Below are 144,179 nucleotides of genomic sequence, written 5' to 3'. Positions count from 1 at the left end.
AAAGGAAGCTGTCAGAACTAACTTTATAGTTTTTCCTTTGTTGAATTGACACTCTATAAAATTTTATTTTAGCAGATTTGATACAAGAAGGAAGAAAACGATAGACTACATACAAGTAGGGCACAGAAGAAAGTTGTAGGTTATTAAATCTTTTCAAGGAGAAAAGGAAGTAGTTCAGTGTGCTCACAGAGGTTCCTGTGTCAGCATTTGAGAAGCCTGGAAGAGATTATCTTCAGCCAACAGTAGGTAACGAAGGACAGGATGTGAAGGGAACACTGAACTAGCAGCATGAAGGAAATTTGAGATATTAGCCTGTTTCAAAACTGGTTTTGCTTTAGATGTCTTCTTGCTCTTGAGCTACAGTGTGAGGGAGAGAGTTTTGAGCACACAGATTAAGAAGTGAATGCTCATGTCTTGAAATAGACATTTTGATAGGCTTTTGGCTTTGTTTTTTTGAGTGAATTTATCATTAAGGAGAAATGATAGCAACGCAACAGACAAATTGGAGCAATTTAACACTTCACACAGCTCTTTGGTTTTGGGGGGCATGTTTCCTCCTCATACTGCTATCTGCACCCAGATACATTTTACTAAGAATTGGCCCCTCTCTTGAGGGCCCGGGCAGTATTAATAGAATTAGTTAAGGGTCATTTGGCCCAAGGGTTCATGTCATAATCTGTCAGCTCAGTTCTCTCCAGCAGGTGAGTTGGGTATTTAGGCATGTGTATCGCTCCACCTGTGGCACTGGTGTTCTGCTCGGCACCCCTCTGAGATTTCTCAGCTGGATTTTACTTTGTCTCCAGCTGTGAATTTGTCAAAAGGACATCAACATTTAAAAAAAAAAAAAAAAAAGCATTATTAGCTGTCCTCCCAACCCTGCGAGTTGGTAATGCTTCAGGAACGTACACCAGAGAAAGTGGGGTGTGTACGTATTGAAGAGTGGAGCAGGTGGAGCCAGGTAGGCTGTGCTGAAGCTATCAAGTCTATAAGATCAGTCATGTCATTGCCAGTTGGGACTTATGTTAGACTTGAATGTATCGTGAGCGTAATCCTTTACTCAGCTGCCATTCTCACAGAATATTGCTTGTTGTTTTAGGTGCGTAGCATTGGCCTGGCTGGGTGCTTGGCTGATACTGATGCTCTGTGATAATGAGGGTCAGTATCAGTGTATAGTAACGTTACAGAATATGCCTGTGCAAAGACTTACACAAGTATGAACACGTATGGAGCCTGCCTGCAGAGCCCAATACCTTAGCAGTGCTGTCTGTAGCCCAGATGTGTATAGCTGTATCTTGCAGTTGCACTTTATTGTTGCTAACTTTCCGAAGGCCTAACTGCTATAGCCGGCCTGTGAATTATTACACTATGAAAGATTATGTTTGTCCCCTTTAAGCCCTCTTGCATGAGTACTGGCCATCACCTTTTTTTAAGCTAAGGTACAGCTGATTTGATAATGTTCTTTGCTTCTGCCTTTTTTGAGCCAGTGCCAAACCCCGACTCTGCCACTGTGGGACGGGCTGCGCCTGCTGGGGGCTGAACTGGTGTGTCGGCAGGTTACAACCAGAGATTTTGTGAGAATTACGGACAGCTTTCCACCAGCCCCTTCTGACTTCTAGGAGGTGCTGGTGCCTCTCAGAGGGGCATTGTTACACCGAGCTAGAGAACTCAGTAGTTTCTGTAGCTGGCTTCTGATGCAAGGCAGTTGAAATGAGACGAAATCGCGCAGATATGAATACTTGAGAATGTCTATAAAGTCAGTCAGTCATTCATGGAACTTTCCTGAGAGTATGCCACTTGTCTTTTGTATAGCCAGGGAAGTGAGAAATGCTACAACACCCTGAAAGCAGGTGGACATTATCCAGACTGCAGTGGTTTGGGAATCAGACCTTATGTTTTGGGAACTTGTCATTTCTGCAGTCATGGAGACGCTCGTTAAAAATGTCACGTTCAATACACAGTTTATTGAGCAGTTTACTGGCAAAACACAAATAGAACAAAGGTATGTTGAGTGATAGCTGGTTTTGGAGAGGATGGCTTTCTCTGGGTTAGTTGTGTTCCTGCCGGTTCATGAAATTTCACTTATGAAGATTACTGTCTGGTAACACAGGTCTTGGTTAGCCATGTTAACTCGCTTCCTGCAACAAATGCAAAAAGTTTGGATGGGGCTTTGAGCTACCTGGGCTGGTGGGAGGTGTCCCTGCCCATGGCAGGGGGGTTGGAACTCTATGATCTTCAAGGTCCCTTCCAACCTAAACCATCCTATGATTCTAGGGTTGTATTGGCAATTTTACAACTTCACACAGCTGGGAAGACCTACCATTGACTTATCTAGGCAATGGCAGGGCTATACTTTCTGAACAACATGTTTTTTAAGAAGAATATTCCAGTCTTTCAGAAGATTTTGCCCACGTTACACTTACATGAATACCACAGATTACCTGGTATGGCCAGGCTTTAATTACAAACTTAGCAGTTACAGGATGATGCGCGTTTCATAATTCAAGATAAAACCCTGCTATTTAAATGCTCTTAAGACAGTGATATCTGTGTTGCTGTGTCATGCTGTGCTCTGCAGCACAGAAAGTGCATGTCTAAGTGGTTTAATCTGAAGTGGACAGAAGACACTGCTGTACGCAGGCCCATTTCGAGTGGGTGCAACTGTCCCAAGTATGGGATAGATCCATGTGAGCAAGGAACGCTGCTTCAGGTTCCTGTCTTTGCCTTGCGTGAAGGAGAAGACCCACTGTGGTGATAAGCAGAATGTGCTGTTCTCTTGTATAGCCTTTGGTTTAAGTTTTTTATGTGGTGGTATTACAAACCCTTAGACCTTTCAATAATGACATGAGGAGTTTGGGTGCAGCTTCCTGATTCTTCTTACAAAACTTAAAATGACACTATGTTTTCCAAAAACTCAATTAAAATATAACATAGCATTAAACTTGCCAAATATCCACAGAAGAGTATTCCAGTTTCTTGTCCACTGATAAGTTCATATTTAGAACAGTGTAGTAAACCAAAAATGGATGTAAAATTGTGCCCTTGGAGAAATTCTACAAGGAGTCTAGAATAGTGACGTTTTCTGCACTGAGACTTCTACTAGATTTATATATTCTACACCTTTTCTAGCACAGAGAGCCCCAGATCAATGATATAATCTACCAATTTATACCTTAGTTTCTATTTTTAAGTAAGTGATATCTTAAATTTTTGCCATAGGGGTTTGGGAGCATCTTGTGAAGGACCATTTGTCCTCTGACCATTTTGGATTATAAGGCCAGAATAAATACGGAAGGGAGAGCATACTGAATTTATAAAATATCAATCTGAGCAGAACAAAAGGATTTTTTTTATTTCCTAACTGAAAAATACTCCGATGCTTCCCCACCCCCAACAGAAGGAATAAATGAACAAAGAGTTCAACTGAAGTAAGACACCAACAGAAGCAGAAAAGGTGAAAAGCCACAACCAGTGAGGGAAGAAGAAAAGGAGGGTCATAAATGGTTTGTTGTGTGCTACACAGGTTGTTAATGCTGTTAATGATTGAACTGTTTATTGGGGACTACAAAGGGTTAGTAAACTACTCTGCTCAGGAATTTCACTGAATCTGACAGAAATGAGCAAAAGTAAGGTTAGCGGGATGCCGAACTAGGACCCAGAGACTTGCCGGCAGAAGTCATTCTCCCTGCTGAAGCTCCCCAAGCCTGGCGAGGCTGCTCAGGATAAGGATCCCAAACACAGATGGCTTCAGGGTCCTTCTTTGCTTAATTCAGCGACCGGACATATTCAAACTAACCGAGACGCTCTTCTGATGCTAATAACTATATAGCACTATTAAATTACCAGTGTGATAGAGTTACAAGGAGCATGAAAGTTTACAGAAATATGCAGTAATACTTGCTAGACCTGTAAATCTAGTTTGGGGGTTGGGTTTTTTTTGTTTTTTGTTTTCTAGGGTTTTTTAATAAATGCAAGCTCCCTAAAATCAACTGATAGTTACATATTTGTTATTTGCCCTTGCTTTGAGTCCATTTTAGTTGCTACAGAGAAGATCAGGAAAATATTATTACTAATACCTTTGCATTTAAGGGCATCCAACTTGTTTCTTACAAGATCCCTCATAACTGTAATATTACAGTTTAAAAACTGGAAGCCACTTCCCCTATTTTACCCCATTGTAATAAAGATTACAGCTAGCACTTAATCAGTTGCAGCTCTGGCTGCTTCTCTTCTGGTTTGTTCTTTAGGCTCACGGGCTCATATTCTTGGGTCGTGTCCCCACGGGTGGTGACCTTAAAGAGGACTCAGGGGAGTACTGTGAGTTGTTCTGTGTTTTGTTTTGCTCTTCCAGTCTGAAATCGTACTGCTCCTGTTCACAAACCTATCATGCAGAATCTGATCATGAGGTCTATATTTAGAAATCAAGGAGGAACCTTTCAAACTGCCCGTAGTAGAGATGGGAAGAGGAGGAATATCCAGACTTGTCATTTCTCCACAGATTAGGCTCTTCAGTTTCTGAACACATTTTCAGTGTTGTGCAGCAGTGTGATCAGCCTGTACCTGTGTTTGTGGTTTAAGTAAGCAAATGTGTAATTCTGATGTTTCTCCAAAAGTCACTCATTTTTACTCTTTAATAGCTCTTGGACGTGTCATTCTCGATGGTTTGCTGCAGAATAGACAATTGGAGTTCAGCTGATTCATATAGACTATGCAGAATGGTGAAAAGGTGTAGTTAAGCAGTGCTGGTTTTCAGCATTAAGAAGATCAGGGGAATAATGAGCAGATAGGAAAGCTGGAACATCTTGCCATTGTGGGAATGCTTTAACATATCAAATTACACACACACACACACACTTGTGCAAAAATCGTTAATTCGAACCACGTGTTTGTGCCTGCTTTTATTTTACCTATTGATGATACCAAGTCTGGGGCAAAACATGTCTGTGAGTAAAACTATTGGCATATTCTAAATGGGATTTCAACCACAAGCGATGTATCAAGTTAGCACAATTTACATTAATTAGCAAAATTCATCAGCTGCCAATCAAATTACCCTGAGCTCCAGTTTTGGCTGTAAGTTTATGCTTACTGGGGCTAACCTGAGTAACGTAACTCAAGTGAGGTAACTGTTAGCTGCTCTCTGTTGCAGTAATTTGAGCTGACTCTTGCTGTGAAGGTGAGGGATTGCTTGCAAGGAAGCTCCCGACGCTTGAAAGTTGTTCCCGCAGCAAACTGTGATGGTATTTGGTCTGTACGCTCTCTGCTCTTGGCATGTTATCTTCTGGGGCTGCTTTGTTCCTTCGTAATATAACGTGCAGTATAGTAAATACAGAAGTATAATGATCCAGTGATGAATCCATCAGTTTAGGATAAATGTCACTTGGTTTTGTGTTTTTCTCACAGGTTGTTCAAAAATTGATGTAAAATGTTGCATTAAACCTTAGTATACGGAAGCAGAGATTGACATACCACTTTGCTGCATTTACATTCATCTGTAAAAAGGATTTTAGGAAAATGATGTTTCTCCTCTCCCTTCCCCCAGGGGGGAAAAAAAAAAAAAAAAAAAAACCACCCAGAAATCTGCTTCTAAAAACTTATTAATTTTTGCAGCTCTTTCTGAACGCTGGGCAGAAGGGAAAGTAGATGTGGCTGAATTGTCTATATCTAGTATTTCAAGGTATCATTTAAGAATATTTCATGGTACAATTGTGTTCTGTAAAAGTCATAGTATCCATGCTCATAAATAATTTGTGTTTTTTTCTGAACTGTCCTCTTTTAGAGCCTGCTTTGTTAGCAGTAAGTTCGGAATGAAACCTCGCTTGATGATAGGGTTTAGTAGTTGATTGAAGAGCAGGAAGGTTAGGAGCTGTGTCCTCTATGAAGCAGCCTTTCTCCATCCATCATCTCTTGGGGAAAGCAGTGTCCACGTTGTCATCCACGTGTCTCAAACCAGGCTCTGCAGGTACCTCCCTGGTATGTCTCCCTGTAGTTGCCCGGTACTCCTGGCCATCCTTAGCTTGTTCCAAAAGACAGTCATAGAATCATAGAATGGTTTAGGTTGGAAAGGACCTTGAAGATCATAGAGTTTCAGTTGCTTGGCATGTCTCACCACGCAGCAAGGAAGGTGCCCCAGGCTGCCTCTGACCAAGGCTGCTGGGACCTGGAGGAATGTGCTGTGTTAGCCTGTATCCAGGATAACAGACCTTACCAGGGTCACCCAAACACTTCCTGGGGTTCTGTGGTCAAGCTGGAAACTGTCTGTATTGTGCCAGTCATGGAGAAGATGAGTTGATAGTACCATGTTTTCCTATTTCATGTGTGGATATTTAGAGACAGTATGTTACTCATCTCTGCCTTTTTTCTGTACAGTGCAGGAAGTTTTTCTGGCATTAAAGTAGGTTGTCTCAATTTGGAATTTTTCCTTCTAAAAACAAAGTGTTTTACTGCAAAGGAAATATCAGGGAAAAGTTTTCTTAAATCAGGATGCACGTTTGAAATGTTGGCTGGGTACATACCCACAGTTTAAAAAATTACTACCAAGGGAAGTACTGTTCAGATAGCGCAAAATAGTGTGCAAGATTAGAAGTGGTAGAAAGTTGCTGTTGCCTGTTATAGGAAAATGCAGGGAACGAAGGTCTGACTTTAGATTAGAAATTGAATTACAAACGACTGAGGAAGCAGGCTCAACGTTCTCCAGCCTACACTAGTATTCATTGCCCAGGATACGTATTTGTGTTTTTCTCTTTAAGAGACTCTGCAAGACTCTGTCTGAAGTTCACCTACCTTTTAGAAGTTTTTGATGTTCCTGATAGAGGATGAAGTAGGTTCTTCTGACTTGTGATGGCTGTAAATCGATAGGTGAAGAAGGCTTAGCTCTCTGTCTCAGTCAGGCTCGCCCAAGGTGTTTGAAAAGACCTCTTCATCTGTATCTCGGTGAATGCGAGCATGGCACAAAAGGTGCCAGTGGGCTGTGCTCTGGCTTAACGAGGAACACAGATACACTATGGGTGCTGCATGGTATTCTGTGTGCATTGCCTTCTCACCGTTATGTGTACAGGTGCCACGGGACTACGGTAACAGCCACCTGAGCTCCTCCTTTTCTCCAGCAAAGCCTGGATTCAAACATGGCATCGTGTTGTGGTTGGTAAATAACTTCACCCGTGAACACCTCAAGTCATAAAGTAATGTAATTGTGTGACAAGATACAATTAGATCCTGACAAGACTTTTCAATTGCCAGTGCCGTGTTCAGTACTGTATAACACACAAGTAGAAATTTGTCATAAAGACCCAACAATTTGGAAAAGGAAAGAGACACTGCATCTGTTTGTTTGTAAACCCTGAGGTGTGCTGTGCCAGAACCTTTCTGAAACTGAAGGTGTGGTGGCTACTTTTTATTACCTGGTGGGTCTGATTCTTAACCATATCCATACTTCTGATGAAAAAACCTGAAATGTAGTTACTTGGCATTGTGCTGTGGTTCCTTACTAAGCTGAAACGTATGCTGCTGGATGAATGACTGAATGCGGACTTTTTGTAAACACAGCCTTCATTGAGATGAAGCGGGTTTCTCTTGTCTCTCTAAGGAATAAAGAGGGATTTTCCTGTTTGGTAGTTTGTTTATTTTCCTTTTGCAGGAAAAGTTCAGATGTGCTAATGAAGTAATCCTCATTCATCCACCTTCTGGGTTTTTGTAAATACCTGATGAAAATTCCTCTGGATCACTTCTTTACCTAGAGCTGCCTTTTTAAAGTGCTTGAATGAATACTGCCATCGTTACTGGAGTCTAGTGTCCTTACTCTGCTGTACTGATACTGCAAGTACTTCTTCAGTCCATGTGGACAAGAACAGTTGTTGGTTTTGTTTTGAAGCACTTACCTGAAAACAGGCTGGTTCTCCTAGTCTGCATATTACCGGCTTGTTAATGTGGCAGTTCCCTGTCAGGCTGTCGTACAACACTAATCTCAGATTTGGCCCATGTGAAATTTCTTCTGGCTGTCATCATAACCTGTGAGAGAGATGCCCCAGACAGACATGATTCTTAAGGCTTTGGTGTAATAGCACATCAGCCTGATTTTGGTTTTTTTTTTTTCCATGGTAGTATTAAGATGACTGAACAAGTAAACTGGGAGAGCTTTCTCCAAACAGCTGATACTATCTTCAGGAACAGTGAAGTTTGCATTGAACTAATTTTAATTTTCCCTATATAAACTTACCAAACTCTAAAGGGAGAAGAGGGCTTCTTCCTTCCCTGTTATCTTTCCTTCACTTAGTTGTTTGGCTTTCCTGGCCCAGAAACTTTAGCGTTGTACTAATACTATAAGGAAAGGGCTTAAGCATCTTGACATTCTTTAATGTTTGTCAGTACACAATTCATCAGTTGGAGATAGCAATTACGTGTTTTGTGCATGGGATCATTGCTGGGAACGGGAGAGAAGAAGAAAATAAAAAAAGCTGCCAGTGACTTTCTGCTTTTGTCAGTGCTCTTGGTAGCTTGTGGAGAGCAGTGCCATGTCTCAAAAGGACAAAGGAAGAGAAGAGCTCTGACACGAGCCTTCAGCAGACAGATCTCCTGTTTTCAGCCGAGTGCTCAAGTGACTTTGTAAGACAGGCGCTAGCTTGGAAATGCGTAGCTTGCCTTGTTGTGTGCCTGCCAGAAGTCCACCTCTGCTGTGCTTCTGTAGGGTCTTCATTTCTTTAATGATCATCTGGTTATTGGGAGAAGAGACGGCACCGGGTGTTCAGTTGTGGGCCCGGGAGGTGTGACTGCAGCATATTTCAGCATACTCAGACTAGCTTGGGTACAAAAAGCAGTAAACCTGCAGCAGAACAGGCTTCGACATGCTCTAGCCACTCACAGGCGCTTTTGCTGCTGCCTCTTTCATTGCTGTCTGTACCCAAGCTAGTGAGATTAAAACTAGGTCATGTCTGTCTGTCTGCAGTTACACCCTTGCCTTAGCAGTGGAGGCATACCTGAAGTTTGATTTCCTCTACCCAGCGTGTCCTCCCTCTTCTCCTTCCACACCCCACCCCGAAGAAGGGAGAGTAAATGTGAATCCAGTGTTAAATCGCAGGTAAAGGCTTTTTGCTGCTTCGTCTGATAACACGAGGAATTTGTTGCTGTGGTTCTTCCCGAGTTTAGCAAGTAGAAGAAATAGTGCTTTCCTGGTTTTAGGAAACTGGAAAATTAGCATGAATGCGTATGCTCATAAAATATTTAATTACAAGGTGTCAATTATGGGATTATTTTAGCATAGGTAAATTTGTCTGAAAGCCTGAGCTGTCCTGTTTTATATGGTCAGGATTGTTTTATCCCTGCATGGACTTCTCTGAAGACTCTGGGTGCAAGTCCCAAGCCTAAGAATGCATTTCTCATGCCCACATGTATAATCCACAGTAATTCTAGGCTATGGTAATTATGGCCAAAAAAGAAAAATAAAATTCTAGGCAAAAAGAACTAAGTTTTACTGAAGTCCATTTATATTCACAGTGGCAAATATCCAGACATCCTTCTTTTTGCCTACTTCCTTTCCCATCCTCCAGTCTGCAAGTTTATTTTCTTTAAGGAAAATAAACTTTCACTTCCAGCTTCAAATATATTTCTATTGCTGTAAATCTCAAAATAAGCATATAGGAAGTGAAGACCTTCAGGTAAAAATTATAACCTAAAACCTAACTTTGTCCTGTTTGGGCATTCATACCTTATTTGTATCTTCAGTTTACAATACACAATTTTATTATTTTTTTTTTTCTGCTAAAGCTCCTTCACGAAGGAAATGTCTGAGTGGAATTTTTTATACCTGTATAGGGTTTTTTTGTGTGTGTAATTCAGTATAGCTGAAAGTAAGTAAATTTTAAACAGATAGGAATTTTGAAAACGTATGGGTCTTTCAGGAATGCATAGTCATGTTGCCATAATTTTTCAACTTACCACGATCCAAACTTTGTTTTAGATAATGCGAGCCAGATGGGTTATTACTGACTTTGTACACTAGTATTTGTATTTAGGATTTTTTAATGATTTTTTACTAATACTGCTGAGGGAGTATGCATTATATAATAATGATTAAGGATTTTTTTCTTTACTTCAATTGTTTTGTTTGTTTTTCAATCTTATTTATGGATCGGGTGTTATGAAGATTTGATTATTTTGTATTTCGCTAAGAAAAAGGCTGCTTAAAAAAGGGTTTCTGATGTGCTTTGGAAGAAAGGAGTACTTTATACAAACAGATAAATAAATAAATAAATCTAGAAAAACGTATGCAAGCACAATACTGCAGGAAACATGAGACAGCATAAAAACAGCCTTCTTTGCAGAAATATTTGATCAAGTATGCTTCTTCCCTGAGAAGTAAAAGTCAGATTAACAATTGTGACAGTTGTCAACTTCTAAATATGATCAATTTTATAAGCCCAATTACAATTTATTTTCTTTGTAGATGATAATTTCAGATAAATATCACTAAAAGGCAATTCTGAGCTGAAGAGACAAAGGCAATTAAATTCTACATTAATTTGTTTACCAGTGTCACATGGAATAAATCGACTGTAAGTTTTCATAAATTATCTAGATGTGCCAGTAGAGGAATAATTTTGTAGAATATTGGAATGGGGGAATCTGAATTCTTTTCTGTAGTCATGTTTAATTAAAAACATTATGTAAATGATATGACAAAAATCATACAAAATACTGCTAATGTTAAAATTCATATTGGCCAACTATATTGGGATGCCAGGGCTGTCTTTTACAGAAAAGCAAAAAACTGGGGGGAGGGAAGCAGGGGCAAGCGAGTGGAAGCTCTGCGAGCAGAAGCTCAAACCCAGTACTTGCTCATTCTCTGTTTTCAGACAGTGGAACTTCTCATGAGCTTAAGCCCCATCCATGAAGAAGTGTGTATTAGCTTGAAAAGATCAATTTTGAACTCTCTTGATTTTAAAGATAACCTTTAAAATGTGAGCCAATGCAATGCAGAGTTTCCAGGAATACAAACAGAATTATTGCTTCTGCTTCAAACCTCACTGAATGGAAAAGCAACAGCAGAAAGAAAAAATTGTAACAGTTTTGATGGGTTTTTTGTTCTTCAGGGTGCTGCAGGCAACATGAAAATTAAGACAAACATCTCAATTTCATACTGTTTGGAAAAACTATGAGTAGGAATAGCAGCTTCACTTCCTCAGCAACTAATGCCTATACTTTTCTAGGTTTCATGATTTTTTTGCTAGTGCTCTTGAGATTGTAGAACATCCTCAGTTAGAAGGGACCCGCAAGGATCAAGTCCAGCGCCTGACTCCACATGGGGCAGCCCAAAGTTAAACCATGTATCTAAGAGTGTTACCCAAACACTTCTTGAACACTGACAGACTTGGGGCCACATCCACTTCCCTGGGGAGCTAGTTACACTGCTCGACTGGAATAGATAAGGTCTTGGTTGCTAGCATATGCTGAGCATAATACCTTGCTTGTAAATATTTCTTACACTTAACACTTCAGATCTTTTGTGTTCTCTTTGGCTGAAATGAGAAGCAACTTCCATGTTGTTCATGATTTATAATGGGTTTCTCTTTGTTACCTGAAAAAATACAGATAAAGGTTTGTCTGTAGTGTTAGGTGTGAGAGCCAAACATGCTCACTTTCTTCTTTTTTTATTTTTAAACACAAATACAAGGTAGCAACTGTGATTAAAGCCTGTTTTATGGATTTTCTTCCAGTTCCATCCTGATATGCTTAGGTTGTTATCCTTTGCTGTAATTATTTTATGATACTTTCAGAGTGCCTAATTTTTTTTTTTCTTTTATAGATTTTTTTTTTTTTTACTATTTCAAAGCCGGTTCTATTGGTGCATCCCCACAGTGACTTAAGAGTCAAGAAAAAAATATGTCATTTGATAAGTGGCAGCTGAGAGAGATTAAATAACTTTCTGAAGTCAGTGTCAGACTTGGGATTAGAAGTCTGTTCCTGCTGTAGTCTCTGAACACTAGATTATGTTGTTATTTCTGTCCTGAATTATAGCCTAATAACAGAGTTTTTAGAAGGTACTGTGGTAAGTGTGTCATCTTGCTATTATTTATATTTAATTTAATCTTTGAAGAGCAGGATTTATCACCCACGTCTAGCTGCTGTACAATCATCCTTCATTGTTTAGCAATTAAACTCTTTTTTGGTGTATCTATGTAACAACTGTTTATAAAGATACCACTTTAAAAAGATATTTAAGTAATTGTAATTACCTATTTTCACTTTGGGATTAGTTACATGACTGAAGGAGTGAATGTTGTCTGCATGGAATGAGAAATAAAATGCTAAAGAGAGGGGGCAAATGTTCTGAGCCGTCTTAAAACTTTCTGTTGATAATCTAATATTGATATGGACAAGGAGTATAACCAGACTGCTGTATCTGGAAGCTGTTGGTTAACATTGCGTAGACCAGAACTAGAAGGTGAAGTGGCAAGAATATGAGCGTGTGGCTTGGACAGGCATTTCTGACTTTATTAGCAGTAGCAAGCGTCCATCTCTGCTGCAGCCATGGAAGAGATTCAGACTCTTTTGGTAGCGATTTGTGTGTACCGGGAAGAGGGCATCAGCAGAAGAAAGAAACAGGAACGTGTGCATTAATTTAGTGGGAATTTTGGAATGGATTTAGGAGGTAGCTGGGTTATACCTGTGTTGGTTTGCGGGTTTATCATATGTTCCATGTGAAAACTGTCAGAGCTAAAAGGACAAACATGAATTGGTCTAATAAAGGTGAGGGTGAATTTTTGTTGCTATTCTTCAAGTAGAACCATGAACCTGGACTCAGCATTCTTTTAAACAGAGATGTTAGGCAAGTACATATACCATAATTATGCACTGCAAAAAATCACAAGGCTAACGTTTGCTGCTCTCTATTATTTTTGTGCTACAACTAAAGTAAGGATGGACAATTAGGGAGACTTTTTTGATTAATAGGTTCAAAATCTAAGGAAAAGTCTTTCAAGGCAGAATATGTTCTGCATGGTTGTCACTGTGCTGTCTAAATAATAACAGATGTCAACATAGTTTGAGAAACAAAATCTCAAAGTAAGATTATTTAGCATCTCTGGAAATTAATGCTTTAATGAATATGACTATTTAGGTGCTTAAGCTACTGAATTAGACTGCTGGGTTTTATTTTAATGTGTTTTAAATACTGGTCTTCACTGAGTAAAAGTAAGCTTGTATACCAACAAGTGCAACTCAGTCAAAAAGACGAAAATGTGAAAGCAACATATCAAAATGTAGGTTGGTCAATGTAGGTTCAAAAAAAAAAAAAAAAAAAAAAAACCCAAACCAAAAAACCACCACCACCACCAAACCCAAATACATGTTATTTTACTTCTTCAATGGATAAATGGATAAAGAATTGGTAATTTTTTGAATATACTTTGAGTTTGTCAGAAGAGTGAACGGTCATCAGATGAAGAACTTAAATCTCCACAGATTTGCCTGCCTGCCTTTAAGAGCAGTACTAATTGCTACCTTACGCTAGATAATAAAACACATCTGTTCTTTAGAAAGGAAAAAATAAAAGGTTTTCTGCCCTTTCTTCAAGTCTTCAGAGTCATCTCATCCTTTACAAATACCTTTTATTGTTTGGATTTCCCCTTCTCTACAGGTAAGTGCTATGCATGCTTAACCTGGCATGACAATAACTTCTTTAAAAAAATAAAACTTTGTCATCTGAATGTACGGTGTCTGCACCTCACTAGAGGGCAATGGATCCCTGTCGCATCTCCATGACTTTCCTAGGAATAGCGGCGCCTTCAGTTGTCCTTTCGAGAGGGACAGAAGTTCTTTCTCTTTGATTCCTCTTGAAAGCCACTGCTGTGTGATCCGATGTGCAGCGATGGGAGCGTTTGTCGGGCTGCCATCAGCTTTTCTTGTGGTCCTTTCTGATATACCAGTGGGCAAGAGGAACCGTGTTTCATGATGCATGAGGCTCAGAGGAGTTAACATGAGAGATAACAGTGCAAATTCCTTCTGAACATTCCTTCTGAACACTTTCCTCCACGTTTCTGCGACCCACAAGCTTGACTGGATCTTCTAGAAGGAAGAGCTTTTTTTTTTTTCCTTAGCTTTCAGCCCTTTTCTTCAGTGCATCATTAGCAGACATCAGGGGCCTGTGACCACTTTCTCATGTCTGCGTGGCTAATTGAAAAAAGGAGGTGTGTTTGGAGCAGTCTGGCTAAACAAAATTAGTGTGGGAAAAGGTTGTCTGGTTGTTAAAGACGTGTTGGGATGCCGGGGGAGCATATGGTCTGTGGTGAAAGGTCCGGGGCTCAAATGGCTGAGCTGTATTCTCAGTGCTGTCACTTACTTCCTATGTGCCGTTGTATTGATCCCACTCTCCCGCATCTGTGCTTTAAAAAGTGACTGATGGTAGCCTTGCGTCACTCTTAATATCACGTTAAATTTATTCATGTTGGTAGAGGGCTCAGGATTACAGTAACTGAATACATGAAGAAGCTGAAAATAAGTATTCCTGACAAGGTTTATGGTGGTATAATTTCAAAGTTATTTAGCGAAATTTCAGCCATGTAAATTATGTCTGACTCATGCTCACAGTACTCAAAGTCAGCTTTTAAAATACACTTTTCGAAGTTTTCAGTGTTGCAGACGAGCTGTTGAGGCACAGTGGAGAACACAGGAGTAATAAACAGAAGATTAGTAGGCTCTGAGCATTCTTCTTGGCAGCTGTGTCACTCCAATGTAAATTTGCATTCCTTTATTTTGTTTTGCTTTTAAGTGGCCTTTTCATGATATCTTTACTTTTCCCGTTTATAATGAGGGAAAAATTGACTGCTATCAAAGCTAAAATTTGCCAAAAAGGGTGGAAGCTCATCACTTCTGAACTTGCATAATGATTTTGCTGTCACGTTCTGTATGTATTGCAAAAGTTCACCATCACAAATACCGAAAGTGTCACAGTAAAAGTTCCGTGTTTGATTAAGTAATGAGAGAAGTCCCAACATGATTTGTTTGGGTTTTTTTTCTTAGATTAAAGGAAGACAAGGTTCAGTGGTATCTGCAGTACCTTGCCTTGAGAACGCTTCAGATTTGTGCTGCAGTTCTGGATAACTTTTTAAATAAATAACTTTTAAATAAATAAACTTTTAAATAATAAATTGTCTAATTGTCAGCGTGCAGCAGTCCCCCGTCACGTATGTCGAGGACCGGTGATCTGGCAGCAGAGACCTGTGTAATGGCTGTGCTGGGAGGAACCGAGAGAAGGAAGGAGATATTTCACTGCTGTCAGCAAAGGAAGGGGGATTTGCCTCCCATCTACCGAAAACTCGCCTGGCTCCCCCCAGCCCGTCCCCCGGAATTGTGTGCCGCTCGGCCCCGTGACAGGTGGCCTCTGAATCTGCTAATTGCAGCCTAGCACAGCATGTGCAAAATGCTTCCTGCCTTCTGTCCTGCTTATGTGGGAGCCCTTTTGGTGCCATCCTGTCAGAAGCCACAGCAACAGATGTGTTCAGAAAAGGCAAGAGCTTGCATTTCATTCAGTTCAGTTCCACGTTTTCACACCGCCATATGGTTTATATAGATGTTTTGTATACATCTTATCTAGCAGATGATTAGAAGTTAAAGGATTAAATGCAGAATCGAGCTTCTGCTAAAATCTATGTAAAGTGACATTATCAAAAACATGATCGAGCCCTAAAAGTGACTGACCTGCCCGGACACCTTTGTGTTTGAGAATATAGAGGTAAATGTCCATTTAAACATATTTTAATACTATATTTAAGAAGATTTAGCTCTTGCAAACCACTTTGAATTTCTAATGTCCTCATACAAAACATTAGCTGCTCTTTTCAAAATTATTGCTGCATGCAGAGAAAAAAAGATGCTTTTTGTTTTGGTCATGGAATACGGAATCGAAAGATGGATGCAGGTGCCTGTTTGCAAGCGGGTAGTGCTTTTTAATGTCTCCCTCCTGCCTGGCCTCCAGTTACTGCTCCGTGCGGTCTTAGGTTGGTCTTTGAGCACCATGTACAGCAGGGATGGTGTTGGATACTTATGTTCTAGCTGAATCCCACCCTGAGCAGTTGTGATATGCATAAAGGTGAGAAGGAATTGTTATCACAGCTGGGATAATGAACGTGGGCTTTTCCAGAGCCCAAACTTGTTTCTTCAATGCACCATTCAGGACTTGGTCTACAATATCTCCATTACCATAGTATAGTATCATTTTAGGGAAGACTGGTGGTTGTTTGTTTTGGTTTTTTGTTTTTTTTTTTTTTTTGTTTGGTTTTTGTTTTTTTTTTTTGTTTTTTTTTTAAAAAGGAAGTATGAATATACTGAGCATCTCTTCTGTGAGTTTATACTCAGTCTAGTGGAATTCAGAATTTCCGATTTAAGAAACCAAGCTGTTACAGGTGCAATTATATAATAGAAAACTTTAATAGATTGAGCATACAGCCCAATCCTTTAGATATTTTTGTAGTTTCACTTACTGTTAATGATAAAGCATCATTAAAAAAAGCTTTTTTTTTTTCCTTCTGTTTTGAGAGCATTCATCTTTCTATGCAGTTTTAAACGGGCAGATATAAAAGTGATGTGGAAACTTGTTATGGGAAATTGAAATAGGATCCTATTTAGATTGAGTAGCCTCAGAATTGAACAGCCCTCAAAATTTAGAAAGCATATTTATTTCTTGGATTAAATTATATATGTATAAGTCAACATTCCTTCAAAACCGCCAGTGTCTTCATTCAGGCAGCAGTTGCAGGACCAGTACCATGGAATACCAGTTAAAGGCATCTGTGTTTCAGGTGTCTGACATGGACCTCCTCAGGTCATGGAGGACCTCCCCCATGGCCTAGAGGGGACAAACATAAAACATTGTTTGAGTTTGTTCTGTTAACTAAATATCAAAGCAGTAGGACGGAATAAAGTAAAAATTAAAGTCAGATAGAAACAAAGTAGAACCTGATAGTTTTCAGATTAATTATTTTTCTTAGTCAGGTTTACCCATGGTAAATGTAGAAATACCACCAATATGTGTGATGGTGTGGTCGTTAGTTGTAGAACGCAAGTCACAGTGATGCGTGGTGTTGAGTTTTTGCCTCCTGTTTGTCAAACGCGGATGGAGTACAAGACTGTTTTTCAGGAAGATGCCGTTATATGGCTACGGCAAACGCATTGCCCACAGTCAACTGCAGAGACAGGAGCAAAAAAAGTGTGCAGTCAATGGCTGCTTCTTATCCTGCGTTGTCTGAAGACTGCATTTTCCTTCCAGCGTCTCCTCAGTCTGCTTGGACAAATTAAAATGGGGCATTTTCTAGAACTCGTTGATGATTTAATCAAACCTGTTAAGATATACCTTTATATAATGAGTATCCATCCCAGCTCAGGGCAGAAAGCCCAGTCAGCACTCAGCAGGCCAAGAGAGATTTAGCCTACAGATATCACCTCAGTTCTCCTGCTTAACTCTCTGTTAAAAGTAATTAAAACATTCAATGGCAAAAGAAAAATCTGTAATTAAAATCATAGGGTTGCATCCAGCCATGTATAAGGCAGATCAGCTTGTGTCCCTCCATTGCCTCACACAAAAACACATTATTTTGGGAAGTCTTGGGTGGTGGTTGAGTTTTGACCCATAGTATTATAATGGGATATTTTTAGTTCTGTAGGAGCTTCGTCCTTTTCGGGATAAAATAAAATTTGGGCCTTCAGATTTTTATGCGAAGGCTGTCTTGCTTCACAGAATTGAATGATTTAAATTGTGGCTTAATATCAGGAAAAAATGGTATATGGTGCATCTGTGTAAACACCATTTCCATTTTTATCAATATGAACTGTTTCTTTCATGTTTATAATAACTATGCACTCAATTTCTCACATAAGATGACCCTTGAAAAGTGGCAATATTAAAGAATGTTGGAGCAATCTCATGAAAGATATTTGACTTATCTAAATATGGTCATATTACTTTGTTCATGCAATTAAAAAAGCGCCTACAAACAAAAAACCAAAACAAAACCAAAAGCCCCAAACCAACCCTTTGACTGCGTTTTTTTTTTTTATTCAAGACTGCACAATTCAAACTTGTAACGTATACACGTGATGCGTGAGGATTTTGGCTAAAGCAAATTTAAGTCTTTTATACTTTCCGATACCTTCAGTAGGTTCTCAGGTCCTTCATAACTGGGGGGGGGGGGGGGGGGGGGGAAGCTGAAAGGTTATGATTAAAATTCACATATTAATCAACATTTGAAAGTTAAATAGAATATTGCATTCACGGAATCGAAGGTGTATTGATGCAGAAGAGAGTATATCTGGGATGGCATCCTGAAAACGCGTACAGTTTCTAAGTAGCTTTTGAAAGCAAGGTGGTTTTCCTGCAGAATGGAAGTAATGTTTTGCCAATCACAAATCAATTATCAAACTTCAGACATTTACTTAGAAGAAATGTATTCGTTCATTCATTGACTTTTTCATTGACCAAAGTCAAGAATTCTTGTACAGCCAAAGCATTTTTAGATTAATTTTTAAATTCTGTAATTTAATAAGCTCTAGAAGCAAGGTAATTCCCTATGTTATGATGTTTCTGGCATTAGTATATTCTGACATTTGCACATGTGAGAGATTGCGTTTAACTGAAGGACAAGGAGTCACTCCATCACCATTCTCCAGAAACCTGCCTTCTCCGAGTGATGAGCTCTCTTTATATTTCCCTCCATGTGTAACTGATGCCAAGTGCGAGATTGCTGATAGGATATCTTTTGGACCTTCTTAGAAAATCTTCTGAAAATAAGGAATAGCTGCCAATTACTGCTACTAGTAGTCTTGGGGGTTTTTTTTGTGAAAAGTTTTGGATTTTTCAAAACAACTATGGACTCTTTGACTTTGTAGTTCATAAGTTCTGAGATAGTTTTGTGCAAGAGAAAGCAATTTCGCTTCTGAATAATAGGAAACGTTGATGAATGAAAATTCTCCAGTCTCCTTGCCATAGGTGCATACGCTGTTGCTTAGATATATCTGTTTTCCCTTCATGCAGAACTGCTTCAGATGTGCTGTTGTGAAGCTTCTAGCCGCCTTAGCCTAGTTGAAGCTATAATTTATTTAAATACTATGAAAGTCATGTTCTGCCCCTCTTGACAGTTTGCAGTGACTGATCTCTCCGTGTGATCTCGAAGTAGCAGAAACTGTAGTTCAAGGTGGAGTTACAGTTACCGGTATTCGTTTGGTGTCACCGGAGGCTTTCTAAGTGAAAGGAGCTGGGAGTTGCACGGGATGGGTTGTCGGTGTTGCGAGCCTAAATCCGTGCAGTTCTGCCATCCCCTGTGCTGTTGTGGGGTCGGCAGCAGACGGTAAATGGGTTTGCTGCATATTTTTTGGTTTCTTCTGATGTAATTTTCATGGACTATTATTTCAAGGATTTAACTCCTTTTGAAAAACAATGGTAGTGGAAATGCAACGGAAGTTGCGCTTTGTCATCTCTTGAAGTTGTCCTTTGTAGTTCCTCATGTGGGATTTCCCGTGGGGGTTTGTCCCTGGAGCTCACGTTTTGAAATTTTCTTAGGAGACACTTCTGAAGAACAATTCTATTTCTAGAGTTTCAGCAGCTTTTTAGCAGTTGATGAATGGCTGCTCTGTGATTTTTGGTTTGGGGAATGTTTGCCTCTTTCCTGATGCCGTCTTGCCTGCCATGCGTGTTCTTGCAGCCTTTTATGGAACTTCTTTGTTAATTTTGGTACTACAGTTTCCTCTCATTGAAAAGCCCGTTTTTAAGATACCTGGTGCCTATGTAGCATCTGCCTGTGGTCTCTGAAGGTTTTATAAATATAATAAATAGTTAGTCTGTCTAGACTTGTAAGTCATTCGTCCTTCTGTGTTCTCAATTCAGTATCACTATTAGATAATCTTTATTGTTGCCCATTTGTAACTTTTTTTCCTCGTTTACCCAATGTGCTACACTCACTTTATGTTCAAAGCCTTGACGTTGGAACATACTCACTTGCCAATTCTCACAGTTGTTTACCTATTCTTCCATATATCAGATAATACTAATAAGTATATTTTGTCTCTATTTCCATTAGTCTGTTTTCTTATTTACAAGTTCAAGCACACATTTCCAATATACATATTTAAATATTTTAAACAACTCTAAGATGTGTTATCACTCAAAATATTAATTATCAGTCCGCATAATCATCCTAAAAGTTGTAACAAATCCTTTCTTTGCTGTTTTTATATTTTGTGGACTGTAACTTATGTTTCATCTTATTATTTACTGCTTACATTGCTTTTAAACAGTCATGAAAATCGAGGTTCTTTTCCCAGATGCAGCAGTAGTTTGTGACTTCTTAACCAAATTGTCAGATGTCCCTAAAAGAGGGATTCTGAAAGTATTAATCACCTTTGAAATAGTACTTTTGGGGTCTAAACATTGTGTCTACTTTTCTCTGTTTTGTTGGTGGTGGTTTTTTTCGCTCCCCTAGAGACTGAGGAAATAGTTCAGATTTTGAAATTTAGTAGTCTGACTCCACAGACTGAGGTTGAAGTTTTTTACTCCATCTTGAGATGAATGGAACTTGTTTTTAACTATATTGTGCTTTACACAAGAATTATTTTGACCTGTGAAAGTTTTACTTGTGTTGAATATTTTTACACTTTATGTGTATAATAAGTAATTGTAAAATTTTAATTTAAAATTGTATTACTCTGTCATGTTTGTTTCTCTGGGATTCCTTATGGAATTCCTCACTTCCTTATGGAAAGGCTGGTATTGAACTACGGCTGTAAAATCGTAAGATGGAGAAGAACCTTCAAAGTACTGTGACATTCCTGGGCTTACTGTCTCAAAATTTGTTGTTTTTTATCAGGGAGTAGGGGGCAATTAGTGAGCTAGGCTTCTGCCTATTAAAACTTTCAAAATAGCTCCCCGTTTCTGGAACTTCACAATTGTTTTCATTTTTAGAGAATTTTCTGTTCTTTGTTTATAGCTGGGGCCAAGCCTTCCTTTCATCATCTCTCAATCTCAGCGTCGCAGAATTTCTGTTAGCTGTGTACAGACCTTTAAGCAATGTTGAAGCTACCAGTGAAAGAGTTTTATTCTTCTGAGCAATCTCTGCCAGACACTTTGCCTAGGAGACTAAAATAAACACGTGAAGGAAAATTTGGCTGAAGGTTTTGCAGGCAGGCAGGCAATCATACTGACTTGAACTATCCGTACCGACCATTCAGGCTTTATACCTGCAGCAGACTGAGTGTGTCCTGCAGTTTGGGTTTGTCACGTTCTGTTATTTGTTCTTTTGCAATTACTTATTCATACTATTCTGTGAGAACCCAGTGCCTGTTTGATGTGAGCTTGCCCACAATTTTGTGGAAGAAAATGAATGATGTATGTGCTATGTTGACATGCAAGAGTAGTGATGGAGCGTACTTCAGCTTTTCCAGCTGTGGCGCAACTGCTTAAGTGCAGAGAAGATGGAAGTCAGAGGATATAATCATACTGGACAGGAGAACTGGAAGTGCATTAGGCCAAGAGGTTCCTAATGAGAGGAACTATTACCAGACTAAAATCAGGTAGTCGTGATATTTTTAGTTTATGAGATTGTTATTGATGTCAAATAAGAAAATAAGGGATGATGAGGAGAAGTCGCATCAATAGAGAGAATACACAGGTTAATATGAATGTCATTTAATTTGGGGGATGAGCGAATGAAGAAATTTCAGGAGCCCAAACAACTGTGGTCAAAGATAAGAGATTGATTTGGGGCTGCAGTGGCAGAAAAGCAAAGCTTGAAGAGGGAGGAGACTAAGAATAAAAGTTGTAAAAATAATTCAATTAGTTTTTAATATAAACAAAAATCTCACTCTCGTGTTTTGAGCCTTTGTGTCTGAACTCAGATTGGTGCGGAGGGGAAGAGGCAGCAGCCTACGTTTGTCCTCGCTGGCCTGTGGTTGTCCCGTGGCCTGAAGGGTCTGTTACCCCCTTCAGGAGAGCCGGGCAGGGTCAGGGCTGTGGCCCGTCTGCAACCCTTTTGGTGTCCCCTCTGTGACAATGGATGGCTCAGGAGCTTAGCAAAAGTGGATATATGGAGATATATATGTGTTTTTAATAGTTACTGATGGATCTGTAGTCCGTAACTACTATTTCCTTTTTGAAGGCATTCATACTTCTGTGCTCCACAACCTCCTATGGCAGCATTAGGGATGCTCTGCTCACTCAGTATATTGTTTTGAAGAGTACAGGAACATTTTCCTCTTTATAATCCTTAAATCACACAGGAGGTTTTTGGTAGACAGACAAGCATGTCGGAAATCTCTTGGTGCAGGAGGCAAGGTCTGGGAGGCTCTGCGCTTGGGGCCGCTCCTGGCTTCTCTTGCCTCCCCCCGGCATGCACGTCCCTGTGTGAGATCCTGCCAGGGCGACCACGTGTTCTGGGAAGAGAAGTCAATATTCTTGAGATATTCAGGAAATATCTGATGGGAATTGTTGGGGGAGAAACTGGGGAGGGGCATTCAGGGAACCTAGAGTGAGTTCAGTACGTGCTGGTGATGTAGAAGGAGGCAGATGAGAGCACCCAGGGAAACAAATGAGAGATTTACATCTTGGAGCTATTTTAGACTCTGTTATTCTCCATGGGGAATTCCCATTCAGCTAAGAATGGTGCCATTCTTGTAAAGTATTTCAGTGAGGCTTTGTGATACAATTTTATATTAGAAACCATAGCTAAACTGTAGAATGTAGAAAATACTACAAGACTTATCCATCCCGTCAAGGCTTTTAAAAATAAATGACTGTTAGTATTGCGGAAAGGGGAACTGTCAAGGTAGCATGAAGTTAACGCGGGAGTTTAAGGACAGCCTTAACACTGACTTTAAGTATTTGTATTAATGACTTTGACAGCAATGAAAAGGCAGTCCTGAGGAACAAAGTTCGCAAGCATCACGACAGGGACAGAGCGAAGATAGCACGAGCGCCAGCTGCCTTTGTCCCTGCTGCTTCCTTTTGCATTAGTACTAACGTTTGTTTAACCAGAACGTGAGCAAGTTCTCATCTCTTACCCTCCTCCCCTCTCCCCCGAAGTAGGTTTGGGTCAGATCGGGTGCTCAGCCTGCCTCGCCGGGGTTCGTTGCGTGGCCCCATAAATGATGGCACTAGCACGGGATGGTAGTGGGGATGAACGAGTGGGTTTGTGGAAGAGCAAAACTGCCCTTTTCAGAAGTAGCGTAGACTTACATCAAATGAAGTAAGGGACTCTGGAAACATTGCCTGACATAAGGTGAGCTGGATCTTGGATGGCAGTTCATCCAAAGGTCTTTGAACATGACTGTGTTGGGCCACAAGCCCTCTGAAAAGGAGAGAGGTCTGAAGAGCACTTCAGTGCCCGATCCATGTCTGGTGCCCAGCTGGACAGCGGTGACTAGAGAGCAGCTAAGCACAATGCCTTGCAAGAGCCTTGTGATACTGAAGAAGTCAGGGGGGTGGTGGGAGGACGATGTGCTTATGGTGATTTGTGGTTACCGGGTGAGCGGAGACAGAAGAATATTTTTTTGTGTTGCTTTACTCCGCTGTAAAGCGGTCAAGATTTGGGAACACATGTACATCTGTAGGTTGGGTTTTTTTTCCCTGCCTAATATGGAAGCAACTTCACCTTCTAAGCATATTAAAAAGAAAGATTATTATGATGATTAAATTATAACATTATTTACAGTAAGTGGTAGAAGACCTGAGAAATCCATAGCATCTGTACCTTTTGCTAACAACAACAGTGTGACTCAACAGCAAACTGACATTGTAACCTCAGCTGCCTAAAAGGACCCAGCTTACTTTCGAAAATATTTCCTTATGTTTCAAAAGAAAAAAGAAAAACTTGCTGAGGTATTGAGATTGGTTGGCAGTATCTCTTTCTCTTACAGTACACAGAATTCAGAATACCTCAGCCCTTGACAACCAAGAAATGAAAAGTTATGGTACAAGAAAATCCAGATTTAAATCTTCCCCTGCTGAGCTGGCAGTAGCAACTGAAAATTATTTGCGTGCTAAGGTGTAGTTGCACTGAATAGTGGAAGGAGCTGTTGAAATAACTAAGTGGAGTTGTTGGTTGGATTTAAGGAGATTTATTAAACTTTCCCTGTTCACCTCTTGTACAGTGTTTCCGCGTGCTTATGCTTCATTTCTACAGTAAATGGGACCCATTTTCTATCTGTAAGATGAATATGAGATAGATTTGTGGGTTTACTGGTGTTCGGTCAAAGTACAGAGTTGGTTGCCATCCAAGCACAGGGATTTATAAAAGTGAATTTCCTGGTTGGAAGGTATGGAGAAGGCAGAGGCAGACTTGTCCTGGAGGTGCACAGTGAGAAGAGGCAATGGACACAAGCCGGGTTAGTTGTAAGGAAAATAAAGTCACCATAAAGGTGGTCAGCCCCTGGAGAGGTTGTAGAAATCTGTTTTCAAAGGTACGTGAAACTTGATGTGTCGGTGCCCTGAGAATCCTGATCTAGTCGGGCCTCCTTTTAGCAGGAGGTTGGACTGGAGACCTCCATTGGTCCTTTCCAACCAGTATGTTTCTGTGATTCTAACCTACAGTAAGTGTAGGGGGTTTGTGGAATAAGTGAAACATGAGGTTATAGGCCAAATATGCTTTACCGTAGGTCAACATCAGCTTACTGTGGGTAACTCTGGCTGGTGACCACAATGACTCCAGGGCTCCACCTCTGCTCTGCAGTGCCCGGTATGGCCTTATCTCCCCATGGTTACTTTCGTGTGCTCTGTGTATGACAAACTGCCAAAAGAAGCTGCTTTCCATTACTGTGTTATCAATGTCTGCCTTTTGCCAGCACAAGTCTTTTGTGTGATCAATTACATCAAGAAGTTAGTCCAAGTTACAATTAGTACAGCAAGAAAACAGGTTAGTTTTGAGGGTCAGCTCCTGGTGCAGTTAGTTGGTTGTGTTAGTGCTCGGGGAAGGGTGAAGCGTCGGGCAGAAACATATCAAGTGCAGAATCCAGCAGTAGCACCAGCAGTTGAATGTGAAAATGCAGAAATCTGATATCAGTTTCTAGTAGATCTCAAAGTTAGCTTTACTCTGTGCTAATTATTTTTTCTTGGTGCAAAACGTTGGGTTTATTGCCATAACACTGTTTTCAAACGACCAAGATTATCTATGAACATACAAGCATTAAACTAGGTTGGTTTCATATCAAACCATATCATTGTGTATTTACTTTGGCAAAAATGTTCAGAATCTCTGTGAAGACGGTTTTGGTTTGGGTTTTGTGGTATGATAACGTTTGTGTATATTTTCATATTTGTGTTTATTTACTATCCATAGGTTACCGGAGGTACCCAGTTTCTTAGAATTTTAGTACCAAAGCTTCATATATCACGGCGCGTGAGAGCTAGACACAAATATCAAATTTTAGGACCCCAGTGCAATCCACTGAAAAGAATGTAACTGGTTGCATGACTTACAGCCATTTCTTTGTGGACGCCTACTCCGAGGGATTCCAGCCAGATGATTTAGTAATACTACTTCTGGGCTAAACTGGTGGTTTGCCTTATTTATCGGAGACACCTGAATGTGCCTTTGTCTGGTCTCTTAAGGAAGTAACATTACGGAAAGACTAAGAAAAGAGAACAAGCAAGACAAGACTTAGCAGCCTACGTATATCTGAAATTGTAAACAACTAAAGATAAAAAGGAAATATTCGGGCTAGTGTAGGGGCTTATAGCTAGAAATAAAGCAGTGAAATGAAGAAAGAGAAGATTAAGGCTAAATGTCATGAAAGAGCATTCTGCAACAGTAGTGGGTTTTTAGATGACTCTTCCAAAGAAAGCAAAGAAAAAACTGTTTCAGGACAAAGGCCCTTTTTTTTGCTTTTTCTTTTTTTTTTTTTTTCCCCCCTGTTTCTTTCCTTCAGCTTAACCACTCAATGTAAAATAATCTCATATGGGTATATAAAAGAATGTATTAGATTTTTGAGGCATGATTGTGAATCTCTGCATCCTTGGGAGTTGCTGTGATGATGCCTGAACGCTGCACAGCTTTCCAGACCCGAAGGTGCGGTCTGTGCCGGCGGGATCTCGCAGTACCAAGTTCTGATGTTGGGAATGAGTCGACGGTAGCAGCTCTGCCCGCGGCGTGCGCTTCGCTAGCTTCAGTGGGACTTTGTGGGAATGAAGATCTGTGTAGTTCAGGATTTAGTTGTAGATTAGTTGAAAAAAGGGAAAGTAAAAACTGTTGGGGCTGAAGCAGGTAGAGACGAAGAGGGGGAGATAGGAGGAGATTATTAAGCCTTTATGGGAGGGGTTTGCTTTCTTTTTTTGAATACGTATGAATGCTGCTGCTTTATTTACCATCAGTAGGACCTAGATGGCAATTCTACTAGTAATTTGCACTATTTCACTCGAGATTAGAATCATTCTAAAAGAGGAAGAAGGGGGTATATATTTGTGGTCTGTTAACCATCAACGGGAGGTGAAGAAACAACAAATCAAAATCCTGAATTTAAACTTGTAAACGGGTTAAATAGATGACAATTTTTAACAATATCATTATTTTGACATGGGTACTCTTAGCTAAGCTTTTGAAAGCTTTTGATGTCTTTCCTTAAAAAACTTGTAGTGTTATCTCCAGTGTCATAAAATGCTTGCAGATCAAAATTGCTTTGGTGGTTTAAACTGGTGACTTCAACTGGCATTAGCAACACTGCTGTAAAACGGATGCTTCTGCAGTTTTCTCCAGCAGCCGGGGTGGTTGGAGACATTTCTGCCCACTTCCTCTTGGCCATTTGTTCCTTCTCCACATGAAGGTTTTCTCCCCTTTTTTTACTTGCACCAGTGAAAGTGCTTGTGGTGGTGTATCTTTGGGCTGATGGGATGGTGCAGGTAAAACCTGCAGGTTGGTGCAGGGTTTTGTGCTTTTATTGGGAGGGGGGAAAGTGGTTAGCTGGATTCTGCAAAATTTCCTCCGATACATTCAATTTTGGTTTCTTTGGAGTTTTTGTTTGTTTGTTTGTTTGTTGTTTGCTGTAAGCCCAAATAATTTCAGTGCTGTGGTTTCCTGTGTGGCTCTGCAAATATTTGTCTCGGCACATTGGGGCGGTTGAAGTGCTCTAAGGGCCAGGTAGGGAACACGCAGCTGAGGACCCAGCAGCGAGTCTGTAACAGGCTTGGTACTAGAGAAGATACACATGCAAGAGCGCCCTTGGATTTTTCTTTTTCCCACGTATGTATTTCCAGTCTTCTACATATCCCAAATAACCATTAGAAACTGGTTAAGAAATCTGTTAAAATATGCAGTGCTTCTGAGAAACTTATATGCAGTGCTTCTGAGAAACTTTTAAGTGCTGTAGCCGAACATGAAAGTTGCTTTTAAAATTATTTGCAATTATTAGAGCTATCAACATCACCTCATTCTCCTTTTCAGTAATTAACAGTAAACTTGGTTTGTTTCTCCTTTACTTTCTGCACCACTCTGAGTTAGAGCAGTGTTCCAGCTGCGCTCTGAAATCTGACAGTCGTCGCTTCCAACCTGGTAATGAAGTGTCGCCTGGGTGAAACCGGAGACCAGCCTGGCTCCAGACCTCTTCTGTATTTGCTTCGTATTTAAAGAAGAGGTGTTATGTGATATTTTGTCCGATGTAACAAAAATAGTTAAATCCCTCCTTAAGATTTAAAACACAACTTTTCCTTGGGCTCAAATGCCTCCTTGCTGCCCCGAGAGGGTCTTCTTGAAATGCAGACACTCCATCTTTCCCTTTCTTAGAGAGCAACCTGTCTTATCAATTACTTCCATAAAGCAGCATTTACTACAAATACTGTTTCTGCTGTTAGACTGTGAAGAGACAAACTGCATACCTGATATGTCTGGATACTAAGGAAGTTAAGCAACACAATCCTTGTAATTCCTCCTGACGACTGTGAAATGGGGATGGGATGATTACGGTTCTCCTGGGAGATGTCTTAAAAAATTAACAAGGTCATTTTCTTAACAAAAATTTCCAAACCTCTTTTCAACCAAGTAGGAAGGGAATACTGCTTTTATCTGCTTCTGACTTAATTGTCCGTGTGTCTGTTGTGGAGATGTCATCGTGTGATAGCAGTGCCGCTAACGCAGAGAGGGGCTTCTCAAACCCCTGGGAGGAATACGGCAGTTTCTGTGAAAGATTTTCTTTTTAGTAAAGATAAGATGGAAAGAGTAATGATGGAGACAAAACTGATAAAGGCAGAAATATCAGAAGGAACGGCAAGCTAAAGCCAGAATTTTTAAAGCTGTCTTAGATGCATCTTCAGAGCTGGAAAGGCCATTCGGAAGAAGTTACCTACATCGCCAAGTCCTTTAATAGCAGATGATGTTTTTTCTGCGGGAGAATAAAGAGCGCTGAGGTCTTAACTGAATGTGTCTTAAATGGGGATGTCTGGCAGTGTAAGCCAGGTCGGCTCCGGCAAGCACAGGTAGCCTGGAGAAGCTTGGTGTCACTGAACGGCTGAAGGCCGGATACAGGATTTGAGCCGTACAGAATCGAGTGCTCCCTCCCTGATGGCTGAGCCCACTTTGTTAATAGCGCAAAATTACAATTGAACTAAGCTGATTAAATGGCACAGTAGATTTGTCACACAGAAACAGTGTTGTTAATCTGGCAGTCAAATATATTGGAGGGGAAATGAGGTAAAAAACGCAACAAAGTTCATCCAGAATTATGATCGTCCTTATTTTGGGGAAAAATTTAAAAAAAAAAGGCAAAAACCTACTCAGGCTTTTTTTAATGTGTCTGGAAGGTCTGCTTTTCAAGAAGGCAGCGCAGTTAACTGGGAGGAAACAGGATTTTACCTTTTATTCAACCAAGGAAGGAATGCAAGCATAACTTCAAATAAATTTGCTATTAAAAAAAAAAAATAATTACTTTATTACATTTGAGGAGTATTCTGAAATTTCTTGGAGTGATTTGCAGGTTCCACGGGACTGATCTGTATGTACTGGGCATATAATTGAAGAGAGACATAAATTCATTTCTGTTAGTAATACAATCACCTCGCGAGGTATTTTTTATTAAATTAGACCTGTGTAACTAAATTGCTCCTGATGCCTTTTGTGGATGCTCCTAAATCATCAGCTAAATAGCAGCTGATCTAAGTTTGGCAAAAGGAAGAAACGAAGTTTTAGAAGATGATATTCATTCTTACTGATAGTAATCAATCAGAATTTGGTACTTGTATATGGTCTTGGTTTAAAAGCATTGTAATTATGGCAGTGCTACAAATCTTATCTTAATGGAGGAGGGAAAAAAAATAGTAAATATGACCCATACTTTGAGCTTAAACATTCTGTGGATGTTACTTGTAGAATGAGTACCGTTTCCCTTAATTAAGGTAAACAGCAGGATTAAAAAGATGAGTTTCCCAACTTTTTTCTAGTACCATTAGAAGCAAAAGCAAAGTATGTACTCACTTACCTGACCGGTTAGAGAATTGTTTCCTTCTGTTATTTCCTGTTTAATTCATGCTTTTGATAACTATTCTTTGTCTTTAGAAAAATCTTTCCTGTGTTCTGGGGGTCTTCTTCAAAGCAGCGCTCAGACAATGAGAGATGTCGGTATTTAGGGCATGTCCCCAGCTTTCATCTGCTTTTCCTTACCTTTCATGTTTGTTTTTTCCCATCCTCAGGACCTGCGGTGCCTCCTCTTTGGTATCCCTAGCAGCAGCAGCTGGTGGTGTGTTTGTCTGAGGAGACGGGTGGCCCTTCTGTCCTGCTCTTTTCCAGACATGGGGGCAAAGGGAAAACCGGGAGAGTAGTAGGTATATGTGATGTGAAGCCTGAAAAAGTGGGTGTCAGGTTTATGTAGTCAGATACACGCATTAAAAACGTTTTAATCTTACATAAAAAGTTTTACTAGATTTCAGTTTGATGGTGAACATGCTCTGCTAATATAAAGAAATGTTCCTCTGTTAAATCTTGTGGGATTTGGGGCCACTTGTGGATTAATTTATTTCTAGGAGTTCCATCAAAAGAGAAATCCTTTGTAAAACTACAGATGTTAAAATACAGACAAAAAACGGTTCTTGTTCTGGGAAGCTATACACAGTTATTAGCAGCTGAATATTGAAGTCAATGCAGAAATGACCCCTGAAACCTGCTAACTGTGACTCTCAAATTTCAGAGGAACGCTTTTCCTAAACCTTCTTTCTGGTTCCTTTCCTTAAAAATAAATGATATATCTACAAATTTGTGGTAATATCCGTATAGTTTTACTTATAATTTCACCAAGACTTGTTGCTTAAACATTAATAGAATTAAGTAAATTAGAATAAGTAGGAGAACATGGCCCAGTGCAGAGGGGGAGACCCCAGCCGTGGTGGTACCCGTACCCAGGCAGAACCGCTCGTCCTTTCGTACTGCTCTGAATGCATCTCTTACACTTGGAAATCCAGCGATTCCATAGGAGTTTGCATTTTAGGTCTTCTGCCTAAAATGACGTTTGAGGATTTAGCGCTGCCTGTTCCCCATCCCCTGCCACACGCCAGGAGCTCTGTACGCAGGCAGACCCCCACACTCTGGTCCAGCAGCATTTGTCATCCTATTTCTTGTAGTGCCATGAGCCCTTATGCCTCTTCCTCTCACGTTTGTAGGGTTTTGTTAGTATTTTGGGGTTTTACTTTCCGGTCAGGTGGGAAAGTCATTTGGTGCAACAGGATATTGAACTCTCTTGAGAGTCTGGCCAGAGGTAAAAAAGGACTATTGCTCTCCTGACTGCCGCGTAGAATTGGTGCTATCGGACATCTGGCTAACCGGGTACCTGATATTAAAGTGTGACTGCTGAACAGGTAACTGGGGCTCTGCTCATGTCCCTGTGTCCCTCCTCACGTGGTACCAGTCTTCTACAAAGCACTACCATTCTGCCTATTGGGATTTGAAATGTGGTATAAAACTTTGCAGTTTATGATGAATAGTTATGCTTCAGCTGAATGAATGGAAAAATACTGTTGAATGGAAACCGTCGCAAGATCAGCCAATTAATACAATTTTTCTGTTGCATTTGATTGCCTTTTCTGTTCTTTAAAGAAGACAGAAAATAAAACAAGGGACATATCTGAGGAGATGCATTTGTTTTTTCTTTTGCTATGTAATCATCACAAATTCATACATTCCTAAATTTACAGCATTTTGTGCTTCTAAATGTTTCTAATTTAATTTTGGAGGAGAAGAATATTTCTTCAAACAATTGAGGCTCAACGCTGCCATTTTTTGCGTTTTAAAAGAAGGTCTCTGAAGAGATGTCAGTGTTTTATCTGCCGTGTAGTGTCCTCTTTACAGTTTTTGATTCAGTGTCATGATTTCTGGTATTCAGCATTTGAAAGCATAAGAACACTAATTATTTTATAATAGTAAATGTCAGTACACAGTTTTCTCAAAATCAACCAAAAATAGAACTTCAGTCCAACTTGTAACGTCTTTGCAAGTTTTAAATGCAAGTATTGGTAGGAAATAGCCATTCAGAAACTAAAGCTTTGTATCTACAGTTCTATAATGCAGTTCCTTCAGTCCTTAGTTCTATGTTTAGAAAAATTATTACTATGACATCAGTTCTCTACAGATTTGTTATAGACTTAGACTGCCCTGGAGCTATAAAATGCTGTTAGGGTGATAGTAACTGCCACGAATCGGAGGTGAATATTTTTGGAACCATCTAAACAGCAGAGGAAAAGCATTGTGTTAGAAAGCACGGTAATACTTGCACAGGTATAAAAAATATTTTTCTGTTTTCTTTCTTCAATCCGAAAATAAACAATAGGTAGGATTCCTAATCCTTTCTTTCATTTTTCCTGGTTTACGCTTTTTTGACATTTTTGGAAGAATTTCAGCTATCTTTGCAGTGTTATAACCACAAGATTACAGTTGACAGTTTTGTCTTTTGTTTCCAACTGTGTCACCAACATACCAAGAATTTGAGGAGGTCACTAAAAATCATTCTGTCACAGTTTTCTGTTTGCGAAGTAAGAACTCGGTCATCTTCACGTGACTTGGGAAATGAATTACATTTGAGAGCATAATTTTAGATACATTCGATGTTTGGATGAATGACAGTATAGATGCAAAGTGTTTTCTTTTGTATATGGAAATTTTAGAAAGGTGAAAACCATGGGGTTTTTTGAGAGATTGTTCTAATTTGCTGATGCATCATCTTCACTGAAAGGTGAGGTACGTGTGACTGGACACTTAGTGGTTATTTTAATTAGTCAGAATTCAAAAGAGTACTTGGGTGAATGTGAGTAAATCTCATTACTTTGACAGTGGTTGGTTGCTTAACTACAAAGAAGGTATATATTTAGTAAACCCTACTCACTTCTATGACCTAGTTTGTTGTGGCTAATAATTTTCTTAGGGCAGCACTGGGCTTACTCCCCCTCCCCCCCCCCCCCCTTCCCCTGTTTAATTTACATGAATGAGGGATTCTTCTCATCTCTCATCTTCATTTCTGTGCTAATCTCCTCAAGGCAAGGCTCTTCCCGTTGCTGTGCATAGTAACTCCTGGTTCCCACTCCAGCTTCACTTTGGTCTGCTCCTGGTCCTCCTTCCGTTCCTATGGAAGCGCTCAGACTTTCCTGGTTTGTCATTCCTGTCTGATAAAGTAAGAGTTTAAACGCTACGTTCTTCATCTTCCTATGGCGGCGGATGGTATAGGTGCTGGTCGGGCAGCCCGCTGCAAAGACCACCTGAGATGTGAAATAAATTGATGAAAAAGCTTCTCCGTGCTTGGTTGAATGAGTCATAACTTTTGTACTCACGTAAAGCTCTCCGGCTTTAAGAGCGTGCTCTACTATTAGGGTAGTATCAAATAAGTGAGAAAGAAAAGTCTAGCTGCCATGTTCCCTTGTGGCACAACGTAATGCATGGCGGGGACCGAAGGGAGGGGAGCGCGGTTCCTTAGCGGTTGGGTTGATAGGGGATTTTGTGGGAGTTTTGGGATGGGGTTTTGTGTGCTTGTTTTGTTTTTTCTCTTTTGTTTTGTTCTACCCCTTATGTGGACTTATGAGACTCCAAGAGGTGGTTGCATGTTAGACAATCTCCATGGAGAATTTTGGTTTTGTTAATTGTAGAAGATACACTGTTGAGCTTTAAAAAGAGATTAGCTGCTAAAATAGTATTTATAAATAACCTAGAAAGGAAAGAAATGTAGATACTCGTGTTTGGAAGAGAAATGGGATTTCTTTATCGTGCAGTAGTGTCTCACTGAGGGTTGGGGTTTTTTTTCTTTCAGAAATATTGTTTTGGTTCTCAGAACTTTTAATAGAACTGGGATTTTGACTATATTAAAAAATAAAGTATCAGTGTGACTAATACATAGAGAAAATACATTTTTGGTTTTTATATATGCTTAAATATGATATTTATATGTACGCACATATGGTTTAGACTTAGATATAGCATATATAGCTCTATATATGCAAGTATCTGTTACAGAAACAGTGCCCCCCGCAGCATTTTGCCCCGAGGACTGCGGTGAGCTGCATCGCCGAGTCCCGCTTTGCTCGGCGCAATGGCAGGAGAAGTTTTGTTAATGATGTGGGCCCAAGTGGCGCTGGAGAATGCTCGAGAACTGTGAAGACTGCCCTTCACCAGCCGACTAGTGATGGAATTACTGAAGCTTTCATACTTTTAGTTAAAATGTCTTTTTTTCTAATGCTAATTAGAAAGTTCAGTTATGTTGGTGTCAATAAAATGGCAAATAACGGTTAAAAGCAAGATGAAATTCTTTCTTAGAACAATATTGGAGTAGTCATCTGTCATGCGATCTCATTATCTCTTGCTTGCTCGTCTTTGACAAAAGCAAGCTAGACCCAGGTTATTTATTTCTTGCTTAAAAATATTAATTTAGAAAAATCCCGAGGCTGCCTTTTCTGCATTATCGTGGAACAAAAAAAAGAAACTTAAGTGATTTTCCTCCTATTTCTTTTATGGTGGTATGGTATGCCTTTGCAACTCGAGTTGAATCGTCTCGCGGATTCTAAAATCGGAGGAGAATGCAACCTTGGTAGGGATGGCAGTGCCTTTCGGGCAGTGCTTGTTCCTGTGGCTTTCTTCCTCTTCCACTGCACGCGTCGGGTGTGATCACTGGTACGCGACCTACGTGTGTGTTTATGGGCGTAAAAATAGCAGGCTGGAAAACAAAGATGCCTTTAGTGTTTTTCAAATCTACCAGTCCTTTAAATTTGTCACTAAAAAAACATTTAGAAAAGACCCTGTTACCCCTGCATAGCTATAAGCAGATACTCTATTATGTGTACTAAAATCTTGAACGTTTTCTGTATACATTTGTCTTAGTGTGAAATAATCTTCAACTGACTAAGTTTGGGGTTTTTCTCACAACTAAGAAAAACATACCTCCCAGAGGCAGATGACTGATGGAGATTGCAAAGCCTTTGTAGTATTGCTGTGGTAGTGCCTCTCACATATATTCCCTTATCTAAAAGCAAATGGGCTGAAATTTTGCGCCTGTCCAAGCTAATAGGTTTCTTTCAATACCTGAACATCTACATAAGGTTCAGGCATGTTTTTCACCCGTGTGATGTAAAGTAACACATGTAACTTCATCAAAGTTACTTTTGATTTATGCCTGTGCAGAAGTTGGCTCTTTCAAGAAGCTAATTTGTTGAAACTAATGCAAATATTTAATTTCTGAGGTTAGAGTGTCTTCTGTTTGCGTTTGCGATACTGTAATTAAAAGCAAAGCCCCAGCGTGGGGTGGATGCAGACAGTTACTACAGCTCACGGAGGAGTGGGATTTCACCAGCAGAGCTCTGGACCGGCCCAGAGGCTCCTCTAAAGAAATCCAGGCGTGGGCTCAGGGTGGTCTACCCTGTATCATTTTCTGTGTTCGAGTTATTTTTGTAAAAGGTTTGAACAGTATTTTGTGCTGTTGTGTCAATAATGGGGGGGGGGGGGGAGGGAATCTACCTTATCCCAAATAATACAAAAATAGAGTACAAGAGCTATTTACAGTGGGAACAAATGGAAAGCTAATGACATTAGAAAAATATATTGATGTTTTTGCATAGCTATGCAATAAAATATTTAGGTTAAAAATAAATCTGATGGTTTTAAGACTTAGTAGCACCCATGAGCATAAAAAATAACATCTAAAAACAATATATTATTTTTCCCCAATGATTTTTGAGCATTTAGTTTGAATGATTATTGTCATTTGTTTAGATGGTGTAGCTTCTTCAAAGTTGCTGTTTGAGAATAAATTAATGAAAATATATTTGGGATTTAGAAAGTTTCATATCTCAGAAGATACTAAATGTTGAGTTGTATCTAAATAAATGTTTTGTCCCCAGTCCAGGAAAAAATTGGGGGGAAAAAAAAATCAAAACAGATTCTTACATTTGAGCAGAGACATATGTTTTGTGGGTTGGCACCAGACTAGTATGCAGAATCTTGTAGAACCAACTCTTCATACTCTAGGATATTTAGAGGAGCAACATCCAAAACAAGGTGCTAGAGAATTAAAAAAAAAAAAAAAATAGAGAATGTAGACTTTCTTTAAGACAGAAAATGCCTGTTTTGAGTCTCTTGGTGACTGTCCATTTATTTCTAGTGCCATATAACTGTCTTTTTTGTGTCAGTGTCAAATAACATACAGGAATCGGATATTGTAAATCAGATATTGTGTTATTGAAAAGAAAATGTTTTATTTTCATTGGTAAATCCACATTAATTGAAGATGAGATCATAGTGACTTCTCCTGGCTGTTAGGATGATGATCATAAAATCATATGGGGAAAAAAAAAACCAAACTAAACACTTGGGTGCTGTTCAGCGAAATGAAAGGTCCCACGAGATTTAGAAGAGTCCCCTGAAACATGTGGTTTAACACACAAGGAACTTCTTCCCTGTGATGCGATGCTCAGACTCCTTCGAGAAGGCTTAGGGGTTTTGAGAACAAAATTAACGATAGCCTTACAATTATTACTGTTGTTATATATGAGAGAAATGATTAAAGCTGATCAGAAATAACATCTGCAATGGGAGCAGAGTTTAAAAATATCTGGATTTTGGTTGTGCAGTTCAGTGCCAACAAAAAAGAAAATACCATCTATTAACACAAAAGGCAAAGTGAGAATGATGTACTTGTCAGGTGAAAAACAAAAAAAAAATAGGTACTTAAAAAATCTGAGGAGATTTGAGTACGATTCATCTTCTTAAGAAAATTGAATGCTAAGTTAGACGGGCCGTTGAGAGAAAGCAGCAACACCAAACTACGTGCACAAATTTGCTTTTAGGGAAAACAAGTCACAGACTCTGAACCGCTTTGAAGAATAATTGTTTAAAATGGCCCAATGAAACGTTGCATTCGTTTCCCTGTAGTTGCTCCATATTACGTGTTGTCCCTTTAAAAAAAAACAGGTTTTGCTCTGGTTCTCAGTGCATCTTCAATTTTAAGATCTCCCTGTCAGCAGGTGTGCTTGCTGGTTTGTAACCACTGGTAAGTCCCTGCCACGCTGAACTTAACTTACTAAACAGATGTGTTGATGGATGCTGCTTTGGCCTCCCTACCAGTTTATTCTCTGACTTGATTGGTTTGGCATATAAAAAAAAAAAAAAAAAAAAAAAAAGTAAAGCGCAGCCAAAGCCAAGCATAGCTAACAAAAGAAGGGTATGTCATGACTGCACAAGATGTAGACCCGTTGAATTAAAGGTAATTGTTGCGGGTTTGATGATCACGCGACATCCCTTAATGCAGCAACGTTTGGTATTATCTTAGATAGGGTTGTTCAGTGCCTTGAGCAGCTTATCCGCAGAACTTGTTGTTCGCCTGTTTGTTTCACAGACTTCTTCTGCGCGCTTCAAGGTATTTTGTTAGCCTTAAATTATTTGAAACACTATTTTTCCCTGTCTTGGGCCATATCTGAAAATGCAGTGGCAGTCTGCTGGGGCAGCATCGCTTTCAGTTCCTACACAGCAGCTTTTTAATACTTTAATAGGGTCAGTTTGTATCTGGAATTTTTTCCCATACCAATCCATCAACTCTCGGTTTGGCAAGCATCAAGGCTCCGTGTACAGCCAATTTCTTCTTCAGATATTTCATTAGAAAAAGGGAGTTAGCATAATCATGGTATAGCCTATGCAGTTTTATTTTGGAGACTGATCTGACAGTTATTTTTTTCTACAGGGATTTTAAATTTTTGGAAGTACTAGAAAGAGCAGAGAGTATCCATTTCAGTATCCAATAACTTGTGATTTTGCAGAAGTTGATTTGAAAGGTGTTCGTTCTCAGGTGCTGGAAGTTGGGGGGTTTGGATTGACTTCAGAAGAAACAAACATGAACAATTCGGATAAAGCTGAGATGAAACAACTTTTTGCGTTGATATAGGCAAACTGCAAAAACTTAGTGGTTTTGCTATTAGAAGTATTTAGGGGCATTTAACTATTATGGCTTTAAGCAGCAATAAATGGTCCACAGAGCCTGCTGAGTGATCTGCTGATCCGATCACCTTTCCACACGTGTCCTGACTCCTGGCAATCGGACGTCTCAGGTCTGCAAATAAATAAATGAGTAAATATTGTGTTTAAAATAAAAAAATGCATATTCGGGATGAATTGGTTGCTTGTGTTAACCCAAGATGGGTTGCTACTGTACTGTCAGAGGAGTCAGCAAAAGGTTTTCCTTTGCTCAGAGTTGGATTCTTCTCTAATCTGAGAAAGACTAAATCAAATGGAATTGACTGAGCAGAGGGGAAAATTCTTTACAAGACAAAAGCTTTTTGACTTCGTTGGTCTTGTAGTTAATAGCATCTGTTGCTCGACGAGGACTGAAAGATTTCAAAAGTGTTGCTGCATACGTTAGGTTGTACGGGGACCAGTGGGGCTTAATGTTGTAGAGACCATCGAAGATGTCCATAGGGGTTGGCTGTCCTGACTTAAGCCCGTTATCAAGGTTCCTGTCTCCCGCTACCCAGCTACGCTTTGCAGTTCCTTCAGTGAGTAAATGTTCCCTCCACAGAGGGGCTGTGGAGTCTCCATCCATGGAGATCTTTAAAGTCCAATTGGACACGGTCCTGGGCCACCAGCTCTAGGTTGCCCTGCTTGAGCAGGCGAGGTGGACCAAATGTTCTCTAGAGGTCCCTGGCAACCTCAACTACTCTGCAGAAATTTTACTGTGGTATTAATGGAGAAGTGGTTTCTCCTTCAATGAAAGAAGCTGAGACCTGAAAAAAAAAATTGTAGCTATTGGGCATTTTAGCATAGGTTGCTTCCAAAGGAAGTACGTACATAGACCAGTTCATTTGATACTGACCTTACCATAAGCGTACTATTTATTTTTTCAATTCATCTTTCCATAGTTACAGTACTGAAATATGAAAACAGCACTAATAAATGATACTGTGTCGTTATACTGTTGAATAATGGGGGAGTTTTTTGTTAAACCATAACTGGCGTTTTTAGGAATGTCATCATAGAATTATCTTTATTTTGGCTTTTCAGAGTTTAGGGAGGTGGTTTAACTTTTCATAATTTATTAGTGCTTATAATATAACACGCTTCAATAGTCATTTGTAATTTTATTTGTCTTTTCTGATCTTTAACTCATGGGATGATTACTGCTGTTGTTATTTTGGTATGGTAACTGAATTTCCTAAGTTTGGTATATTTAGTCTTAAATATACTCACGTGTAGTAATTGCTCTGTGCGTGAAGTAGATAGATTCTTTCCCATGTAATGGCTCTCGCGCTTTTCTATATGTTTTTAACGGCAGCTAATAAATTAATGTATGAAATGTGCAATTTTACTTTGTGCCTTCTTAATAAAAAAATACAGTTTTTAAAAATCCTACGTCTAGTTGTAACTAACGTGGCTTTGTGGTGTTTTCTTCAGATCCTTATTGACGATGATGGTCATTGGAGGCATAAATATTGAAGAATATATCATTTACATACAAGATCTTTGAAATTTGTTTCCTTCAGACAGCAAAGGTAAGTAAAATAATATTATGCGTTTGTATATAAGTAATAAGTTAGATAGTTTTTGTCTTCAAAAATAACCAAAATTGAACCGCAGCTGAAGTTCAGGAGCCTGACTACAATTCCAAAAGTTTTAACTTCTTTTAGCAAGTTTATTTATGCTACTAAAGTGAAAAACAAGCAATATGGATGGAGCTCGTTTTCTTTTCCTCCTCTTAGTTACAAGAACATGAGTACTTAGCCTGGGTTTTTTCTGCATTTCATGTTATTCTGTATTCTTTCTTTCTCACGAGTTTTTCAAACTGCAGATCATTTGCAATATCTGTCTGTGATGAGAAGCAGGAATACTTTTATATGTAGTTGGGCATGGGGATTGCTACTGGAAAAGACAAAAGTTATGTGGAAAAGAACTAGCGAGCAACACGCAAAGTAGAATAGTGGTCAGTTTCTTGAAGATTTCTGCGGAATTTTAGAAATGTGACTTCTTTTTAATTGAATATTAAAGACAAATCTGATGTGCGCTCTGCTTGTACTATTTATTTTGGATGTGTGGCCTTTTGATCAAAATAAATGCTAGATATTCAGGAGAGTTTTGTTTGTGTATTATTTTTTTCTATTTTGAAACTAACTATATAAAACACTCTAGGTAATACTGGGAGGATTTTTTCTGTTACAGAAATAGAGCTAATTTTCCCACTCGTTATCTGCTGTTAATTTAATGTGTGGCAATATCTGAAATTTAGTGATGATTATATGGCAGTAGATTTTTGGTTAGCTGTACAGCTCATCTATGAGCAAAGCAATTAAGACATAATTTCAGAATATAATTGAACTCCTAATGGGGCACTTTAATTCACTAGAAATTTACATATTTGCTTTTCTTTGTTTTAGTAGACAGGTCCAAAATGAGGGTACAGCTTCATTTTTGAACTTCTGAATACAGCAGCTTCATCTGAGACGTTTCAAAATGAAGCATGTAAAATGCTGTTGAATAAGAGGATGGATAAGTTCATGAATAAGCTACTTAGTTCTCAAATCTGAACTTTGGATAGCTCTCATCAGCTGTTTATTTGGAGAATGAAACTTTTTGTGTTGTTAGGATGCTGTGACCCTATTGAAACTCTTTTTCACCTGCAGTGCAACACCATGCGATGCAGCACAGTGAAAACTGATCTACCTAGTACAAAGTTTGTTCAGTGTTTGTAACTAATTTTCTTCCTGTAGGCACGTCTGGGCAGCCCTGATCTGCTGGGAAAGGGCTTGTTCTGAAGATCTTTATAACTGATTTTTTCAAGCAGTATGAATAGAAAATTCTTGGAACTGCATAGCTAGCTCAGCCCCAGCGTGATGGAGCATCGGGGCTGGGACACACAGGGGTCAGAGTTCTGTCTCGCTTCTGCGTTACAAAAATGAAGTACCTCATTTATGTAGTGTTTGTAATGCATTTCTGTTTTACTGCCCCTTCAGTATCTTTTTACATGTCAGGTCTTTCCTATGAAACCCCCTTTTTGCCTTTTTGAGGGTTTTTTCAGCCCAAGTTTAACTGCAAGGACACTAAAACGTTATGTTACTCGTGTATATCACCATATGCAGTACGCACTGGCAGATGCATCTGGGCTAATGCAGCCCTGGTTCCATCGGGTTTTGCATCGTTCTGGGTTTTCTCAGCTCCCAGATGATGCTGTAAGAGGTGGGAAAGAGTTAAAAAGTGCAGCATGCATAACTGACTTACATGACCTAAAATAAGGAAACAAACAGTAGGTGTTTGTTAGAGGAAAGCTCAAATTATGAAACAAATGAAGGCAGTTCTCTCTTCTCTTTTTATTTTCCCCCCTTTTTTTTGACCCCCAGAACGGAAGACCTTTTTCATTTAAAAGGTAAACTCTACTGAGCTGAGAGAGGTTATTTATACCTCTGCCATTTTGAGGTTAAATTTTGGGGTTTGTTTTGTTGCTACTGTTTTCTTCAAGGATAGACCTTTGCGTATGTTTTCATTTGTTCTAAAATGGGGACCTACAACAGTTGGTAAAGGAAAACCAAATGTTTTCGGGGAGTAATTATCAAAGTTTGCATTTGGGCTAAGAGGAAACAGGTTTTGGACGGGAAAAACTGGGACAGGGGAAGTATTTATTTCTGTAAGGTTAATGTTTTACTGGTTATTTCCTTAGACTTTTAATATGTACATGTGGATAAACCTCAGAATGTTTCTGCTTCTACAAAATCCAAAAAAAACATTTAGCTCTCATTCTTGGCATCTTAGCTTTTGTTTCGCGCTCCTTTTGTCTACCAATACTAAAATGTTCACAGCCGTATAGGTATGTGCAGACACTGTTTCTATTCCATTTGATCTATTTTTAAATGCAAGAGCTTTTTGTATTTAATACGCATTACTGTGCTTGCAGTCTAATACTTCAAAACCTTAGTGACCTTGGTTCACCCACTTGTGCCTTCTACATTATCATGCAGTCTTTAATTATATGATAACATGCTATTTTTCACCATAGAAGGAAATCCTTGCATTAAATAGGCGGCATTTAATCAGTATGCTGCTATCTAGTATTTTTAATTGTTCAGTGTGTGGTTCCAGATCTCTCTACTGTGTAATTTTCAAACCTTGCTCTGCAGATAGAATTAAGAATTTGGCTTTATGCTTTACTATACTTTTTAGCAACAGCTTTTCTCGCAGTCTTTCTGGTAAAACCCAATCTCTGAAGCCCAGGTCATTTTGCAGAAACGTTTTTGGTTCTAGGAGCTTCCCTTGCCAGCTCTTTCGGTGGACTTTGTATGCTTTGTACAGTAGTTGCAAAACTGGAGTACTCACTCCATGAAAATTCTTTCAAGCCAGAAAAGCGAGAGCAGTGATCCTCCATGGAAAGCACAGGAATTGAAAGGCCCGTTGGCCTAGGAGTATTTTTTTGAAGTCATCATTTCATTCTCCTTGGTTCTCAGTTTCACACTCAGCCATTCTTACTTGTACCCTAGTTCCTTGTTTCTCACGTCTTGCGTCTCTGTTTTCGTTCTCCCTCATCCAAGCAATTTCTAATGTCAGCCGGTTTCTATTTCGTATTTGTTATCTATTCTCGCACAGTACCAGTCTTCCCTCATTTCACTTACTCTCCAGAACTACGGTTCTATCCTGGCTCCAGATTTGCACCCCTTTTTCTCCGGCTGAGTGCACAGATGGGTATTGAAGGTTGCACATCTTTCTGCCCGTGCTCGGAGACAGCTGGTGCAAGTCAACTTCAGTATAACAGCCTTGTACCTACTTCGGCGTGACTGCGAAGTGCTACGGAGGAGCCGAGCCTGCCTCCGTGCCGTGCTAGGAAGGCTACGCACAACCACAGTGCGAAGATCAGCAGTCTGCCAAACGCCGTCCTTGCTGTAGCGACACTTGGCATTTCCGAAACTGTATGTTTCAAAAAGCTCTCAACTGTGTATTAGAAAACAGTTTGGAATTTGTGGGCATTTTAATTATACATGTAGCAGTTTTAGCATGAACACTGTGGATTTTCTTCATCTGTAAACTGAGATGGCACTTACTGATTTCTACTACTTATTTCAGCTGTGAAAGAAACCAGAACGATACATTACAAGTCCTCATAATATTTTTTTTTTCTTGTTAATCACATAGAAGGGCACAAAAAGGTATCATAGAAATATAGCATTAATAAAACAGAAAAATGGTTATGCAAACTTAAGGAGGATGAGTGAGGTTCACATCTTTCTTATGTTTTATCTTTTTAAACAGTACATGGAAAATTCTAGTAGCTAGATAGAATTCTATACGGTGCAAAAAATGATAGACATGTTTAGTCCCCTGTGCCACCTCCAGCTGCAAGCCATGTAGCCTTTGAGAACTTTTTGAACTGCGTAATTCTGGGGCTCGTGATATATCACTGCACAAAATTGGGCCTCTCACTATCCAAACTTCAGAATTTATAAGGCTGTTTAATTATACTGAAGTATATAACATATGACTTGGCGCTGCATACATAGTGCTTCTCTAAATAGTTTGTCTTAGAACTGTGTCATTACTAATGTTTTGATTGTAGTTATTCTAAGACAGAAGGAACGGTGTCGTGTTGCATCATTTTTCTCCCTAAAGCAGTCTGCAGTCCGGATTGACAGACAATTTTTCCTGAGTTGTCATTAAAACCAAGGAGCCCAACTGTCTTTTCTGAAGCCCTAATGTTTTTCTGAGAACAGTCAATTTTCTGTTCCTCTCTCATCTTTTAATATGAAGGAGTTGGCTTTTTGTGAAATCCCAAGTTACTTTCTCTAATGCAAGATGTAAACTAATTCTTCCTTCTTAAATTTAATAAAGCGAAACCTACTTCATTTGAAAGTTACTTCTACAGAAATTAGTTAAAGGAAAAAAAACTTACATTCCTATAATGTTGTTCTACGATATCACTACTTTTAGGTGCATTTTAGAGCCAAATTTTAGAGTATGTTTTAAATATAGTAGATGTGTGATAGGTCATTCTCTGCCTTAGCAGAAAATTTTGTACCTCTTCTGCCAAGTTTTTCAAATTTCACCAGAGCAAGAAGTTTGTTTTCGACAGTGTCTATTTCTGTTCCAGCTGGTCTTTCTGAAACAATTTTCAGATAACATACGAGCTGACGTTTTGAACTTTTTTCTTGATGCAGGTACTGTAAATAAATACTGCAAAATACAAGGGCTTTCTATTTTGAAAAATAGGGACCGAGGGCACCCTGAAAAAAAGTAAATATTCCCAACACGTTTTTATTGTTACCAAATTAATCAAGCTCAGTAGTTTAATTGTAATTTCAAAGTTAAGTAATTAAATAACGCAAAAATTTCTGATACTGCAGTAGATCTCTTTAAAATTAAAAACATGATAGCACAATGGTTAAAATTCACCTTTTTTAACATGTAAGTTTTCTTAGCAAGGCTAGCCATGCGTGCACACAGCTGCTGAATTAGTTGTCGTAAGGTTTCATACAGTCACAGCAACATGGATGTCTCCAGAAGGTTATGGGGTTTTTTTTATTATTATTTCGGTTCGTGATATTAGATAGTTTTACAAATATCCATCCTCATTTTTTCCCGTAATACATCAAGAAATTTCTGTGAAATAAAAGCCACATCATCTTTGCTTTTCCTTAAAGAGCTGTGGGTTTAAAATAACAGATAATAGAACTACTGTCATCATTTGTTAATTACACAAAATATGTAAAGGAAGAATGTAGTTAGAATGTAATATCTACTAAATTATTCGTTTCTGTTGTAGCACCAAACCAAATTCAGATCTTCGCTTCCTTCTGAAAAAACACTGTTCTAAAAAGAAGCTCAAGGGCAGCAAATTTAAAATTTAGCTGTTAATGAAATCCTAGGAAACCATTGTTTTTCTTTACATGAAGATTGGCTGAATGGTTGTGGAGGTGGGTTTTTTTTCTCCATTTTGCTTTTTAATTTTGTTTTATTTTCCCCATACTATAAATTGACATCCTTGGAGGCCCACTGTCACGATGAAAGTCTTATCAAATGGTTAAGGAAAGTGAAAATAAAATAAAAAAGAGAGTTGTCTGGGCTGTGGTTCATCAGCCAGTGGTTGGCTTGGCAAACTGGTGCTGGTGATTCTGACCAGCGGCTGTGTGTCCCAGATACAGGGGTCCCCACAGCAAAGGCCTGGCCGAGTTGGCTTTTCTCCTCGTTTCTGTCCTCGTTATAATGTACAGGGAGAGGGCGCAGGAGCTTTCCTTGACTTTGTGTTGAGCTGTATGCAGTTGTCTCCAGGTAAGCAAGAATGGGCTCCTGTAAAGGCACTGGTGGGAAGGGGTGAAGGCTTGGTGCTCCCGTGGCTTCGCGTACAGCCCTGGGTACCACCAGGAGCTGCAATCTTTATATTCCAAGTATAGCCACAACAGTTCCCTACAATTAGAAATAAGAGCTTTGAAATGGAACTAACTTGTTCTTGATTTTGTTGGTTTATCTTTACACGAGGCATCGTCATTTTTCAGATTCTTAACTGGCCTCTGCCAGCGCATCTCTGCTGAAGGGAGATCCCTGCCCCTGTTAGTTTCTGCCTGTCCAGCTCAGTGAGTCTCAAACATCTTTGTCTCATGTCTTAGAAGGATCCCAGTTCCGTGAAACGCTTTTAAATTAAAACCAGTGAGGCTTTTAAATTCAAGCTCATGCAAAGTTTCTGAAGAAAAGAGCCACTCTTCCTCTGAAACCCTGTGCTGATACTCCAGAGCTGCCGTTCAAAATGGAATGTTTGGTTTTATTTTTTACCACGTTCCTGAAAAATATTAATTAGAGGTAAAATTTTCACCAAGGTGGTTCAGTAATTGCCACAATTGGCTTTAACTTAGTCTCCCAAACTAAGACTGTATCACTTCAAAGGATTCATTAAATTTCTTTTGGCCTTCATCCTCAATGTATGAAAGTTTATAGGTACCATTCGGAGAGTTGGGGCAAGAACACTTGAGCTTACGAAAAGGATAGGGGAACTAAACTTTCCATTTGAAAGGTCTCACGAAACGTTAAAATATCTCATCTTTTTTGATCAGCTCCATCCATTTGTTGTGTCCTTAATACGGGAACTAAAACTATTTAGGATATAGATCCCAGCATGACTTTTCCAAAGTAACTGTAATATCTTTGAGATTCATGTTGTTTAGATGTTAGAAAACAAAGTGCCATTATTTTTATACTATCGATACATAAATATAAATGCTCATTGTTGAATCTTGTGTACGATTTGATAATAATTCATGAGAAGGTAGCTACAAGATAGAATTCTCATTTAATTGCTGTCCTGACGAAGGGAACGGGGAATGAAGAAGGAAACAGGGCTGCAGGGTCACCTTCAATAAGAGCAGAAGAACAAAACCTCTATCATTTATATTATGTGTGTTATAATGTATATAATTTAACCTCACCTAAATAATTGTAACACAGCATTTTTGCTTATGCTACTAATTCTTGTTTGGAAGCTTTATACGTTTTCTACTGTAGACATCTCTATTGGTTCAGGTTCTTTTTTTTCCTTTAAGTTTCTTTTTATTTCAAGCACAGTTTAAGTATTTGAGTGACAGCAAGTGACATTTTCATAGGATAGATTCTGTAGGCAAACGAACAGTTGACAGTAGGCATAATGGCAGCCTGGAATAGTCTGACATGTAGGTGTTCTGACTGGAGGATTCTCTTTGTGCTGAATGAAGTTCTCATGTAGTAGCTTTCAGTTTATATTGTATTCTCATAGTATAGATTTAAATATATACCCATGACACATGCTTCAGATGGTTATTTTACACGATTTCATCTCTTGAAGAAGAAATAGTATTACGTAGTCTGAAAGGAAATTCAACAGACAGATACCGGCATTAGTCGGCGTCCTTGGCTTCTGCATTCTGTGGATGTGAAAGAGTGAGATATCTTCCAGAGGGGATAAATACACTGTATGTTCCCGTACAACATCTCTGTAATTAGTTAAGAACAGCACAGAATAAAGGTCTTGATTATTTTAGAAAGTAGAAGGGAGCACTTGGTCGTTAGTTGCATGCCAACTTCTGGCCTCTCTATGGACTTATAAACCCCAAATACTCATATTCGTGCAATCTTGGTAAAGTTATGGAGTACCTTGTGTGTAGTATGAAATTTCACAGCTGGAGAAAGTAAGAAAACTTTACCTGATTAAAGTTTAACGATAGTATTTCTGTTGACTTGCAGAAGTTTAGATAACTGCTGCTGGCTGAAAAACATGATGAATTCAACATTAACTGAGATGATACTAGTATATTATTTTGTTTGTACGGATGATTGATCAGTAGATCATTTTACTCAAATATCATTCTAACTGTTATAATACCCTTTAAAGTGTAAAAATCTTAGCAAACTGTCTTTGACTGTCAACAGAAATTTATGCACATGCCTTGATCAAGCTAATATTTATTAATAATATTGGTTTTAATCTTTGAAAAACAATTATTTGGAAATGGTGATGCTAGAGAAAAGCGCTGTTGTTCCTGCAAAGGGGCATTTTAAAATACATTGTTAATTCATTCATATTATGAAACTGCAAAGCGTATATCTTCCAGTGTACCAAGTTAGCAAATCGATGATTTAGATTATATTACTTAAAAAATGCCGCATTACCGATATTTAGCCGATTTCGCCATCTTTCATGTATAATATTTAAGAGTGTGGATAGTCCTGACGCCTTATCCGCACACCTGAAATCCTGTACAAACCAGTTGGTTTACAGCGTCAAAGACTGAGCAGAGTAAAACCTGAGCCAGACGCCTTTCTCAGCATCACGGTATAAAATTTGGTGGTTACTGCCAAATGTGTTTCCGTAATTCAGTTGGTTTTGTCTGTTTGCTTTGTACTTAAAAGACTTCCTTCTAATATCTCTTAAGTGGAAATTATTATGAAGAAGTAGTACATAGATAAAAATGATTATTTTCATGGTTTTTCTTAAGCTGGATTTTGTTGATCTTAAATTTGAAATGCATTTCAAATCTCTAAAAATAGGCATGCTATTTCAAATGACAAAACAAATTCACCTTTTGCCTACCTGTTTAAGATGGTGGGAGTACCGATCCTAACACACCTATTTTTATATAGTCCCTTTTCTTAAAAGAAGATCCTTGTGTTCACAACGTGAGCAGAATATCGATGTGTCGTTTTGGCAGCACGTTAGGTCTTGTGAAATGGTGGTGGTTTTGCCCTGCTGGGAGATAAGAAAGATCTTTCTAGGTTCTTGTTAGCAACATGGGTTGCTGCTTTGGGATGGGATACTGGTACGTTTTAACAAAAAGCTTGTCATTCCCAGTTTAACTGAAGAAAAAGAAGTTAAATGTCCACATGATAAGTCACCGGTTTGACAGAGATATTTCCAAATGCGGTTCGGTGCCCTCAGATTAGATTATCACGATTGTCCCATCTAAACATATAAAATTATGCATTCTTTATGAATAGTTTTGATTTGGGCTACAGGAATGCAAAGCTAAAATTCCATCGGAGACAGTAAAAGATGGTTTATAATTACAAATGAACCAGCCCGGCTGCAGCTGCGGGGAGGGGGTAGGGAACAAGCTGATGAGACTGAAAGAGCGAGGTCTGGAGACGTAGACCACACAGCGCATCGGCTGGGGCTCGTTTTGGAAACAGGGTGAAGAGAGACGAGCTGCATTTCCCATAGCTGCCGCCCCTCTCCCCGGTGAAGCAGACTCTGCGAACGCACGCTTAATGTACAAAGTTATATTTAAGTCCTTTTGCAAAAGAGTAAAGTGCAGCTGATCAATGATAAAATGCTTTCAAATTAGAAATACGTGTTGTTAAAGCGTATCTTTGAATGAAGATGGGAGTAGTGCCTTCAATTGGACCTAGAGTCTTCAGTTGTGTTTTCTGTCTATATATCTACTCTGCTTATTTTACTTTCCTGTCTAAGAGCGGTCTTTTTTTGGGGGCATGTAAGGGAATTAAAAACCCAAAGGCCAGGAGAGACCACAGTGACTGTTTTCTCGCTTCCTTCAGTATGCAAACGATTGTTTTTTGCAGAACCTGGATTAAAGCTCGCCTCTTTGAAAGCTCCCTGATCTTGTTTCGAAGCCTGGAAGTGATAGTGAGCTCACCATTTCACCTAGAAAATGTTTCCATACTTAATTGCCTGTAATAATAAGAAAATATAAATATAATTTTATATAAAAAAAATTAATACTGCTCTACCTTTCATCTGGAAGGACTTAAATATTTTCTCTTTGCTTATACTCACTAAATCTTTCATAATTCTGTTGTTGCTTGTTGTTGTTATAGTATGATATACTTTCTTCCTCTCCCTTAGCTGTACACATGCTTTAGCATTTCCTCGCACTATTTGCAAAGAAAAAACGATGCCAGTTGGGAAAAGTTTGTGAAAGCCATTTATGTGAAAATTATCCACCAAATTGTGCTCAGAAACACAGCCAAACACACTTTTGCTATGGCTCTCTAGCATAAAATTGATGCATAGCGTACTAAGTTTGCAGCTATACTACTGGCATGCCTTATTGCTTTATCCCCTAAATTGCTGACAGAAACAATGTGGTAGACGTTAAATAGAATTTAGAGATTTTTCGGAGGCGAAAACATTTATTAAGGCTAGTGCTGCCACAAATATATAGTTCAACACAAAGTTCTGTGATAGGGAAAAATTACATTGCTGTATATTTAGAGCCTACACTCCAGATATAGAGTTAGGCAGAATCCCGCGGTGCTCTGCGACCGGCACGGTCCATCCTTCCCCGTTACGGAGCTCGTCTGGAGGAGCAGCTAAAGCTGTAAGTGACTTTTAGGTTCAGGTCAGGGGGGATTACATTTTTGACTGGAAGGAAAGAAGGGTCTGACATCCTCCTCCACGATCAATTCCTAAATCCGGAACTAAGTATATAAGAAGTAAAACCAATTTAGCCCCTCAGCCTGGGAACTGAACCCGGCGGCGTTGCTGGCAAGTGGGCTGAAGGGGAGGGAGGCAAGGAGGGCTTGCAGGGGACTATAGGTTCTTCATTACGTGTTGAAATAGCAGGGCCATGTTCCTTAGAGTAAGTTTTAGCTTTGATTCAAGTTCATATAATATTTACAATAATGGGATGTATTCACTGGAAGGGAGAAAAAAAAAAATCCAACATAGAAAATGGCTACTGGACTGACACAACAGCAAATTATTTCTTTAGGTAGAAATAGAGATTTATAAAACATGAATTGAGGATTTGACTAGATGTTTTAGCGTTGAACTGTATGTGGTTATTTAGTGATAATAAAAAGGTGATTTTAAAGCAAACAGATTTGAGGATACAGTCAACGTTCGTATGCAATTACTGAAGTCTGAGTTAGGTCCTGGTTCCTTGGAAATTGATGGTAGAACTGAAAAAGCATTTCAGTTATGCTCACAAAGTACAGTGCTGTACTGATTGAAGTGTGTTTCATTGTTATATTTCAGATAGGCATCTCGTTTGAGGTATCTGGCCTTTCTTCTGGATTTGACACATTTAGGTATTTTTGCAGCCAGCATGTTTTGTAATAGGAGCTCTAGACTACGGATTCCGGATCAGTTGAATTTTTTTTGTCTGTGCTTGAGCTCATCTGGTATTTTGTCCCATCTAAAAACTGTTCATTGGCAACATTAAGGGACACTGAATGCTGAAGCCATCTCTGTCATTCATTTCCATCATTATTCTGCTCTAGTATAAGGTAAAAAATAAATATTATGGAGTAGTGTTGAAGATGTTTCTAATGAGGTTCTCTTGTGAAGATTTTCTAGAGGAAATAAGCATGGATTATTTTTTTTAGTGGATTTTCCCATAACTTCTGCAACTTGGTGATTTAAGTTCAATAAATTAGTAGATTCGGGCTTTGGCCAACACATGGGGGGTGGGGTAACCTCAGACACATCCGGATTTGTCCAGATCTATGTTGTATGCATTTGTCGTGTACTCCTCAAAGTTCCCTTCTCGGTGTGTGCTGAAGGAGACCTCTCCAGAAATTGACGTCTGTCCATGCAGTTGCCCACATGAGATCTTTAAAGACTGCAGCGACAGTCCTTTCAAAGGCCCCTGGGTACTTAAAGCACATGTTTTCAGGTGGGTTCTGCTTACCTGTCGTCATGCACTGCTCCCCCTGACCAGTTGCCCCCGTGGAGGCAGCGTACCCTGAGCTTGGCCTTGGCCGCTGCAGTTCCGGGCTTGACAGCAAACCAACATGCAGAAGTATTCCTGAAAACTCAAAGCAGAGAACGCTGAGTCGGTACGTTCAAGACTTTGAAGCCAAACAGGACAATAAAATCACAAACCTAAGCTGTGCTTCTAAAGACAGCATGCAAAAATAGCTAAAAACGTGCTACACCTTCAAGACAGTCTTTGAACAGTAGAACTTACTTTTTATTTAAGTTTCACTCGCCTCACCCTCATGCGGCTCTTGGTGTAGTTTTAAATGCGAATGTTGGTGATCTCTAGAGTCTGTAAGCTTTTTACCTGTGACATTTCATAACTGCTTAATAACGAGTGGTAGGGATAGCTGTCGACCTAATTAGAATGGTTAAATTTTTTAACGCTCTGCTTTCGATAGATTTCACATGTGATATCTTTGGATGTATTTTGACAGGAGTACGAGATGTGAGGCCTTTGGCCAATCCTTTTCAGGAATCAGACTGTCTCTTCATCTGTTGTTGGTTCAGTGGTTCATGCGTACAAGTCCAAAAACGGCTTTAGAGATTTGGGATGCAGGAGAACAGCTTTCCTGTGTGTCTGTTAATTTACTCTGATCCGTAAAATTCTTGATGACTTACCAGAAGGTTTCTATTCCATGTGTAGTACACTTTGGACATTTCACTAGTGTGGTGGTGAGTATAGCATTTGATAGTAGGACATCAACTCGGGCTTTTGTGGTGGCCGCTTGCATGGTGAGAGCGTGGTTCTTCGAGTCCCGTGTGATGCCGAGGTTTTTGACAGAAACTGTGTGTTGCCGTTTTGCAAGGTACCAGTGCGTATCCAGGAAGAGATGAAACGGAGTAAATTGGTTTAGGAAAACTTGTACTTGAAAAGATGGTTAAAAAATACCAGGTTTTGCAGTGTTTCAAAGGGTGCTTCCCAAAAGAAGCTTAATAGCTGATAACTTCACCCCGTTAAAAGTAGGGTACCTCAACAGTTGGGTATCCCTAGGTCGTCACGGAACGATTATAAAGGCGGGAGGAAACATCACAAGTGGGCTGCGGGACTCGGAGTGATCCCTGCCCAGTAGTAACGGCACACGGGGACTTTTATATAATATATGTGACTCTAAAGCAAGATACTTACCGATGACTAAGTTAGAAGTTACAGACTTTCAGCTCGTTTTGCACGGTTTGACGAAGTTTCCTATGCTAAGGGAGGTGGGGCTGGCAGCAGGGAGAGCGGGAGGGGAAGGAACGAGCCCGTGCCAAGGGGCACAGGGAAATGTGATTTATTACATAGGCACCTACAAAATATTTTACCTTAGCATCATATGCTGTCAGTTCTGGTTGCTTTCATAATTTCATCCTGCTTTTTCGTTTTGTAAACTATTTATACTTAACATGTTTCTGTTGAAATAAAACTAACATTGCAGAAAGCTATCTGGTGACTGTTAGCATGCACCTGAACAGCAGTATCACTTTTTGTACCAAAAAAAATGGAAGAATATGTTTAGCATTGCTGTTAAACCAAAAGATACCGAAAATAAATTGGATGCCTGTTCCTTTTTGTCCCTTCTGAAAAACAAATCTATACCCAGAGTAATGCTATACCCTTGGCACTTTATTAAATCCAAAAATATAATAATTACTTAATAAAACAAAAAAGGAAATTCAGAGAATGTATAAGCTGATAATTAGAAAACAAAACAAAAAAAAAACCCGCTAAAGGGCATCGTGCAACTGGGGTTGCACAGACATGCAAAGAGCTGTTAGTTTGTCCTCGACGCAGTCCCTTGGCTTTCCATGTGGTCTGAGGTGTACGAAACCACTGGGAAGCACTGTCCATCCTCAGGGAGAGCAGTGAAGGAGAGATGTCTTTAGGGGATGGGAGAGCGGAGTGAGTCCTTGTGTCCCGTGTTTACAGTTCAATCTCAACCTCAGGATTTGTCTGCAGAGATGATGTTGGGTACAGTGGGCATCTGTGGTTTAACAGGACAGAAAGCTGGTCCTTCTTATACCCAAAATATGTGCATAGCTTTGTGCAGTACTCACAATTTTCTCTCAGGTTCATATGCTTCTCTTTCTTTCTCTTGTCATTTTCTTTGTCACTGTTCCTTGGCTAGGTCTGTGGTTGGGCAGGGGTGCAGATCATTGGGTCTCAGCCACAGAGAGAGATCGTGGAGTTATTTAGGTTGGAAAAGACCTTTAAGATCATTGAGCCAGCTGTAAACCTAACACTGCTGGGTCCACCACTAAACTATGTCCCTAAGTGTCGCGTCTACCCATCTTTTAAATACCTCTGGGGATGGTGACTCCACTGCTTCCCCAGGCAGCTCGTCGTGCTTCAGCTTCACTCCAGGGTGCTGAGCAGTGGGCTGAGAGCTCTGAGCTGCCAGACTGGGGAGCCTGGAGACGTGAAAGAGATTTTTGAAATGTTTTATGCTTTCCAGTACAGGAAGCGGGCAGGTGGCTGTCCAGCCCACCAACAGAAAGAATTATGCTTTGCTGTGGAGGAATCCTGGGGTATCCGTGTGTCTGGTATAGATGGGACAGAGGGGAGAGGAGGCACACCACCTCTGGGGGGTCCTGTGACACTCTGCTGTGATTTGAGAGAAAGAAAGTCACTTTAGTATATAGTGGGAAAAGAAAATGCGCCTTGCTCTAGGGTGCTGGAAATCAAATGGTTAATAGTATAAGAAATTTTATGGCGCTCTTGTAAATCTTACTCAGTTAAAGGGAATATAGCAATTCTAAATCAGCTGTCCCAGGAAATCAACACTGGTTTTAAATGTGTGCAAACTGAAAACAATCTATGCCAGAACTCCTTGTGTTAATGCCAGCTAAAAAGAAGAAAGAAAAAAAATCAAATTGATAGGCTTCGAAGTTGATAATTGTGCCTAAGTGCTATGCCTGTAAATCACAGAATAACGTTTCCACTGGCATAGCAGTTACTGTATGTAAATGTACATATAGTGCCTTTGCAATAATACCAAATACCTGTAATCCCGAGTTCCTTGCGAAGCTTGCAGCGTTGCAGTTACTAAAATACAACCTGCCATTTGGCTTAACCCGAGATGATTCCATGAATGTCAAATAACGTAATGCTAAGGATATTCAAAATTCATGCACAACATGGTGTCAGTATGTGTGACCTAAACTCCAGAGTAGCATAATGTGTTAAATTATCTTGCTATAGTTCCAAAAAGCTTCATGGATGAAATTTTTTAAAAGCGTTACTCTATAACAGTGAGAAATAAAAGCAAATTTTAAAATTCTACCTCTTCAGCTTTTTGGTTTCCCTTAGTTTCTTAGAACTCCTGTGTCTCAAACTACCTTTATAGTGTGACAGTCCCTGTGCGTGTCTGTAGTCATTTTGGGCAGAGACGATCTTTGCTCTGAAGGTGTGTTGGATCTACTTCTCGATATGACTCTTCACGCCTAGTTGCGTACATGGCAGTCTCCAAGCCATCTTCTGTTGCTGAGCGCACCAAAATTTGAAAGCGGAGAGTAAAATAAACTTATATTCCTTTTTATTGGTTTTAGGTGTTAGGCTACTCATAAACGGCATCTGGAAAGCCTGCTACGAAAACGTATTTCTATCAAATATATTGGCAAAAAGTATACAGATGTGCTAAATGGTCTGCAATTAGTAAAGTTCAGGACTGGAGGGTTCAATGAGTTTAGAAAACCAATGTGAAACCTGACTGCTTTGAAAGGGTTGTGCTCTTTTATTCCGGTACACGGATTCAGTGTTTTCATCTTTGCGACCTGTGCTGCAGGGGCCCAGGCTCCCGTTCGCTGTAGGACTGCAGCAGGTTTGGACTTTGCTGTGGGATTCCTATTTGGACTAAGAGAATGAATAAAATTGATAGAGCAGACAGGATAGTTTACTCTGTGCTGTCAAATTAACTCTGCCGCAAAATGATTCGGTTACATCAAGTGGGAAGAAATATTGATATAAAATGTTTTGGTACGTGGGTACAACAATAGGTCTTGATGATAATTTGAGGAATGTTAGGGTACAGTGGTATTTCTGGGCAGGTAAATTCATATTTCCTGTATTTAAGGTTTCTTTGGAAGAATAAGACAAAAGTCTATTTAAAGAGAAACGTTGTTTTAAACTGCTCATTTTTATCTGCTGCCTAAAATACTTGAAGGTGCTGCAGGACAAACTTTTTTTACCTTACTGTATTTACCGTAGTGTACTTGATTGGGCTGATTTACAGCAGTTACGAACAAACGATTTGACTCTTTCCATTAATTACAGTTCCGTGTATGTTTTAGGATAAATTCCGACCTTGAGTAAATTTACACTGCTTTGTAGCGAAGCCCTGGTACGCAAGATGAGGATCTTAGCTGCATGAGTAGATTCTTAATTTGTGTAGTTTAGCAGAGGACATGTTTATAGTTCAAAAAATAAATAATTCAGAAGACTGTATCTGGTTTGTGTTGACTATTTGGAACCCTACTTAAAAATTACTAATTTGATATTTTCACTTAGTAGCAGCTGACTGTTACCTACGTGAACTTTCACAGCATTACGACTTTTTTAGTAATGTTCCTGTTCTGTATCGTGGCTTGGTTAGACATTTCATATTAGTACAACGCATTTGGAGGCTAATTTTAATAGTGCTTGTGTTGGCTCTTTGAAAGAACATCAGGCTTTCTGTCTAAATCTCCTCTGAGACGTGTTTTGTGTGTAAGGCGAGTCACGTTCTCTAGCACCTAAACTTTAGATGAGATAGTGTCACTAAAAGTATTCAAGAACATCAGCCTCAAAAAGATTGCAGCTACTGGAGTTGAGGAAAGACTTGAACACTGTTATTCGTACCTGCTAACACAGAATGTCAAGAAGAATATAGTGACGTATTCCTCATGTAATATATTATGAGGCTACTAGAAACTTTGGATGATGCCATAGAGCAGAAAGCTCTTTCAGCTGTTTAAAATCTTATGACTAAGGATTGGGGTGTTTAACTAGCCGCGTTAGGTTGCACAGATCTCACTTCACTGAGAATTAAAGGCATTCTTATTTGTTTTTCAGGCTATCTTGATGCTATTAAGAAATTATTGAATTATTAGGAAACAACTGTCATTGCCCAAACTTTAAATGTTTCCATCTGTTCTTTGAAATTGAGCAGTAGCTAAAATAAGTATTTCCTAATGCACTGGTGCACATTGCCATTTTACATAATAGCTTAATTTTGTGACTTTATCTGTGACCACGTTTTGTTGATATCCTCTTACACTAAGATGAGACTGTTAGTCTTTAGTTCCTCAGGTGAAGGTCCTGTTCATCTCACTTGTTGATCATCTTGTTAATCCAAAGGGGGGGCGAAAGTAGAATTTTACATAGTTATTTTAGGTTCCCAACATTTGTTTGGGTGTGTTTGCCACAGACTTCCACATTCACGTGTTCAAAAAAAGCTGACCAAAAATTCTCCATTGGCCGAGCTACATACTGCCGTGCCCTGAAAGATATTTTTGAAATCTAATCAAATTCTTTGTGTATGCAATTACTTTTTAACCATGGGTGCAGGCGGTTGGCAGATTGGGAAGTCCAAATAGTTGGAGGTAGCGTGTCAGGCTTATTATGTGTCAGACCAAGGCCACTGAGCGCAGCTTCCAAAAATTTGGGAAGTGTACTCTTACAGCTGTCAAATTTAAAGCAAGTTTGCATTCAGATGAAGATGCGCTTTGGTCCTTAGGCTTCAGCTCACCGTCAGTATCTCAGTGCTTGGTTTGAATAGAAATCTTTTTATCTACCAGATTAGTAGTTGCCAAGGGATCTGATTGTCCCATCAATTTCAATCTAGCGTAATTCAGCAGGAATTTAAAGTTTTTCTCCTTGAACGGCTTTCTCGGTACTCTCTTTGGGAAATGAATTCTGTCATCTGGAAGCTCCCGTTAACTCCTTCCTACCAGCCGCCGTATCTTTGAATTAGAGAAGTTTGCGAGTACAGAAAAGGAAACAAAAGCTTCAGGGGTCAGAAATTTTCTCTTATATTAAGCCTAAATCCAGCTAGTGTAAAAACATGCGAAGAATAAAGGAACTGGGACACGTATCTTGCGGTTTCTGTGAAGAAGGAAAAAATCTAGTCATTAAGTTACACCAGTTGACACTGTGTAAGTCACTGTTCTTAGATCCAGACAAAATTGTAAGGCTATACTGCTATTACGCTTACATTTTTTCATTATTAAATTAAGATAACTTGCAAAGCAATTAGAAGTATTTAACTTCTTGTTAATGTCTGGAGGCCTTAAACAATTTAAGTCTTTTCCATTGCATGTTAGAAGCTTCTTTGGCTTGAAAGGGTTTGGGGTTTTTTGTGGCAGAGAGAAAATTTTACATAAAATGATGTAATAAAAAAAAAAATTTACCTGTAACCAAGTTATCTGTTGACTGTTAGTAAAAGTTGTGTTCTCGGATCCTTTTTCTCTGTGTGCTCTGCTGATGTGAAAAGCTGGCTAAGATGAAGCTGGCAAAATTCATTTGTTAGCTGCTCTGACGCATGAAATACTGCTCTCGATCTCTGTATCCAGCATTAATACAGCCGGTCAGTGAACCGCTTCCCGAAAAACGTTTCGGAAACAAGAAACCTAGTGCCCTTTATATTTTTGAATTTACGTTGCAGATTTTGGAATATAAAAAACTTGGAGAAAAGAGTTAAATCTGTGATTATTTTTAAAGGATTTGTTGTTGTTCCAATAGCTTGCTTTTTTAATCCTTCAACATATATTTATGTATTTAACTTTAAAAAATCTGGGGTTTGCCTACTCCTATTGTTGATTTACTGCCAAACACCTTGACAACTTTAAATGTTTGCTTTTACTGTCCCCTCTTTTTCTTGTCTAATAATGCTTATAGGGCAGATGATGGAATGTTTTATCCCACTAAGTTTGTGGAAGTCTTGAGGGGGAGTGTGTTTTCATGGGGGGGTTGCTGTGTAATAAGGTTTTTTTTCTGAAAAATTCTCATAAGTTTTTAATAGCGTGATGTTTCCTCTGGTTTTCATTTGCAGTTGGACTAGCTGATACTTTGCCGTATATTGGGACCTTTATCTTTTAACTCGGGAACCCGCCTTGCTCGTTCTTGTTGGTGAATTGCTCAGAGCAAAAACCACCTGAAATTTTATCAAATGAAAATTATCACTTCTGTTTTGCACTATAAAGTGTGCAAACCAGACCAATAAACTCCTTACATGCCCCTGTCCACTCATTATTCTTGAACCTGCATAATTCCGGATTGCAAAGTACTGCATTAAAATAGGAATTGGAAGATATAAAACTTTTTATGTGTAGTGGTCTGCAAATAGAAAAAGGTTTAAACAGTCAGACAGCTGCTTTTGAGTGCAAAGGTATCAGTGCCCATTTACATGGTGGTCTTTTTTCCCTGGCGATTGAGTACTGCATCCAGCTCTGGAGTCCCCAACATAAGAAGGACATGGACCTGTTGGAGCGTGTCCAGCGGAGAGCCATGAGGATGATCCGAGGGCTGGAGCACCTCTCCTATGAGGAGAGGCTGAGAGAGTTGGGGCAGTTCAGCCTGGAGAAGAGAAGGCTCCGGGGAGATCTTATTGCGGCCTTCCAGTCCCTAAAGGGGGCCTACAGGAGAGCTGGGGAAGGGCTTTTTACTCGGGCATGTAGCGATAGGATGAGGGGGAATGGCTTCCAACTGGAAGAGGGCAGGTTCGGATTGAACACGAGGAAGAAGTTTTTCCCTGTGAGGGTGGTGAGGCACTGGCACAGGTTGCCCAGAGAGGTTGTTGAGGCCCCATCCCTGGAGGTGTTCAAGGCCAGGCTGGAGGTGGCCTTGGGCAACCTGGGCTGGTGGGAGGTGTCCCTGCCTATGGCAGGGGGGTTGGAACTTGATGATCGTCAAGGTCCCTTCGAACCTAAAGCATTCCATGATTAAGAACTGTGTAGTAAAGGTTCTTACTGCTTCCGTGGTAGCTTTACACCAACTCTCTCTCAGTATTGCAAATCCTGAGTACATGCTTGAGCATCTTCATTAGGGTATCAAACTATCAGAATCTAATTAATGTATACCTATCAGGTGATTCTTATGATCAACTTGCTGTAGATGTTTAACGTAGTTCTGTGTCTGTGTCAGCTGTAGCTGCAGTCATTGCCACTGAAATTGCTTATTATTTTTTTTCAGTAACAAACCGCTGCAATGAGACGTCCTTGCAGGAGGGGACGGCCTGGTGTGGCAGAGGATGCCGCTGCTGCCCAAGCCCCAAGGCAGCCCTAGCTGCTACCTCCCTAAAACTCTTGTGTTAGTACTTAGAACCTCGCAGCTCGCTGAATACAGCGGGATGGCATCCTACCTTAGGAAACACGCTTGGGTTTGGTCATCCTGGTTTGTGTGACACCAGGAAACCCAACCAGTGACCCAGGCTAAGCCTGCCAGCGAGACCATTGTGGATTGCTTAGTCATTTGCTTGGAAATACTCCCTCATGTGGCTGAAATCTTACCTCTAGGGGGTGGGTTCTTAATGTTGCTGGGGAGCTGGATGTGCTTCTGGGCATGGGAAGGCAGTGGGACTGCTGAGGTCCAGCCTGCTTCTGGGGGGAGGACAGTTCCTTAGTGCCTGCCTGGAAGGAAGCAGGGAATAGGTGTGGATTAGGAGAACTGTCCTCATTCTTGCTTTACACGCACAAGCTACCAGCTTAGGTATTTGTCTATTTTTAGGTTTTTAACTGAAAGTCTTATGTGACTAGAAGAAATGCTTCCACATCCATCATTGCTTAAACTAGCCTATGACCGTACCCACGAGTGACGTTCTGCGCCAGCTGCAGCTCTCTCTAGTCGGCTCGAACGTCATCAACGGTGTCCCTGGAGGAAGGTGCTTTCCTTATTATGCTTCTCTAAACTAGGTGAGAGCTGAGGAAAGACACTGGGACGAGTTTTCCCCTGATGAGACTCCACAGAGAGATACTAAAGAAATGGAGAGTCATTTCTGGGGGATGAGTAGAAAGAGAAAGTTCAGCTGGTGTCAGGGTGAGATGTGTGTCATGGTTTAACCCCAGCCAGCAACTGGACCACGCAGCCGCTCGCTCTCTTCCCTGGCTGGGATGGGGGAGAGAATTGGAAGAGTAAAAGCGAGCAAAAACTCGTGGGTTGAGATAAAGGCAGTTTCATAAGTACAGCAAAAGCCGTGCACACAAGCAAAGCAAACCAAGGGATTCGTTCCCTGTTCCCCACGGGCAGGTGGGTGTTCGGCCATCTCCAGGGACGCAGGGCTCTGGCACGCATAACGGTGACTTGGGAAGACAAATGCCATCACTCCAAATGCCCCCTCTCCCCCCCCCCCCCCCCCCTTCCTTCTAGATGATCTCCAAGGCCCCTTCCAACCCCAACCATTCTGTGATTCTTCTTTCCCAGCTGTATACACTGAGCATGACTATCATGGCGTGGAACATCACTCTGGTCAGTTGGGGTTGGCTGTCCCAGCCATGTCCCCTCCCAACTCCTTGTGCCCCCCAGCCTGCTCGGTGGTGGGGTGGGGTGAGGAGCAGAAAGGGCCTTGAGAGCTCAGCAACAATCAGCAACACCAGTGTGCTATTGCACTATTCCCATCCCAAATTCAAACCATGGCACTACACCAGCTGCTAGCAAAAAAGTTAACTCCATCCCAGTTGAAACCATGACAGTGTGTTACCATGTTTCAGAGAGGACTTGAGCAGGAGATGAGGAAGAGTTTCAGGACTGTGCTAAGTGCAGGTTGTCTTCTTGATACGGGTGGGGATTAGGTCCAAGAGCAAGAGTGTGGTGAGAAGAGGAAAAGGTGAAGGAGCGAGAGGAGTTGTTGGTGAGAGAGTGCAGGAACCAGCTTTCCAGCAGAGCCCTGGAGGCATCACGGCTGCTTCTGCCAGAGGGGGAGAAGGGGAGACATGCGAGAGGATTTGTGCTTTACTCCTATGTTGGAAACAAACGAGAGGAACTGAAGTATACCCACCAAGCTCCATGAGTTGTCTAGACATCATGTACTTGAGAAAGTGGTTTTCGCAGCCTGTCCAGCAGGACGTTCTCCGAGCCAGAAGCTGACAGGATTCGGGCAGGTTTGACTCTGCAGAAGCCCTTCTGAGGGCACTCCAGAGTCTGCGCTTTTGTGAATGGCTTCCTCATTCACCTTGGGATGTTTCTGTGCACTGTAGTCGTAGCCTGTTGTCAAATCACTTTTCTGTGCTTTAAAACTTCAAAATTCTTGCTTTAATAGTAATCAGATGAAAATTATATTTTCCTCTACTGCCAGCTTTCTGTGCCTTTTATATTTGCTTCTCCAATGAGGATTTGTTTTTAATTTTGTATATGTTATATAATGTGCATATTAAGTATTTATCGAAAACATTATATAGATAATGATATTCTTGTATTTCAGTGCAGGTTGGTGTTCAAAGTGGGGTTTCCAGAATAATTCAGCTCTGTCAATTCTGCAGCAAGGATAATTATTTTTATGATCGCAGCAGTGGCCAGAGCAATACAGGATATACATATCAATAATGGCCTGAGGTCACTATAAAGCTTCCAAATTAGTAAATTCATTAAGACATCGTGAGGTCTTACGTACGTTTATATATTAACTATTGTCTGAGGCATTTTTCTCATCTCTGGCCTTTTCACAAACTCGTAAGGCTTCAGAAAACCTTGCAACAAAGCAGTGAGCTTTATTAGCCTTTGAAGAGGATGGGTACTTTTTCTCCCCAGTGACATTTGGTACGTTTGTCATTAAAGCAGCTTAATAATCTTTCGCATGTCTTAATGCTACTTGCAGCAGGTGATATATATTTCTAAATATCAGAGGAATGTTTGATGATTAGTGCCATGATACTTAGAAATACCTTAAAAACAGACTTCATAAAATCAGTCAAAGCTTTCTGAAAAACCGTTCGATCCTAGGCTAAATTTTTAGAGAATTTTGATCTCTATCTATGAATAAATAAGATGGATATTTTTAAAACGATCAAACAGATTCAAATAGTAGGGCATTTTGTATAAATATAGACTCAGTAGTGATCCAATGTGAATTATATTAAACTCGGTGGGAAACCATTTATTAACCTTAGCAAGAATAGAATTAGAATTCCAGAAACTGAATTCTGCTTTAGGAGTCCTGTGTCAGGGGATTATTAAAATACCGTCCTGATACTTTATGAATGAATTGGACAATTAGTAGTACTAATTAGTAGCAACGTCAGTTTGAAAGAACTACTTAGAGGAAGCGCAGTGATGAATATTCCTCGATGGCGAAGGAGGTGGCCTTCAGCAGGCAGCGGGGTACGTGCTGGGTAGTGGAATGCAATTCCTTCGCTACGTAAATTTGTTTGGAATTTTCTCAGCCTTTCCAGTTTGAGGCGGGATGCTCGCTGTAGTACGCGCTGCCCAGGCTTTTCTGTAGCATGACAACTTTTAACACGTCGTAAGGTGCTGCGGAGATATTAAGTAATGAAATCTATGTGCATGATGACTTTGGTTATGGTTTTACTGGGAGATTAACACCCTCCAGCTATTGGGGGGTGATGGAAGCAAAGAATATGGGAAGCTGGAGTGCTACGGTGCTGAAGTTGGTCACATCGCTAAATAAGCAAGAAGTAAAATTCAGCACGTTAAAGTCATCAACTCTGCAGTCAGTGGTGGTGAAAGCTATTCCCTGACCTTCCTTAAGGTGCTTCCTCCTTAAAAAGGTTAGTGATGAGAGGATTGCGAAGCAACAGCCTTTTTGGGGTTTTTTTCCTTCTTTTTTTTTCTTTGCTTCTGTTAGAGTTTCCAATGATCTCATACCTGACAGTAACAACAAAAAAAATCATATGTGGTGGTTTTTGTGGACCTGGGTGAGGTGATTCCTTTCTATGCGAACTTCAGATGTACAGTGTAATATTTCAGATTTAGGAGAAAATAGATTTCTCTGCCACCAGCATTGGTTGCAGCCTGAGTCCAGACCAGAAGAAAAGGGATGCAAAGAGTCTGTGCAGGACACCGGTCACTGAGTCCTCCTCCGGTCAACTGCCGGGGCAGCGTTTGGCCTACATGAGAGTTGAAAATAATCAAGATTTGCCAGTTATGGAGAATTGTGCCAAGAATTTTTAAATAAGAAATAACAGAGTTTAGAAAAGTTTATATTACTTTCTTTTTGGAGGATTTAATTTTAAACAACGGCAGAATATCATGTCTGAAAGAAAGCACTTTATTATGTGATGATAAAGTATCATGAGGCAAAAATATAAACTGTTGGTGTGCTCGCTGCATTGAATTTCTTCTTTCCTAATGAGTTTGAGGCTTTGGGTAACAGTTTAATCTTAAAGTCCAGGTATCCTTTTCTTCTGCTCCTTACGCTGTTGGTGTGTTAATTCAAATACTTCTTCAGCAGTCCAGCTGCTTACAGCGTGTTCTTTCAGGAGCCAAAAAGATTACGATCTTGGTGTCAACGCAAATATATTTATGTAAAATAATCTGAGTCAGAATATAGAAATGAACGTATTCCGGTGGGATGAGTTGGCTCTCACCAGTGAAAGAAGTGTTCCGGCACGGTGTGGGAGCACGCGAGCAGCTGGAGGAAAGCCGGGCAGGAGGAAGGAGAGGTTCAGCTGACTTCAGGATAGCATTTGTCCCTCATCTATGTCGAGCGTTACAAAAAAGTGGGCATTAGTATAAATAGAATGCATATAACATTTGTTATTGGCCTTTATGCCATTTGTAAATACGCTTTTGAGACTGCTTCTGCAAGTGGTGTACATTACGAAGTCCAGGAGAGGTTAAAAGTCATAATCTAGAACTACTGGACCCCGTTGACAAATATTCTTTATTAATTTTCAATGTCAAGTTACGATCCAACAGACAAATGAAGCCATATACAAATTCTTTATTTTCACGTGTGGGAAGAAAAAGAGGACTGTGTGCGCTTGCCAATAGTGGAAAACGGCATTCCTAGCAAAAGAAAAAGATCTCCTGTTTTTTGGGGTTTTGTTTTTGTTTTTGTTTTTTTTTTAAACGTGTAAGACTTACCAAGTTTTGTCACAGATCTTTTTCAGTGGGTGACGGCTGAGTTTGCAGTTGGTCCGGTGGGGACCCTGGGGTGGGAAGAGGATTGTTTCTCTCTCCTGTTGGGGTGGTTTTGTCAAATTTGTGCAGTTTGGGGTATTTGTACTTTGTATGTTAAGGCTTTATGTAAGCCATAGAAATCAAGAAAATGGATTCATGTCATCCTGCCCCCATTAGAATGGCTCTTGTACCGACAGCTGGCTTTTACCCACCTTTGGAAATACCACTGTCTTCCAGGTAGAGACAACTACAGAAAGAAATTCAGTTCTTTGTTAGTTTACAGTAGTAATGACTAAATAATTTTTTTTTTTGTACCTCTAACAACATTTGTTTAGGAAAAAAAAAAGGAGGGGAAAAGAGAAATTGGTATTATACAGAACTAAAATTATTTATCATCTCAGTTCTCATCAGTTTCACAGTTATCTCTATATTAAATTAAAGATCAGTGAAGGAGAAAAGTAGATTACATTTCCATTGTGAGCTAGAAAACAGAAATGCATGTACAACAGGTATGCAAAGTAGCTAATGGAAATAAATCAAAAGTTTTTTTAAATGCTGTGTTACAGATGAATGAAAATAATTTTTAAATTATTAATTAATTTTTAATTCTAAGATGTTTTCACAAAACCAAATAAATTGGAATGCATGTTTATTTGAGAGAACCTTTAGTTTCCATCCCTTACGGGTCCAAATCTCGAGTATTAACTTCATCAAAATACCAAGAACAAGGGAGCAGAAAACATATTACTGTTTAATGTACAAAATACGGGCAAATGCTTGCCATAGCAACCGGCAGTTAGGTAAGACGAGTGCTATGGTACATGGGCCTGCACTGTGCTTACCTCTTTATTACCCAGGGCTGTACATGGGAGTGATTTTCTTTATAGTCGCAAACTGATCTATTTGTCAATTTGATTGTTTTCGTTCGGTTTTTAAATTGCCAGGTGAAGATTGCATGTATGCTGTTTCTGAATAGTAGCGTGCACCTTTCCTGTCAAAACCAAGGCTTTTTATAAAATAAAAGTCTTTTCATGGTTGTAAGATGTATTATTAGTACTTGTCACTTTCTTTATGAAAGTATCAGATATGCAGGATTTACAGGACTGAGACTATTGACTAAATTGATGTCTCTGATTTTCTGCTCTTGCCAATTAAAAATCCATTTCTATTTTTTTTTTCCTGTAACTGGAGACAAAAAACCCTAGCTAGTATCCCTTCTTACATCTTCTCTATTCAAAGCTACAGCCACTCAAATGATGCCGCTGCCAAATCTGAAAAATGTTAGTATGTTGGCCTTATAGCTATATATCCCATACGTAAACCAAATATGTTAGTATGTTCACCTTACAGCTATATATCACATAGGTAAAACAAAGGTGTTAGTATGTTGGCCTCAGCTAATGTTTAAATTAGCTTCTCTAAAAGATCTGCCTGTTGTTACTGTACTTCTTTTTAGCTGTAATGTTTTTCACTCGGTATATCGTGTTGTTAGGCAGTTAAAATGCATTTTTGAAGTTATATTAATATGGCCAACGTGTTGTCATACAAAAGAACAGTACATTCGGAAAAGGCCATATGTTCCCATGAAGGTAGTCATGGAAGGGAGGATATTTGCTGCTTGTTTTCTTATGTCTTTTGTTATGTTTTAACTTCATTTTCTCCACGTGCCGTGTCTAGGAAATATTTGGATAATAGATGTGAATTCTAATCAGTAAGGAAGCAAGATGATTATTTCCAACAGCTTTATGATGACTTTAGTCAGGTACTGAAAACAGATTTTTTTGGACACGCTTAAGTGCTCTTTGGTATTATAACAGTTAAAATTTAGAATTAGGACCATACATTTTGAATATGTAGACAGCTAAATATTACTTTTATTTAAACAGTGAAATATACTGAGGTTCTTCTATGACAACAGGAGATGAGAAGATATTTTCAATACTGCAGTAGTCTAAAATAAAATGAGTGAGCAAACATCTCTAATTTCCCCAAGCACTTATGAACTGGCATGAGCCAAATTCGCTGCTGCTCTTTCCACTTGGGGTTGTTCATTCCTGTACACGTGCCATGCCTTCCTAAGCGTCTAGTCCAGCACAAGCATTCCTCCAGCCACGGAGATTAGGGAACCGATCTAGGTTAAGGCTAATCCATCAGAAATACACAAATCGGCTCCCTTATCTGATTCACTGGACCAGCGTTAGCCTCTGCGGAGGAGAGGGAGCAGCGCCCAACTGCAGCGCCCGGCCTGGAGCAGGAGGAACCTTTTAGCAGAGGGTTGAGTTCTGCCCTCCAACATGAGCAAGGGGCTACACATAGGGGATTTTCTTCTTGAGAAGGGTCCCAGGAAGATGAAGAAGTAAGGAAAAAAATCTGGTCTGGTGTCCCCATAGCTTTCTGCTGAGGAGCTGAGAGAGCCCTGATTTAAACCAGGTCTTCTGGATTGATTGAGGTTCCAGGTCTACATTGGGGAAACCTGAAAGTCTTGTGATCCCTGTAGTTAGTCCAAGCGTAATCCCTGTATTAGTCCAAGCGTAATCATGCAAAGATGTTCTCGCCGACTGTTTATGCTGGTTACAAGAATAAAATTAAATACAAGGCTCTGGTTAGGCTGCGTTCATGATTCTCCATCGCATGTTCAAGTCCCAGAATTAGCTGTTAGTAGCTGTGTTTGTTTTAGGGGAAAAATCTACAAGGCGTTTTAGGGGAAAATGCCTACAAGGCTAAAATCTACTTTCAGTGATATTTAAGCTACTTCGGGGGTTTAATGTTAATTTATATATATGTGTATGTTTGTGAGTGTGTGTATATATAGAGAGAGAGAGGTGTGTATGTAAATAAGCAAAACCAGGCATCTTTTTTTACAATTTTAGTTTTCTGATTTTTTACGGTAGATCTTTTCGAGAATATCTCCTTTAAAAGTCCTTTTATCCGTTCTCCAGCTGTGTAGGCTCTACTTCCATAGCCACAAATTGTGTGGAAGTGTAAAGCAGCAGAGCCTATGGCCAAAGTTGGACCCTACCCTTGGACAGTGGGGTCTTCTTCAGATTGTGCGTTCAGGGCCAACGAAGAAAGAGAGATCCTTCTAGAGGGCAGTTCAGAATACAGCTGTATTTAGGATCAGATTAGGTTAACTTATTTTAAATCACACTTTGGACTCTACCTTTCTTCACCGACTACCGAGAGCGCCTAGGTAAACTCACCGGTTTCGTTTAATGTTTGCTTTTGTGAGTGTGCCCATGGTTTTTGTGTAGTGAAGCAGTCTGTTAGGGAAGCCGTGCCGTCTACATGAAGTGCAGGTATTGATCGCTTGTCTTTCTGCAAGTCTTGTTTTAGTACAACGTGTATTTATTGCAGGAAGAAGAGGCTTTATCACAACAAAACGAGCAAAGAAACATAAGGACTTGAAGAAACAGCACTTCTCTAATTCTTTCCAAAAGTTCAGAGACCCACCTAAACCTGGTGGATTACCTCCATCAGTCTTCCTGATTTGAGGTAAGTGAATTCTCTCTTTGCCACTCTTTCTCGTCCTGTGACATGTATATATGGGTAGGAAACACAGTGATTTCAAATCTTAAAATTGTTTCTTCTGTTTTCCTTGATGTGTCAGAAGATAACGGTGGGATTTCAGTAGGCCGGTGTTACAGGCAGTGTTGTTTATCTGGTGGTAATGTAGTGCCACCACTAGAAAGTAATGATACTGTCTTTGGTTTTAGTATTATGGAGGATGACGCAGTTACTAAATAACATTTTCTGTGACTTTTCCACTTAACAAAATAAAGATAGCTATTATTGAAAAGAAAATCTGACAGAATCAGACCGGCTGCTTGTAAAGAGGTCTCTGAGGTTTTGCCAGTTTCTTCTAGCATGGAGCCCATGGCTCTGATTTGGAATATACTCTTTCAGAGGAGCGTTTTGCAGTTATGCTACAGGGTAAATGGGAAGACTAACCTGAGAAACAAGCCAATAATCAAGTTGATTGGTTTAGAATAAAGAAATTTAAAACCTACCTGAAGAAAAAAGAGAACTGGCTGACTGCCCTTTCACTAGTCTTTTGTGACAGCGCACAATTGCAAAGTTAATGAGTTTGTTTCCGTTACTGGAAGATCATTTTTTTGGTATTTTTCATTTTTTCTTATGAAAAGTAGAGTGTCTTTAATTTTAGATACATCAAATACCATAGTTGTAAGAATATTGTATGTATCTTAAGAGATTAGATGGGGACAGGATTTTTTTAATCTGTTAGCGCAGACTTGTTATGTAAATAGAAAGCTCACAAAGCAAACGAGACAGCACATGCACCGAACAAACAGATGTCTCTTCCCCAGAAATACATTCACCATTAGATTCCTGCAACTTGGTGAGAACTCATTGGGAAGTTTATTGTTATGGATATGTATGCAATCGCAAAATAAACATATTGTAGTCACTGCGTAAGTCCTGTACTTATCTCTGAATGATAAAAATAAACTGGTCTTTTCATGAGTGGTGCAGTGCTGTTTAATAACAGCTAGGGCAGTCTGTGACAATCACCTTATATTAAACAGCAGACTTCAGAAGTGTAAGTGGTTTTTTTTCCAATGTCAAGTGTCCATTTTTTTAATTGAAAGGAAAAAAAAAATCCTTTGCAGATTTTTTACAAATGCTTATTTTTTAATCCTTTGTGACAAAATCTGGTAGTTCCTACCGGGCAAAGCAAGCTGGGAAGGCTGGTTAAAAGGAGAATGAATGAGCATAAGACTTTCAGGAGGGGAAAAGCAATGCAGAGCCAGTTGAATTAGCCACAGAAACTCGGTTGGCTCCCTATATAGGAGCCTTTTGATTATCACCACTAGTCTATGCTTAGTATTTATAAAACTCTACTCTGTAACTGGTCATCTGTGTCTATGCTGCTAGTATTTTGATGCTAATAAGTTTGTAAACAGCACATGCTTAATTAAAGTAATGTCTATGTTTTTAGCAGAAACTTTAGTCGCGTCTTTGCTTACACATTTCCATTTCCGTATGCTCAGGATGGACAATTTTTATCATTAAGTTATTGTTACTATTTTATTTAGACGTTTATAAGTTTAAAATCAGGTTATTTATCTGAATTCATTTTAATAACGCTTTTCTGTAGATTTCTCGAGGCCTTTATTAGAAGCTTCTTTTACTGATGCTACTTCAGTCCTGAGCACTGTCCATGTGACCCAGTTATTTTAAGCCCGAGTCTGACTTAGGTTTCATTCTTGGGCTATTTCATCCATCTATTGAAATTGTTTCCAGTAAATTAGTTTTACAGTGTTTGCTGTGATTAGCATTATACGCTCAAGGGAAGTTCTTCATAAAAATGTCTCTTATCGATACCTTTCAGTGTGTTTAAACATTAATAAATAATTTTATCTGAAGAATGTAATATCCATAGTGAAATTACGATCTCAAATATATTCGTATGCAAATTCTTTAATGGTAGGTTATACCCTCTTTCTATTTGTTTTGTTACTGTGAAGATAAGCTATGTTATGAAGCCATGGATTCTTATTTATCTGTGATTTTGTGAATAACCTACGTAAGAACGTTCATTCTTTGAAATATTTCATGCAGCTTATATACAGCGGAAACAAGTTAAAAATGTCTGTCATTTCTGTAGTTGAAGAAGAAATTCTTATGTTCGAATTGTGCCATTTATAGGTTAGATTTTAAGATTTAGTATTTCTGGAGTTATTTAGAAAACATTGGCGTTCAGTTTCTTGATAAGCTGAAGCGAGTAGTTAAGGTCTCTTCTTAGAGCCCGACCTTGAGAGTCCTGTGGATGCTGCACAGGAGAAGGTTCAGTGTGTCTCGAACTCCATGAGGTTGGTATCATTCTCCTTTCACAGTACGTCCAGTTTTGTCATGAGTAACCTTTCCTGCGGCTCTCTGCATTGAATACCCCAATTCTTCACCTGCTAAAATGCAGTATTATTTTTCCAGTCATATTTATTCAGTATTTAGACCCCTATGGCTCCTTGCAGTTATAAACTCAGTGTGTTCACTTTTGTTTAACGCTTTCAACTAAGGGGAAGAGGCTTTTTTTTTACTAATAGCAATAATATTAATTTTGTTGTTTTATTATTTATCTTTTTATTTTCATCGTCTTAATAATATCTATGGATTGGATGTACCTTGTTAGCATTCTCGATACATAAAAACATTTGTTATTAAGAGCGGGTGAGCCCTGTAATGTTCAGAAGCATTGAACATATAGTGCTTAAACATGGAAGCTGTCTAGTGCCCCAATCTTTAAGGAAATCTAAACATATATTTTATAGGGGCATATTTTTCTAAGTGATATTGGTTGGAGAAGAGCTTTAGCGAGTTAATAATTTTTCTTCTAAGTAGTTTGCATTTGGAAAAAACTGTTTGCTGAATTTGCTGAAGTCTCTACTGGGTTGGTAAATGCAGTCTGCAACAACCAAGACTCTTTGGTACCCATTTTTACAAAACACTGTGCCCCAATTTCGCTCTTAAATTGGGAAGGTGCTGATCAACTGATAACTCAGTTAAATTAGTGGTACTAATAAAGTCAGTGAAAGCCAAACAGCAGCTCACCACCAAGAAAGCAACAAAGTTTTACTTATAAATTTGACTAAGATGTTTTAATAGTCATAGTAAATACTGTATTTGGTATTTGCAGCCGATGTACTTTGTGACTTATGTGCTTATATCCTGTTTATTTGGCTTATCTGAAATTTTTCATTCACATTTTGTATTAACAGGTTCTCTTTTAGGGGAGAAGGTTTTAACAAGAACCCAGACCTGTACCAAGACAAATGGCTTTAAAAGAGATTCCAAACATGTGATCTGTAAATCAGAGCAAAATCATTAGGCTTTCTGTAGGATTCAAAAAGCATTGATTGGTGATGTTGCGTCTGTTTTAAAAAAAAAAAATGTAACATTCCCAATAAATCTGAATTTGTTAAATGTGTATTTCTAATCCCTAACTGTGCCCTGACTGAGTCCTCGCGCTTTCTGGTACAAAGCTTTAAGGGCCTACATTAACTCTTTTGGTTATGCCTTAAACCTAATGAGCTCCAATCCATTTCACCTCTAAAAGAACTAATTAATTGACTTAAAGTCCTGCAAAGACTGTTAACTCCTTTCAGCGTCGGAGAAATTGAAACTGGCACTTTGAAAGCCTGACTAAGTCTGAGGGAGTGGAGGACTGCAGGTACATTTTGGTGGCGATTCTGAAGGAAATGGCTCAAAAACAGGCAGATGTTATGGAGTGACCCCTGTTGTGTTTCACACGGGGGTTCACCAGGATCTGGGTACCTGCATAAAGACTAATTTCATAGCTCATGAGCAATACTGGTGGAACCTTTTGCATAACCAAAGCCATTTGCAGTGTTGTACCTCTTTACAGCCTAGACTTGTAGTGGAAGGTTTTTAGCACGCGTCGGTACAACTCAAGTTGTCTGAAGATGTGACCTTTTTTTGTATGCATATTAGTTCCATCATAAAAATCCATAGACTCGTTTTTATAGAAGACTCACTCTTCTGGACAGTGAACCGCCATAATGTAGTAAAACGTATCTTTTTTTTTTTTTTTTTATCAGTTCCAGTCAGAGCCACCCTACCCTTCTTGAAAAGCAAATATTATTACAGTTTATACTACAAAGTAATTGGATAAGGGCTTATAAAGCAATCAAGAAAAGTGAAGTAAAAACATGTGGCTCCTTCTTTAATTTGAATAATGCAACTGTCTCAACAGATGTAACGTGGGGTGGAAGAGTTCCTCAGATGAGGGCTGTAGTAAGACGAGGAGCCAGCCTCGATGGACACAGCCCATTATCGACATCTAAACAGGAGACTGTCTAAAGCAAAGCTGAAAGTGCGTCAAGAATTTTAAGAAGCCTAAAGTTCCCCAAGGTAACTAGAAGCAAGACCATGAGGAGTAATGTAAGTGAGTATTCAAAAGTAAATCGGTGCATTTCTTAAGCTGAGGAACTTCTGATTTTATTTTGATAGTTTTATGCTGTGGTTGTAAAGATTGTTACGGAATGTATTTCAGGTAGTATAATACGAAAGATTTGAGCCAGTGTTAAAAAAGCTAATCAGAAGAACAGCAGACGTCTTCGACATTTAATGGTGCTGAAGTAGAAAAATAAACAATTTAGCAATTCATATCTTTGTAACAGATAGACAGTGCACCCATACGTGGACCTTTTTGATAACAGAACAAAGAAGAAAAAAGCATTCTTGACCTAGATTTAACAGATTGTATTGAAACAGCATATGAAGCACAGTATTTTAATGGTAATAAAATTACCATTTTGTGACAGTGTGATTCATGTGGAGTATTAGTCATAATTGGTAGTAATATATTTTGACATAATTAAACAATAGAACTCCAGTTATCTGGATCAGAAAATATTCAGCACCATTCTTGACCTAGATTATACTGTAGTAGCAAAGTGTAGCTGCTTTGCCCTCAGATGAAGCCACAACTTTACAGTAAAACATAAAATGAAATGCTCTTATTCTTAAACATTTTCATAATGAAAATACAAAGTTATACCATGTCAACAACCAGCAGATGGAGAAAAAGAATGTCCTAGGAAGCTCAAAGAAACACACTAGGAAACTGAGCTATAAATACCAGGCTAATTCCATAGCTTTAAGATTTCTCCAAAGCTTTTTTAAATCCCTCCAGAAAAGACCGAAGAGATCCCTAATCTGAAGTGCCCCAGTTGAAGAAATGTGTACGTTTTTATTTTTAAATGAAATTATTTTAGTCTACAGTAGATTCTTTGGGCATCTTAATGAGTCAGTGCAATATCTGCACTATATTCGTTGCTTCAAAATAAGGTCTTTAAACACATTGGTACATTTTCATTGTTATCAGTACTTTCTTCAGAGAAAATACAGAATTCTGTCTGATCGCCTCTGAACTGATATGTATAGGATTCCCACAGAATACTTGATATTCACAACTCATTTGGAATCTCTGTTTTTTAGAGCTGTCCCTTTTAGTAGAGAGAGCTAACAGAATAGCAATCTTCTTTGATAGGATTTTATGAAAATTCAGAGGATCTTTTTGGTATTTTTTTTCCTTTGCATTTGTAAATTGTACCTATGGAACCCAACATTTTGGCTATATTTAGAAATATTTTTCTGGCTTCCGTACTTTAATTTCTTGAAAGCAGGCTTTCAGGTTCCATGGCATTCTAGGGAGGATGCCTTTCTCATGTTGTAATTGAATTTGGTGAATCTGCCATGTGAACAGGTTCTAAGGCAGGTGTCTGTAAGAAAACCTGGATTGCGAGAGAAGTGAATTGTTGAGTGTATAAGTGAAGGGATTCTTTTCTCCAGAACGTTGGATGAAAAGACGTATACACTTGTATTACTGAAGCACTGTGTAATGTTTCCTCTTGAAGTTCGCAAAACCAATAGCTGGGGGTGTCACGAGGCAGAATTATCATGTAACCATAGAGTGATACTGGTTGGAAGGGCCCTCTGCAGGTCATCTTGTCCACCCCCCTGCTCAAGCAGGGTCACCTAGAGCAGGTTGCCCAGATAGATTTTTAGTATCTCCATTGATGGAGACTCCGCCACATCTCTGGGCAACCTGTGCTGGTGCTCTGTCACCCTCACAGTAAAGAAAGTGTTCCCTGATGTTCAGAGAGAACCTCCTGTGTTTCCATCTGTGCCCATTACCTGTGTCCTGTCACTGGACACTGCTGAAAAGAGCCTGGGCCACACCTTCTTTCTTATGCATCTGGAAGATCCCCCCAGAGCCTTAATTTTCCTAATATTTATTCAAAACACTCCATGTTGCATATGTGTCTGCTGTTTGTCCTTTAACTTGGACATCAAAGGAGATTCTGGCTCCATCTTCTCCTTACGTCAGCTTGTTGAAGACAGCAGCAGGATCTCCCCTAAACCTTCTCTTCTTGAGCTTCTCCTTCCATAAGAATCTCTTCACTTCTTAAAAATGACTCTTATTTTCTACACTCATGTTTTGCTTGAGTTTGCTCGTCTTCTGAGTTTCCATTGCATGTTCCCTCTGTAAGAGGAAGACGATTGGGAAGCTTGGGGAAAAAAAAATCACAAATCACTGAAAATTTTTACAGTGCGTAGTACCAGTGTCTGACACACGCCTCGCTATGCGTTCACTGTCAGCGAGACCTTCGGTAGAATGTATTCTGCAGTGCTGGACACTGCCCTTTAAAGAAAATTTGTATTAGCCAGAAGTAGGAGAGCAGAGCAACAAGCTAGTGACAGATTTAGACAGCAAGACTGCTGAAGAACAGGATTGGGTTTGTTTATTCTAGGAAAAAAGAGAACACTGTAGGATGGGCATAAGGCTTTAAAAAGATAAGAGGTTTTTATAAAAGCAATGGTTGCAGTTGCTCTGTAGATTTAAAAAAAAAAAAAAAAAGTTTAATTTGCACAAAGGATAATTTAGGGTAGATGTAAAGAGAAAGCAGGGCCAACTTTTTTGGTTTACCTCATATCTGACTGCAAATATGGATGAAACACTGGGATATTTTCCCTATAACTATCATATAACGTATGATAGGAAATTTTTAAAAATGTATTAAAGCTGCAGCTTTCAGAGGCGATCTTGGTAATTCTGACCTTCCACCACTGGCAGTGGGCTGAGCAGATTGCTCTCCTGAGATCCCTCTTCAGATCCTCAGTTTCTCTAATTCTGTCAACTTAATTGTGGGATTAGCTTTGTTTTATGTCCCAGAAAACTTTTTTCTGTTAGTGATAATATACTTCAGTTTGAGATACATGAAATTTAAAGTCTTTACTTATGGCAGTTTTCATTACAACAAAATGAACCAAAGGACCTTTTCTCTTAAAATGCTTTGAAATGCTTTGAAAAACCCTTCTTTAAAATGCAGTGAGATTCAGGTTCGGCAGCCTTTGGATTTCCTTGAATTTAGATTTCCATTGAGGCTGAAGTGTAACATAAGAAATAAATACATGCAAAACGAGTGTGGGAAACTCTCGTACCTGTCTGTAGCTTGAATTCATATTTCTTAGATTTTTCTGCCAAGAGTTTATGGCATTTGTTCCTGACTCTAATGGCTTCGTTTATGGAGCGTTTTTTTGTGACAGTGTATATTTGTATTACTAAATGAATTTCTTCTGATCGAGCTTTAAATATGTTTCGATGAAGACCTGACTAAATGGTTCTTTGCCTGCCTTTTCTCCAACAGCTCGCTTTTTGGAGCATGGTGCCAGAACATGTTAAATATCTGTGTTACGTACCTACCGTCTGCATTTCCAGAGACATTTTCGAGTCTATTCAGAGAATAAAGGATTGTTGGAGTTTTACCTTAGTATCTGGCACAATGCATCGCCCTTCGATTGGGATGAAGTAGTGCGTTTCCTAGGTTCTCATCTTTTTTGGAGCTTTGTTCTTAAACCCTTTTGGATCTACTGCATCCTTAAAGGGACACATGGTTTTAATTTCTGGGTGCCTGTGGTCCTTACTCTCATTTTTCTTTTCTCTGCTTTGATGAGCTGGTGCAATTCGCTTTTACTTGTCAAGCTTGAATGTGATTCACTCTTTTGTTTAGTTCCTTCTAAAGAGAATCAAACCCTTTTTGTCTAGCCTAGCGTATGTGCAGTCTATTGCACATGCAGTAAAATCGAGTTTTATAGTGCATCGAGTGAGCAAAGCCGTGGCTACCTGGCAGGACAGAGCATCGTTACCAGGTACCATCTTGCTCTACATTAAACCTAACGATGTCATCTTTGGACGGCAAAAACAATTCTAAGGAGTGTTTCACAAGCCCTGTACTGAAGAAAAGAATGGAATGCTTTTTATTATCATAAAAACAAACGTTTCATTTTCTAGGAGCCAGACTGCAGTCTTCACATTTTATTGGACAATGAAATTTATCCTTATTAAGGTGTCCGTGTGAATACGTCTGATAATTGTCATATAAAAATTCAACCCAAAAATACACAGACTAACGTTTCGGTTTCAAATACAGCCTAACATTTAGGTACTTTGCTCATTTCAGTAGGCTAAAAATACCTTGGCTTTCTTAACAGTAAATCTCTGAGTGAAGGGAATGGGACAGCCACACAGGAAAGAGGTTTTTCGCTCACGAAGCACAACATCTTACTTGAAACTAGTGGCCTGCGTGGAGTCAAGAACTTTATCATCTTTGTTGCTGGAATACAGATTAAACTTTAGTAGAGTAGCTTTTTTTAAAAGAGGTTTGCACATTAGCGTTTTCTTCAATATTAGATTATTTTTTCTGTGCTCATGATGTTTTATGGAAATGAAGTGTGTACAAAATAAGAAGTGGAAACAGGTATTTATGTCAGAGTTTCAAAGGAGAAATAATACTCTAAGAAAACTCTCTGATTAAGTGTTTATACATATGAAGAAATAATTAAGAATCATTTAATATTGAAGTCTTAACATCATGCGTGGACTGTATTGCTTACTATTGCTTATCTTCTGTTTCAACTAATTCTTTGTTTTTCAGCTTGGAATGAACAAGATGAACATACCCACCTTCAATCTAATGCTTAATGAGGAAAAAGGTCAGGCTTGCTTTTTTTTTAATCCTGTGCCCTACTGTTAATTAGTATATTAAAATGTACTTTATATTTTCATTACTGATTTCATATATCTTAAATAACAAACCAAATGTGAAGTTTTAATATATGAGGGTGAGGAAGATTATTTTTAAATCGAATGGTGTGTTTATAACACAGCTGACTCAGACCAGTGTAAGTAGAAAAAGAAGCTATAGAAGGAAAGGTCATGTATACAAATCTTCATAAAGATTCATTTAAAAATTATTAAACTTTCAATTAATGGACCTCTTGTACATCAAGAAAGAAATATTTGTCATAATTTTCATGGAGTGAAAGCGTTTAAAAGGATTAAAAATCACCCACTTTTTTTTTTTTTTTTTTTTTTTTTTCCAAATATCCTTGAACTGTGAGTTCTGGTTTAGAAAACAGAGAGAGCGCTCTGTCTCTCAAATAAAACAGCAGGGCCAAATTCTCCAAATACTTACACATTCAATTGGTATATCACTGAAAGACAATAATAATCTACTAATGCTGGAGATTCATCTGTCACGTTGTACAGGTTTGTAGCATACCAGATTTCAAGTGCTCTCAAGCACTATCACATTTATGCCAAATAAGGCTGTAGAGTTTGCATTAAGGTGTCTGAATAGCTGATTTTTATGTTATCATATTTTTTTAATATCATAAGAGTATTTTCATGAGGGAAATTGCTGAGTAGAGATACATAATTCAGTAAACAATTTAAAAAATTGCTCTTGGAGAAAAAATTCCCTGTGTCTAAAAATAGTATAGTCATGTGACTTATTACTTTGGCACAAAAGTATAATTTACAGGTTTAATTTGCAATCCTACTATGTTTCTGACATTCTCTTGCACAGAAACTGAATCTGAATTATTCAAATGATTTAAATATTGCTGTGTCCTGAACTTCAGGAGTCTAATACAAAGGAGGTTTATATAGTTTATTGAGGCCTCCACATTTAAGATATGGGAGTATGATTTTTCATTTTTACCATTTATTGCTTAATTTTTGATATAGCAGCGCACAGTTAATGGAGATCTGGGGCTAATGCGGTAGTTGTTATGCCAGCGGCTCGGAGCCTTTCACCGTATTTCCAGCAATCTGATTTTTTTCCTTTTTTACCTGCGTATCTAAAATCTAATTGAGTTCTCATGTTCAGGTTTTGAAATAGTTACACTGAAATATTCTGTTCTTTTAAATTTAACTTTTTTGTTTCCACAAATTTACATTTTTCTAGTAACCGGTAAGTCAATAATATACAGCAAAGCTGTCAACTAGAACAGAACGCTTACAAATGGTTATTACCTATTTACTTTCTGCATCTGTTCAGTAGAGACCTTAAAAACATTCTGTATCAGAAGTTTCTGAAATTAATATAATCTTCATGATAAATTTGTTGCAAAAATATATTTAATAATTTCACGTTTTTGGAAACCCGAAACGTGAGAATTGAAAGAAGAGTTTGTTATTTGTTTATTCATGTGCTTGGATCTCCTTTTGAAGTAATTAAAACTTTGGTCTGAAACATTAAAATCTTTATAAATTTAATAATATTTCTAAATTATTTCTAAATACTTGTAATATTTTTTTACCTAATTTTAGCTATATCATTTCATAATAATCAGTGTGTTGCTATTAGAGTTTTAAGTTTATGTTACACTTAACTTCCTTATCACTTTTTTGGGCAAACGTGACTGTCTGCAGTGGTTGTTTTCTAAGGAATCTGTACGTTATGTTAGCAAGAGTGAGCCCACTGCTACGAAGCAGATTTTTCTCTATTAGTATCTTCTTCTGGTTGTGGCAGCTGGTCTTGGAAGGTCTGGACTCTCTCTCTTGTAGGCACAAATTGCTTTTTTTCTTCCACATTTTGCAGTCGTGGTAACTTTCCCTGGTAAACTCTCGTAGAGCCTGATGGTTTCGTGCAGAGCTAACAGAATGACAGGTGCTGCCGAAACGTTTCACTGTTGTAACCATGAAAGATACCCAAAGCCACAAAGAATTAAGATCTGCTGATGCTTGTTCCAAAATACTAAATTCTGGAAAAGCATTACATCCACAAAATCAAAATACCTAAAGAATTGTGCCTTCCTTATGGCAAGATGAACTTTGGAGGAGACAGAAATACCTATTCAAAGCAAGTCCCAGAAAAGCGGCATTCCCAGTTGCAGAACTGATGATGTATCATCACTGCGTCATGAAGGAAGAACAACAAGATCTGTAGAAAAGCTGGTCAGAAAAAAGAGTTCAAGTATAAATTCTCTTTATATTACAGAAAGCTTAGTCCTTTAAAATCCTCAGCTAGGAGTGTCACTATGCAGCTCTTCTCTGCTGTATAATACTTTACTTGCTGTCTTGTTTCGGAGAACAAAAAAAAATACCCAGTTTGTAGAAGATTGTTTTAGCTTTATGTCTACCGTTTGAAAAAGACCATTGAAAAATAAATGTACGAATGGCTTTTGGCCATTTAAAAAAAAAAAATAAAAAAAAAAATCCAAGTCCAGGTTTGCTTCTCCTAGATTTGTAGGTTGCTGAAGATGGACATCGTATATTATACAAGTTCCTCTTTTCCTTATACGAGTTCACCTAAAGTCACAAAGTGGATGTAATAACATTTCTTCACTTCTTATTAACGTATAGGTTAGTAATATTCTATTTCATAATAGAAAGAAAGGTTTTGATAATGGTGACGTGATTCTTATCTACAGAATAACTTGGTTGATTTAAATTGCATACCGATTATTAGTCTTTATTTTATAAAAAATCTGAGTGCTTATATTATTTTGACAGTAAAGTAGGTCTGTGCACGCAGCTTTGACCTATTTCCCTTGTAAAGAAAAAAATTAATGTGGTGGAAGGCCTGAAAGAGCATTATGACTCTTCTGTGTTCTCCTATGGACTCTATCGGGTGACCGTTGTATTTATTAAATTCTTACTGAGTAGACAGACCTGAGGTTTAAAGCGAAAATCCTGTCTCCTGCCATCTTTTTTGATTGTCGTGTAGCTCGGTTTTGCTTTTTGTCAAAACCCTTTGAGAGATGCTGCGTGTACGCATTCGTGCGCGTGTGTCCACAAAGGCTGTGCGGTCTCCGTTCTTTCATTGGAAAAGGAAACCTGAGTTGCTCCCAGCTCTGGGAGTTAGACAGATGTGTTAAAAGGCAGTCAGACTCTGAGAAGGTTTCAGGTTTGGGTGCTATATGTACACTAAATAAAGGATGCTAAAAGAATCGTCCTCCTTCCCTGTTCAGCCATTGCCTTGGACAACTGTAATGACTGAGTTAAATCCGCTAAATTGAGGATACGTTGCAGCTCAATGAACTCTACTTTTACCTGCACTAGGAGTGTTGGTAGGAAGGATGTCGAATGTAAGGTTACGACTTCTGCTTCGTTAACAGCATGCAGGTCCAAAACGCTCCGCGAGAAGAGATTCTATTGTGTGCTCTTAATGATCAGCTAGAACCTGTGAACATAAATCAGGCTTTCTCTGCGAGAATCTTTTCCTTATTGTTTTGTTAGTGTAGATTCCTAAAGAGTTGGTGTGAAGTGATTGCTTTGATCATGCAGTCTGGCAGCGTAGGAAACCGAATACTACGGGGTTCTGTCCGTCCAGGTGCAGGTAAGCACTGCTGGCTGAGCTGGGGCATGTCCAGTGGGCTACTGGTAAAGGTCCCTGGCTGGGGCTGTAGAGATAGGTGCGGTGGCCTGGACTTCTCGCTGTTTCGGAGTGAATTCATCCAAACAGCTATTATTTTATAGGGTGGTTAAATTGGGGTCTTTCAATCCTAAAATGTTCTACAGCGTCGAAAGTTGTATAAATTAGGAATACGTAAGCCTTGTTGTAGTGCATAATAAAACTGTCCTTTATACACTTTAAAATAATTTAATACCAAAGGTAGCTGGACTAGTATAAACTGATTCGACACTAGGGCAATTTAAAATGTATCATTTTAATTAAGTCATTCAGTGCAGATCGGTTTTCTGGGAGTTGCAATGTATTCTTCATACTCTGTATTTACAAGTGAGATGAAGATGCCTTCCTCAAACCAAAGGCCGGAGTATATCATGTGTACAGCTGTATTGTAGTCCTGGATACCAATACAATGAGAGAAGATTGGAGGAAGAAAGGTTTCCTTTATACTTCAGGCACATTTGTTTGTTGAATCACTCGCCTAAAAATAGGGCTTCATAAAATATTCAATACCAATCTAATTAGTCAAGAGAATGCTTCTTTTCAAAATGGAAAAGCATTCCCCAAAAGTGATGCAACATTTGTATCTAATTAGGTGAATTAGGAGAATCCTAACTAATTGCTTTGATAGACTTAAGCAGATTAATAACGTGCAAGCAATGACTAAATAAAAACTCTTTTTAACTCTGCGTGTTTTGAAAACAATGCTTTCTGGGAAGCTAAAACTTCCTGTTACTTCTGAAACCCTCAGACTGTGACTCGAAGGCATTTCTATTTCTGAATGTATTTTGTAGGTTTTTCTGGGATGGAAAGGACAGCCTGGGAAGTGAGGTTGCGATTTGTATCTATAAGCAGCGTTTTGTGTACGTTCTGAGTGTTTGCAAAACTTTGTACCCCAAATCCGGTCATTCCGTAAGTAATCACTGGGGTTTGTGCATCAGAGGCAGTCATTGATCACAGACCCCTGAGCAGCCGCTGTGATTCGTGGAATTGTTAGGCACGTTTATAACTTCATGTAAGAAAAAAAGTAATGGAGCATCTTTGCAATATTAGAAAGTCAAAATTTGCCTTAGCTGGCTTTATGTCCAGTTATTAATAAAAGAAATGTTATATTGGTATTCATATCATATGTGATACATCTCAATCCAGACTATTAGTATCTAATTTAAGTTTCTGTTCGGTTTGTACCAAGCTTTCTATTTCACCACTTGACTAAAAAGTTGTTAAAGTAAACATTAACAGCTGAGTGTGCAAAGAGGCTTCCTAAAATGCAACGTTTCCAAAAGTGAGACAGTTGCACTAAAAACTGAAAACATACTTTCAGCGTATGAAAGTTAAGGAGAAATTTTCTGTGGGAAGGAGGGGTTTGAGAGGGCTAAAGGGGAGAAACAATTCAGGGTAGTTTTGCAGAGTTCTCCAATGAAATGTTTTTCAGCATGTTGTAATGAAACTGGACTGCAAAACAAATCTAAACGGCATGTCTTGGCGCACGGCAAAAAGAAGTAATTGATTTAGATGTGGAAAGTCGTGTTACTCGTGGTGAGATAACATGAGTTGTCTGGAGTTGTTACGAGATTACAGAGAAGAGGTATTTATTACATGGGTTGATGAAAATCAGGCCTTTGGATCGAATCCAGTGTCCAAAATACTTTGGATTTGGTCCAAAATCCAAATACTTTCTAGCCCAATCCAAAGTGCTTCAGATAGAATACTTTGAGGGAGAAGGGGAAAATGGTACATCAAAAGAGACGGGATTTTTCTGCAATCGAATCGGAAGATTCTGGGACGGTAAGAAACATAAAGCTTCGAGTAGCCAAATGGATGCTCTGTATGTCAGAGCATTCACGGGCAGGCTGGTCCCCGCTGGGATTTAAATGTCTTTTTTCAATCTTGGAACAGTTTGCCAAATGTGATAGAGCGGTGCCACTGTCCCCTCCAGTCGTCCCTTTAAACTTGCAGCTTCTCGTCTAGGCTGCCTCATCGCATAAAGTCTATTCTGAAAGCAGCCTGTGCCAGCGGTGGGCGGAAAAAGAGCCAGGCCCAGCCTGGTTTAGGTGACACTCCTCTCTTTCTCTCCTGTCTTCCCTCGCTCCGTGTTCTTTGTTTGGCTGATAACCGGTTATTGGGAAAATGCAAAGCGTGTCCGTTGTTGAACCGGGTTTGAGAGCTTTAACTCTTCTTGGAGCGACCTGTGCTACGCTTAACTTCCCTATGCTGTTACGCGGTTAAATAAAATAACACATACCAACTCTGCACATTCAGTTTAATGAAGGATTTTTGTACCGAAACGTGGATGGCAACCTCTTACTTTTTGCCATTCATGCCCAGTAGAAACGTGCAATGGTTACAGTACCTGCCGGGTATTTTATTGCCTCCAGTTTGTGGAGATCTGCACAGAACTGTGCTGGGGTTTGGTGAAAAACAATCTCGCTTCCATGAGCATCTTTGCTATATACACATAAAACATGGCTAGTTACGTGCTGATTAGCTGTGTGCTTCTACATGGCTAGTTACACGCTGATTAGCCGCGTGCTAAGAAGCTTCCAGGGAGCCTTAGCCCTCCTCTCTGTAATTCATTGCACACAGGCACGTCGGCGTGTCCTCGCAGACCCCAACTGGCATACGAGCACAGTAAATTACAAGATAAAAGGTCAAACTTTGATGATGTGAATAGCATTGTTCACTGGTTTCTGCTCAGAGCGAGTGTGGTGGCTGAAGTGGTTTTGTACCTGAGGTAGAATGGAAAATGGATCATCGTACCGGTGCTCTGATTCATTTTTATTTTTTACATCGCTCAAATTCTTGAGTTAGTTTGCAGTTCTTTAGTCTCCAGTACTCTCAAGAAAAAGTCATACAAATAATAAACTTTGACTGAAGGTATATGATTGAAGCAGCCGCTTTATTCCATTTTACTGTACTGAGTAAAAATATTTAAATATTTTCCACAGAAGAAGCAGTTAAGTGAATTCTTTCGCTTCTTTTAGTACTATTTCAAGCTATGTGCAGTACAGAAAAATGGTTTATCTGATTAGATGATGATAAGTATTATGGTGGTGATGGAACGGGACGTTAGCTGATGCAGGGCATTGCAGAACCAGTAGATATATAAGGTTACTTCAAAGTGTCTCTTGCTGCTTGTGCTAAAATGAAATTGATGGCTATTATTTTCTCGTAATGGATCCAGTGCAATTGCCCTAAATAGCAACATGAGCCACAGCAAGGCTGGGCTAAGAGATGAGCAACCTTCTCTGCGCTCTGTTCTTCCAGTATTTTAAATATGTATTTTCTGATTCGGATTCTCCTGTGTTACCAAAAGTTAATTCTCATTAAAACTAATAAGGAAATTATTTACCTATTTTAGTCTTGTAATAAAAATGCCAACGCAGCATTCAGCAATAATGCTGAAACTTGAAGGGGAATTCTGCCGTGGCCTTGATGAGACATCGTCATCTGCTATCTTCTCCGTCAGGGTAAAACCAATCAAACACCAAAACTTCTAAACTGAAAACCTGGGAGGACTCGAGAGTGCCAAACTGTTGCCAAGTGTTCTCCAAACCCTATTTCCATGTAGCAGATTTAGAGATTTAAGGATAGATTGTTTTCACACGAGAGATGGCAAGGTGTTTGATGTGACCTTCCCTCTAACCTGGGCTCGCTGCTACTCGCTCACCTCTCCTCTGACGGCGAGCGGCATCTCATCGTAGTCTCCTCACCCCTTGCCCAGTTTTGGCCGGCCGGCATCCTACTGGAGTGCTCCAGAGTATAGAGGGGTTGAAGCACATCCCTGCAAAACAGTGCCAGGCTATTCTAGAAGGCTTTGTCCCACGGAAAATCGCCCTCCTTATTCTGAAAATCACACACTCTTCTGAAAATCGCACTCTTTATTCTTTTTATTTCCGCACCTTAGTCAAGGAGGTAGGTCCAGCCGGCACTTTTCTCGTCCACATCTTTCTTGTTAATACCACGGCTATTTTTTTCCTTTATGTAGCATTTTGAACTTTACATTTAGAAGCAATACATCTAAAGAGAACATACTGCATAAGTGTACCTAAGGGAATATTTTCAAGGACTGTATTTATGCCTCTATAGTCTTCCTTTAGCGGTCTTGAAGGAAGGAGCTGTTGTTACTGTTAAATTTAGACGTTAACGTGGTGCTGGTACTGTTGTTGCAGAAATGTTGTAGGATCCTAAGACTTTATGTTCCCTTTCTGTCTCAAAAAACCTTTTCTTATTAAAATCAATCAGGACTACGGTAACGTTTACTATGTGTGAAAATATTAGCATAACATTAGTGTTAGGAATAAGGCAGAATTGACACGCGATTCCAAATAAAACCTGCTAGCATCGTGCCTGCAACAGTCATCAGTGCCGTCTTACATTTGAGTTCTAGGGTGGTTGGCTTTTTTCTCATCTACCTACTATTTGAAGCATGTATTCATGTTTGTCTCACCTTAATAAAACGTCCAATCTAAAGAGTTAAGTCTCACCTGGCCAGCTTGAAAAACTATTTTGGGGTAATAACACGGTCCGCATCATTCTGAACTTCTCTCGTGAAGATTTGCTCATACAGTATAATCATAGAGGGGGAAATTATGATATTCAAAGCTTTTCATAGGTATTCTGAGATCAGTGCATTGATGCTAGCTTTTCCCTTTTTATTATACAAATTTTTTTGTAAGAAATGATTATTTTAATTTAGCCTAAATGCAGGGGTTTTCCATTTTTATGGATATTATCAACCTTAGAAGCCGCTTCCTTCACATTAAATTCATTCAGTTTTATAAACAGTTTTTAAAGGACATTAATTGAGCTAGTCATCTGTTGATAATTCTGAATAGAAGCATATGTGAAACTATTCAGTTAAAAGATACATCCCTTAATTCACCCAAACTGTACATTAACTATTTAATAACAGTTGTACTCTCTCAGCTTTAACATGTAGCTCCATTGCATGCACATATAAATAGAATATGCTAGCAGGTTTATATTTACCCTAAGCCTTATTTTCACGGTTTCATTGACATTTAAAATTTTGATGCTAAGCTCTTTAAACGGATGCAGCTGTACGCATCTTCATGAGTTACTGAACTGCGCTGAAAGACTTCAGAAAACGGCTCATGTGTTTTCTATCTCTGTATTTTTCAGGCTGTTTTATGGGAGCCAGGGAGTCATGAAAGAAACTCAAGAAGACAACTTGGATAATGAACAGAAGATAAAAAGAAAACAAAAAGAATGTGGCATATAAAGGGTATAATACCTGGAGGTATTAGATCTGACTCATATTTATAAAAATGAGACGAGCTTTCACAAAATACAAGTTATCTTAGACAGTCATCAAGCTTGGAGCCATGCTGTTGAACTAGAAATTCTCCTTTTCCCCATTCTCCTTTCTGACAGGTAACAAAGGATTGGTGAATGATGATTTTCCCAAGTTGGAAGCACTAATTTTTATCTATATAGTTCATCCTTATGAATATATAAGGAGTTAAACATTGCATATTTAATGTGGATTATAATGGGAAACTGACTCATTAACAAAAATGGCCACTTTTAAGGACTTGGTTTCAAACTGAGCTGGAGCCTCCCAATGCACTTTGTACAGTTTGGGGAAAGGTGTACTGAAAGGCCTTCTTTGGGAGGCCATGATGACATGTAGTAAAAGGATATCATCTTACTGTTGATATCTTTGAAGACTCATAAACAGAAACAGAAAAATGAATGGTGGAAAGGAGTGTGACGGAGGGGACACGGATGGAGGGCCACCAGCAGTGCAAGTTCCCGTTGGTTGGCAGCGACGGGTGGACCAAAGTGGAGTGCTCTATATCAGGTAAAGTTATTAACAAAACTCACTTTGTTTTCGTTGTGGTTTTGCCAGAACACGTTGTAAAGTAGTGACTCAGTTCATCTTTTGTACTCAGAAACTTCAAGGACTTGTTCTTTTGGAAGCGCGAGATCACTTTTTCCGCTGATGTTAGCGGAGTCCGCGTCTGTCAGTCGTGCCATTTGCATGCCCTTAACGTAGTCTCAAATCTAATATTGCTTGGTCTTGAAAATTTGATAATCCTTACTATACATTTTGCTTTAGGCATGAATAGTTCTTTATTACTTACTATTGTCATACGGATTTTAAAGCTGAGCTTTAGCAGATTTAACCTTACTTAATATCTTTATTATTCAAACCTTTTACAATGAAAGTAACCAGAGGTTTAGTTATATGCCGCACCTCAGATGATGAGAAATCTCTGCTGTCTTTTGCCTGCTCCCAGATACATGGGCAGTGCCTTTTCCTTGCACCAGCACGGGCTTTTTGTAAGAGCCTTTGTTAGTCGAGTTCAAAGCAGTGATGTGGCATGCAGGCAGTTGGTGGCAGGTAAGGTAGAGGGGATTTCCTTCTTCTGTCAGCACCAAACCTTCAGCTCAGTTCATGTAGTGCCGTGCCGCTCTATCCTGACGCTCTGAAGGCCTTCTTCCCAAAGTCTTTTCTGGGTCAGATCTCCATTATACTTCTGTGTTTTACTTACTCTCTTTTGAAAGGAAATTTAATTGGTGTACTTGGTGGCTGCAGAAAATACCAGTTTTTATACGCCCTGTGAAAGTTCTGTGTTCAGTATCGCTGATGTTCTCTGGCAAGATTTACTTCTGTGTATTCTCCACGTTTCTCATGTAGAAATAACAGGAACTCAAGCCTAAATCCAAAGTTGTAGGTATTTTATTTGTTTATTTTGTTAGCTTATTGGATTTTTTTGGCTTCACCCTGGAACAGTCACAAAGAAATGCATTGAAATCGCTATTAAATGAATGTGTTCAGACAAACAGACTGCAAATTAAATGTTACTGGAAAAAAGATCAAAGTTAGCTTTAACAAAATATGGGTGCATCAGGCTTACATCACAGATGTCTAAATGATTATCAGTCTGTTATTTGCTTAATCTTATTCCACTATTCTGTGATTAAAATGACCACTTCTTCACAACATTTTATGTATTACCAAAACAAAATTCTTTAATGAGTCAAAGCATACTCCAATTTTACACTGAACTACCATAAAAGATCAAATGCATTCCAGGATTTCTTGTTTATATTCTCAATTAGCAGAATCACACAAAATCCATGTCAGTGATACGCATGTCAAAGATAAATCGCCTTCCCCTTATATTTCTCATTACAGCTATAATTTACTGGGCCTCTGCCTTAGTTAAAAATCAATGAGAAAGAAAAAGTTGTGGGTTGGTTTGTTTTTGTTTTTTTTTCCTATAATCTCTGTGTCCAGGCATTGGGACATACAACACTTTGGTATTTTTATATACCTGATGATCCTACCTGCTTTTGAACTTCATTTTCTACAGCCATAAGAAGCAGACCGTGAAGCTTGCGCTGCCTCCTCAAGCATATGTCTTACATGTTTATAAACTAGTCCATGTTGGTATAATGCTGACAGTTATTCTCTTTTCTATCTTCTTTTTATATGTGTTCTCTTTGTTCACGGGGACTTTCTTAATATTTGTGTTTGGAATTGCCTTAAGCAAAACACTGTTTTTATTCTAGTTGACCCTGTTAATCAAGTTTACCAGTTGTCTTTTTCGCTTGGGGAGGCTTAGATCATTTCTGTCCTCTTCCCAAGTTTTCCCCATGTATATTTTTTTCCCCTTTAATCCAGTGGTTAATCTTCTGGATGCCTTCTCTAAGCCATTCCGATGAAAAGGGAGGGTAGACAGCGCACTTGGTAAGCTCTACGGCTCTTACATTCTTATTTGGTGAAAGGCACAGGGGAGGACACGTTGGTTGGAAAGGCTGGAAGTCACATCGTCCAACCTCCTTGATGTGGAGCATCCGCAGCACTCGGGCGGGTCAGCCCTTGGTTTCACCAGCAGCATCTTTGAGGACTGACTTTCCACAGCCTCTCTGGGGAACCGGCTGTAGTGCTGCAGTGTGTTTCTGAAGGAACAACCACCTTGAAAATACGCACGGCATTTATTGGGAGAATGAAAGGTCAAACAATATTGACTTAAAAAATATCCAAAGGAAAATTAGTGTATATATTAAGATCTGACATGATTTAACTAGAATAGATGATCCCAGCTGGATAAGGACTCATTCTATTTGTGCTTCCTTACAAAACATGCACACTTTTCTATCAACTGTCAACAGTTGCTTTGGATTAAATCCATTAATTAACTAGTTTTTATTACCTGGTAGAAGCACTGAGTTGAATCTCAGTGTTTTTCTTAGTAAAACAGTACTACAGCATTAAAGTAGGACCTGGATCTCTCGTTCAGCCTAGTTGTCAGCGGAATAAACTGAGAAAACTCTTTAATAATAGGAAAGGATTTCAGAACCCTCAGAACAGATCCTAATATGTTTTATAATTTGTTCACTTTCGTTTCTTTGGGGTCTGAAAACCTCTGGATGACCTCAGTGAGGGGAAAAAAAAAAAAAAACGCTGGTAGTTTCTTACAAAGGAAGCTGCTGATTATCCTTTGCAGTATAGAAGGATGAGAAAATGCGTACACGCAAAAGACACTTTGCAGTTACATTGATCTGCCCAGGAACAAGGCAGGAACGGGAAAATCGGCCCTCTTTAAATTTTATTGTTTCTTGTGGACAAATAACCATGCATAAACATGCAGTTGGGATGCTGAATCCCACATGCCACAGATTCAGTGGACTGACGTGTGCACTCCTGGTCAGCGTGAGTATCCGGACCTTCCTTTACGCCCACCCATCATCGGTGCAGTGCGAATGTGCCCTGCAGGTCTGCTGTTTCCAGGCTCCAGGATCTCCCAGTGCCTGAACTGGATATGCGTGTCCAGGCAAACTGCATGCCAAGGAAGGCTTATTCTAGAAACAGGAAAAAAAAAAAAAAGAACGGCGGTGGTGTAGCTTTATTCTCGCTGCTCAGTATGCCTTTTTCACCGATGCAAATAAAAAGGCATCCTGACTCCAGAGCATTTTCCCAGGGACACCTTTTAACGCAAGTTTTTAAGCGTTACAGAAAGCGCGGATGGGATAGCGTAGAGCGAATGTCAATCTGAGCTTCTGCCGTGGGAAGCTGTTACGTCTTCAAGCGTGGACCTTGCCAGGGGGGAGCGGTCGCTCCTGCGTCTGTAGTCGGACAGGTTGGGAAAGTCCAAAGCGTTGGGCCAGCGCTGGAGATGCGGAGCCCAAGCAGAGAATAAGTGATGCTCACTCAGCTAAAACGTGATAATGGTAGTAGCATCGTGGCTTAACCAGTCTGTAGATGAAATTAAAGTAAATAAAAATAAAATTTCCCCCTGCTCCACAAGTATTTCAGTTGAAGACAGGGGAAGTTTGACTTTCTGACCTATCTATCACCGCATACCTGTACCGTTATTTTTAGACTGCTCTTTGATCTTGTTTTACCCTCAGAACTGTCACTGTTACGCATATTTGAGATGGGCAGTGCTCTCTAAAAGAACTATTCCAGGGCAAGTCTGGCAAATAAATTACTTACTGAAACTGTCAGCAAAACTAAGTGTCACTTGATGGTGTTGCTTTGTATGTGACTTAGTTCTTGTGCAGAATTAGGTGTTTATATATTGGGTTTTAACTGCAAAAATTTATCATAGTTTGGAATTTTGACTCTTGGCTGTTTTCATGATCCGAACTATGCCGCTTAAGTTGTTTTTGTTAAATATTCCACTTGAGTTTTTTTTATTAAACTAAGGGCTATTTACAGCTGCCACTAAGAACCATTTTTTTAGCCAGTCCTCATGAATTATTGTATTCTTTCCCTGATAAACAGTTTAGCTGGCTAAGTACTAAAGAGCAATCTGGAACGTGGAGGCTTGCGACACGAGAACTTTTTTCGTCTTATGAATTAGTGATTTTGCCGTAACAGAATTTCCAGTGTCCTATTTTTGGATGTGGAGATAATGATTTTCTGGTGGGAGTTAGAGAAATCCGTGTGCAGTTTATCAGAAACTCCCTGGACCGGCTTCGTGGTGTAATATTTCTCACTTTCACTGAGAGGGTTGAAATTTTAGCTGAATGAAACCAAATTGTTTATGCAACCAAGAGCCCCAGCTGCAACAGTTTTGTTACTGTGCCCCCTTTTGAGGGTGTTTTTTTCGTTTTAAATTAGATCCCAGTCCTAAAAAGTACAGATGACTGTCGTGCCTGCATGGAGCTGAGTGATGTGACGGAGGGGGAGGAGGTCCGTGGGGACCGCGCTCTGCCTGTGTGTTACACTTTATAGGAGAGAGGAGGGAGAAAAATAATCTCGGTGTTGTTAAGGCTTTCAGGCAGAATTGTAATATGAATAGTAAATACCAATAATCTCAGTTACTTTCTTCTCTCTGCACTCGCTGTGTTTGTTTTTCTATGGTAAAATCCTCCTTAAAAATGTTTTCTTGGGCTATTTTTGATAAGTATCATTTAGTTCTTGACTAAAAGCAAGAAGTACGATGAAACAAAATATGAAATCTCAGCTGCGTTATCTTAAACACTCTCTGTGCGAGCTGTTGGAATGGTAGATAGAAGTCATGATCTATCAAAGAGCTTGTATTCATCATTTCTGTTCCTTTACAGTCCCAGTGGGTCTTTATTATCCTGCTTGGAGCAGGTGAAGACTTACTTGCTGACTGATGGAACATGCAAGTGTGGCCTAGAATGTCCTCTTGTTCTTCCCAAGGTAAAGACAAGCACCGTTTTGGATCTCTGTGCGACAATCCTTATCGGTTCTATCAGCTGATGTGCTATGCTGTGACTTAATCTCTGTTCGGATCATATATATAAAATAAGTGGTTTACATCTAAAGATTTACCATAAAATACAAAACAAATCTTCCCTCTGCCTTCTTCCCTCACGGAAAAGATCTGACTCAGTTTTTATGGTGTTTTAACATTTTCCTATTCAATTGGAAACCTACCGTCAACCGCATCGGGCTAACGTGAGACTCGGAATGAGACACTGACTTCTATTTCGTCTGTTGAGCAATGTAGGAGTCGTCAGATAGCTCTAAGAAACAGAAGTAAATTTAATTTTATGTAAAATTTCTGGTTTAGTTGTATTTGGTGAGTTTGCTGCCTATAATCGTTATTTTGAACATTGGAATTTTTACTCTCAGGTCTTTAATTTTGATCCTGGAGCTGCTGTGAAGCAGAGAACTGCTGAAGATGTTAAAGCGGACGAAGATGTCACCAAACTATGCATACATAAAAGGAAAATTATTGCTGTGGCTACACTTCATAAAAGCATGGAAGCACCCCATCCTTCACTAGTTCTAACTAGTCCTGGTGGTGGAACAAGTGAGTAAAATCATGCAGAATCACGTAATTCCTTAATTTTCAATATATATAATTACTCTACAGAAACACCCCCAAAAGTCTTGGATATCTATGAGCGCAATAGTAAACAGATTAAAGGAAAAAATAGAGGTAGTAATTAGAGAGATGTAGGGAGACAGAAAATGAGTCGAAAAAGCAGGTCATCCCAGACTAAGAGCATGATTTTCTTGGAAAAGATATCAGATTGTTCTAGACAAAGAAAATACATTCGCTCTCATCTTTTGGAACTGTAGTAATATGTCTGATATTCTGTCACATGGGAAATTAGAGAAGCAGAATAAAGTGATTATAAAGGGATTAGAATGTGGCTAAGGACTTGGCTAAATGGGAAATTGTATTGCAAGGCAGAATATACAGCTAGAGGAGATCTCCGCTGTAATTTCTCAAGGATTATTTTTGGGGACCAACCTGGATTAGCATTTTAATTATCCATATCAACAAAAAATGAGGTAATTTGTCGATGGCCGAAGTTGGCAGGTACTATCAAAACAAGAGACGATCAAAACATGTTGAAAAACTGGGGGATCGTTGAGACCTGGGGTGAAAGAAAAAAGTATAGCAACAAATCCTGTTGATTGTGAGGTTATTCACCCGGGGTCTAGTGAAAAAAGCTATTAGCTGTAAATTATTGAGAAAGAAGACCTAGATGTAGGAGCTGATCAAAGATGCCCGTGAGCAGTACCAGATGGCAGTATGGTGCAGATCAATGTGACTCGGAGAGGGAAGTACGAGTGCCGCTGTAAGCTTACTGCCTTCCTGCGCCGCTGTTCTCGCCAGCGGCACTCAAGCTGAAACGGAGCAGAGGCTTTTCTCTTAGTGAACTGCAAAACCTGTTTTATGAAAGTCATCTAAAAGCGTTTAGCGCGTTCAACCTGGCAAAGTGGTGGCTGAAACGAGATGCCGTTGCTGTTGATAAAGACGGCATAAATAAAGGAGAATCGGCACCAGAAAATAAAGCTGCTAACCTTGTCCTTTAGCTTAAGCACTGAAAGAAGTAGCTACCGAAACAGAGTTGCACAGAAACTTCAACTGAAAATTAGATACTTTCTAAGGATTACGAGAAAAGGTTCTGAAGTAGTCTGACAAATTCAAATGGTCAGGACAAAGGAGCGAAGTTACTTTTTAAGACAGAGCTGAGTAAATTGATGGTTATATACTGTGATGCGTGCAACTTCTGGGAAATGGCCCTTGATAATCTTGAGAGATCTTCTGCACCCCTATATTAGGGTAATAATAGCTGGCTAATTGCTAATCCCTCTGCAGCCTGACTTCAAAGGGGAAAATTTAAAGGATATAAAAATAAATAATACATTTCAGCTAGATAGACAATGCTAAGATACTGATGTACTCTTGCATTTTTAAATTGCTATGTATAATTTCAAAGCTTTGTTTAAAATGTTTTTTGCAATGTAATATAAGTTTTTAAAACAAACAGTGCAATTTCCCAAATTACTATGCTTTTTCCTTATTAGCTTTTTTTCTTCTTTATAAGTGGTACTGAAATTGCATTTCTGTTTTCAAAAACTTAGCAAAATGAAGGAGGTAAAACCAGCCAAATATTAAAGGCACGAGTCACATTTATGTGGTTTACTTTCTCTGTTGATCAGAATTTTGTGTGCTAAGCACAGAAGAAAATTCCCCAATAAATCGCCTTTGTAAATAAAATGTCTTTTCATTTATGCACACTTATATTTGACCATTTGCTTAGGTCCAGCATTCAAGGTGAGGGTTCCTCTACATATTTCGTTTTGCAGTTCAGTCTTGAGATTTGTCCCCTAAATGAGACTTTGGGTGTATTTTGGGAAAGGTAATATGTTTGTTTCTGTCATGTGTAGCTGGTTGAGCAAATAGGATGAAGGCAGGATTGCCAGTGCCATCTGTCTCCTATGGCCAGGCTGAAGGAAGGAAGGGAATGGAGTTCTTGTGAGTAGAGGAATTTAAAGGCACCTCTGAATTCATTTGAACGTGAAACCTTTAGCTCATTACTCCAGTTTAAGTTTGCATATTCAGAGGCTGCATGCCAAGCACTCCAAGATGAATTACAAATTCCCAGAGCAGCAGAACTGGCAGAAAGTCTGCCAGACGTGGAGCTGCTTGTGATGGTATTCTTAAAGTAAAACATCGGGGGAAAACAATCTTTTTAAATAAAACTGACATTAGTGGGCAGAAACAGAAAGTGGTCTTGTGCTTGTAGGGAGGTCTAGTCTCGAAACTGGGATTTACAGGAAATTGTGCCATTGTAGAGGGGTTCGCATATGTGCATATGCAAATGTCCCCAGGGCCTTTAACCTGAAACCAACATATAAGGTTGAGCCCCTTAAATTTAGGATCTTCACCCCAAGCAAAGCTTGGTGCAGAAGCTGCAGGTAAAGCTTTAATTCAGGGAAGTGATACAGGACAGTTCCTAGGAACAGATGAACTCAGAGGACTGGAACTCGATGCTCGTGGTGTCAGCGAGTGATGCAGAGCAGCCGGAGGAGCTGCGTCCTGCTTTGCACAGCCGTGGTCTCCGAGGTCTCTGCAATTAAGTGCTTGGCTGAATAATCTGGGCCAAAGTCATATGGCATAGCTCCCTATTCATCCTCGTCAGGGCCGGCATTTGGGGCAGGACCCTTTTCTCTGTAGGGCGTGGAGAAATTAGTCTAAACCATTGTTGGGCTTTGTTCCTCCTGTACTCAATAGGTGGTGCCAGAGGCTCCTTTTCCCTGCGACAGTGATCGCCTGCTCCTCCTGCTGTAGCCCTTCTGGCTGTAGCCAAAGAGGTGATGCTGGAGATTCAGGAGTAGGACACTGGAGATGATGGTTAGAGGGAAAAGACAGAAGGAGGAGAGAAATAAAAAAAAAAAAAAAACTTTCAGGAATTGATGTTTCAGAAGGAGCATGCTAAACTAACTTTAGGTAGCAAGTGTGCTTGAAACTTAAGAAACACAACGTTTAATGGTGTCCGTATTTATGCAGTCTTTATATGGGATATGGAGTTAGTCAACACAGCTGCACTGTGTAGTAGGGTAGCACCATTCCAGCAACTACCGGGTGATTTAGGTGTTATTTTTGTTTAGACAAAAGTTTAGCCAAAAGGCTTTCTAGCTTTTATGAGTATTCTCACACACAGTAGTTTTGCGCTGAAATGTGTGATGTTGGATTTCAAAACAGTAACTGTTGTGTTTTTAATATCAGGTGCAACTCCAGTAGTTCCTACTCGAGCAGCAACTCCGAGATCAGTGAGGAATAAATCACATGAAGGAATTACAAATTCTGTGATGCCAGAATGTAAGACTCCTTTCAAGTTGATGATAGGGGCATCTAATGCCATGGGTAGGCTTTATGTGCAAGAAATGGCTGGAAGCCAGCAACAAGAACTTCATTCTGTCTATCCTAGGCAGAGATTGGGTAGTAATGAACTTGGACAGAAGTCTCCATATCGTGGCAGTCATGGTGGGATGCCCAGTCCAGCATCATCAGGATCACAGATATATGGAGATGGCTCAATCTCTCCTAGGACTGACCCACTTGGAAGCCCTGATGTTTTCACAAGGAACAATCCCAACTTTCATGGAGCACCCAACTCTAGTCCTATTCACATGAACAGGACACCTCTATCTCCACCATCAGTAATGCTACATGGTTCTCCCATACAGTCATCCTGTGCAATGGCTGGAAGGACTAATATACCTCTTTCCCCAACCTTGACCACAAAAAGCCCAGTAATGAAAAAACCCATGTGTAATTTTTCGACTGGTATGGAAATACCACGAGCAATGTTTCACCATAAACCGCCCCAAGGTCCACCCCCACCTCCTCCACCGCCGTCTTGTGCTCTTCAGAAAAAGCCATTAACATCAGAAAAGGATCCACTTGGCATACTTGACCCTATTCCTAGCAAACCAGTGAATCAGAACCCTGTTATCATTAACCCAACTACTTTCCATTCAAATGTCCACTCTCAGGTACCCGTGATGAATGTAAGCATGCCTCCTGCTGTCGTCCCTTTGCCAAGTAACCTTCCTTTGCCAACGGTAAAACCTGGTCACATGAATCATGGAAGTCACGTTCAAAGAGTTCAGCATTCTGCTTCAACTTCCCTCTCTCCTTCACCAGTGACGTCCCCGGTTCATATGATGGGATCCGGGATTGGAAGGATCGAGGCTTCTCCCCAAAGATCACGTTCTTCTTCCACGTCATCCGATCATGGAAATTTCCTGCTGCCTCCAGTAGGACCACAGTCATCCTGTAGTGGTATTAAAGTTCCTCCCAGGTCCCCAAGGTCAACAATAGGGTCACCGAGACCATCTATGCCATCCAGCCCTTCCACCAAGCATGATGGACTTAATCAATACAAGGACATCCCTAACCCATTAATTGCTGGAATGAGTAATGTATTAAATCCTCCAAACAATGCAGTTTTTTCTACTGCATCGGCTGGAAGTGGTTCCTTGAAGAGTCAGCCTGGTTTGCTGGGAATGCCTTTAAATCAGATCTTGAACCAGCACAATGCTGCCTCTTTTCCAGCAAGTAGTTTACTCTCAGCAGCAGCCAAAGCACAGCTAGCAAATCAAAATAAACTTGCTGGTAACAACAATAACAGCAGTAGCAATTCTGGACCTGTTGCCAGCGGTGGCAACAACGAAGGACATAGCACTTTAAACACCATGTTCCCTCCTGCTGCCAACGTGCTTCTACCAACGACTGAAGGGCAAAGTGGCCGAGCAGCACTCAGAGATAAATTGATGTCTCAGCAGAAAGATCCTCTGAGGAAAAGAAAGCAGCCGACCACCACGGTGTTGAGTTTGCTGAGACAGTCTCAGTTGGACAGTTCTGGAGTTTCCAAAGCTGGATCTGATTTGATAAGAAAGCAGAGTCAAAGCTCCTTTCCCATCAGTTCTATGTCCCAGCTACTTCAGTCCATGAGTTGTCAAAGCTCTCACATGAGCAGCAATAGTACCACCAGTTGTGGGAGCTCAAATACTGCTTTACCTTGCTCTGGTAACCAGATGCATTTTGCAGACACCAGTATGAACTCTGGCAGTCTCCAGAACTCGCTGGCACAGAGTTTACCCTTGCGAGGGGAAGGTGTGCACTGCCAGAACACAAACACTAACTTTGTCCACGGTACTAGCCCGGGCACAACCAACCATCTTGCAGGTTTAATAAATCAGATGCAGGCTAGCGGGAACTGTGGGATGCTCAGTCAGACAGGAATGGCGTTAGGAAATTCATTACATCCGAACCCACCTCAGTCGAGAATCCAGGCATCCTCCACTCCAGTGGTACCAAACAGCATTGTTAGCAGCTGTAATCAAACAAGTCCTGAAGCAGGTACGTTGCCTTCTAAAAGGATACCCTTATGTTTGACTGCTTGGAAATATATGATGACTATTTTTAAATGGGTTCCTTTTACGTATCTACTTTTTAAATTCGAGTTTACCAATATACCAATATGAAGAGTCTGCCTATTTCATGCCGATACCTAGAAATTCAAAAATAAAACAAATGAGAAAAAAAACAGCAGTAGACTAAAATATATCTCCCTTTTCCTGAACAAAATCATCTTGGCCTCCTTCCTGTGACAATTCTTGCTTTTATTAACTTCCACACACTCTGCATAAATAAAATCCATGCACTTCTGCACATACCCAGACCTCAGCTTTTCTCACTTGCCCAAATAAATTGGGGTGGGGTTCTTTTGCAGCATGCCCTGCTACTTCAGCTCTAGAATGCCATGGCTAACCTGGCACTGCATGTCCAGGCCGAACACGTCGTCTTTACTGCTCCCGTTAAAGAGTTGGTGTTATCAGAGATGGGAGCAGATACTAGGAGTACAAAAGTTTACAAAATAACCCTTTTCAGGGACAGCACAGGGGAGTGCCAGGTCTGTGTTTGCCTTTATCATGATAATTTTACTAAGCTGGTAATTAAACGGTTGAATAAACTGAACGTTCAGTTGGAAGAGTGTAGAGAGAGATTTCCTGGTTTATTCATCAGTGAAGATTTGGAGAGGAAACAGGTATGCTGCTGTTACTATCTCCGTGCTGTTAAAAGATAAAAAGGAGACGGCTCAAAAATGTGTATTTTAACTTCTACTGGGTGAACAAAGTGTGCAGTTTTGAAAGATGGTACTGTGTTAATTTCCTAAGCAGAAAGAAAACCTTCCATTTGATAGTACAGTCTCTCAGCTTGGTTAACTTTCAAAGCGCGTGTTTGATGCAATCATAGCTAAACTACATCAGGTCAAACGAAAGTGACTGTAAGCGTGCAAGCGGTCTCTCTCATTAACCCCAGAAAAAACCTGATATGTATTCCTGAGCTTCCTCCAAGAGAGCTGTTTCGTCTTTAAAATACAGAATGGAATTCTATAAAAACTGAATTATGTAAAAATAATTTTCTAATGTTATGCTGGTCACAGTTTGTGATGACTTTGAAGGCTTTCTGTCCATTCCTGGGGAAAAAAAGGCTTTTTTTTTTTTTTTTTTTTTTTCCCTTAGCTATATTGGTGGTTTGTGTCGCGAGCAAGCAGCTATTAATCCTTGCATGGCTGTTTTGCCTTGTCATGCTGACAAAGAGGAGTATTTCCTGATATAGTCCGTCTCTCTTCTGAGACTTTGTACTCTCTTCTGAACAGAGCAAAGGTCTGGTTTTGCCATAGGAGCTCGCTTCCCTGTCCCACTAAGCATACTGCAAAATCCCTTTTGCAGGAAACCCTTTGGGTTTCCACCTCTGTTGAGTTCAGTGGGGTCCGGTGGGTACGTATGGGTTCTTCTGAATTGTCACTGTCCGCATAGCTGAAGAAAGCTGTGAAGTTGCTGCAGCATTGGACTACGTTAACTTGCCCTCCAGAGGACCAAAAAGACAATGTTATGTGAGAGAAGAGCCTGTGTGCCAGCGGTTACCGTCGAGAAGCTGAGCAGTAGTAATTCACCCCGTGTGGGATAAGGGTTGAAAAGGTTCGAGAGTCCTGCACGAAATTCAGACTGGAACCCATTGACAGAAGTTAATCGGCATAAAGTTATCAATAAAATGTTGCTTAGAGGCTATCAAAGTGGGCTTTTGAGAACGAGGATCCAAGTTCATCCCCATGCAGGATCTTCTTGTTCCTGCTCCATCGCTTCGACCCAGCCGCGCGCTGTAGCCGTGCCATGCTTTGGTGTGGTGGTACCTGGGACCGCTCGGGAAGGTGACCTTCGGGAGGATGGCCCGGCTTGTCCTCGTTCCTGTGTTAGTTAATCAGAACCTTTCCTTACATCACCGGTCTTTGTCTTCAGGCAAGCTGAGTTTCTTCCCGAGAAGACCAGTGTGACCAAACAAATGTGTGCGTGCGTCAGAGCCCCGTGAAGAAAGGCTTCAACAGAAACAGCCGGTTCCGTTCTCAGCCATATAAGGAACAGGAATGTGTATATAACCCCACCTGGGAACCTCTGTTCCACTGTGGTATTTCTACAGAATGGTATTTCTAATGCCCTGGAGAAAACGGATAGAATTATAGCAATATAATTATAGGGCCTTAAACTGACACTTTTTTCCTTATCTAAACGATAAGATCTGTGCAGGCAAAGATGAGAAAGATTTGAATATGTTCTGTTCCACTACTCGAAGAAGTTTGTTTCTTTAGTTGTGATGCTTGCAAAATACACACAACCTGCATTTAATTATTTGATTAAATAATTAAATGTTACTAGGAGGCCTAAAGACCTGTTTTCTTCTTGAAGGTGAAATTTCAGATTCTGTTATCTTTGTGTTATCCCCAGGGGCGAGGCCCTAAAACGGCGCGTAAACCTTCGGCCAGGCTCCTGCCTGTGTCACGGCAGCAGCGAGGGCTCGGGCGTGAGATTCACATCTAATCCATAGCTGGGAAAATCCAGACAGGGACATGCCTAAACCACCACAGGAGGTTCTGTTGCCTTTGTGGGAGGACGGAAGCGTTCTTTCCGTGAAACAAGTGTGAACCGTTGAGTATTTTGCATTAATAATAACCTTTTAAAATAAAAGTTAGTTGCCAGTCTGCATTCGGTTATGTAGACAAAACGGTTGAAAGGGATATTGTGAATTATTCTGTACAGAGGCATAGCGGGTCGATAGTTTTGGTGGATGGAGCTGCGCGGTGTCACACACGCGGAGTAAGATGTCTTCGGGAAACTCTTGTGTTCATTTTTGAGTTTGTGGCTGCTTTTTTTTTTTTTTTTTTTTTTTTTTTGCTTTGTTTTTAAGTATTTTAATTGCTAAATCTGTTTTCTGTTTCTGTGCCAGCATTCAGAATAGCTACTAATCAGAAAATAGCTCCTGAGAGAAAAAAATACTGAGAATCGCCACAATGAGATAGCTGGTTATTGCCTAAGCTTTTAATTATATTTTAACCACATAGACCAAGTTTTATTATTCTAGCGTTTGTTTTCTTCTTCTGCAGATAATATCTTCAGTTTTCAGGTAATTTTCAGTATGAGTGTGATGGAATTAAAAATTAATCAACGCAAAAATAAAAATTTCTATTTATGTGGTAGAAAGCTTTTGTAGTTTCCCAAGTTTGAGCCCTTGCAAACCAGTTATGCTCAATTAATTTTTATTAACAATTTCAATCTCTCATTTCTATTGTATTTGGGTTGCAAACACTGTTTAAGAACAGCTGCCTTATAGGACGAGCTAGCAACAGGTCTTGTATAGATTATTTAAGGCTGTTCCTTGGAAAACAGTCCGTTTTTTGCCCGGAGACTGGGTTCTAGACTCATTTTTGCTGATGGGTGGTGTTAATATTTCTGTTAACCTCTGACGCTGTGTCCCTCATTAAGCAAGCCCTCGGGCTCCTGGTGCAAACTGAAGGGAGAATCCAGTTTGCCAATTTGGCAGCTGTAAGATTTATTCATTAAGCCACTTCACCTCTCTTCGCATTTGTCTGTTCTTTTTGTAAAATGGCGCTGCGTCACTGTGTGATATGTTTTATTGTCCAGTCTACTCCATTTGTTTTTTTCGTGCTGTTAGTCCAGAAGTTCACAGAGTAGAACCTCTTTGTGTGTGTGTAGAGCATTCAACGTGCAAATCCTGCTAAGAATGCAACGTGTAAATGATGGAGTAGATGAAAACAAGTGAAAAATATTGGGGAGTAAAACCTATATACGGCCGATAAGGGAAATCAAGGGAACTAATATAATAACCATAGCAAATAGAAATAAAGATGATAAGTTGTCTGAAATATCAGAACATCAGAAACAGAGAAACTCTGGGTCTAGGAGTTCAGTAGTGACAAATAAAGGGCAAATTTGACAAACAAAGGTTATATCCCTTCCATAGACTCCGAACAGTAGTTTTTACTGCTGAAATTTACAGAATAGAAAATAGTAAAATATTATTAAATAGGGAGGAGCGCACAGGACCAATAGCAATCAGGGAGGAGCTTCTATCCCACTCAAACAGAATTTATTTTAATACAGCCAAGTACAATGTAATATAATTGGGAATGGAACATTGCCTTGGAAAACAGTCACTCAAAGAAGGATTTTAGGAGGCTTTGATTTAATAGACATAATGCAAACTGTCAGATGAGTGATGTTGAAAAAAAAAGACACCCCCCCCCAAAAAAAAATTAAAAAAAAAAAAAAATACAAAAAGAGAAGCAGGGTGTATTCTTGGAAACATAAAAATGGGAATATGGAGTGGAACTGGGGATACTCCTGGCTCTGTGTGTACTTAAGAAAACCAGAGTTAGGATGTGGTATTGTGGCTAGTGGTCGATCCTCGTGGAAGGTACAGAAATGCTGGATATTTTAAAGGAGGGCCACAACATTGGTCCGGCTGGTAGTCCATCAGAGCTCGGGATGTAAGCCCTGGAGGCAATGCCTGTACTCTTGTCTTCCAGAAGATCCTGAAGTTGTGCTCATCTCCCACACGGTGAGCTTGTCAGCAGAGCAGGTGCCAGGGAGTCCAGCTGGATCTGAGGTATTCCAGCACTTGGGAATGCCCTGGAATGTGCTCTTTCACAGAAGTAGCCAAGAAATAGTGTCGCTTCCTATAAGTACTTATACATGGGCAGTATCTGAAAAAGTGGAGGGCTGAATTATTTTTGCCTTGTTGGCAAACATTTGATGCCAGCTCCCAGTGGCTGAAAGTTGGTAAACTCAGCATCAAAGAAACGAGTGGTTTCCTTTTTGTGAGGGTGCCCAACGTTGAAGTACGTTCAACAGAGTCCTCCAGCAGAGGATGTGTTGAGTATATGAACAGAGTGTCTTAAATTTCCCAGCCCAGGTGCGCATAGGATCCTTCTGCGTGATGATGGTGGTCGCTTCTGACTTCAGCGTCTGCTTGGCTCCCTTCCCCTCGAGCTGCCCTCCCGTACTGACCGGTGGGTGGCACGGAGAGCTGCGCTGCCTTCACACGGACTGCTCAGAATACTTATGCATCTGGGTTAACCATTGTAATGGAACCTCATCAACATTTCATCCCAATGTAACCTAAAGGACTCATGAAAGATTTTTTTTTCTGCCAAACCAACAGTTGGCTAGAGCTAGTCAAAGTGGAGCGATCAGGGATTGTCTTCTTGCAGCATCAGAAACTATCTTGTCAATAATCATATTGCAGCTCAGAGAAAAATTATTTTCAAATCAGACCGGCCTTTGGGTTGTTTTCCTTATCAGCAGCACGCGGGGAACAGGTCCCAGTTCTTTGCCATTTGTATTGGTTTGTTTCCTCTTGCTCTTTGCCTGTAGCACAAAGCCGTGTCTCCCGAGGAGTGAATTGCTTTAATCTAACTAAAGGATTTGTCCTTAATCTAGGTGAAAAGTACTGATGAAAAGTATTGCTTCAGATTTTAATTTGTGAACCTGGTTTCCTTTGTGGTTTGGGGTAAGTATTCTCCCTTACCTCCTGGGAGAGCCGTGAACGTAAATGCTTTAGATGGGAAGGAATGATGCTGCAGTCGTGTCCCTATTTTGATAATGTGAAGAACCTAAAGCACAAAGTGTTACGTGAATAAAAGGTTAAACGTAGTGTTTGATGTAGTGGTAGTCATCAACACAATGTGGGCCCTTGCTTCGCCGAAAATGGGCTTTCCTGTGCATCAGAGAAGACGGGGTATTTTAGAATATATCGCATTAAACGTGTACAAAGCGGTATATTCTTGTATGTGAGCCTCTGGATTTGCTCCCCAAAATTACTTTTATATATCATGGAATTACAAAATCAGTGGAGTTTTTTGTCTTTAAATTCAGAAGAGTATCTGGCTGGCACCCTTTATGGGGCTTCTTATGTCTGAGAAAAGTTTGTTATTAAACTTAAACAGCCCCTAGACAGGATGCCAACCAGCTTCTCTTCTAATTATAAAGCCGGTTGAAATGTTTCATTGATTTGAGGTTTCAGTGCTTATATAAATGTACAGAGGAAATTTTTCCCAGTGGGAAGGGGGGAGTGATTTTAAGGAATCACTGTTATTTAACATCTGGCACTGCTTTTCAACATTGTGCCCTTTGTTATTATTTTGGGGAGACAAAAGCAATTATTGAAGTGAGAATTGTAAAGAATGGGGGAAACATTCTACATGAAGAATAAGATTTCCAAGTATGAGACATGCGTGGAAGGTCAAGTCTGCTCCCTACCCTGCCGTTGAAATGAATATTCTCATTTTTTTTGCTCTTTTTAACTCTTGGTGGAAGATTTATGTACAAACCCAGTCTCATTCTCTGAACAGAAAGGAATGAGTGACTTAGTAGGCATCAGCAATCCCATTAGGTAAAACTCAGTTATTAACGTGATAGACTTTTATACAGTCGGTGTAAACATACTTGCTACCATGAGGTTTGCAATAGAGGAAACATTTGGAAGTGGAATAGAGATTTCTTTTCAAATTACCTCTATTTATGAATGTTTATGGTTAGCAAGTGCTAGCAAATTGGAAAAACTTGGGAATCAGCTCAACCTCTACTTAATTAACTGGGGTGTTTAGTACAGGGAGCTGAAATGAGTAAGCCTCTAATTTTAGTAAAAGTGGAAAAAGGAAATGTAGGAATAATTTATTTATAGCTGTATCAGACGTGTTGTGCTGGTTGGGTTTTGGTGAGTGAAGATCAGAAAGCGTAGTACTAACGGGGAGCTGGTTTGTGGAGGGTTATGGTGGGATCCCGTACTGCGTCTCCCGCATTCTGGGGCATGGGGCTCTTCCCGAAAGGTGTGCAGTTAGGTGGACCTCATCATTGCCACTACGTCCTCCCTCCTTGGCTTTGAACTTGATGCCATCAATGTATATGAGCTATATACTCTGACCTCACCTGCTGTCCCATCGGGGTCCTTCAGGCACTGCCATACCCAGTTCGTGAATCACAGTGGCGTTACCTCTGAGATAAATACCAAGATTAAAAGTTCAGCTCTGTTGAGCTCCGCTTACCGAGCACATCGCTTGCTTGGACACGCAGCTTGGGGTTTTCTTGTGTTGTTGTGCTTCTTATAATTTGAATTTGCCGGTAACTCAGTCTTTTAGTTAACCAGACTCTTATCTGGTTAGTGGTTTAAATGCCATACGTTTTTCTAGGAACTTATAGTAATAAATTTAGGTGATTTGTAAAAAATAATAATAAAATTAATGCAGAAAGATTAGTCTTGTTTTATTAAAGGCGTGATTTTGAAGAAAAACTGAATTAATTCTATGAGATTTCCCATACACATTCTTAAGCAGAACCGGTGGGCAACTCCAGATCGGCTGAAGGGTGGAGTGGGGACTGTTGAAGGAGATAATGCTTTTTATTGAATTTCTAGTTTCCCAAATTAGCAATAAAATGTTACACCTCACCTGCAATGCATCTCCCACAGCTGTGAATGGGGGAGTGATACAGGACGAGATCAGACGCGAGTGCCAACACCGAGTAAATACTGAGAGACTGTTCCTTCGTTTGGATGCTGTTGTCTCGGCAGTTTTTTCCTGGCAGACTGCTTCTGCTTTCTCTTAACAGCCAAGCACGTAAGAATAGTTTTCCCAAAGTAATTTTAAAAACAGCAGTGATGGTAAAATGCAGAAGTCGGAAGAGGCAGGGGCAACGAGAAGAGCCAAGACTGAAGTTTAGTCAGGTATTTTAAAAAAAAAAAAAAAAAAAAAACACCCCAGTTTTAAGGATTTCTGTTGTCCTAGAAAGTGCTTTGGGCTTTTAGCCCTTCCCTCAAAATTTTGACAGACTCCTTTTTTGGCTAAGTCAGAAGATGCTGAGACTGCACGCTGTAGTCCTCAGTGTTTCTCATCCTTAAAATAACCCGTTAAAGCAGGAGTTTGAAAACCACCGTTAAGAACAGGGCCAGCATTACGGCTGGTTTGTTGCATGTAAAAAAAAAAAATAAATAAACGTGATGGTGCAGCATTATGGCACTGGTAGTGACAGTAATACGCTCGGTCGCTACGGGGATAAGCGTGATATTACGGACAGGCAGTTCAATCTCTGCGTCACAGAAGACCACATTCTGTGTGGACAGAATATCGTATATGAGGGGAGTTCGTGGTTTTAACTGGTTCTGCTGGGCTGAGAAGGATGTTTTATTTATTTGTCCGTTGTTTGCGATGTCTCTCTTGTCTCAAGGGAGCGCACGATCTCGATAAGGAGAACAACTGACGGGAGGTTGCGGTTAACAGCTGAATTATGGTTTCTTTGGAATTGAAAGCACTGTAATAAATGCGATGCCAGATAAACATCTTAAACGTTTTCCATTCCAAAAAGAAAACAGATAATATAATTACAAAAATGTATAGCTCTTGGTTCTGAGTTTATAGGTAAGTGATGGAATACGTAGTTAAAGCTGGAACGTGTTGTCTCAGATTTCTGAGGACTATGAGGGCATATCGCTTCCATCGGCGATTATACTTCTGTGAAAGTTAACCCTCTTAAAATGGCTAATTTAAAAATACCGCCACTGATGCAAACTACGCGTTTGTATCTCTAAGCTGATACTCGTTCTTACTTCATATTAGTATTGCAGTAGCTTCTGGAGGCCGCGAGCATGGGCTGGTGGCCCTGTGCGGCAGAAGGGGCACGAGCCATTTGAGACATAGTAGTCATTACGACGCCCGAGTGATCTTTTGTACTTTCCCACCTTCGTAACCTCAGGGTAAGGCATGCAGTGAAACTTTCCTCTCTCCCCTCTCGCTGGATCTTTTTGAAAGGAATCTCGCAGGTTTCTTCTGCGAGAGCTACCGAGTTGTACCCCGGGAGAGGATGGAAGTGGTGGAGGGTTTGGCAAGGAGCTCGTTGCCCGGCCAAGGAGTGGAATGGGAGGTTCTCACAAGGGTTTCAAAACCTTTAAACGTTCTAAATCTAAAAAGCAATAAAGAAAATAGATAAAGTAAAGTTAGCTGCATTTTTATTGAATATGCAGAATAGTGAGAATTGAGAAAGCGGTATGTATAATCGGTATGTATAACATTTCTTTGTTTTCAACTCTTAAAATGTTTTAGATAGTAATGCCTAATGAGCGAGTGCTGCACAAGTTCTGTTTCCTAAGTACTTACTACATCTGTCTTATTGGTTATTTTCATTCTACAAATTCCAGCAGTGTACTGTTGAGACTATTGAAATATTAGAATACATAATGGATAGTTTCTTATAGAGAAATGCGTTGTAAAATCTTATTTCTACTATAATTTCCTAATTGGTATTTTTAACTGCAGTTTTTCAGGAAAGTACATATATAGTTCTTTAATTTGGTAGAAATAATTTTTGTATCTATGAAGACTACAATAGTTTGCATGCAGTTTGAATTGTTTGGTTTATAAGGAAGCATTAGTCACAGTATCTGAAGTCATTACTGTTCCTAAATATTTTTATGCAGCCAGTTCTGCTGCTGCTGCTGCAGAAATTATATATGGGGTTTGACCCCTTCTTTTTGTTCAGTTTGAAATCAATAGCTCAAACCCAGCTTCTCTTTCTGAGGACAGCCATTGAAGCTTGCTGTGCCAGTCTTCATATTCAAATCTTAATACCTTTTAAAACCTGGACTCAAAACAAGGTAGTCCTCAGACTATGTCCTACCATCCCAGTAGCTTATGTGTACGTATGTGTTCCCATCTTTTCGTGGTAGGACAGTGCTGAGATATGAGTGATAAATATCTTCCACTCTAATTTCTTTAAATGAGCAGAAAAAGTGAATCTTCTCAAACACAAACTGATTTCATAATATACATTATTTTATTGCATTTTCTTAAGAGTACTTGTCAAGCAATGCTTTAAAAAAAAGGAACGCAGATAAAACCACACAGGAAAATAAACCTGCTTTAAAAAAAAAATGTTCATAAATAAAACACTATAGCAGACAAAGTAATAATTTTTAAAAACGTATATCCCATTCAATTTCCATTTATTTACTCCCCAAACTTTTATTTGACTCTCTAAGAGAACAATAGGTGTGGGTTTTGGCACTCTAGACATTTCTTCTCGCTGCATTACAAAGACGGTTCCTTTTTCTCAACAACTGGCAAAAGAACTTCTGGCAGATGTTTGTGTCTGCAGGAGCTGGAAGCCGGCATTCGTCTCAGGCTTTTATGGCTTTTAGTCGAACTCCTTCTTCTTTTTTTCATTCTACTTTTGTTCTTAAGAGCTTCTGATTATTAAGGACTGTTGTTTACTGAGCTGACGTGCACAATGCCTTGCGTTTCCAGGATTCAAAATAGCATGTTTTTATGAAACTCGGAATCGAACTTGTGATTTCCTTTTCGCTTTCAACTCCCGTTCGCGTTTTTCATCAAAAGCGTCCTAACTGTCATCTGGGAGCCTGGATACGGTAATACCGAACTATTCCATGGTGGAGTTTGGGGTGAAGCTCTTTGGTGCTGCGGTGCATCTTCTTTTCTTCTGGCTTTCATCCTTCTCCAGGCCTGGTGGCATTGCATGTGGTCACAACTGCAGTCCTGCTGTCCTTACAGCACTGCTGGCCAAGCCAACTTGTTTGCGTAGGGGTCTTTCCTCAGCTGACGTCCACCGTCTGGTTTCCAATGTCATCCTCCCCTCTTTGAAAATTCTAGCAAATACAATGTATGGGTCTAGATAATAATGAAAGAGAGACCTCAGAGGACATCCAGAGTCAGTTCAGGATCACCGCTGCTGTGCTTTGGTGCTGCTGCCTGACTTCAAGGGACAGGACTCTTCTTAGGACACTTCTCTTGTATTCACAGTGTACCTTATGCTGTGGCTTTGGTGAGGTGTGTTACAGTTTTCCGTGCTCTCTCAGAGAACTCTTCACATCCATCTTGACACTGCCAATACTGAGCATCGCTTTCTTCTCATAGCAACTTGTCTCCTCTTGAGTCAAAAAGACAGGACTGCTCACGTTGGTCCTGGATCTTGGAGATTTCATCTTCAAACTGGGGAAGGACAGTTCAGAGGGATCTCCGAGGGCTCTCGTGGTCCTCCCAGAGGAAGATGGAATTCTGTACTTTGTTGATGCAGCGCTGTCAATCACAATGAGGGAACTTATGTGTGCTTTATAAAGGGGAAAAAATAACTCAGATTTTGTCTTTTGGATTGGAGCCAAACGTTCAGAAGATGTCTACCAGCATTATGTTTTAATGAGAACGGGCATGCGTGCATTTCTTCATCTGGAATATTGACTTGTTGGAGATGGTATTTTGGAAGAGATCCAGAAATCATATTCTGGCAATTCAGTCTCTTGCTGGAGGTAGACTTGTCCCAGAATGCAGTTGTAGATATTGTATTAGCTGCTACCCAGTTCAGGACTTTCTCACACCACTTCCTCCGGTGTGTTTCTGGGAGGCAGCTTTAGCGGAAGCCGGGGGAGGATATTTGCCTGGTGTTTCTTTTCCCGCTGAAGTCTGGTTGCCTCTTCAACTCCCCGATTTCTCAAGTCTGCATTGAAATAAGGACACGTTTTTTCCTACTCAGAATCCATCAAGATTTTTTTCCCCCCTGTAACAATTAATTAATTGCCTAAGTAAGCTGGAGAAAGGGCAAATGTTGAATGCGCTCCAGACCGCTCAGCTTAGATCTCCAGGAGTTGGTTTGATGGGGGATAGAAGTCAGAGCAGTGTTTGACAAAAACTTAGCAACAGTTTTACGGGTTTGAGGTGTACTTCACACCAGGTACTCTTCTCTGTGGTCATTTACCTGACTGGAATGGAAAATAGGACCATAAATAAATGAGAAACAGAGATTAGGTCCACTTGAAAAAAAAAAAAAAATTAGATTTTATATTTATGAGAGCTCTGTATATAGAGTAGTTGCCTCATGTCTGAATTAAAAATCTATCTATGTGCTGCTTAACACATTGAATGGGATTTCTACTGGCGAGGGAAGCCTTTCTTAGCCACCCAGGAAAAAGCTTGTGTATCTGCCTTTCACCTATTGCCGGAGTAAAGAGTTTCCCAAAAAAATATTGCCTGAAATGAACTCATGCCTTAGAAAATCCAGTATATCAGACTGATCCTGCAGGTCAGGCTGGGCTGATGGTAGCCTGCTTTTATCTACAGGACAGTAGGATTTTGCGGGGAAGGTCGTTTACAAGTGGTAGGAATAGCCATCTGAAGGTGTTCGGGTATTACCTGGTCCATCTTAAACTAGATTAAAGCTAGAGAGACTAACGGGAAGTGCGTCTCAAAGTGCAGTGACAGAGTTTTGCTTCAGCGAGCAATTTTTCAGCCAATGCTATTTAAGAGGCCCTATGTATTTTTAAGTACGGTCGGCATCCGTCTTGTGTCAGTTGAGTGGTACAGCCGACCCTTCTGTTGAAACCATGTAGGAATGACTTTGTAATGGTATTTCTTAAATCTGCAGTTGGGTCTTTGGGGCTTTGCTTAATATTTAAATCCATGGAGTGACGGTTCTGGATATTGATCTAAACAAAACAAAAACCAAAAAAAAATTGAAAATTTCCTTTTTTGTGAGCAGACAGGTACCTGATAGTTAATAATGCGTATCACTGTGGGCGATACGTAACATACTGACCCGTTATAAGCCTGGTGCGAGAGTCTGAAACTGTTACAAGTGGGTGTGTGTGCTTTTCTCAGGTGAAACAAAAAGAATTTGTTCTTAGCCACAAAGATTGTAAATACTTTTCTATTACTTTCTTAAAATTCAGTTTGAAATATTTCCGAGATTAGTAAAAAAAGGAAGATGTGCAGTTATATTTTAGTTTAGGTTCTCTGGGATTTGTGTGATTGAACTTGAGTAGCCACAGTTTACGGTTGTGTGTTAAAAATAAATAGTGAACATACACATTGAATTTAATTTTATGTTACGCCACTGGTTTGTGTGAACTATGTTTTCCTATTGGCTTATTTACAACAATAGCAAAATACTAAAAGAAAAAAAAAGTATAAACACATGAAAAATCTTTTGAACATACCATCACAGTAGGTCGTGTACACCTTGATGTGTAAACATGTGCTTAAGAGAATCTCTCTTTTTCCTGTTATGTTCCATTTTGGAGGCATTGCCGGAGGTGGCTTCTCTCCAGAATTCGGTAGCCAGTAGCAGGACAAGTACATTGGCAGAAAACGAACTTACTTGCCGTAGCCGTGGGTTTCATTCATCTCTACCGATAGGGTTGCTGTTATTAGCTTCATCTTAGTTTTGAGTAATTTCTGAGCAACTTGTCTGATTAGCAGCTCTTCGCTGACTTTTATCGGGAAGGTGTCCCTAATTTGTCAGTCTGTATTTCTGAGCTAGAGAGCCGGGGAGGGTGTGGGTGCCAGTTTCCCGGGTACGTGTGAGGCATTTGCCAGGCCGGGGGGGGGGGGGGGGGGGGGTCGTCAAAATGCAGAGCGTTTGCTATTCCCGCCGAATCTGAAACGTTAAACGCAAAACCGTAAGCGGAAATCCGATGGGACGTGTATTTTCAGTGCATGGGGGTTTGTTCCTCAAGTGCGTATCTGTTTTTTTGTTCCAAACTGCCGCCTAGAGAAATGCACTTGTCGTGAAACTGCTTTTATTGCTTTGTTAACGTATTTCTCATCACAGCAGAGTAGGATATCCTCTGCTTTATGATTACAATTTGTTCTTACTTTATCTTTTCTTAATTTATTATTTCATTTCTGTCCTGAAGTGTGATAACGGTACCTGGGAGAGAGGGTGTGATCTTTCTTCTCATGAATTCAATGCAGCGCCTCGCGGACTGTGTTAATTTTGTACCTTTTTGAGTTGTCATAATGTTACAGTACTTGAAAAATGGTATTTTAAGTTACAAATGATGTAAAGATTTGATCCTCTTCTTACCAGTTAACAGCATAGTTGCGCTTCCTTTTTTTAGTGTTTGTTTAGAAGAATGGTAATTGATACTTTCTGATAATCGATACATTCTGATCTCTATCATATCTATATTTGCAGGGCAGTTGAGAATGGAAAATGATGATATTGCATCAAAGCCATAGTTATATACACTTATAATTATACGGTTGTATATACATGCAAAATATATCATTTTAATACATATTTTTAATGTTTGTTTTTCAGTGAATAAAGTAGAAAGGTGTAGTTCAAGACAATTTCACTTGCTTTACTTCCCCTAGTCCCATCTCATATGTTTTTTGCATATGACCACTGCCAATTCAAGACTCTGTCTCACATGAAAGACAACGAATAATTTATTTTGTACTTCACCTATGGTAAAGGGCTATAAAGATAGCCAAATAAACTTTATTATTCTCTCACTTTTTCCATGTAACTCCCTCACAGTAAATCCACCGAGTTGGTCGTTCTTTTCGTGCCAAGGGATGGATATGACTAGGCCACCCCAATTTACATTTTTTTTTTATAAATTGTTGGGGGGGTTTTGTCTGCTAATCTACCTTGATCATAGTGTATTTTGCTCATTAGATTTTGTCAGAGGCATCATCATGACATGTAATCACCATCATTGTATTTTTTTCTTCAGAAGTGCAAAATAATGCTTTAAATAATAATTGTCCCAAACCCCATTAATGGAATAGAGATGGAAATGGAAGAGCATAAGGTTCACATCTACATTTACATCATGTGCTCACACTCTTTCACCCAACGTCATTCATATCTCCCAGTGATCCTTCTTGTAGTAGTTAATTTCATAGTGGTCCATATTAAGTTATGGGGTTGCTTTTAGATTTATGCTAATGAAAATATGTAATGAATGAAATCCTCTTATGTTCCCACTCAAAGAAATTAAAGGGAAATAGACGTGTATGGTTAAATAATTTCTGATGAGCTATGGCACAGCACGTAGTGTCCAAAGTAGGTGTTGGCAGATTCATTCATGTTTTAAAAGTACCCAAGCCTGGATGCTTAAAACATTTTCTTTTCTCTTCATGGGTATCAAACGTTACTGTTTTGGATTAACCTGGTTACTTTATCACTTGGATGACTGTCTCCCAACAGGCAGTATTCTACTAATAGTTTTGTTCTTTTGCACTGCAGGGGGTTCAGGACCATCATCGTCAATAGCCATAGCTGGCACCAGCCAACCTGCCATCACAAAGACAACATCTGTGCTTCAAGACGGTGTTATAGTCACTACTGCAGCTGGAAACCCGCTTCAGAGCCAGCTGCCCATCGGGAGCGATTTCCCTTTTGCTGGCCACGAACACTCGCTTCATTTTCCGCAGAACAGCTCTTCAAACAACAATCTTCCACATTCTTTGAATCAAAACCTCCTCAGTTCTCTACCTATCTCTTTGCCAGTGAATCAGCAACATCTCCTAAACCAGAATCTATTAAATATACTACAGCCTTCAGCAGGAGAAGGCAAGTCTGAGGTCAACCTCAACCCTTTAGGTTTTCTCAACCCGAATGTAAATGCTGCTTTAGCTTTTCTCTCCAGTGACGTGGATGGGCAGGTATTGCAACCTGTTCATTTTCAGCTTCTAGCGACCCTCCTTCAGAACCAAGCCCAAGCAGCTGCCATGCTTCCCCTACCATCTTTCAATCTGACCATCTCAGATTTGTTGCAACAGCAAAATAACCCTTTACCCTCAGTAACCCAGATGACAGCCCCACCTGACCATTTGCCGAGCAATCAGTCAGAAAGCAACAGGGTGGAGACCCTTTTAACCAACCCCCTGGGCAACCCCATACCGAGCTTTTCAGGCACTGACACTACTTCTAACCCCCTGCTCCTCCCAGCTGTCTCTGGGGCCTCAGCATTAATGGCCTTGAATCCCCAGCTGGTGGGAGGTGTCCTGAACTCCGCATCGGGCAACACCGCTAATCATCCAGAGGTTTCCATAGCCACCTCCTCCCAAGCAACCACTACCACAACCACTACATCATCAGCAGTGGCAGCACTGTCTGTCTCAACCCTGGGTGGTGGGACAGCAGTGGTGTCAATGGCAGAAACATTGCTGAACATATCTAATAATGCTGGGAGTACATCTGGTCCAGCTAAACTCAACAATAACTCTGTGGTGCCACAGCTACTTAACCCTCTACTGGGGACGGGTCTGCTTGGTAAGTTCAATTTCTTCACAGATATAAAAGGAAAAAAAAAAAAAAAAAAAAAAGGAAGAGGGTTGGGGAGGGGGAATTTTGGATTCTAGTTTCTATTTTTAAAGACTCCACTTTATCATACTTTTTTTTTTTTTTGTAAGGCTTTTCTATGTTACAGCTTGTTTATTGAGAAAAACATAACTGTCGTTGTAAAAAATTTAAAGTACGTTCTGATTTAACTAAGTAACATTTAATACTGGTTTTGGAAATTATTTTATATTCCATTCTTAATTCTGATGCCACCTAGACCTACTATATACACCTTAAAATTCTGTAAGCAATTGGACTTGTTTAATTTTTCAAGTAGTAAAAGCACAGGTGCATCTCTGGAATGCGGTGGTTCATTTCAAGTGCATGTGGCATCACAGGGTTAGTGCGAGTAGCTGTGCGGTAGATGAAAAATGGCCAAGTGCGTTTTTCCAAATGAATCAAAAGTGCCAAAACCGTGAGCACACTCCCCGTAAAGTAATCCATAAAGCACTCGGAGTAGGTCCTTGCACAAGTTCAGAGAGGAAGGGTGCCCTTCGAGCCTTTATTGTCTATTTATATTTATATTTTTCGCATTTCTCTCTTATTTTTTTTACTTTAGCTTGTAGTTTAGAAACCCAGGGTATCTCACTTGACAAACACCAACGTCCCAAAACAAGTGATTAAAAAGCCCTTAAATACAAGGTTTTTTTTCTCCTGGGTCTTTTGATGGTTTTTACCAAGAATACGTAATACAGTTAGTACCTCCTCTGCTTTTTTGATCTATGTAATCTAATAAATAGACTGATAGGAGGAATTAAATAGTGGCAAAGAGCTGATAAGTATTTTAAGGTACTACCTCATACTTACCTACTAAATGGCTATCGTGAACTCTACGTTTTCCATGTATATTACAACTAACCAATGATTCTGCAAATGGCAATTTTAAGAAAAACATGAGCTTTTAATTAAAAAAAAAAAAAAACAGGAAAATGATACATTTTTAAGCTTTATTATTTCATAAAGTCCGGTTCAATGGAGTATTTATTTTACTAGAACTATAATTTTCATGTAAAGTGAGAATTTTGTGTAATACAAAAAGTTAATGCAGTTGTTTCTCTAGAATGTATATTTTTAAAAAAATGGTTTAGAGCACCGGCTGACACGTCTGTGAGCTAAAAAGCCTTTGCTCCTTTGCAGTTAGCTCACGTTATTTTTGTCATAGTTAATGAAAAACTAGTTTTGTTGGGTTTTTAAAATTATTTTCTTTTTTTCTCTCTCTCTCCCCCCTCCTCCTCCCCCCTCACCACCCCAGTACTGTTTGAAGCAGTCACTCTTTGGAAACTAAGAGTAAGATTTCAAGACACCGAATGTCATAGAAGCTCACTCTGCCATACTTGGCTGTGTACCGTTCCACGGGCAGAGACAGTCATGTCAGAAACCTTTAGAGAGAGTCCAGATAGATGTGACATGCAAGAGAAGCAATACTGAAGAAATAAAGGAATAAAGAGTAGGAGACACATGCCTTGAGGACCATTCCATAGAAGATTGAAGGGGAAAAGTGTTGTTTTACAGAGGCGTTTGTTTAGCAGTCAGTTAAAATTTGAGTCAAGGAAATTCCTCCTGACTGTTGAAAACTATACTGACTGATGTTTCCCTGTGTTTGAATTACAGGTGACATGTCATCTATAAACACTACTTTGAATAACCATCAGCTGAGTCATCTCCAGTCGCTATTAAACAACAATCAGATGTTTCCGTCAAATCAGCAGCAGCAGCACCTTCTCCAGGGGTATCAGAGCATGCAGGGCTTTCAGGGCCAGCCCCCGATTCCTGGCCCACCTAACAACCCAAACCCCATGGCATGTCTGTTCCAGAATTTCCAGGTAGAGAGCAAAATGAAATCCGTATTCAAACAAATGTGCAGATCTCAGTAGGTCAAGTTATATCCTCCAGAGTTTGATTTTTTTGCTGAGCGATTGAGACGATGTGGTCCATACAATTGCTTGCCTCTTCCACTAGTTTGGGGATTTTGCAAATCAGGAACATTTGTTACTGAAATGTTATACCTTCTTCCTTAGAAATTGGGTATAGTTGCTTTGGAAAGAGTTATGCTGCATGTATTGAAAAAATATGCTATGTATGTTCTGACAATTGCTATACCTTTTTAGCAAAACTATTTTCCATTCCGCAGAAATAATCGGTAAATTCCCATTTAGACCTCTCTAACAATTCAGTGGTGAGAAATAAATATTGATACCACTTTACAGTAATTAGAAACTTGCTAAAAGATTATAGGTGACCGTGTGTGCCGGTCCTTTTATATTCCCGCTGAAACTGAATGGGAGAGCTCGCTGCGGTGTGGATTGTATGGACTGAAGAAAGCGGGCGTTAGAATGAATATACAATGACAAACTGTGCAAAAATGATACCTCCCTGTTACCCACCTAAAGAGACAGTTCTTCATAATGCGAGTTGAACTATCAAACCAATATACTGCAGGAAGCATAGCAATGAAAATAGGTAGTAAAACCAGGGTTAAAATACTTATATGTTATTATTCAGTATTACGTGGTTGCTGCAGAATTCAAGAGAGGAAGACAGAAGCATGCAGATAGTGCCAGAAAGTGCTTTTACCCTTTAAGAAGGAAAAAGAAGATGTGTCATTTTTCTCAGTGTAGATGTTTCACTGCTATTGCAAAAATCACAGTCCTCTACCCGCCTATTACCTCTCTTTGTTTTCCTATGAATTTTGGTAGCTTTATCTCAGTGGTTTTTGCTTCCGATTCTCAGTTATATAAATAGTAATGGTAAGTATTTAAAGGAGATTTTTGGAAATATTTTACCTGCAGTTTGTACGGGTTTTTTTGTATGGCACTATTACTGACATTGTCTTCACTGCCTCCGTATGTGACAAGAAATATAAAAAGCACAGTTACTTTAATCTGAAGGTTACAGTTTACTGTGGCAGTGCCTGACATTACAGCCGCGTCGCGAAGGGATGCGGTCATGGTTTACAAGGGACTGAAGTGAAAAGAGATCCCATGAGAGAAGCACATAACTGAAAGGGGAAAAATAGAAATGTTAGCCAATTCCAAAAAGAAAGTGATGGCCTACGTTCCAGAACTTGAATGAGGAGCGTACAAGGAGCCCAGAAGAACAGTTGGTAGGGAGGAGAGAAGCAAAATTAGGGTCTGGGAAGGAACGAAAGAGAATAGTTGAGAGCAGAAATCCTGACCTTGGTGGAGATTTTTAGGACTTAAGAGAAAAAAAGGAGGGTGCTGTACTTCAATCGGAAGAGGAAATCCCTGAAAAGACTCGGAAAGTGATGATAATGTAATCTCAGCAGAGCCAGTGGGTTTGTTTTCCTCTAAATTAGGCTGGTTTTTGCTTTCTGTCTGGCATGTTCAGCATTAAACGTCATAACTGATGTATAACCAAAACAAAATTATGTACTGTAACAAATAGTCACCCTGGCCGCCATCCTGGGTTTTTTTATTAAGGTGAAGCAAAGTTTGTCTATTGAAAATAGACTTTGGGCAGAATAGCAATTTCCATTTTTTTTCCTCTGCTTTTTTCCAGGTGAGAATGCAGGAAGATGCTGCTGTCCTAAACAAAAGAATGATCACTCAAATGGGAATGGCACCAGTTCCTGAGAGCTCCAACACTATGCTTCCTCCTTTCCAAGAAACATCTTGTGATTTGCAGCAAAGAACTGAACCATCTCTTGGACAACAGGCAAAGGATAACCTCAATATCGCTGCTCAGGGTGATACATCGGTGGACGCTATCTACAAAGCAGTTGTAGATGCTGCAAGCAAAGGAATGCAAGTGGTCATCACCACTGCCGTTACCAGTACAACACAAATGAGTCCCATTCCAGCTTTGAGTGCCATGAGTGCCTTCACAGCCTCAATTGGTGACCCATTAAATCTCTCTAGTGCTGTCAGTGCAGTAATCCATGGAAGAAACGTTGCCGTTTCTGATCATGAAGGTAGGATAAGGAACACTAGAGGAACACGAATACTGAAGAATTCAGAGCACGGTAAAATTTCAAGTGAAGGGGATGGGTATGAATATTACAAATCAACAAGTTGTAACACACCCAAAAAACAGTGGGAAGGGGAGCAAAGTCCTGTCGGTGAGATAAATAGATGGAAATGTGATGAGTTTCTAGACCACTCTACCCATATCCATAGTAGTCCTTGTCACGAAAGGCCCAATAACATCTCCGCACTGCCGTTATTACAAGGCGAGCAGCATCAGATACTGTTATCACAGCGAAACTGTCAAAGTGATAAAATGTTGGAGGAGAATTTCAGGTATAACAATTACAAAAGAACTATGATGAGTTTTAAGGAAAGACTGGAGAACACTGTGGAACGCTGTGCACACATAAACGGAAATAGGCCTCAGCAGAACAGAGGATTTGGGGAGTTGCTGAACACTTCTAAACAAGACCTGATTCTGGAAGAGCAATCTCCAAGTTCCTCAAATAGCTTGGAAAGTTCGTTAGTTAAAGACTATATCCATTACAATGGAGATTTTAATGCCAAAAGCATTAATGGGTGTGTGCCTAGCCCTTCAGATGCTAAAAGCATCAGTAGTGAAGATGACCTAAGGAACCCGGACTCCCCTTCTTCCAATGAGCTGATACATTACAGGCCGAGGACGTTTAATGTTGGCGACTTGGTCTGGGGCCAAATCAAAGGACTGACTTCATGGCCTGGGAAACTAGTAAGAGAAGAAGAAGTTCACAATTCATGTCAACAAAACGCTGAGGAGGGGAAGGTATATTTATATATATATGCACATATCTATCTATCTATATGCACATGTACCTGTGCCCATACAACCGTTTAACAAAACTATCTCGGTCCAGTCTTTATTTTATGCTTTGTCTCTTAGTTTAGCAGTAGAAATTGCTTTTTTTCATAACTGTAGCTTGCAGAACTGAGTTTTTCCCATAGTTACCTAATGAGAAACTTCTACCAATGCCGTTAAACAGATTATATTTTGGCCTGATCGTGCTTTACTGGCTAATTTGTGCACAAAAGACTTGCTACACAAAAAATGTTGTTAACAAAAAATTGTTTAACTTACATTCTGTATTTAGTTGAACTTCTGGCTGTGTCCAAAGAAATTGATACGGAAATATCTAAGTGTCGAAAACTGCAAAAAGGAATACTGATCTAATCAGATTGAGGAGTCTGTAATAAGTAAAAGCTTGGTGATTGACACATACGCTCTTTAAGAGGAAATGCATGCGCATTTTCACCTTGAAAGGAAGTTTTGGCCATCTTTTAATAGTAAGGAAAGCATTCCAATTTGCTCTTTCATACCGAAATCTTTTTGTTGTTGTTGTTGACAAATCATATGCTTGTTGGGGAATATACAGAAAATACAGTTATCAAGGAGTTATTGGTTATTTTATTACGATAAATATCTCAAATTCTGGTCTCCACTACTCGGATAATATTATATTTTTGTCATTCTTATAAAACACTTGACATCTTCTATATATATAAATACGTTTAAGTGCCATTTTATAAAATGCAAATTTTAAAATTATGTAAGCAGAAAGGAAAGATGTAATGAAATAACGTTTTACCTCTGGCTCAAAGAAATGAAACCATTTTAAAAATATGTCTTTTTCCCCATAAATCTGCCTAGTACTTTGCATGACAACAGTCATAAGAACATAAGAATGGTGATAGTGGGTCGGACCGAAGTATTCCTTTCCCCCAAATTTGGCCAACAGCTGATACCCAGAGGAAGAGAGAGTACAAGAACATGTTGAGGAGTGCTTCTTCACCTGCAGCCTCTGACTCCCACCAGTCATAGCTCGGGGGCTTCTTCAGCTGCAACTGGTGTCTCTGGTGTAACCACTGCTGGTCTTACTGCAGGTCACGATCGTCGAGTCATCTGAGGTTGACGTGCAAATGTAATTTCCCCCAACAGTCCAACAGGTCTCTGATGAATTGCTGCTGTAAATAACTGGGGTCATGTTTGGCCACCGTGGTTTCAACCCTAGTTCAAGGGAACTTTAGTCTCTCTTTGCAGGTGGCTTCTCTGTTGATCCCCTTAGCCACAGAGGTTTGGAAGAGCTCCCGTCCGAGTACGCTGAACAAAAGTTCTTACTTTGTGGGGAAATCAACATGCTTTAGTACCAATAGCTGAATGCTTAAGAGCTCGTTCCTTATAAAGGTTAGATCCCCAAGTTACAAGTCAGTTTATAAAGTACAGGCAAACGAGACAGATGACAAATTATAAAAGATTAAACAAAACTGGAAAAATTCGGAGGTGTACAGTAGCACTGTCCCATATGAATTACAAATACGGTAGTTACACTGCACATATGTTCCAAGTACGTGTTTATGTATTAACTTCACAAAATTGTGTGTCCATATCTATATGACTGCTTTGATCTGTATGAAGAGCTTATATTTTATAACGTTTGTAAAGAGGTGAATTCTTTTTTTCATTTGCATTCCTTAGCAATTTTATAAGTTTGCTCCCCAATTCATGGCTACCAGCATGTACAGTGGCGGTTGTGCAAACCCGCCTTCTTTCACTTTGTGTCTCTTATGTGCATTGTGTAAGCATTGTTAATGTCATACTCGGTGGCACAGATTTTATCGGCTACTGAAGCGCCCAACAGCGGGGAAGCAAACTGGGGAAATGCATACATTGCTGCTCACGCAGTGCTGCCGAGGTACCTGTGGAGGCAGCAAGAGAGACTGCTTCAGGTTCATCAGCAATTCCCACATAATGGATCACCTCTCACATCACAAGGCCTTTAATTTAATAATAATAATAATTTTAATTTTTTTTTTTTTTTTTTTAAGAAAAGTATGTCTGATTTTTCTCCTACAAGAAGTATAGGGTGACTGACCATTCCAAAGGTCAGGAGTTGAGGTTGAAAGGGGGGGATACAGTGGAAGAAGTGAAAATGTGCGTGTGCTGTATAGTGGTTCTGTTTCTACTTAAAAATAGCAGGAACTCCCATGCACAGTGGCAATCTGTACACATGTTCAAACACTCCTATAACATGTTGCACAGCTGCATTCTTCAGATGTTTGGGCAGCCTGGTCTGAAGGAAAAAAAAAAAAAAAAAATCAAAACCACCACCAAGCCAAAAGGAACAACCTTGAAAACCAAAAAGCAATAACCTTGACAATCAAATGGTCTTCAGAAATTCTGCGCTTCAAAAAATCCTGAAAGGTTACAATTCATGGCGGGAGTCACTAGCAGCAGTTCTGAAAATTGTATTTTCTGCAGAGCTTTCTTAAAACATATTTTAAAGTATTTGTATAAACAAATATTAACCTCCTGTATTGCAATATTAGTTTTGCTGTGCTGTTGGGATTTCATGGGACTTTGTATATGCTCTGTTCTTTATATCATACATAAGTTGATTTTTGTTTCCATTTAAAAGACTTTGGGTATTAAAAGTAATAATGCTTCTGTTTGAAGAGCAGCTAGAACGGTGTTTCCCTGGCAGGAGAAGGGAGGAATATTGCCCCTTTGTTTCCTAATGAACACGTGCTTTTTGGCTGTTGGAAAATTAAAGAGGAACCCAAGGGAAGGGCAGCAGTAGCAGCAGAAATGTCTAAAAAGGAAAAAAGCGAGCCTGAAGCTCCCTGCATCCTAAAACGGAGGATGCGTATTTCATTAAGTAATTAATTTGATTATTATCCAAATCAAATGACCTAAACGGGAGCAAGGCTTTGAGAGCAACAACGTGAAAGTCAAAGGGTTTGTGTGAGCAGTAGTTGCCTGGTGTTAGTGATTCTTACGGGGCGAGGATTGGTCTCAGTAGGACTTTCCAGCAGGTAAAGTAGGTTTTTTAAACTGAGCTTTTATAGTTCTACACGTAGCAATAGGTGTGGTTTATCAGTGTCCTGAAAGTCCCGTTTGTATGTATTATTTAGTGTTGTCGTGGCTGATTGTACATGAAGGCATATGATATTATTAATACAACTATATCTGTTATAGTTGCTTCCAACACCATGTTACGTTAGCAATTTGATGCTACTTCTTCAAAAAAAGTGCTGGCAGGTTTTTCACTCTTCTGCCATCACGAAATTCCAATGATGAAGATACTGATTTCTTTTTGTTACTGAAGTCCCTTGTGACCCAAGCGTGGTATTAGCTCTTGACCCAAACATGGCATTAGCTCTTCATAAACGTATTTCCCGTTGAACTTTCTTATATATCTGATGGCAGACATACCCAACCTTTTGCGGAGTTTGTTCCTTGTATACACGTACATATCGTGGCTATGAATAACGTACCATTTAGCGTTCACGACAACTCTGTCACGTAGTACAGCGCCCAAGGTAAAGGATCAAGGCGATTATGTTATCGCCCTTTAATTCTGTTCAGGTTGAAAAAATACAAGTTGTTTCTTCAGCTGTTTTTCAAACATTCTATAAAATGAAGGCTTGAGCTGTAGGGTATCGCAGACAGAGTAACATTGCCTCCGATAATACCATTTGAATGTAAGAGATGTAACGAATAAGCTTCTGAAGCCCGTTTGCTCATTCTGGGAGTGTTGTGTGCCTTTTCTTCTCGTGTTTATCCTTAGAAAAGCTCCGCGGGTTTTAAATAGGTAGTATTTCTTAGGTATGCATTTGTATTTTTCCAAAGTCTGATTAGGAGAGGAATTATTTGAAGTATTCACAGCCGTACATTAAAAGTAAGCACAGTTTTAAGGGGAAAGTGCTACAATCTATGGCATAATTGAATCTGTTTCATGAAAATAGACATCTTGACTCCCCGTGTGCGGATTTCACCAATAATGACTCTTGTGTTGTAAGTTCCTGAAACGACAGTATTCCCCAATTTCATTATCGGATGCGTAAGTTCAAGACATGTGACATTTGCTCTGAACATGTATTGTATTGGGCCTTATTTCTAGAGATTTTGACAACTTGCTCACTCATTAACTTCACATTGTCACGTCTAAAATTCAGTTTCATTGTGAATATAAATTATTTAGTGATTGAAAGGCTAGGTTTAGAGGGAATTTGCATTTAGATTTCTTTTTGGGATTGTATATAGGCATGCTTAATAAATTTGTATTTATAGAATTAATTTTCCTTGTGTCAGAAGACAAGCTGTACTTTTTAATGAAGCAGATGCTATATAAGGTTCTAGTTAAGTTATGCAAAGATTAAAAAAATAAGTCAAGCAAAATGTAGCAATACTGACAAAGAAAAAGGAATTTATCCTTTCGTTTTCTTTAAATTGATGTGTTGAAATACCTGCTTTTGTTTTTACAAGCAGAAATGACTGAGCCAAATCAAAATAATATGCAGAGTTAAGTGGACTAATGTTTTGAGAATGCAAATGATAAAATCATACAGACGCTATAATTACTTTTCTTTGATGTTGGTATTGTTTGTGCTAGTACTACCTGGTACCTCTGCAGTGGTGCCAGTGATTATATGCGCTGGTTTCTATACAGATTGCTTAAAAGCTTCTCATTCTGGTTGATTTCAAGAGAGCTTACATTTCCAGTTGAAATGCCAGCTCAGCGCCCCTGTGGAGCACGTGCTCAAATTCATTCCTGACTTGGCAGATCGCTTAAGTAAGAAAATTTATAAAGACTTTTCTCAGGACCGATAAATACCTGGCTAAAGCGAGCTCTAGTTAAGACGCAGATCCATAATGCGTAAATAAAGCTTGCCGCCCTGCCCGCCCCCCTCCTAACTTTAGCACGTACCGCGGCTCTTCTGAAACGGGAATGAATTTGGCCGTGCCACGAGCGGCATTGTTGAGCCTTAAACGTTTCGTCCAGAAATTTGAGGTGGTGCGAAAAGCTTTTGCGTTGATGGCATCTGTAAAAATGGTATCACGTGTACTGGGCAGCTTGGTACTTTAATGCCTTCCAGGTGGTCTCAAAGGTGTAAAATACATTTGTAAAATGTAAGTACAGAATGTGAGACTTTAGCAACAGTGTTCATATTAATAATATAGAGACAAACAAGGTTTTAAAAATATTATTTCCCTTCTTAGTTTCGTTTTCTTAACTGTCGTGGGTTTGTTTTTTGTATTTCTATTGGGAGTGGTGTGGACATCCAGAGCAATTATAATTATATATGTATATGTATATGTACGAGGGGGTGTATATATCCATCTATTAATTTATTCTTTGCTGGGAAAGTTACTGTCTTACGGATGCAGTGAAAATTAGGCTCCATAGTAATGCATGTCTAGCAGTAAAGTAAAAGCGGTGTTTAATAATTGCAGGTCTGGGTAATGTGGTTTGGTGTTCATACCTTCACTCAGGTGGAGCCAGAGAAGTTGAAGACACTAACAGAAGGTCTAGAAGCTTACAACCGAGCCAGAAAAAGGAACAGAAAGTAAGTAAATGCTCGTTTATTTGCTCGCGAAATGGAATAATTAAATCCTTTTCCTTCCCGAGATTCTCATTCGGGGGAGCTCGGGCAGATGGGCCAAACCGAAGAGTTAATTTTCTGAATTTCTTGTGTTGGTTATGATAATCATCCGAGATCTTTGATAGCTGCATTTTTATTGCATCTTCTGATATTTACAGTAGCCTTTGTAAAATGTCAGCCTACTTGTTTGAGCTTTCATGTGTAGGATTTCTAATTTACAGCAAAAAAAGTTATTACATCAAAACTATTCTGGCCAAATACGCTTTTTTAACAAGATCTGCCCTTCTTATCTCTCCCCTCTGCCTCTGGCAGCTGCTGCTGCAGGCGGAGCACAGCTTTATTCAGATAAATTCAGTTTATTTCCCGTCGCTGAGACGCGTTTCACAATTTGTGAAGCCTGGCTGTATTTAAGCAGACGAGGGGCTCAGTGCAGAGCTTTGTGTCAGACGTGGGTGAACTGTTTGGTTTTATCTTGCCTTTTAGCTTTTATTTACAAATATACAAGGATAGAAAGGCGGCGAAACAGTAAGTATTAGGGCATGAAGCATCAGCGTAGACAAAAAGAGGAAAATGGTTGACTTGAGCAGAAAAAAAATCTGGACAGCTGTAAAAGGATAGAAAAGTAGAAATTGTAGTATGACTGAATTTGTGCTAGGATGCTGTTGCTTATTTCCTGTTACAGTGAAAAAGTATTACTTTGAATCTGTGTGAGCATTTAAAATCAGCCGGCAATACTTGTCTTTAGCACAATAAACATAGGCTTAAGGGAATTAAATAATTATTTGTCTACAGCTCCTTTTAAGGTGTAAGCTTTTCTTCTATTTATATGTCACGCGGCGCTTAAGAGAAATATTTTTTTATGCCAATGAGACAATGTTGGCGGTTGTTTTTTCCAAGATCATCCTCAAAATATCTAACTGGAGTTTAAGGATGTGCGGTGAGAACGTAGAAGGGCTTTTGGCAACTCCCCAGTTATTTGCTCGTGTCCCTGAAGCGAAATACGTGACTCAGGGAAGGTGACACCAGGAGCAAATTTAAAGAGGTGTTAAAGTTGAAGTAAACAGTACAATTTAAGAAAAACTCTCATCTTCTAATTCGCATTTGTATATTTAGCAGACTGCAAGGATTGTCTGCTGTTCCACTGAATGCAATGGCCTTTTTTTTTTGTGGCATGTCTGGTTCTGCCCCATTGCTTGCCCATAAGGCAACACGAGGTATCGAATATCCCAGCCGCTCTGGGGCACCTGGTTGCCCCTTTTATAGGGTTGCTTTACAGCCCTGACAGGTTTTTCCTCCGCATTTCTACTTACTTCATATTTCGAATCTTTTGGTATTTCTTCGTGGACCCTTCCTTTTTTGCTTGTGTACTGGTTTCAATTTATTTGAAAAGTTACTAATCTCCTATGGTCTTCTCTCTGGTATGTGTCTCTGTAGTGTCTTGTTACGCACAGGTCAGATTTTTTAAAACATTTAGCGTTAAATATAATCGCTATATATAGAGCACTCCTGTTTGCTACCTGGGTAAGAACTCGGCACTTACGCGTGTCATGTACTGGCCTCAGGTCAAACGCTTCTATAGTAAAGAAGACAAGGGCAAAGAAACCCACGAGAAATTTATGTTGAGAGAGCGTGGACTAGCATCGCGTGGGTCCAGTGTGTTTAGCAGAGCATCTGGGTTAGCGTCCGGGTCCTCCAAATGACGTTCCGATACCTTAACCCCATAAACTATTCATTGCGTTCCTACAGCTCTTGCCTCAGCCCTAGTATATTGTCCAATTTTGGCAAGAAATGTTGCTGAGGGGACTACTGCAGTAGTCTCCTCCACTGCGTAGTCTTGACTCGGTCTCCAATAATATATATTTATGTGTTATATTAGATATAAAATTATTAAAACTAAATTAAAGATGAAAAATGTCCGCAAAGCTAAAAACTGTATTATAATAGGGATGTGATAGGATGCAATACAAGTTGCACCCTAAGTCCAGTATTTGTGAATTGTAAATCTTAATCTAACCTTAAGTATTAGGTTTTCAAACGGGAATGTTTTGTATTTGATTTCTTAGGTTTTTAAACAAGACACCGGGAAAAATGTCATTGTAGCACATTTGATCAGCGTAGCCGAATGCTTTAGCTGTACTGCACGGAGCTTTGTAACTGCAACTCACGGTATCATCTAAAGCATTTTGGGTAGTGCTTTACTCGAACATGGTAAAGTGTTTTGCTTGGGGGTGTCTTTGAGGCATGGTGTGACTCCTAAGCCATCGTTTTTGTTCTGGGCCTTGTAGGAAAATGCACTCTGGCACAAACCACTGAGCCACCCCAACCTTTCTCAGTTCCATCTCGTCTCAGCCTTTCTGTTCTTTTCCGAGCCATGGCTCTTCTTGCTTCCAGCAGGCCATGACGTAGCAGCTTCCTCACCTATCTGGTTGGAGTCTCTAGAAGATTGTCTGCTGGGGGCCCAGTCTTCCCTTATCAAAGCCTCATCTGAGCCAATCTTTGCTCTTCACAAGCTTCATAGTTATCTGTATTCCTCTGCCCACTAGCGTTCTCTTGTCCCACTGCATGCAAAGCATCTTCCAAGGATCCTCACCCAATACCAGCGTCTCCTCCTGTGGTTTCCTGTTCCTATGTGTGTTATTTCCCACACCACGCTTCTCTTTTGTCAGGAATGTGCCATTTACCATCCCTACTATTACCATCCCTACCATCCATACTAAGTTATTTCAAAATGAAGTTTGAACATGGCTTCTTAGCACTGAACGGTTAAGTTGCTGACATCCCTCCTATTGGACATGTGGCCACGTTCAAAGTTGAACAGAACTCCAGTAAGGGAAGACATAACTCATCTGGTGAGGCCGCACCTTGAGTACTGTGTTCAATTTTGGGTGCCACAGTATAAGAAGGACATTGAGGTGCTGGAGAGGGTCCAGAGAAGGGCAACAAAGCTGGTGAGGGGTCTTGAAAATAAGTCTTATGAGGAGAGGCTGAGGGACTTGGGGTTGTTTGGTCTGAAGAAAAGGAGGCTGAGGGGAGACCTTATCGCTCTCTACAACTACCTGAAAGGAGGGTGTAGTGAGGTGGATATTGGTCTCTTCTCCCAAGTAACAGGCAATAGGACAAGAGGAAATGGCATCAAGTTGTGCCAGGGGAGGTTTAGGTTAGACATTAGGAAAAACTTCTACACTGAAAGGGTTATCAAAGACTGGCACAGGCTGCCCAGGGAGGTGGTTGAATCGCCATCCTTGGAGCTATTTAAAAGCCATCTAGTTATGGTCCTCATGGACATGGTTTAGAAGTTGGCCCAGTAGAGTTAGATAACAGTTGGACTTGATGATCTTAAAGGTCTTTTCCAGCCATAACAATTCTGTGATTCTATGATTTCTTCCACCACCTTTCCAACTTCCGGCTCTAGTCACTCTCCATCCCGGCACAGTCTAAGTCTCTGTCTTCTCAAGGCGTGATACAGACGTACTGTTATCACTGCCCAGAGCAGCAATGCAAGTGAGGTCTGGAGTATGTCCACTATGGGAGGGAACTTCAACTCAACACATGCTCAGACTTCATTTTGACAGTGCAATTCAGTATAATTTCAATGTGCGCTGCAGGGGAGGAGGATTGAAAGAACACTTCTGACAAAAAGGTTACCCTCCTTTCCCAAGGGAAGGAATTTAAATCCTTCTTCAAAGCTGTTGATCGTGAGAGGTTTTCTAAGAGATGGTGTGCAGGAACAAACTGTTGCTGGAATCTTTTAAATGTAATTTGACAAAAGTTGTGATATTTACAGGTTGGTTTGTGTCACTGCAGACCTGATTCGTATGTTTATCTGATATCAAATTCTCACATTTTTAGCTGCAGTGTTTTGTCTGCAGATCATCATCTTCATAGTAAAATGAACATAACAACAGTGTCTTAAGACTGCAATTCAAATGACCATTTATATTTTAAATATTTTCAAATGGTTGTTTTCACTAATAGCAATAATTTCATAGATGCTGTAAAAAGGGTGGGTTGCTGGTAGAGCATAATGGTGATTAAACAACTTTACATCTCGTACAGGTAACTTGACACCTGTGATCTGCTTCTAAATGACATGCAGGTCAGCAACGTTGTCAGTTATTAAGAGACCTGCATTATAAATAGAGTCATATTATCTGTTTAGGAAGTTATGCTGCCACTAAACAGTATTTTGTTCGTCACTTGTAGTATCTAAGGGTGCCTTCGCTTGTCCGAGGTGCATAGCTTGAACTTGGTTTTGGGAGCAGTCTGGCTCAAGCAGTGCAGAGACAGACCCAGGTGGACGTGTCAGGCTTGGTATGAGACTATTTCAGTTTATCTTACTTCTCCAGTTGACTTAAACTACAACTGCATATAGAATGTTAAAGTTGCGCAAAACTCCTTTACCACCGTTTTAACTCGTTCATTCAAAGCCTTAGTTAAAGTCGTGCATCTTCGTAAGTGCTTGAAGTCCTCTTGTACTTCACCCTTGTGCAGTCAGGTCAGGAAGGCTTCTCGCTTTTGTCAGTTTTGGTGCAACTCCGGCCCTGCTAGAGCACAGATGACCAATGCAAAATGGTTCTAGGGAATATCTTATTTGAGTAACGAATAACAGACCCTCTGGCCTCCTGTCTTCTATCTCCCAGCTGAACTGACGGGTGTGAAAATCCTTTTGCTGAACTTGGGGGATGTGTAGAGCACCGCTGGGTGGACGGTGCGGCTGTGCTGCTTCCCTGTCAGGCTTTCGCCAGTGCTTTTAGTTGCTATAAATCTTAAAGTCCCAGGGAAGAATGTCCCAGCTGACACGATGATCTTTCTTTATTAAAAAGAAAGGGTTTTTTTTAGAAAGTGTCTCCTGTGAAGGACAGTCCTCGTGACCCGCCATCCTTGCCAGCTTGGGACGAGCTGTTCTCTTGCCCACCTCTGCCGTACTCTTCCCTCATGATGCAGACGGCTCTCTTCCTCCTCCCCTCCTTTCTGCGTCTCCAATAACAGGGATAGCAGGACCTCGGTACTTCCCGAGGATATTGTGATGGATGCTCAGAATAACGTCTCTCATCTCCAGGATAATCTCTCTCTCTCATCTCCTATTCAGCCACTTCTCTTCGTGTTCATTACTCTTCTAAATGTACCTGTTCAGTTCAAGTCATGAATGAACCAGCCTATCTAAATATACGTATATATGCCTGCTTTTAAGCACAGATCCTCAACAAGTGGTTGACAAACGATGGTAGCGTGTGCTCCAGCACCGTTTGCTAGCTTGAAACTCTGAGGTGTGAACACGGAGCCCCACAAGTATGACCTGTGGTGCATGCAGAGCATGGTGTTCCAGCGGGAAACTTCTTTAAAAAAAGGAAATAGACATAAATCAAAGATGCCCCTGCGAAATCAGATGTGTGTGGAGCTGCTCAATGACCTGCGGCAACGTTTGGTTTGGAAGAAAAAAGTCTTCTTACCTTTACCATAGCCCTCAGTGTGCTGTCATTTCGGGGTGAAACTAGCAACATTTTAGAGGACTGATACCACTTATTTTCCTCTGGCTATTTGAAGTTGGAAGGGATACTTAACTTTGAGCGGTGTGCTTTGGGTAAGAGGAAAACTTTGCGGCTCGCCCGCTGATTTTTTCAAGAAGATGGCAGCGTCTGTATTTTAGTCCTTCACAAAAGCATTGCCGAACCGTAACCACGTGGAGAAAGCAAAGGCAGCATGTGCCGCGGGGTGGGCGGCGGGCAGAGGCGGGCTGGCACTAGAGCTTTAGTAATTCTTGAAGCCTTCAAAAGAAAGTCCGGAGTAGGCTGGAGTTACTCCTCGGCTGCTCCTGGGCAACACCCATCAGACTCCGGCCCTTTGCTAATGATTTAAAAAAAAAAAAAAAAAATGCACAAAATGCTATTTTGCCTTTTATTCATGGATGTAATCCGTCTCGTGGCTGTTGTAACAAACCATACTCTAACACAAGCCTTTAGTTTGCATAATATTGTGTGTAGGTCTGGTCTTGCTAGTTGTGCTGTAACACCCTGGGAGGCTCTCAGCCAGTAGGATGTATCCAGTGAGTTAATGTGTTTATTAGTAATTTTTAAAAAGTTTTTTTCCTAAGAATTATCACTGATGGCATTATTCTTTTTTTTTTTCTTCCTAGAAGTGGAAAGCTGAATAACCATTTAGAAGCTGCTATACACGAGGCCATGACCGAACTAGACAAAATGTCTGGGAATGTAAGTTTCTTTTCACGTTAGCAATAACCTCCTTTTTCGGTGTTTCTGCCCGTGTGTCGATTGAAGGCTGGCAGCGTTGGTTTGGGTTGCTGTCTAACATAAATGTTGTTTCTATTTTCCTAACTAATGTGGCATTTTCACTATTTCTCCTGCTTTAAAAACCGTTTGCAAATGTCTGATCATTCTGAAAAATGGGGAAAGTTGTAGAAATTTGTTTGTGTTGCCAATTATATTATTTTTTTTTTTACAATGAGAGATCCCTGGACATGCTTTTACACATGCAGCCGGAGAATATTTGGGTCACTTCCAGGCCCGCTCGTGTTCCGTGGGTTTTCTCGGACTAGCGACACAAAATCAGGCTCATTGGTGTTTCAGTTTGAGTAGCAAGAGATTGAAACCGCATTTAAAAGCATCGTTCTTTTGAATGTAAAATTCTTTGAATAAAGTTTTCCTCATGTGAAATGAAAGATATTGTCATGAAAAGTAAGTTAAAAAAAAAGAGAGTATTCCTGATCTCAAATTTAACATAAACAATATATATAACATATACAATAATTACACTGTTAGGATATAAACCCAGGACCTTTCTAATAGAACATTCGGTTTATATAATAATGCGCTCATCTTCATATTTAAAACATGGCTGTAATGTCATTGACGCACTCTTAGAAATGCAAAGTTGTCACAGCAGATGTAACTTCCCATATCTTATCCTTGATAATTATTCAAATTATTAATTATAAAACGTCTTTTTCCCAATATTCGATGCTCAGCACTGAAGATGCTTGTACAAGTGCGTATTTAGTAGTAGTAAAACTTTAGGGGAGCATCTGGAGTACATAAAAGGAAATGTATACAGAACTGCAGGCGTAGAGCTGACTTCAGAACCACCAAGAAATATTAAATAAGTTATTCAGTAGCTTTTAATGGCTGCCGTAAGTAATAACAAAATCAAATCTTTTGTTTAAACTTCTGAATTTTACGAAATGAGACTGAGTTTTGATTTAAAACAACATATGTTTTCCTCTTGTCTTTGGGAGGAAAAGGAGAGCAGGGTCTGACTGGGGCTCTGCTACAAATAAATACGTGTCGGTTACGCCACCGCTGATACGCTTGAACCGGACCGGTCTGCAGAGGCCTTTTTTCCCTTTATAATTCCAGTAGTACTAAAAACTGTGTGCTCTATGTATTGTGACCGTGATATAAACTGGCTCAGGGGAGGCTGCTGTAACTGGATTTGCTGATGGGGTTGTTTGGCACTGCAGACAAGCTGATGGACCAGCCTGGTGTTATTACGAAGTCTTGATTTCTATTTTAATTATCTGGTCACAAAATTTGTGATCAGCGTTTATTTCTGTAAAGATTATGGTTCCTAGAAGCACTCAGAGGGAATCAATGGTTCTCTTTTTAGTGACTTGCATTTTTTTCAGCTACTGTTACTCAGACATCGGTTACACGTTAGATGAAAAGCATGTGCAAACAAGATAATTAGCTCAAAGCGTAATTGGTAAGAGCCAATAAACGCGTAGTAAATATCAGCCCTCTGAAGGAATTCAGGAGGGACCCAAGGAAATAATTCAGCACGTTGCTGAAGGATTTGCTACTGTGTCCTGGCTGCTGGTTGGAAGCCGCAAACGGCTTTTCCCGGAACAGCAGCTCGCTCCCACCGACAGATGGTGGTGGTATTCCGCGCTAGACACCGGCGCCTTCCGCCGCCTCTCCGCTTCCTTACCTTGTGCTTTTTCACTGAGCAGTCAGTGATGACAAACTGCTCCACGCCCAGATTAATCTAGCGTTTAACTCGATATTGAATATTTCCTTTTAATGATGAGATGAAGACTGCGTTTGCTAAACGTAGCCTGATCCTTAATAACGCTACCGCAGTTATACTGGATTTGACTTCTCTTATTTTTCCCTGTGAGCAATGTTCTCTCACCGCCTGCTTCCCGCTTTATTGCTCTTGTCGCCATGACGCGTAAAGGTTTGTCTCTGGGAATTTGACGCCCTCGCAGTTTTGGGTTCGGTTCCCGATTATGCGGTTTCACCATTACAGTAGCCGGTACCTTTCTCCGGGGTAGCAGAGGTTTGAGAGGTACCGACTGCGGCATCAAACTTGTTCTGCCCAGTGCCTGAAAGTTTTTGACATCCCTTTTAATTCGAGCTTCTGCGTAGACGTGGAATAATGAGAAGCGTTTCATAACAGCGCTTCAAGCAATCCTGTAACTCGTTTGTTGCTGGCTGGGTACTTTGACCGCTATTCTTTGCTAATTTCTAAATGTACTTATTTTTAGGTCCACCAAATCCCGCAGGGAGACAGACAAGTGAAGCCTCCAAAGCCCAAGAGGAGGAAGATCTCTAGATAACATTGAATGTCTTTGTTACTGGTCCAGTACTTATCAAACCGAACGGGCACATAAGTCTATGTGTAGGTATTGATATAGACATGGTTATATCAATATTTATATGAAGACAGATAGATACCATCACGGGGTGCTACGCGGATTAGTGGTACATTTTTTTTGACGATTAGGAGGGATAGCGGTTGCTGGATAAGCCAATCGGAAATCTTGAAAGGTTGCAGTAACAATGTCAGATGATTACTGAAATTTTTCTTTTCTATAATACTAAAATTGTGATTATAAGAAATAGTCCAAATGTTTCTGAGAAATTTTCATTGTGTATATAGCTAATACAGAATTTCATGGTGATATCTGAAATGTAAATATTGTACAATATTGTCATGTACAAGCGTACCTAATGCACACTTTATCTTTTATTGTACAAAAAATAGTGTACAAAATTCTTTGGTTTCTATTGAGTACACATACAAGAGACTACCAGTGTAAAGTGATAAATAAAAATACAGCCTAAATGCTTTTATATGATAATGTAAAAGATGCTGTTTTTGTATTTAACAGCAGAGAGAAGGCATGATTATGTAATACCTTAATTATGACATACACTTCACGCCACTGAGTGTTCGTTGATACTGTCTGTTTGGAATGAACCTTGCCTGGAAGTACTGTACTCCATTTCAGGTCTCTGTAGGAGAGTGCGACCTCGCAGATTCCCAACGGGATGTGGGATCACAGCGCTAATTAAGAATTCAAAGGCTGCAACTGTCGGTTGCGTTTTTATTTACTTAACTTTTAAAGTAGAATGCTGTAGATTTTATTAAAAAAGAGAAGAAGTAGATGGGCTATTTTAGTCAGCCATTTCTGTAGTTAAAGTTTCATAGCCACCTGATAAACTAAACAGTTTATATCCCCCGTAACGTAACGTTGACCCCTCCAAACCCCTAGATTTATTAGCTTAAATTATCTAACGTCATTAACCATCGTGTTTACTTTCAAGGGGGCAGAGGCCCCGCTTTAATAATGCGGTCAGTATTGATTACGGTTTGGTTTTGCAGTAGGAGGAAAGGGCGTGCTCCGCAGCGTTCGTAAAAGTAATTCCAGTATCCATCTCGCAGTATTAAAACAAAAGATTAAGGGTGGCTTACAAAACTATTAGCAACAGTAATTTTTATCAGTATTATGTAACATATCAGATTTATTTTATTTAAAAAGAATTATTTATACCATTAACAGATTCTTATATATATTAATGTGGCTGAAATGTGCAGGTTAAATCTATTAACCAAATTATTTATGTTATATTAAGTGAGAAATGTGAAACATATGTAGAAAAAATTAATACACTACAGATTTAAAAGTCTAAAGCTATGAGCCATTATAAAATTAACGAACGGAAGTGTAGCACAACATTATTTCCATTTTATTTCATTTTTCTTTTTAACACGGATGGTGGCGATGGTGATGGAAGCGATGACATCCTCTGTCTTCAAGGCTTCCCGAAATAACTCTGCGGTCACCATTCCGGGTCCTGGGGTGGAGCCCATACCCTCCACCTCTTCGTCCGGGACCACCGCTTACCTCAGATTTCCTTTTTTTTGTTGGTTTTTTTTTTTTTTTTTTTTTTCTCCCCCTGAATTCCCAAATCTGACTCTCTAGCTAAGGACTGGCAGTGATCAGCATCCCGGGAAGCTGGCGGTGTCGCCGCTCTCCACATCCCATCCCTGCCCCGGGCGCCGGGATGGCGCCCCATTGCTCCTCTCCCCGTCCGCCTTGCCCCAGTCCCAAACTCCTCTCTCTGAAGGACGTGACCGAGACCCCGAGGACGCCGGGCCCCGGTGGCTATCCCAGCCTCGGCTCTGGCTTGCCGGAGCAGGCGGCGCTACCTCTGGGCTCGCCCGCGGGCTTTCTGGTGTCTGGCAGAGCGGCTCTCCCTCCTCCTTGCCCAGCCCGAGGCATCGCGGTAGCCGCAGTGGCTACAGGGGCCCGGAGGCAGGAGCCCGTCCTTCCATGGGGTAGGTTCATTTGTCTTCTCCGTAACGCCACCGTCCTCCATGCACGCTCATGTGAAGTGATTGGTTTGATTTGATTTTTTTAATTTTAATCTTAATTTTAATAATTTGGGGGGGGGGGGGGAGGGAGGGGGGAGGAGGCGGGTGGGATGGGGTTGGGGGTATAGCGTAGCTCACATTTTTCCGTTCCGAGTTGCTGTGTTGGTTTAAAGAGTCGGTGTTGTCCATCCTCTCCCCGCCAGCCCCCTTCCCTGCTCTCCGCCCGCCCCACGGCGTGCGTGTCCCTGTGTCGGTGTGCCTCTGCCCGCGCCTCTCCCCGGGCCCTTTCTTCCCCCTCCCCTCCCCCCCTTTTGCTTTCTCTCCTACAACCGAGTCTGTATCGACCGACCCTTCTTTTGGCATTTGAACTGATTAGGTTTGTACTTTCTCACCGATGTATACTTTACATCAGTAGACCACGTAAAGTATTTTTGTGCACTTGATTTCATTGGTTACTAATGGCATTGATGTGGGTGATAGGAGTAGTTTGTTTCAGTCCATACCGATTTTTTTTTTTTTTTCTTTCTCTCTTTTAGAGTTTTTATGGTTTCATGTAAGCAGTTAATGTAAATATTGTGAGCATTACAGGTCATGCGGTGTTGTAACATTTTAAAAAATGTTGCACCTACTTTGCGATTAAAAAACTGGTCACTCATACTTGAATTTTGCCCATAGAGCCATTTCTTTCTCTTTGCATTAAAGCATAATATACTTTTTTGATGGAGGCCCAACCCTTCTTTCTACCTTATTATTTTTTGTTTAATAAATCTATATTTTTTCTAATAGAAGACTTAAAAATGAAAATTTACAAAGTACTTTTTGCCTACTTTCTAATTTAAGAGAGAATTCCTATATTTAAAAGGTGAAAAAAAAAAAAAAAAAACCAAAAAAATACTCCATTGTGGAAAGTGGAACAACACTTTATTTGTCGTTAATATGGCACAATCACACGAAACTGAACTGGCTGAGTCAAGCGAGCCCACGACGTTAATCAGCATCTCGGTAGATTAGGGAACTACGGGATTCTTTGAGGATGTAAAGTGTTACGTATTCTTGTCTATTTATTTATTTATTTATTATGCTTTCTTTTGCTAAGTGGGTGACAATGTGGTTGAGTCATTCCGATGACGTTCAAATTAAAGGAAATATTCCTCTTTCTATTATGGTGCATTTTGTGACCACCATAAAAAAAAAATAATAATATTTTTATTTATTTCAATGGATTTTCTTCATATTTTCACTTCTGGCAGAAAACGTTTGGCTGCTCTCAGCTGCAAAAATAATATCCGCGTAGTTTAAAAAATAAAATAAAATAAAAAATCCAAAAACCCCACCCCACCTCTGATGTCCCAGGTCCTGTTATCCTCACAGTCTAAGGTTTTAGGGGTTGAAAAGAACTTAAAATTTAAAGGTATTTCCTAAATCAGCTTTGCCGAAGGTTTATAAGTAATGTGGTATCCTTTTGGAGTCCCTGAGTTTGATGGTATAGAGTTGTTAGAGGGCTCGTGGTGGACTGAATTACCTTAGGACTGCTACCTTTCTTAGCTACGGTTTGTATTTTGCTATGTAGGGTTGTAATGTGAGAATTCCGGAAGAGCAGTAGCATAAAAGTGCTTTTCTATTTTTTAAAAAAACCCATTCTAGTCTTACTAAGAATTAGAGATTTTTTTAATATCAGTTTTGTAATTTTTGATAAAGTTGTCAATATGATGATTAAATCACCAGAAAAAAAAGTTACTGTGATGTTCTCTTCGGGGCAGGGACTATGTCTTCTATGTATTTGTGAGATGCCACGACGGGATGCCCGGTCTTAAATGGGGCCGCGGGCACCGCTATCAAATTAAATAGCAACCAACAGCGTTGAGGTTGATTTAAGTGCATAAAAGCCAAGAGAATTCACAGTTCAGACTGCAGATCCCATTACCTGTCCTTAGTTTGCCTGCTGTGTCCTCCGTGAAGGTCATGTCATCACGGGGTGCGACGTCCGACGGGTAAGTCGAGGAAGCCGATGGCTCTCGAAGCTTTTGCTCACCCGACCCAGGACCTTCTCGCCCGAGTCCAAATGGATCCGCTCCGTTAACGCAGCCCTCGCTCCCCTCCCTCTCTCCGCTGCTTTATCTACCGGTACTCACTGAGCAACTCGACATTCACGTTTCAGGATTCCCCCCCCAAAAACACCGTTCACCCAGAAAGTTTTTAAGCACATTGCCGATGTACAAAATCCCAAACATACACAGATCGTTCCGTTCCAAATTCACTGCAAGCGCAGTTCAAACAGGTGTCGATACAACTTCAGAAAAACCCTTCAAGGCTTCCAAAAAAGAAAATACACCTGTAGAATTTTTCTACCCCCAGAACAGCATCCCGGGGGGTTCCCGGGGACCCTGGGAGCCCTCAGCCCCCCGCTGGTGGCCTCTCCGGACCTGGGTCTCACCGAGGACGAGAGGCTGAGTGTCAAAGAGGGAGCCTGCGCTCGCCCGTTTCCTACGATATTGCTCAAAGGCGGAGGTTACGTGGGGGACTGGTTTTGTGTTTGCTGTAATAAATTCTGCCCAAGCGTGTGCACCCCAAAAAGTGCCGCAGCCTCCCACAGCGCTGCCGTGCAGGCTGGTACGGAACCGGCACGCTCATACTGCTCTGCGTTTGAACGCTAAGCAGCGGGAAGCCAGGTCTCGGCAGCTCGTTTCTCTCTGCCAGGTTTTACAAATTATTTATTGGCTGGGAACACTCCGAAGCAATTTTTGTTGTTGCTTGTTTAAAAAAAAAAAAAAAAAAAAAATCCCAAGATTTGATCTGAATTGTCCCCCACGAAAGCGTGTTCTGGGGAGATTTCATCTCCGGGTTTTTACCTGCTGCAAGATGCATTGGTCCGTAATTGAGTGCCATCCCAACAGGAGGTAATGGGTTAGGATTTAGAACAGAAAAAAAAAATATATATATATATATTTAAAGAGAGAACAGTTCTTTCTGGAAATTCCTATTTTGGAAAAGATAGGGGAAACGGGAAGGGTTTTGACATCTCGCCCTGGACGAAGCGGTGAGGAGAAGGCAGAGTGAGAGCATCCCCGCGTATTCCTGTGCGCGAACGCCCGGAAAGCATGAGCGCAGGTTGCCACAAGCCAAAGAAAAGGACCGTCCGCACGCGGTACCGGCGGCTTTTTACAATTCTGGGCAGAAATCGATAGCAGTGAGGGAGCGAGCCGGGGCTGAGCCGCAGTGTGAGTCCGGCTCTGCGCGGTGCTCTCCCGGTTACGATATGGGATGGGAGAACAACAGCCGCGTCCGCATCCAGGTCCGGTGGTGCAGAACATCTGCAGGTGAGTCCTCCTGCGGGCGTTGATGATTGCAATTAGGTAATGACGTTAATGCCTATTAACTGTTACTTAAAACCAGCGATGGTGAAAGACTCTACAGATATGGAAAAATAAGCGTTCCTGCCCCGAGGAAATATCAAGGTGCCAAAATTAGGGCTGCAATGCAAAGGAAGAAAAAATATAGTATCCTAAAAATATGGAAGAATAAGTGCTTTTGGTTGGAAAAAAATATATGCAACTTCTACTCGGCTGATTTCTGATTGGCACGTGAACGTGGGTGGGGGGTGTCGTGGAGCCCGTGCCGTGGGGGGCCGCCCCAGCTGAGGGGAGAGCTTTTCGGGTGCCCCAGTCAGGGAAGCAGGTTTATAGAAAATTCGGTTTTATTCCCTACTTCAGTAGTTTCCTTCTCATCAAATCACAATCATTTTGGGCCTTTTGAAGGAGAAGCAATCCTTAATTCCCGGTAGAAATATGGCTCATTTTGAGTTCCAAGAAAATAATCTGTTGCTTCTCTCACTGATTTTTCTCTAAGAAGAGAAAAAGTCATAAAAATAACAAAAAGTATCGGGGTTTGTCATTATCTGTTCTCAAGCATGGGAGCTGCTCGTGGCTTCCGAGGAAAAAAGTGAACGTTTACCCCTGAAAAATAAGGGGAAAAGTAATGGGAAACCTTTCTACTATTCTACTCTACTCTGCTCTACTCTATCCAAACGGAGAATCTGTACTTCTCCGACTTGGTCTCATATCTCTTAAGAGTTTCAGACAAAATAACAAAGAGAAGAACTTGTAATTCCTCCTGCCAGCACGGCTACCAAAAGCCATCCAAAAAAACAGCCCGATAGAGCCAAATTGTTCTCCTGGCCCCAAAGGTGTCATCACAGCATTCCAAAATCGCTATCCCAGTGGCACGCCTGCTCCGTTGCCCACTTAATTAACCATGTGCCAGTCATCTCAAGCCTCCTCTTCGTTTTTCAGATACTCAAAAATTTATTTTACAAAACATGAAGTTAATATGAATTACGAAATCTGAGGCTTTTGGCATTTGAGGTAGCGTCATGATGGCCTTCCTGTTTGCTTTTTCAATTAGGAAGACGGTGGTGGCACCTTATGAGCCAGGTCTTGACGTCCTTCTCCCACGCTGTCTCGATGGGCAGGAACCTCCCTGATCAGCGAGGCAGCAGCAAGGAGTGTCACTGACGTCCTCCCCCACTCCAGCTTTTAAACCTAAGATTTTGGCTTTCCCATCCCGCAGTCCCAAGGCTGCGTTGGCATCCTCTGCACGAACTTTTTTATTGCGTAGCAAAGCCTGATACGTGATAAATATGTGATATGTGATAAATATGTGATAGGTTAACTGGAAGTTGAACTAAGTATAAACTATGTAGAATAGAAAAGAGAGGATTAAAAAAAAAAAAAACAACCAAACCACAACCACAAAAAAAAAAAAAAAACAACACCCCCCCCCCCCCCAAAAAAACCCCAAAATGTGTTGAGAGACTTACTGGATAGCCCCACTTTGAGCTTGTGGATGTTGGATCCATCAAGTGAAGGCTTCAGGGCAGGATGCAGAACAGTGCTCTGCCTCCAGGTGAGGGAGGCAAGCTTGTCCGCTGGTGGGGAAAAAGAATAAATTAATCAAAAAAGAAAGTTTTGGGGCCCTTCAGCACGCGCTATGGGGTGGTGGAATGAATTTGTGTTGTGCTATTTGATCCGTTAGTCTGAATGAATAAACTAAGAAACTTTCCTCTGAGAAAAAGGCAGGAAGGCGACTGACGGGGAGGAGTCAGGGAAGTGCCAGGAAAAACCTAACACGACCTAAACCTTTGCAATTATTAACTTGGTTATGACAGAGTGGTTAAAATAGACAAGGAAATATTAGAATTAAAATAAATAAATAAATAAATAAAATACGTTTTTAAAGTTAGTACAAATTTTAGGAGATTTATGAAAGTACAAACGTGGTATTTGCAACCCTAAAACCTGTAAAGGGGCAATGACTTTTATACGTTGCCTATTAAGTCCTGCTTTAGCATCCACCTTGAGAAGTTCCCGTACCGATGCTGAATCCTGGTGCATCTTCAGACGCGTCTCCTTTGGTCCTCCGGCCCACAAGCGGTGGGGCAGGAATGGCTGTAAAGGGAGAACGTCTCCAGAGGAGGTGGGAGAGCCCCAACAGCCACCTCGTTTGCATCCCTACAAGGAGTTAGGTGGAATGAGTTTGTCTTAAAACGAGACCCACGGAGGCGTGGAGACACACGTCCAAACGACATGTGATCCTCGTTAACATACTTGGAATACTTGTGGGACAATTAGGCTGAAGCTCAGTAATGGCGCGAATGAAATCTGTGCAGAGCATTTCTATTACCGGCAAAGAGTTCTTGCTGGGGAAGTTTCAACGTGGGTTTAGCTCAATACATATTCACGTTTTACAGAGTAACAACAAAATATCTGCATTTGTTAGAACCGATCTACTTCCCTAACAGCAGAGCTAATATTACTTAGGAATATAAGAAAGGCAGCAAAGCACAGCAAGCAACAAATTATGAATTATTCAATGCAAATGTCAAGTCTTAGTAGTGAATGTAGATGTAAATCTTTTTTTGAAAGGCTAAGCGTTGCCATTAAGCGAGTCCATATGACACTACATCTGTTGGCTTTCTTTTATATCGTCTTATTTTTATGTATGCTGGGGAAAAGTATTGGGAATTTCTACATTAGAATTTTAATAACATCATTTCCCCAACTTCTGTCGTCTGTTGATTTAATGTTTGATGAAGGGATGATTTTTCTGGCAGAGGTTAAATCCGTAACCACTTCATTAGCTGTCCAAGCTGTAAGTCTTCAAATGAAATTGTCGTTTTCCACGTATTGAACCCGAGAAGTCAGATAAATTTAACTTGCTGCCATTTTCAGAGCATCACCTCCTGATGTGGCGCTTTTAAGTGATCTTACGCTGTGTATCTGAGTCACTCCATGAAGAATTCCTCCGCGTGTGTGGGGAGAGCGCAGTCTGGATCAAAATCTGTTTAATCCCCCCCTCAAATCGCAAATTACTGATGTCTCCAAATTTTGATTTTGCATCGCATCGCTCTTGCCCACGTAAGAGATGGGCAAGTCAGTCCCATTTCTCCGCTCTCTTCTGTGTTTATTTCCTTTCAGCGTCGTCACGTTTGTCCTCCGGTAGCTGCATCCAGACAAAGCCGGTTTAATTTCTTGCAAAGATGGGGAGCAGTGTTGAACCCCAGAAGACCAAGGAGGTGTCCATTACTCTGCCGATGTACGGGAAGCGAGTGCCGGGGGACTCCCGTCTACTCGATAGAATCAATCTCTCCAAGTATTTCTATAGCTCTCATTATCCCGCGTGCCTCCAGGAGAAGAAGCCGAGAACAATTGGCCATTGTCAGTTTATGAAGCAACTTTTTCATCTTCCTCCCCCAAAGACTAAATACTTAATTAAGTAAATTAAAATTAATTATGGAATCTGTACAACAAGATGTTATCACGTCTGTCCCCTAAACTGAGCTCTCTCTGCTGTTCCTGCACGTTCACCCTCTTAATCATAGACTCACAGGATCACAGCAGGGTTTGGGTGGGAAGGGACCTTTGAAGGCCGTCTAGTCCAACCCCTGCCATGGGCAGGGACAGCTTCAACCAGATCGGGTTGCTCAGAGCCCTGTCCAACCTGGCGTTGAATGTTTCCAGGGATGGGGTATCTCCTACCTCTTTGGGCAACCTGGGCCGGGGTTTCGCCACCCTCAGTGTAAAAAAGGTCTTCCTTCTCTCTAGTCTGACCCTCCCCTGGGAGGGGGGTGCCCAGCGCAGCAGCTCGGGTGCGCGGGTGGCTTTGTTCAGCAGATCCCACCTAGAGCTGGGAGTGTTCCCATCACCTGGCCAGGGCATCAGCCGTGTGAAAACATCTCTGCGCATTTAAGGTCGAGTGCTGTGAACCGGTGTGAGTGATTAAAAATACGCATTTGTCTTCCAGAGCTGAGGCCGAAAGGCTTTCACTTTTGGAAAGATCATTTCATATTAAGTGATACCTAAATATACAATGGGCAAAGTCCATTTCTAACATTCTCAAAGCATCTCTGCGTATTTTTTATCCTTGTGCTTTGTGAGCGAGAGGATTAAACTCAGCCAAATTCCAAAGGACGCAAATGTTGCATTTCTATTAATTAGTTTTCAGATGAAGATGTTGCCATTAACTATCGACAGTGATCCCCTTATTAACTGTCTGATAAGGGTGACTTAAGTATCTAATAAAATAATGGATTAAACAGCAAGAGGGAATGAAGCATATCGCAAGGATAGTTGAACCTGCAGCAAAATGAACACAATTATTTACCAAATGAAAGGAAAGTGTAATAGGTTTATTGATTTTGATCTTAAAACTTTTAGGCGATGAACCTCTTGAAGATGTCAAGTATTTTTAGAAGAGCAAATGTACCCATTTGACAAGCCGGTCAGAACCAGGAGAGGACTTCTCAGGTGCGTGTGCGAGCAGAAGCTGGGCCAGCCCCAGGAGGGACCGTTCCCACCGGGGGAAGGGGTTGGAGAGCAAATAGACACCCGAGGAGAGCAGTGGGGATGGCTGGGAGCGGTGCCTCTCCCTGGAATCGCTGTTGACCCCCGGCGGCAGCACCAGCGAGCCCAGCGAAGGAGCAGGCACAGAGGCTGCTCTGCTGTTGCCCACCATCCTGCTGCCCTGAGCTGCTGCCTGTGCTGAGATCGTATTTTCCGAAAGGGATCAATGACTATTAATTAAAGGAACTGTAAACACAGCGTCGTGAGTCAGGCGCTCACACTTCGGGGGTGTGTTTGGTGGGAGCAGTCGCAAGGAAATGTCAATAGCGACGGCTGTTGCAGGCACAGGACTGTGTAGCGGTGGGGCTTTAACCCAGAATCATAGAACTGTCTTGGTTGGAAGGGACCTTTACAATCAAGTCCACCCATCAGCCCAACACTGCCAAACCCACCACTAACCCACGTCCGTCAGCACCACATCCACCTGTCTTTTAAATCCCTCCAGGGATGGCGACTCCACCCCTTCCCCGGGCAGCCTGTGACAGTGCTTGACAACCCTTTCAGGGAAGACCTCTGGGTCTTGGAGGTTGTGGGGTACAGCGTGCAGCCATCAGGCTGTCCTGGGGCTCTCGTTATAAAGCTGGGATCGTAGAATAAGTAATGAATGATGCTCCCACAACAGCAGGCTCCAGGAGGACAGGCAGCGAGGCAGCATGTCCCACACCACACACAGTCACCTCGTGCATGGACCAGCAGCCAGGCTGCTTCGCCGCTCTCCTCGCTCGCTGAAAAATTATCACCAGTGGATGAAAAGATGTTTTTTTGTGCTGCCCTCCTTCAGCCCCGCGCGGTTCCCCATTACAGGGAAAGCAGATTTTATCACCACGTTTCAGACATCAGGATGAATCCCCCCCGAGTGCAGCTGTTGGGGTAATCTGAACGGGTAATACTCAGGGTCTGCCCAAAACGTAACTAATAACATGTGTTATGGAGTTGTAACTAATTATACGGCCTTTAACTATCAGCCTACAGAGTTGTTCTTGTTTTTTTTTAATGATCCTTGAAAGACGGAATGAGATTTCTTCTTGAGAATTTCCATAAGTTAGGGGCCTCCTGAATCAAAGACGTTTATTTCAAGTTTTTTCTTCAATGACACCAATCCCAGGTAAATCACACCTGATCAGAAGTTCGCATTCTCTTCTACTTGCTTCTGGATCCAAAGAATAAGTGAAAAGTCTTGAAGTTTACATTTCTCAGAAGAAGGCAAGATAGAAAACAAGGTTTCTTTTAAAATCTCTGCTCTTACTGCTGGGGAGAGGCATCGGGGCCCGCTGTTCTCAGGTAAATAACCACGAATCTAAAGTTTTCTTGTCTGTCATGCTCAGAAATAGCTGCTTGGAACTGAAGATGCACATTATCTTTCTTGTTTGAAGTTTGAACGACCTCTTACTTAAGCCCTGTAGCCAATTGCATCTATGCAAGTTTTCAGAGAACGTAGAAACACGGGAGGTTTGAATATTTTCTAGAGCGTCTTCTAAGCAGCACGTTGTAAGCACCGTCTGATCGCCGAAGTAAACTCAGCTAAATGTATTCCTGCTCCCAACCACCTTACTCTGCCGTCGTTACCTGCTTATAGGTCTGGGTCGGGGCTTGATGGATTTGAACGGCCCATGAAAATGGAATTGCCATTCCACAAAGGCTGCTGCATTTGGAAACGTTATTTCTCCCATCAGTCTCCCAGACCTGCTTTTCCCGGCCGCTGCGCAGCTCCGGCTGCCCGTGCCGGGAGGAGACCTTGCACAATTTCTGCATCACCAAAGGAAAATAACTTCTTGGCCTGCGCACGTGACTTTCTTGTTGAGAAATCCACCGAGCTGCACAGTCTGCGTTACTTACTCGATATTTATTTGTTTAACACCAAAACAGAGAACCTAGCTTGAGGCTAAAAACGCATGCTTAAAAACAACCCCCCCAAATTAGCGGTGCGAGGGCTCTGCCCGTGGGAACACCTGCCCAGTGCTACGCAGCAGAGCATTGTACAACCCTTAGCAGTTTTTTAAGCTCCGTCAGAACGTATTTGACCTTTTCCTCCCGTTGTTCTGATTGGAACGTCATCCCACAGTAGCCATCGTCTTCTGATTTCCAACCTACGTTTGCTCAAAGTTCATTTTCATCCATTTGTTCTTGTTCCCACACAGTCATTCAGCTTCTCTCTCTGGATATTTAGTCACTGATACTTCTACAAGCCAACGATCGTACCCCTCCTCAGCGTTGGCTCTGTTGGAGCAAGCCAGCCGCACGCCTCTCATCTCTTTCCGTATGGTGGTTTCTCCAATCACTTGGTCATTTTGGCAGCCGTTTGTTGCCAAATTAGGTAATCAGTTATACCTGGTGTTTCGGAAGCAATCTCAGCAGCGCACTTGAGGGTAACACCAGTACCTCTCTGTTTCTCTCCTCGACATCTTTAAATCATCTCGGCTATACTTGGAGCTTGCGCTCACATTGGAATCAACTAATGTATATATCGCTGATTGTGAGCTGTTTCCAGTTAAAGAGATTTTATTTTATTAGCCCAGTTTTGGGGGTTTTTTTAGAACTAGAATTAGTATATGGTACAAGTTTTCAGACTGAAAAATATTAATACAAAAAACCACTAAGACAAAATTTAACATTGCTATAGAAGAAGGTGCGCAATGTGTAATGTAGAGCTTGTGCCGCACGGTTTGTTCGTAATTAAGGCAATCACTGGACTGGTGATTG

General features: G+C 40.2%; 1 protein-coding gene across 2 annotated transcripts; it reads left to right on the top strand.

Annotated features, from left to right (window-relative positions):
- Positions 1-38,864: 38,864 nt before the first annotated feature.
- MBD5 (methyl-CpG binding domain protein 5) lies at positions 38,865-132,113 on the top strand. Of its 2 annotated transcripts, XM_082484627.1 has the most exons (15): positions 38,865-38,947; positions 66,989-67,126; positions 71,364-71,551; positions 76,111-76,168; positions 85,018-85,135; positions 85,565-85,699; positions 90,421-90,523; positions 90,959-91,139; positions 94,356-96,494; positions 111,527-112,555; positions 114,236-114,447; positions 116,144-117,352; positions 122,858-122,931; positions 129,101-129,176; positions 131,468-132,113. In XM_082484627.1, the coding sequence occupies exons 6-15, from the start codon at positions 85,587-85,589 to the stop codon at positions 131,537-131,539; spliced, it is 5,208 nt and encodes a 1,735-aa protein (XP_082340753.1). In that variant the 5' UTR covers positions 38,865-38,947; positions 66,989-67,126; positions 71,364-71,551; positions 76,111-76,168; positions 85,018-85,135; positions 85,565-85,586; the 3' UTR covers positions 131,540-132,113. The 2 variants fall into 2 exon arrangements, with proteins under 2 accessions (XP_082340753.1, XP_082340752.1); XM_082484626.1 differs by lacking the exons at positions 38,865-38,947; positions 66,989-67,126; positions 71,364-71,551; ... (3 more) ...; positions 90,421-90,523; positions 90,959-91,139 and having other exon boundaries at positions 94,425-96,494; positions 122,819-122,931.
- Positions 132,114-144,179: the final 12,066 nt, after the last annotated feature.

The sequence above is a fragment of the Vanellus vanellus genome (genome assembly GCF_965231255.1).
Source record: "Vanellus vanellus genome assembly, chromosome: 5".
Taxonomy (NCBI): Eukaryota; Metazoa; Chordata; class Aves; order Charadriiformes; family Charadriidae; genus Vanellus; species Vanellus vanellus.
This window is presented reverse-complemented; position numbering and strand designations above follow the sequence as displayed.

Coding starts and splice junctions, on each gene's coding strand:
- MBD5 (XM_082484627.1), top strand. CDS start 85,587: ATGAATGGTGGAAAGGAGTGTGACGGAGGGGACACGGATGGAGGGCCA. Junction 90,524..90,958: donor GTCCTCTTGTTCTTCCCAAG/GTAAAGACAAGC, acceptor TTTTACTCTCAG/GTCTTTAATTTTGATCCTGG. Junction 112,556..114,235: donor ACTGGGGACGGGTCTGCTTG/GTAAGTTCAATT, acceptor TTTGAATTACAG/GTGACATGTCATCTATAAAC.